Consider the following 144179-nt stretch of genomic DNA (forward strand, 5'->3'; position numbering starts at 1 on the left):
CGTAAAAAAGGTCCCTTGGTAAAAACCGCTTCGAGTAATAGTTCTCGAGATATTTGAAATCGAAATCATCAATACCCTATTATCATTGACATAAATTAAGCATGTCAACCTTTGAATAAGAAGACTAAGGAAGGAGCATATCAAAAATCTTAGGTACACCGCGATGGGCCTCAAATATGGCCGACTTAAATTCCGGTTTATCAGTGTCGTTCTAATTTTATTTAAAAAATGTAAAACTATGATGTAGGGTAGACGTGGGGTAGACTCAATAATTTGTTGTTTTATTTTACGTTGTGAATAAATGTTGGTAGTTATTAAAATTGTTATAAAAATATATAATTCTAATAAAAATAGATAAGTTATAATAAGTATTTATTAACACAAACATCCGATACGCTACTGAAGCAGGTAAGTCAAAATAATCTAAATTCTTTGACATCTAATCTTTGACAAGTAATAAATAAAAGCTAAAATGCAAGAAAAATATATAATTTAGTTAATTTAATAAGTGAATTTCATAAATGATCGGTTTACTACACGTATGTATATTATATAGTCACTTACTAGCGAAAAGTTGTTCCATTATTTCACTCAATTTTTGCCGAAATCTACCGCACGCTACACAACCAACTATTTTAGAGTCTTTTTCGATAAATCGCGATAGTGTCACTGTTAATTTAAGTTCTGCCACAATTTCCATCTAGATTTACTACCTTTATACAACTATCAGTAGTAGAATAAATAATAAATAACATAAAATAAGCTCCGTAAAGACTGACAAATCCACAAAATTTCAAATCAAATTCAAATATGTCAAATGAATCGTCAAACAGAACTGTCAAGGATCCCCACCCTAGAGAGCTTTTATGGTGGCTTTTCCGCCCACCATGCATGAATACATGGATAGCATTATGCTCCTTCCTTAGTCTTCTTATTCAAAGATGTCAACTAAATAGTTATCAGGTTATCAGTTCGCAGAAAAAATTATGATTAATTTAAAAAAATAAAAATTTCCCAAATTTATTATTTCAGTCAAATAACTATCTACTCAACGTCTTTATTTCTTATCAATAATGGCATGTATTGACTATTTCCATTCTAAATATCTTGAGAATGATTGGCTCGTAGCGATTTTTACCAAGAGATATTTTTTACGTAAAAAGTCACAGAAATGTATATTTTTTCACTCAGTAGTTTTATACAGGTACGGACAAAAAGTTATTACTGTTCAAAACAGTTAAAACACATGTAGGTGGCGTCCTCTACAAATAGGAATCATATTGACATCAAAATCAAATTTCTCATGTCAAAAAAACCCCAGAGACCAATTTTCATTTAAATATTGACGTTACTTCAGAAATTATTTGGAAAAAAATCGAAATAGAGATTAAACTTCTACACCCTGTATCTCCGAAACTAAGCATTTTCGGACATACATTTATACGAACTTTTTTTACCTATTTTTATTTACAGAATATGCTGCCGCAGTTTTCGGAATACAGTTCGGATCACCCTGTATATTAGTGAATTAAAAATACACCAAAACACTTTTACTTTTACACTGGACGCGCGTTTCGCTAACCATGTTAGCATCATCAGCAGATGATTATAAACTAAAGTACAATCTACAAGATGAGCGTTTATATACTCGCTCAGTGGGCCCCGAGTGGGCGTGGCAAAATCTAGCCAACCGAGTCAGAGCCAACTGAGCGTAACAGTTAGATTTCCGCCACTAGAGTAGTAGGAACAAAGAACTTGAAGGAATTGGACCGTTGACTCTGTTCATACTATCTTTACATTTATTAATTCTGATGCTTTCATATGCATCTAATTGCCTGTAATTTGAGACTTGTTTAATTAATTTTAAATTATTAAGATCTATACAATGTTCATTATCAACAATATGTTCGGCAACGCAAAGATTTATCCGGTCTACCATATCTTATCTGAGCTAAATGTTCTTTAAATCTAGTTAATATTGATCTTCTAGTTTGCCCAACATATTTCTGTTTACAATCTTTACAAGAAATTTCATAAATACCCGACCTTTCCAGTGGAGGTGTTTATCTTTTGGATTACCTAATAATTGTTGTAATTTATTATTAGCACTATACACAAGTTTATAATTGACATTCTTAAAAATTCCTTTAGACCGCGGGATAACTCTCTATCAAACGGTATCGAAAAATATTTAGACGTATCTTTCTCCACTTGAAAAAGTCGAATTTTCAGAAATCATTAACCTATACCTACGTTTTCTAATTAATTTATCAACTAGTGAAGGAGAATATCCATTACACTCAGCTACATTCCTAATGTAATCTCTTTCTATTTCATATCTTTCGTTGGAAAGTGGGAAACTAAGTAATCTATGAACTAAGAAATTTAAACTAGCCATTTTATGTTCTACACTATGATGTGATTCATTAGGAATATATCTGCGTGTGGTCGTATTTTTCCTATAGATATCAAATTCCAGGCAATTATTAGTATTTCTAATAACTAATATATCTAGAAATGGTAATCTGTCGTTGTTCTCAATTTCATGCGTAAATTTAATGGAAAGAAAACGATTATTTAACTTAGAAATAAAATTATCTATGGTGTCTGAATGTGTATCAAAAACAGCAAAATATCATCCACATACCTAAACCATACTCTTGGAAAATACTCAAACTGATTCTTAGCCTCCACTTCAAACCTGCTCATGAATAAATTAGCCAAAAATGGAGACAATGGATTACCCATTGCTGTACCTTCCCGCTGTTCAAAAAAGTTGTTATTAAATTGAAAACAATTTTGTTTCATACATAACGATGTAAGCTTAATATATTCACTCACAGTTTTGTTGTCGAGACCATTTGCGTTCAGTAATTCCTTTAAGTAGCCTAAAGTATGTGGAATTGGAACACTTGGGAACAACGAAGATACATCAAAGGAGACCAAAATTTCACCTTCATGCAATGTTATATCTTTAATTTTGTTAATGAATTCAATATTATTTTTAACTGAGAAAGAAGGTTCATGATCAGGTAAATTTTCGAACTCCCTTGATAACCATTTTGCCAAATTATAAGTCGGAGAACCTACAGCCGAAACAATTGACTTGTCCGGCTTTCCAATAGACTTGTCCGGCTTATGAATTTTTGGCAAAGCATACAATTTTGGTAATGAGGGATTGGATACTTGCAATTTCCTCTTTAAAGAGAGATCAATAAGGGTGTTAAGTCTTTTAGAGTTTTTTTAACGTCTGCTACCATCTTAGACAAAGGATTCTTTTTCAAATTTATGTAGGGGCCATTATCGATTAAGTTGTTAACCTTATCGTAATAGTCTTTTTTATCTAATATAACAACCTTATTTCCCTTATCAGCTTTTAGGTAGAAACAATCTTTGTTACGCAAACTCTTGACAATATTGTGCTCCTTGTTAGATTTTAATGATTTACTTGAAACGATATTTTTTGATAACTGATTTCTACAAGCCTCTCTTGCAAATACTTTAGAAGCCTCGGGCAAGTGCTGAATAGCAGTTTCAACACCAACGACGATTTCCTCCAAAGCGCTACCAGAGTTGGGCAATGCAAACTTTAAACCTTTGTTTAATAAACTGAGCTCTTGTTTATCAAAAGTCTGCGAAGAAAGATTCTCTACTATGTTTATGTCTCTTTGGAAAACATGTTTGTTTTTAGAGCTTTTTAATTTTTTAAACTTACTATTCAAAATGGACATTTTTTTAACAAATTTTGAATTGATAACCACAAACATATTTCTCTGAAAGAGACACCAACATTCATACTCTACATTAGTTAGCTTATAAGTAAGTTTTTTGTAAAGTCCATAGGCTTCAATTTCAAGCCTACTTCGTTTACTATACAGAAATTTGATTTCTAAATCAAGCCATTTTTGTTTTGCAATTTTCTCTACCTTATCACTAACGTTACTTTTCGGAATATCAACTTTAATAAAACTAGGATAAACTGAATTGGCTTTGCATGATTTAAGAAACCAAATATCTGCTCCTAATAACCTAATCTTAGTACTAAACTTACGATAAAGATTCAGTTCCGTTGACCGTGAAGCCATCGAAGATTACAGTTGAGGGTTGGAACCTTTGGTGTTACACAGTGTAAAAGTAAAAGTGTTTTGGTGTATTGTGGTGATTTAGTGTTTTTATTTTGCTGTGTAACACCAAAGGTTCCAACCCTCAACTGTAATCTTCGATGGCTTCACGGTCAACGGAACTGAATCTTTATCGTAAGTTTAGTACTAAGATTAGGTTATTAGGAGCAGATATTTGGTTTCTTAAATCATGCAAAGCCAATTCAGTTTATCCTAGTTTTATTAAAGTTGATATTCCGAAAAGTAACGTTAGTGATAAGGTAGAGAAAATTGCAAAACAAAAATGGCTTGATTTAGAAATCAAATTTCTGTATAGTAAACGAAGTAGGCTTGAAATTGAAGCCTATGGACTTTACAAAAAACTTACTTATAAGCTAACTAATGTAGAGTATGAATGTTGGTGTCTCTTTCAGAGAAATATGTTTGTGGTTATCAATTCAAAATTTGTTAAAAAAATGTCCATTTTGAATAGTAAGTTTAAAAAATTAAAAAGCTCTAAAAACAAACATGTTTTCCAAAGAGACATAAACATAGTAGAGAATCTTTCTTCGCAGACTTTTGATAAACAAGAGCTCAGTTTATTAAACAAAGGTTTAAAGTTTGCATTGCCCAACTCTGGTAGCGCTTTGGAGGAAATCGTCGTTGGTGTTGAAACTGCTATTCAGCACTTGCCCGAGGCTTCTAAAGTATTTGCAAGAGAGGCTTGTAGAAATCAGTTATCAAAAAATATCGTTTCAAGTAAATCATTAAAATCTAACAAGGAGCACAATATTGTCAAGAGTTTGCGTAACAAAGATTGTTTCTACCTAAAAGCTGATAAGGGAAATAAGGTTGTTATATTAGATAAAAAAGACTATTACGATAAGGTTAACAACTTAATCGATAATGGCCCCTACATAAATTTGAAAAAGAATCCTTTGTCTAAGATGGTAGCAGACGTTAAAAAAACTCTAAAAGAATGTAACACCCTTATTGATCTTTCTTTAAAGAGGAAATTGCAAGTATCCAATCCCTCATTACCAAAATTGTATGCTTTGCCAAAAATTCATAAACCGGACAAGTCTATGCGCCCAATTGTTTCGGCTGTAGGTTCTCCGACTTATAATTTGGCAAAATGGTTATCAAGTGAGTTTGAAAATTTACCTGATCATGAACCTTCTTTCTCAGTTAGAAATAATATTGAATTCATTAACAAAATTAAAGATATAACATTGCATGAAGGTGAAATTTTGGTCTCCTTTGATGTATCTTCGTTGTTCCCAAGTGCTCCAATTCCACATACTTTAGGCTATTTGAAGGAATTACTGAACGCAAATGGTCTCGACAACAAAACTGTGATTGAATATATTGAGCTTACATCGTTATGTATGAAACAAAACTGTTTTCAATTTAATAACAACTTTTTTGAACAGCGGGAAGGTACAGCAATGGGTAATCCATTGTCTCCATTTTTGGCTAATTTATTCATGAGCAGGTTTGAAGTGGAAGCTAAGAATCAGTTTAAGTATTTTCCAAGAGTATGGGTTAGGTATGTGGATGATATTTTTGTTGTTTTTGACACACATTGAGACACCATAGATAATTTTATTTCTAAGTTAATAATCGTTTTCCTTCCATTAAATTTACGCATGAAATTGAGAACAACGACAGATTACCATTTCTAGATGTATGAGTTATTAGAAATATTAATAATTGCCTGGAATTTAATATCTATAGGAAAAATACGACCACACGCAGATATATTCCTAATGAATCACATCATAGTGTTGAACATAAAATGGCTAGTTTAAATTTCCTAGTTCATAGATAACTTAGTTTCCCACTTTCCAAAGAAAGATATGAAATAGAAAGAGATTACATTAGGAATGTAGCTGAGTGTAATGGATATTCTCCTTCACTAGTTGATAAATTAATTAGAAAACGTAGGTATAGGTTAATGATTTCTGAAAATTCGACTTTTCAAGTGGAGAAAGACACGTCTAAATATTTTTCGATGCCGTTTGATAGAGAGTTATCCCGTGGTCTAAAAGGAATTTTGAAGAATGTAAATTATAAACTTGTGTATAGTGCTAATAATAAATTACAACAATTATTAGGTAATCCAAAGGATAAAACACCTCCACTGGAAAGGTCGGGTATTTATGAAATTTCTTGTAAAGATTGTAATCAGAAATATGTTGGGCAAACTAGAAAATCAATATTAACTAGATTTAAAGAACATTTAGCTCAGATAAGATATGGTAAACCGGATAAATCTTGCGTTGCCGAACATATTGTTCATAAAGAACATTGTATAGATCTTAATAATTTAAAATTAATTAAACAAGTCTCAAATTACAGGCAATTAGATGCATATGAAAGCATCAGAATTAATAAATGTAAAGATAGTATGAACAGAGACAACGGTCCAATTCCTTCAAGTTCTTTGTTCCTACTACTCTAGTGGCGGAAATCTAACTGTTACGCTCAGTTGGCTCTGACTCGGTTGGCTAGATTTTGCCACGCCCACTCGGGGCCCACTGAGCGAGTATATAAACGCTCATCTTGTAGATTGTACTTTAGTTTATAATCATCTGCTGATGATGCTAACATGGTTAGCGAAACGCGCGTCCAGTGTAAAAGTAAAAGTGTTTTGGTGTATTGTGGTGATTTAGTGTTTTTATTTTGCTGTGTAACACCAAAGGTTCCAACCCTCAACTGTAATTAAAAATATTGGAATAGTATTAAAGAATTAAAACTGACTCCATAACATTTAAGCAAAAAACATATTTTAGATATAGTCAAAAAATTAATATTTAGCATTTAAAAAATCTTTTAATTTTTTGTATTGTATAGGTATTTTAATAAAAATTAAAAAATCTAAATTTATTATTAACTCTTTGGCAGAAAATGGTAAGAATTTAAATAAAAAAAATAAATTAACTGTTGGAAACTTCTACATTCCAAAGTGTTATTTGAGAGAGTAAAGTGTAAAGTAAGTCGAAGAAGCTAAAATAGTTTGAAAAGTATGCAGATGTACGTAATGCACTATCACTTATATTTACTAGCATCTTTAAACATACCGTTTTGAAAGGGAATATTTTAGAAGGCTTTTGAATTACCCAACTGTATCTAACCAGTCACTTCTAATATCAGAAGTTTTACCTGTACTTCCGTCATAACTTGAAAACGTTATATATTACTGCTTTTCTAGAAAATATCCTTCAGTTTCCTGTAAGACGTATTTTGTTATCTAATTAATTAGTAACTAAATTAACTTATTTCATAACTTTATGTGTGTTAAGATAGAAAACTGTATCTAACTCAATTAAATGCTATATTTTTTACTTTAAGATTAATTACAATGAAATAAATGTGTTTTATCTACGTCAGTGAGTTAAGAAGCTCATAACTCACGCATTTTGAGTGAGTTAAGAGCTTCTTAACTCAGCCATTTTCATTACCGCACTCCTTGTTTAGATGACTACCAAAGAGAAAAAAATATGTTGTAAAAGATTTATTTTGCACTAAATACCTACTAAATACAAATAAACTGTTCTATTGATAATAATTATAAAAACATGATTTTTTTTTATTATAAATGTTAATGATACAGTTTGAACAATCTTTGAAGTAAATGCCTGACGAAGCATATATACTCATTTTAATAGATATCATAGTACGTATCATTGAATAGAAAGCCCAAAGAGACTAAGGCTTATAAGTAGCGGATAAACTGGAAAAATATGTTATGAGTACCTTTTCATTTCCATAGTTGTGTACTTTTTTTTCGGTGCACCATTTTTCATACTTGGAGCATGTATATTCATACTTCTGTTTCGATCTTACTGGAAGCAATCCAGAAATGGCTCTGAATGCCTCTTCTTCAATGTCAGAGGGAATACTTTCCGAATCGCTCATTTTTTAAACTAGTGACATCAATATTGTTTACTGTCATATTGACATTGCCACGCATGGTGTGATTTGAACAAAGGTATTAAGGTAATTGATTTTAGGATATGTATATTTAAGTACAATAATTTTTAAAATCCGTTGTGTGTTTTTATAGTTAGACGTAGATAAGATATTGTACAATACACGCGAGTTAACTCAATTAAGATACTTGTGTGGTTACACAACTCGTGCTACGTACTCGTTGTGCAACTTTCACACGCGTATCTTAATGATGCTGTTAACTCACTTGTATCATAAATATCTATTTTACAAGCCTAGTGTTACTCAAAACATTTAATTATCACTTAATTGAAAAGTCACATACTTTGCATTTTTTTCTCAAACCTAACTTCCGTTTCAGAAGAATAATCCGCTCCAGACAACAAATTCATTTTATATTTGAACATGCCTCGCGCTAGCAAGAAATTCTAGCGGCTTTCCTATGATTTATTTTCGAAAAATAACACAATCAGGAAAATAAATTCCGTGGAAATTGCGGAAACGCGACTATTCCACCGACGAAAGATAATGGAAAATAACAATAATGCAGCTGCGGATTTGGATGCAATTCTTATAAATCCTTTGAGACGGACAAAAAGCATCGAAATAAATGAACTGTTGTCCGATTTAGCTTTGGAAGGATAAAATCTCGAAGAAAGTACATAAATGAGATTGCTTAAAACGCGTTTATAATAGAATTTCTTGTTTCAAATAGTTGTCAAAATTTAAAGGTTTGCTTAGGTTGTAATTTATTGAAAATAATTAAAGTTAACATAGAGTACAAAGGGATTCTTGTTTTTGAAATTCTCAGGCAGAAAACTAAAAGAAAATTAAGTATCTTAGATAGAAACTATCGAAAACAGGAAATAGTCATCTTATCCGATAGTCAAGTAGCACTTAAAATAATCTACTTAGTAACCATCAATTCGAAGTTGGTCAAAGAATGCATAGAGTAACTGAACAAATTAGGCAAAGAAAATAAAATCCTCCTATTCTGGGTACCAGCCCACCAAGGGATAGAAGGCAATCAAAAAGCAAACGATCTAGCTAGAAAAGGAGCGATAATTCCACTAACTGGACCAGAACAGTTCTGCTTTCCAAGAGGAAACCAACTTAAAGCGGAACTGAAGAACCTGGAAAACTCCATCCGTAACCTGGAATGGTAATCCTGGTAACATAACGCTGTCTTCTCAATGAACACATCATTAAATTGAAGGTAACACCAGAACACTTTATCAATTAATGCGCCGAGATGACAACCGTTCGTGCCATAAACGTAGGGCTGATGTTGAAGATGGTGAATTGGCCTCTGTGGAGCCGTGTCAGGTACTACCTTATGTCAAGGCCCTGAGACTGCACGGTGAGTTAATAAGTCGTTATTACCGAAAAGGAAACACACAATAAATTTGTAAAGTCGCAGTGATTAACCCCCCTCAAACACATTCCACATTCTATGAAATTAGAACCTTTTACGAATTTGGTTCTTCACATTGACATTGAAACTGGAGACCTCGAATTCAACTATATGAAGAAGTTAATTCAAAAGAAGAAAAACAGTAACAAAATAAATAAAACAGATTGTAACAGATGTAATTGCATCTTTAATTACTTGATTGATATGCTCCATCAAGTTTTGCCAAATTAAAATTTTGAAGTAAAGTTATTTTAAACCATAAATATTAAAACATTATTAATTTGTTTTTTTAATTCATTAAAATTAAGAAATCTATTAAATATGTTAAAGATATTTGCGATTACTTTTTTCCTTTAACCACACCATCGTCGTCGGCGCCAAAACAGATCCCTGGAAATAATTTTTGGGTTGAGTCCTTTCGAACGAAAATACGTGACCAGAGCATAAAGTATCTCGTTTACTCAAATGTCCAATTACTTCTCTAATTGGGGAATACACCAGCGAGATAATGAATTTTAATTCATTCGTCGAGATCTCTCGATTCAATTTGTTTTCGTTCGTCGCTAGTTTTTCTGCTGCATCTGCATTTTTAGAGTCGGATTTCTAACTGCCGTCAGTACAGTTAATGACTAAATATAAATCATATTTTTTTTAATAATGAACAGAAAATGTATGTTTATTGTAATTCCTATATACTATTTTTTTTTCTTTGAAATACGCTCTGATGTAAAAAGACTAAACGGAAAAAAAATTCGTCAATTTTAAAATGTTATACTTTTCAAGTGAAACTTCTTTACGAGCATTGTAGTAAAAATTACGGCCACGAGAAGGCGGTAACGCGCAAACTAGCGGAACTATAGGTGATAGCGGCAGTGTTGCCACAGCTACCCAATTCGGGGTAGATTTACCTTTTTGTAAAACAATTTAACCCCGCTATCTCGTAGTAACCTACACCGATGAAAAATAAGCTTGTGGCAACACTGGGTAACGATCTGTGCCATATGCTAAGAAAATCACTATAATATATTATAATATAATATACTTGATACTGTACCAACCTTGATGTAGTAAATTTTCATTCATATTTTCATCGATAGGTTTAGTAGCTTCTGAATAACGGTCTAGGTAAAGTGTCTAGCTCATTTACAAGCTCAGATTTATAATTTAGAGTTAGTAACTCGCATTTTCATTGGAGGACACTACTATCATATTTATTTCAAACCAATAATCAACGAGAATATTTGTATAATTTAATGAAATTACTGCAAATCATTATAAATAATGAATTATTTGCAATTGAGCTGTAATTTATGTATTACTAACCTGGTAAATTATGGGGATAAACAATTATGATTGATTAAAATTGTATTTTAAGATAAAACTTTTGTTAACAACATTCTGAGAATTCGAATAATGAATTGAATAATGACAAGTGACATATGTCTAAAAAATACAACGATTTAGAGTGACAATATGGTTACGTAAAATTTAGAATGGTAGTTTCCTTATTTTTTTAGCAAACTGTATATAAATATATCAAGTTTAATTCGTAAACTCAGTTTATTGTAACCTTTAGTATTTGACTTATTATACAGGGTTAATCGAAGAGTTGTTTTTACCTTATATTTAACCTGGTGCAACAATTTAGTGAAGAAATTTTTCTAAAACATCATTTTTCTGCCAGAACTATGTCTCCTGAATATTTTATTTTTTTAACTTATGTCAACACATGCCTTTTATTCCTCTCTATTTATGATAATTCTGATGTTCGGAATATTGTTTCTGTTAACGTCTGTAAATTTAGTTTTAGTTTCATTAAAACTATAACGACTGATAAATATATCCTAACTATTAAATTGCTCGTTGTTTGAAGGTACCATAAATCCGCTACCAAATCATCCGATAGTCAAGCAGCACTGAAAGCGATCAACTCAGTAACTATCAATCCAAAGTTGGTCAAAGAATGCCTAGAGAAAAATTTAACAAATCAGGAAATAAAATAAAGTCCTCCTCCTCTGGATGACTGCTCACCAAGGGTGAGAATGTAATGAAAAAGCAAATGATCTAGCTAGAAACGAGAATATTTGTATAATTTAATGAAATTACTGCAAATCATTATAAATAATGAATTATTTGCAATTGAGCTGTAATTTATGTATTACTAACCTGGTAAATGATGGAGATAAACAATTATGATTGATTAAAATTGTATTTTAAGATAAAACTTTTGTTAACAACATTCTGAGAATTCGAATAATTAATTACAACGATTTAGAGTTACAATATGGTTATGTAAAATTTAGAATGGTAGTTAGAAAAAGAGCGAACACTCCACTAACTGGACCAGAACCGTTCTGTTTTCCAAGCGGGAACCAACTGAAAGCGGAACTGAAGAACCTGGAAGACTCCATCCGTAACCTGGAATGGGTGTCCTGCAACAAGATTTGGACAATTAAAGAACATCAAAGATTTTCTTTGATTTAAGTAAAAACAATCTTCGGATTGTCACGGACACTGTCCTCTCAACGAACACCTCTGTAGGCTGAAGATACAGCAGCAAATGCAGATTTTGTGGGGCCAAATGGGGAAACACTAGAACACCTTATCACTGAGTGCGCCGAGACGTCGACCGTTCGTGCTATGAACTTTGGTACGGCTGATGTCGAGGATGAGTCTGTATGATGAGTTATAGCTCGTTATAACTCAAGAAAGGGGAACAAAATAGATTCTGTAAGGTCGCGGTGATTAACTCTCCTCCTAAACATTCTACAATCTACCCAATCATAGACAATACTTAATTAAATATTTTAAATCGAATAATGTGCTCTCGACCTAAAACAGGGCTAAAAGCTCGGAAACCGCGTTCCAATTTGGCGCCGTCGAAACCGTACGCTAAATTATTCCGAGGCACTTTCACGAAACGGCCCGAATCCTGAAATAGTCACGTACGGCTCCCGATCCAGATTCGACTGGATTCCGTTTTGGTCATGACCTTATCATCCGTGGATGCGGCAGCGTGTACGAATTTACGGATTAGTGTTATTATACACATGCGGTTCTATTGGAAAAGTCTATATTTTGTTAGCATAACAAGTAAAATGGTTAGGCATTAGATAAAATAAACGGCTTCTTTAAATTTACACTTATCCCAATGAGAATCCTTATGGGTTAATCCTGGGCTTACGGCCACTTTCTGTTGAAGCGCTAGGACAACACATGATTTACATTAACTTACTCAATCAGTCATTTAAACTAAAAGAATTTGGGACTTCCAGTTTCTTGATTTATTTTGCTTACACAACGTTTCAATAGACCGTTATCAAGTGTGAACTAATCTGAATACTAAAACTACTGAGCCCAGCCTTCACTCGTGAAAAAGTTGGGTACAGACAAGCATTAGGTTGTCCACTGAGTATACCTGCACTAGAGTGTTTTATGAGTAGTTGCCATATTGTTGATATTTCCATACATGGATTGCTAAATATCTTATTATTGCTATATATGAATACGGCTTCTTTAAATTTGCGCTTTTTCCAAAGGGGTTCTTTGCGGACAACCCGGGCTTCCGATCATTTTCACTGCAGCACTATGGGTTCAGGGGAACATCTCTCGAATGGTTTAAGTCGTATCTGAGCTGAGCAACAGAAGTCAACTTGTGAGGGTGGATACCACGTTGTCTTCTAGCAAGCCAATAGAATGTGGAGTACCACAAGGCTCGGTACTAGGCCCTATTTTGTTTCTTCTTTTTATTAACGACATTGCTAACATAAACATCAGTGGCATTGTAAACGACACTAGCTTCACTTGCAGCAACAAGGACGTCACGGCACTTACGATTATATCAAATGACTTAATCGCCATTCAATCTTGGTGCGATTCGAACCTCCTGAGTATCAACATTTCTAAAACTAAAGCTTTGTCGTATAAAAACTCGCTACAGCCTTTTGTACTTACCATTAACGTCGTAAAATCTGTAAAATTCTTAGTGCTTGTTGTAGATAATTCTCTGAAATAGGACATGCATGTCGAAGCTTTGTCGAAAAAATTGAGCTCTGCCTGTTTTGCAATAAGATCTGTTTCTAAGGAGCTTAACTTGTCAGTGGCTAGAACTGTTTATTATGCACTTTTTGAGTCGCACCTTAGGTATCCTCTTCCATTCTGGGGTACGTGTTGTGCGACTCAACTTGACCGCATTTTCAAGCTCCACAAGACAGCTGTTCGATATTCACTGGGACTAAACAGCAGAACCCATTGCCAGGACTTTTTAAAAAAAATTAAAAATATTAACTCTTCCTTCCTTATTTATATTTGAATCCGTTTGCCTAATACGTAAGCATGTATCAGCTTCTCAAGAAAGGCTATTTCACACTTATCCACTCAGGAACGCGGAGCAAGATCTTTATCTACCTACCCCACGCTCAGAGTTAGTTAAAAGTTCAATATTATACAACTCAAAAAAAATGCACAATCACCTACAATTTGAAATCAAATCCATAACATCATTTTCTTTATTTCGCAAAGCATTGAACTCTTATTTACTAGACAGGACTTTCTAGGCCGTAAATGAATTATATTTTGATAATCGAATTTGATCTTGTAAACACTGGTCTAATGTTTGCTATTGCTATATAGTCACGCACTAACGTGCTTTTCTGGCCAAACTAACGACGTCACCATCTGTTACGTCAAAGACGCGACGTGGAGCGCAACTTTCCGTCTCTTTGCGTTGTGCATAATGGCCGCTTCGAGAGCTAGCTAGCTCGTTTAAAATTTATAGTTTCTCGGAGTCGAGCACATAATTCGCGTTGATATTCGGCGGCGAATCTGCGATCGTTTTACAAATGTTGTTGTTTGCCGCCTCGCGTCGTTCGCCAGCTTCACTTGCCCAAATTGGATTATGAACTTTGTTGGCGACGGACGGTGCAAAGTTGTCTTGACAACGGTTCGTTAGCGAGCCGCGTTCGAGTGTGACATCGAGAGGGTTTAATGAGATTGGCGGAGATATAGGTCGCGAGATTTGAATTACGTCTCTGTTATTGCTTGATATTGTCGTCATCTGTTTACGTTAACACTACCTACCAAAGAGTTTGCAGTAAATTTTATTTTATAGTGTATTCAGAATGTTCTAAACCAAAAAAAAATGTTTAATATGTCATGGTTGAAAATTACAGAAAGCTTTCAAGTACCGTATGATCGAAAAAAAAAACGGCATCAAAAACGGGTGGGGAGTGAAAATGGATGATGATTTTAGCGAGGTCAATGTCCCTTGTACTAAAAATTGACATAAAACTTGTTAAAAATTAACAGTAATTTTAGAAAGATTAAAAACGATAGAACGTTTCCAGGACATATAAATCTATTTCCGAAAAAAATATTTTTTAAAACTACAAATTGAAAATAATTTCAAACATTCCAAATAATATAAAAATATTTAAAAGTAATATCTTGTATGTAATTATATATCTACATACTCTAACCTAACCTAATCGAGACTCTATGATTACGCTCGTTGAATTTGACATTTTATGTCAGTTTAATAATATATTTTTGCTTTTATGCCTAGCCGTTAAAATGACTTTTCTGTATTGTCAATCAAAGAATATACCTAGCTAGAAAAAGAATGGACTCTGCCATACTGAAAAGGGGTCCTACAGAAGTGGCGCCATCTATTGAGTAGGGATTGTTTTAAATAGATCGAAGCGCGGGCTTTTTAAATCAGCATATTTATTGAATTTTACTCTAAAATATAAATAAATTTGATTATTAAATCAGATTTTTTACACAAACTCAACAATACTAATACCAAGTATCGTTGTGATGTGTAAAAATTGAGATTTAACAGTATAATTTATACAATTATTAGATAAAACTAAAGCCAAACATCTATATATAAGTCAAATATTTAAACATTGTTTATTTTAATAAAACAAGACCAACGTAATACGCCCAAAGTTTTATAAATAAAGTAAATGTAAATAGGTACTTAAATGATTTGAGGCAAAAATAAAAGACTTACATTATATTATGTCTAATTAAAACACACATTTTATAATATTATGTTTGGCGCTATGACAACGACAATATTTTTTGAGAATTTGACAATAGTATGACAATGGCCGTTGGAAACTATGGAAACTACAAAAAAATTCTGATTTAACGCCATCTGGCAATAACTAGTAGCAACTTCTTAACCTAAAATTTAATTGCACTACCACCTAGCGCCTGAGGCTGGAACTATTTTATTTGAAATTTCCGTGGAAACGGTGGAACCGCTTTTGCTATTTCACTTTCCCGCCCCTTTTGTCAATCACAGCGCAAAAATTAATAAGTACTTTTGAGACGTTTAAAAAAAAATATATATTTTGCTTAAATTTTGAGAACCTCTAAATCTTTTCTGGGTTTTATTATTTATAAATTTAATCTACTACCTATGTCGCCATATCATGAAAGCTATGTTTTTTTAGTTTAAAAAAACATACCTTGTTTTTTTAAAAAAATTCGAAAATTTTTTCCAAAAAATTCCAAATTTTCCAAAAAAAAATTTCGCAAAAAAAACTCATAGACGTGTTTTTTGGGGTCTAAATATACTACCTCTAAAAATATTTGCACTTATTTAAAACTCACCCTATAGAAAGAAAAGATCATCAGATGGTTTAAAATGAATTAAAAATTTATAAAATACTCAACTCAAGCTTGCTATACCCCTAAAAAGAGTGAACCCTTGAGAAAATGTTGTACTAGAAACAGTAAAAAAATACATCAAACAATATCTAAAAAAGAAAAATAAACTATAAACGAATGAGACACTGAATATTAAATCATTTTGTATTGAAATGTTATGTTGTATTTCACAAACAATTATTTTTAATTCAATAATAAACCAACGTTTATTGTTTCGACAAATTCAGAAAATTATTTACACACTCAATAATAAGATTATTACAGAAGAACAACAATTTGTAAAAAAAAATTGTAAAGTCTTTACACCACTTCATTCAAGTTTGTTAATAAAAACTAATATATGTTCCCTTTGTATAGTTTTTGTTTTTTTATATTACAAAGGGGATAATAATAAAATAAATAAAATAATGGTAGAATGTACCATTTAAAGCTGCAGTACAATTATTATTTTACTAAATATATTATTTATATAAATTGTATAGTTAATTTCTCCTCAATTTTATCCAAATACCAAAATAACCTCGTATTTTCTATCAAAAATGAATAAAAATAGGTTTATCGGTAATCTCACCGGGGGTATAAAATAAATTAGGACAGGTATTAAAACCCGAAACTGAATATCGCATAAAAATAGAAATACTATTGAATTTCTGTTTTTCGATGTGGTAAAATGTGCTCTATCTTCATGTAAATAAATCAATGTTATATGTTTTAAATTGTTTTTTGTTATAAAAATGATTTGAAATATGCATAGTTTGCTTAAATTTTGGTTTTATTTACTTACTAGATATTTATTTACCATAATTTTTGTGGTTACGATACATATTTCATTAAACGAGATTTAATATCGAAAACTGTAGGTCACGTTACCTACAGTTTTTGTTTGATCTATCTAATAAACATATGGTGGGTAATCTGAATCTACTGGAAACTGCTTTAACCTTTACAATAAAATTAAATACCACTTGATATGGTGGTACTTTTTGAAATTATACAGAATGGTCTAAATCGTATTTGGGAAACTTTGGCAGCATATTCTGCAGATAAAAATAAGTAAAAAAGTTCGTATAAATGTATGTCTTGAAATGTTTTGTTTTGGAGATACAAGGTGTAGAAATTCCATTTTTATTTTGTTGTTTTCCAAATAATTTCTGAACTAAAGCGAATATTTGGATGAAAATTGGTGTCGGGGCATTTTCTGACATGATAAATTTGATTTCGATATCAATATAACTACTACGTGTAGAGGGCGTCACCTACAATTTTTTTAACTATTTTGAAGAGTAATAACTTTTCGCCCGTACCTCTATAAAACTACTGAGTAAAAAAGAAAAACTTTTTGCCGCTTTTTACGTACAAAAAGGTCTCTTAGAAAATATTGCCACGAACGATGGTTCTCAAAATATCTGAATATAAATAATCAATGCAGGTTATCATTGACAAAAATTAAACCTGTTGATTAGATCACAGATTAGGTATACTACATGTATGCAGATAAAAATCTTGTCCCTAATTCGTGGTACAAAAATTGCTTTTTATAACAATAAGCAAACGAGTAAAATTTCCTGTGCACAAAAATAATCTCGCGTTTTAACAGCATAATAACTTGGCCGGTCAGGCGCTGTGTACAATTTTAGAGAAAATAAGTGGGTGTGCTATGTGCGCAAACTAGTAATCTAACTAGTGCGCGACTTAATTAGAACCACGAAAAACAATGCTTTTGACGATAAGTTTATAATCTGTATAATCTGTGATTAGATATTCTATTCTATTCTATTCTCTCATATTAAGACTGAAATAATATATAGGAAATGTTTTTGTGCCAAATGTTCAACAGAAACTATTATGATTAATTTAATGATTAAATTAAAAAACTAAAAGGTTCCTAAACCTATAATTTCTGTATCTAGTAAACATATTTATTTTTTGTCAATCATGACATGTATTATAAATTTCCGTTCCAAATATATAGAGAACGGTTAATTGTAGCGATTTTTACCAAGAGACATTTTTTACGTAAAAAACTAGCGATATGTATATTCTTTACATAGTAGTTTAATACAGGTATGGACGAAAAGACATTGCACCTTAAAATAGTTAAAAACCATGTAGATTGCGCCCCCTACAAGTAGTCATATTGATATTATCACATTTCTCATGCCAAAAAACAGCCGGAAACCAATTTTCATTCAAATGTTGACGATCAGATATTATTTGAATAAAATCAAAATAAAGGTGATACTTTTACATCCTGTATCTCCAAAATGAAGCATTTATACAGACATAATTTTTTTTATTTATTTTTATCTACAGAATGAAACACATATATACAAATATCTCGGGCACAAAATACAAATCGGAAAGAACAACCAAACACACGAGATACAGCGCAGAATAGGTTTGGGTTGGGCCGCCTTTGGCAAACTGCTGGAGACCTTTAAAAGTGATATACCTATATGCTTGAAGAGGAAAGTTTATGAACAATGCGTCTTGCCGGTAATTACATATGGAGCGGAAACTCTAACATTAACGAAAAAGTCAGCAGAAAATTTAAGAGTAGCCCAGAGAGCCATGGAGAGAGCCATGCTTGGAATAACTAAAAGAGACAAAATTCCTAATAACACTGTCAGACAAAAAACCAAAATTAAAGACATAGTGGAACACGTAACTCGAATGAAATGGAGATGGGTAAGTCATGTGGCGAGAACATCTAAAGACAGGTGGACTAGAAGATTGTTAGAATGGCGACCTCGAGCAGATAAACGTAGCAGAGGCAGACCACCGACACGCTGGACCGATGATGTAAAGAGGATTGCTAGAAATTGGATGATGACGGCCCAAAATCGAGAGACATGGAGAAATATGGAGGAGGCCTACGTTCAGCAGTGGACAACGATGGCTACATGATGATGATCTACAGAATATGCTGCCAAAGTTACGCAAATACAATTCGAAACACCCTGTATAGTAATATTGCTTAATAGTTTCTTTTACAAAATGAAAATATTGTGATAACAGAGCACGTAACAATTCTAAATCCGTATAAATTAAGACATCGTCTCTGGACTAATAGGACTACGCGGCGAGCACAACAAATATAAACGATTGAAAATCTTGTTGCGCATTCCGGAGTATAGCCTGGAATTAAAGCCATTTATAGCATCGAAGCAGAATTGAATTCGGTCTTTAATAAAGCGGTATCCTTTTCAAATTGTTGTCTCCCCTTTTATAATTACGACAGAAATCATCTATAGAAGGTCGAGAATAAATAAACTCTGAAACAATAATTCGTTTTTATTAGAGTATTTTAAAAAGATTAATATTAGCGAACTTGTGTGTATAATCATATACTGTTTAGTATTTTTTGTTGAAAACAGTTTATATAAGAAAGAAAATTAAATAAAATACATAAGATACTCGGTCGAGATTTCCGTATGTAAGAATAATACAATGCGTTTATAATGTACTGAACAAAGAGAGAACAGTAAACACGTTGCCAAACGTATGGAATAAACCGAGAGACTGTGCACAGTGCTAAGAAGACGTGGAAAGGGATATAGCAGATTTGTCGCAGTCGACCGGTCGACTCAATCAGTACCTCTGTCAGTACTTAAAGTTCTAGAGGGAGGTGTACATCATGCTTTCAGCTTCACGAATTCATTACATCTCGTGACACTTTATTTGTTTATTTATGAACAAGTCGTTGTAATTTTCCCTATAGCATGAAATTGTTTAGGTGCATGTTAGAAACACTAGCATTTTTGGTAAAAATAAGTGGAATTGAGTTTGTGTTCGACAGTGGTCGCGCTATTAGTACTCTGAATTCAAAAATTGATATCTCGATATCTATTAGAAATAATTGAATGTAGTTTTTTCAAAAACTTTCTTAATATTTCTGCTATATTTTCCTCGCAGACAGTATGTAAAAATCTTTATAAATTAAAAAGCTGCACGATTGCTGAAAATTGCTATGCACTATGGATTTAAATTTCTTTAATGGAAAAAAACAACTTTATCTAATTTTTATTATTTAAACATATGGTAAAAGATCCGATCAAAATAAAAAAGTTTCAATATCTAAAGTGGTTCTTAAATTCTTACGTTATGGCGTGTCATGTGTTGAAAAGTTGAGTTTTTAAATTATCGCGATTACTGACGTTTTTTCCTTATAAAAAATTATTTTTTCCATTTCAAATGCATATCAATGATGTTAACTAGTTATCTTTAAAAAAAATCTTTCAAAAATAAGCGGTTTGCGATCGTGATTTCACTTTACTTGATAGGGAAAGGCGTACCGGCAACGTCGCATTTGATTCTGTTGATAACATCTATTTCCAGGGTCTTTTGTCGTATCCACTCTTTTCTTTTATCCCCTTTCTTGGTTATTCCCAGCATATTTCGTTCTATTGAGTATTGTACGACCTACAATTTCCTGATGATGTCCGTTTTAAGTATCCAGGTTTCGCCTGCATAGGTCATGACTGGTAGTACACATTGGTCGAATGTTTTCTTCTTTAGATAAAATGGCATTCTAGATTTAAATATGATTAATTTATCCATAAGTACTCCATGCTAAATTAATTCTTCTGTTGATTTCTGGTAGTAGAGATCCCGAACTGTGTATTAGTTGTCCCAAATATATATATATATATATATATATATAATCTTCTACTATTCCCAGTGTTATGTTATTTATTATAATAATCCCTGTAGTATGTATTCTTATATCATATACCGTGTATACCATGTTACGTTGAAAATAATCAAGCAAGGATATTTTATTTGACAATATAACAGCAAAAGCAAAGACCCCAATAAAACCAAAACCGTTTGCATTTTCATTTTGCTCGGTAACCGGTACGTATGTGTCCGTCCCAGACAGAAATGAATTTCCCGTTTTATTCCCGGCACGAAACTATATTGGATTTCCTGCAAAGACATTTGAAGCAATCCGTGAAAGAGATAAACACCTTTAAGCAGTAGCGCGCAATCTGCACACCTGCTGAAAAATACATCGGTTGAAAAGGGCGTCGCACTGCACCGATATCACTGACGATATGAGGAACGGACGCAGTCGAGCATAAACTCGATCTTTTCCGACTAGCCGATGTAATAAGATCCGACAATTCGAGGAGGTGGCCTGAAAGCGGCACTTTCAAAAGGCGGTTGTATTTCAAAGTAGTATCTCTTATTTGGAATTTCTACGAAATTGAATATTATATAAATATGATATTATTGATAAATATTTATAAAATTTCTTTTTGTTAAATATATTTAACGTGCTAAAAAATTATTATTATTAATGTAATAAACCATGAAAGAAACCGTAAACCTGTGGTAAATACTTCTGGGTTATGAGCAGATGAATTTAACGATCATTTCGTATCAACTGCAAATAATATACTCCAAACACCTTTCCGTTGATGTTGATTTACAACAAAGACTTATTGTCTCTATTCCACTTACATGTAAATCTTTTGTTTTTTGCCTATTGTTGAAATGGATGTTCAACATGCAATACATTCTCTAAAAAAGTCGGCCTGTTACTATGTATACGACATGAACAGTATAATACTGGATCATATTTCCGCCATATAAATTAAACCACTAACATACATTTTTAATCTCTGTGTTAGCCAGGGCATTTTTCCAAACTGTTTAAAATTATCTAGAGTTGTGCCTATTTTTAAGAAGGGCGATGTTAATTGCCCTAGCGACTACCGGCCAATATCAATCGTACCAGTGTTTGGAAAGATTTTTGAAGTTATTATAAAGAACAGTCTTGTTCAATATTTTGAGCGCAACAGTTTGCTTGACGTGGCTCGGTATGGATTCCGCGAAGGAAAATCGACAGTTCAGGCTGTAGTCAAGATTGTGCAGGACATAATCGAGCGCCTTGAGGTTGGTGAGCAGGTCGAAGTAGTCTTGTGCAATTTATCTAAGGCCTTCGACTGTGTCTCGCACGATCTTCTCATTGAAAAATTGCGGCGTTATGGGCTTAGAGGGGACTCTCTAAGGTTGATAGAGTCATATATGTCACTAAGACAACAATCCGTTTCTTTTGACAACGAGAATTACAATTTTAAATTTATGACTAATGGCGTACCACAAAGGTTCTATCCTTGGCCCTATTTTATTTATTATATATATGAACAATCTTTTCAGTTTTTTATCTCCTGAAAAATGTATTTGCTATGCAGATGACACTTCTCTGTTATGCCGCCACAAAAATATTAAAGAACTAGAAGAAAATAGTAAGCACATTGTCATAAAAGCTGAAAAATGGTTCTCTGGTAACTACCTGAGTTTGAATTCAGATAAAACCCAAAAAATTATATTTTCCACTGAACATAATATTTCTGGTAAGAAAAGTGCTAGTGTTTTAGGAATAACACTTGACGGTCAACTTAGTTGGTCCCCTCACATCGAATCCTTACGACCTAAACTGTCATCCGCCTTATTTGTGTTGAGAAAATTAAAGTATACTATTAGTCAAGAATCGGTCTTAAATGTCTATTATGCGCTTTTTCATAGCCATATCTCCTATGGCGTGATACTGTGGGGCAACTCATCTAGCTCCGCACAAATATTTAAATTGCAGAAAAAGGCAGTGCGAATCCTCGCAGGAGTGGGTTACCTTGATCACGGTAAACCACACTTTGTTAATTTGCAGATATTGACTTTCCCATCTTTATACATTTTATGTCAATTGTTAGAAATTCACAAGAACAAAGATAGTCTCTTGTATAACTCTGATATACATAACTATGGCACTGTGACAAAACTTTCAAGATTTTGTCCATTATCATGGTAGTGTGGCCTTTATATAATTTTTATAATTAAAATAATTTATTGAGCGGTAGGCAGAACTTGGATTAATGAGAGCACCGTCTTTTCCGAGCGTAAATATAGTTTATCGTTTATATATAAAAAAAAACAAAATATAGCCAGCTAATAATAGAAATTAAGGCATCGCACTTTTATGGTAAGGGTTCTTTCTGAATTAAGTTACTATAAACTATATTGCCACTTACCTTATTACGTCAACATCCGTCAGCATTTCATCAACAACAAGAACCTGTCGAAGACTTCATTGATCCCCTTTGTAGATCTGCCGCTTCGGTCTTGGACTTATTCTTTAGATTAAACCACTCGACCGGTTATCACAGTGTTCTTTTAGATAGTTTAATATTTTAGAAAAAAAGGTGAGATTCAAAAAATAAAATGCCGATTTTTCACAACACCTAACTATATTTAATATAAAGAAAATAAATAAATAAAAATAAAGAAAAAGATTTAACAAGACATTTATAATTAACGAAATATAAACAAAAGGAAAGAAATTTAATCAAAAATAATTAAAGAATGATATTAAAATTCAGAAGTGATAAAGTTAAAAATACAAAATATTCTTCTTATTAGTCTAATCTAAATTACCTAAAATTAGCATTCAATTCAAATCTCTCTTAGAATTTTCGTTGCTAGAAAATTAATATGTCAAAAAAATATTAACTGAACAATTGGATTTAAATTAGAATTTAATAAAAGAACAATTGTAAAATAATCATTTGTGTGATGATATCTAACTTTTACTAAAGCCTTTAGAACAAACAGAAAGTCTTAAATCGTTAATAAAAAATATATTAAGAAAATCTAAAACAACAAATTAAAAATCTTTATACATGAAATGTTTAAAATTTCCTAACTTGAGAATTGAATATTTAAGAAAATCTTTATATCGAAAACTTACTAAAATTATTAAAAAAAAAACCACTGGATAATATAAGATCTACACGGAGAAAATTCGACCGTCTAATTTAAAAGTCAGTAGGTACCGAACTAATCCAAAAATCTATTTTCCTAAACCTCGAAATATTTAAAATGGGCGGGTAAAAAGAATAGGGAACCACCAAAAGCCGAGCCATTCTCAAATCCTCTTTGGGTTCGCTTTTCAGGAACCGTCTGATTGGTCTGAGACAACCTCAACTACCCTGTCGTTCCCGGTCTAGTTGGCTTTACTTGTCACAGATGTCGTTACTATGACCATTTCTACGTTATTTTCTAAATTATTACTAATATCCGTGTAAATATTATAATTATCGTAAACAGAATTACACATGATTAAATCTAACCCTAACTAAAGTATATTTTAAGGTCTGTCCTTAAAAAACCAAAACAAAAATGATATTTATAATTTGATTTCATTAGATTTCGCTGTTTTATCTTATATGTTTATTTATTTCACATAATTTTGGATATTTTGGATAAAAAAAGGAGGACAGTCCTTAATTTTCAGAATATCATTACGTGAACTTTACTTTAATATTTAAATTAACAATTATACTTGTTTTTATCCAAAATCTGTTTGTATTGGCCCGTGGGAGGTCTATCGTGAGAAGAGTGTCGTCTTAGAGTTTTATTGCTTTCTAGGGGTTTTGCTTATATAATCTCGAAGTTAAAATTTAGGGTTTTACAGCTTTAATGATTGATGCTAGTCGTTTCTAGCTGTTTCAAAGCAAGTATTATATTAATTTATGGACGTGGGATTTTAAACCTAACAGAAAAATATTTAGTTTTTCCCAGAGAAACGGGTCCTTCATTCTAAACAGTTTTTACGATCTTCTGAAAATATACTAATTTAAGGGCGGAAACACATGACAAAGTTTTAACAAGCTTGGTTTGTTGTCTGCTCTAAAATATTCCATTACAGCACAAGATCCGCGCATCTTATAAGAGCAAATAAGTTTAGGCTCACCAAATCTTCAAGAAACTCTTTAAATGTTGAATTGTATAATGTAATTCCTACCTCCGTCAAAAGTTATAATATTTGTAAATTTATGGCAGTTCTGAAGAGTTTTCTGATAGTCCATGCGTTCTACTCGGTGGCGGAATATTTTAATATTATGAACTTAACCACCGACCTAACTTAAATGTTATATTCATTGTTTATACACTGTATTTGTATTTTACTTACTTGTTATTTTAATTTTTATTTTAGTTTGTATATATTTAACTGTTTTTATGACATGCTACAATTGTATCTTGTATGTACAAAATGTGGTCAAATAAAGCAATCTATCTATCTATGAGATAAAAAAGAAAAATACAATAAGATAAAAAAAACGGCGTCATAGATGGCACCTCAAAAAGACTGAGGGACGACAATCGATGATAATTTTAGCGAGGTCAAGCCTTAACGGTCATTACTTGGCGCGTACTCTTCTTTATTTTTTAATGGCGCCTACTGGCCAACAATATACCTTTTAACAAATCCAACATTGTCCATAGCAGTAAAATTTTGAATAATAGAGACACTCTTCCCAAAGGAGCAGCATAAAAAAAATCACGAAGGAAAGAAAAAGTATGCAGGAACAACACAATGGGGGTAGTAGTCGAACTAGAACAAGCAGGTACAAAACATTCGGCAATGAAATCACCGGGTCCTGACGGCATACCAAACGAAGTTCTTAAAATAGCCATGTATGGTCGGAGCTACTGCTTCACACAGTAAATGAATATCTTCTTTCTGGATATTTCCCAAACAAATGGAAGCAACAAAATTTGGTACTTTTTTACAAGGCCAACAAGCCAATAGAGAATACGTCATCTTAGACCAATCTGCCTAATAGATACCAGTGCTAAACTCCTAGAGAGATTAATACTACAAAAATTAATACTACAAAGAATGGAGGTAGATAGTATAGGAGGATTATCACATCGATATATAGGATATCGTAAAGGCATATGGACCATCGACGCAATCAATCGAGCAGTCACCATTGCAAGTGTCCATTATTGTGTCATGATGCCCGCCGCATTATTGTGAATTGATAAGTTTATATATCAAAAATGCTTTCAATACTGCAAGATGGGGAGAAATTATGCAAGCCTTGGATAGAAAAGATTTCCCAGAATATCTGAAAAATATTATGAACAGCTATCTTGCCGAGAGAAAAATATTCGATCTAATGTATGAAGGATCAAAAACGTATGACATGACAATGGGAGTTCCCCCAAGGATCGGTCCTAGAACCGCTCCTATGGAACATGTTTTATGACGAGCTTATGGAACTGGAAATGGCTGAAAACACAGATATAGTAGGATTTGCAGATGACATTGCTGTTGTGGCAACGGCAAATAAAACAGAACAACTGGAGATTGACGTAAGCGATAGTTTAAATAGAATATACCGTTGGCTGAAGAACAAAAATTTGCAACTGGCGATCCATAAAACAGATGCTGTGCTGATAACGGATAAGCGTATCAATAAAGTCAAATGGTCCAAAAGCCTCAGGTATTTGAGAGTGCAAATTGACAAAAAGCTGAACATATACTTGCAGTAAGTAAAGGCTCAGAACAATAGTGGCTAAATTAGCAACAGTAATGCCAAACATCGGAGGTCCACGCCAGTATATTGTACGCCGCGCCGCGCCGCTCTAATATAGTCAAAGGCATTGTAGGTTAAAAAAGAAAAACAGAAAGTTCTATCAGTTCAGCGACGGAGCGCCTTGAGAGTTGTTTTTTCATACAGAACTGTAGCTGAGCTAGCGGTATTCGTAATCGCAGGTATACCACCAATAGACCTGGGTAGTAAAGGAACGGGCCTACATATACGATCAGAAAACTAGAGGAAGAATAGATAAGGCTGATATTAAAAATGAAGCGAAGGGTATATTATATCAACAGTGGCAAAGAAGATGGGCTGAGGCGTACGGTGGAAAATGGACACATATGTTAATTCCGAATGAAGATGAACTGAACGAAGGCACGGACAGGTAGAATATTATCTTTCCCAGATACTTAACGGTCACGGAGCTTTCGAACACTATTTATAACGCTTCACGAAAAGTAGTATCGACGATGTCAGTCACACTATTTTTAAATGCCCGGCCTGGGAACCAGGTAGATTAAAAATCAAAGGGATTTTTAAGGTACCCTTTAAAAAAGAAAACTTAATACACTCTATTGTGGAGGACGAAGATATATGGGAGGCTTTCGTGTGACGTTTATATCACAAACACTACGACAGAAAGAGCTTGATCAACAAAGGGCCGAAGAAACCTTACAGGTCGCAGTTTTTTTGAAATAGGACGATTCTAAATAACGAGAAAAAAACACTGTCCCTGTCCATATTCAATTAATAACAATCCACTACCTACATCAATTAACTCAAATTCATTGATAAAAATAAACTGACTCTAATTATTCCACTGTAAGAGCCACAAATATTCCTAAACGTGAGTTAAACCGTCCTAATACCGCCCTAAATTACAAGCCATCAAACGGAATTTAGCTCCGTCTTCATCCAACCAAAATGCCTGTTAGAATTTCCCGCAGACGCTTCCAAACTTCCCCTCTAATCGGTACGAAACAAAAAAAAATGCAGTCCTTCTTCCCTTTATTTCCGTCGACTACGGCTTAATAATTTATTTCGTCTGCCGCACAAGTATCGCTTCCGCATCCAATAAAACCAGCGAAACGTTTTAACCTCACTCGCTGTTGTCTCGGTTCGACAACTTTCGTTTCTTTGCTCGGGATAACTTTTACGGTGATAAATTGAAGTACACGGGGTATTTTTTATTCAGATGTCTATAGGATGCGTTCAATAAAGGGCTAAAGATTGATTCTCACTATATCTTCCATATCAGCTCCCCTCAAATATTATATTATGCAAATGAATAGAACAACGCACACTATCCGTTCCGTTTCCCTCCCGTTTCATACATTTTTTCGGCGGACGAACTGAAGCGTATCGGAAACAGTGTTGTCAAGTTCTTACATTTGCACCAGCTCTATTAAAATTTTGCTGATATTTATTAATTCTTTCACCTCTTAATTAAATCTATTACCTTTTTCAAAAGATACAAATTTTTAAAATAAAACTTTAGTAATGATATAAATTATGCAATAAAAAGTATGGAACTGATACGGAACGGAAGCTTACGTATAGCGTCAATACAATCAAAAATACGGAACGGATATGGAATGGAAACGGAAGGTATAGTGAGAACCAACCTTAAGGTGGGCGTCTAATACTATTTTTATATTGAAACTAAAAGAATAATATGGAACTTCCATTATCTATATAGCGAGATTTAAGGCGATGACACGTTATACGTTTATAGAAAACCAGTTATAGAATTTTTTTGAAAATTTGGATTTTTACATAAAGGCAAGGTGCCTTTATCCATCCTACCTCCATCTTTCTAAAACATTTTTAGCATTAGATATAAGATATTTATTTTCATAATTTTATACAGGGTTGTTCACCACATACGACACGGAGTATTGTAGCTAAACGATTAGATTTTTACAAATTGTAAGTTTTGGGTTCGTTGAAGAATTATTAGAGCTACAATTTAAAAATATTTTTACAAGATACAGAGTGTCCCAAATAAGTAAAAAATATTATAGTTGTATTTTTTTAAATGGAACACCCTGTATATTATTCTATTTTTGGATTCTACGATTGAAATAAAGGTAAATTTGATTAAGATTTATCACACTTAAACCTTACCGTTTTTGAAATATTTTCAATTTTATGAAATTGCAGTAAAAATTTTAAGGCTTCATTTCTCCAAGGATATCAAAGTTTTTAATACTAAATATTTTCTGAAGATTATTTATTCATCAGATATTGTGTTGCAATAATAAACATTTTACTGCCTTATACAGAGTGTCCAAAAATTTATATTAAATAATTACTAGCTTTAAACGGCAATAACTTGTTTAATTTAAATGGAACACCCTATATTTTTTACGGGAATCAGATGCACCATGTAATTGTCTATCAAATTGTATTATACCATTTTTTAGTCATCTCTTCAAGTTTTCGTATAAAATGCATTTTCTTATAATTTAGACCTCATTTATCACTATATCCATGGAATATTGACATTTTAGCTTATTTTTGAAGATGTAACAAATTTTTAAAGATGTATAAAATTTTTAAAGGGTATAGATACTAATATTGTCGATATAGTGCGCTTATTTAATTAAAAAAACAAAAAAAACTGTTTAAATATTTTTTGTTAAAGAGGACCAATTAATATGATCCCAGTATTCAAACTACATTAATTGACTGTTTACGTTCATTAATAATAATTGCTCCAAATACTAAAAAACTGAATTTTGTGTGTATTAGATGGTGTGGTAAATGTCCCAATTTTATTTCATTTTTTGACGAATACTTATTTATAAAAACAAAGACGTTCATTTTCATAACTTATTATTATATTGATTTCTGAGAAATATGGATTTATGTAGAATACTTTACTAATTAAAACAATTTAAAAGTATGTAATTAACTAATTTTTGGTTGGAAATAATGGTGGTATATTTAATTGAAGATATAAATAGTTTTTTTTGTATGCCAATGGGCTTGCAATATTTACCACCTGTACATTTTGTACATATATAGTGCTATAAAAAAATCTGAAATGTCAATATTCCATGGGTATAGTGAAAAATGAGGTCTAAATTATATGAAAATGCATTTTCTACTAAAACTTGAAGAGATGGGTAAAAAATGATATAATACAATTTGATAGACAATTACATTGTGCATCTGATTCACGTAAAATATATAGGGTGTTCCATTTAAATTAAACAAGTTATTGCCGTTTAAAGCTAGTAAATATTTACTATAAATTTTTGGACACTCTGTATAAGGTAGTAAAATTTTTATTATTGCAACACAATATCCGATCAATAAATAATCTTCAGTAAATATTTAGTATTAAAAACTTTGATACCCTTGGAAAAATGAAGCCTTAAAATTTTTACGGCAATTTCATAAAATTGAAAATATTTCAAAAACAGTAAGGTTTAAGTGTAATAAACCTTAAACAAATTTACCTTTATTTCAATCGTAGAATCCAAAAATAGAATAATATACAGGGTGTTTCATTTAAAAAAATACAACTATAATATTTTTTACTTATTTGGGACAATCTGTATCTTGTAAAAATATTTTTAAATTGTAGCTCTAATAATCCTTCAACCAACCCAAAACTTACAATTTGTAAAAATCTAATCGTTTAGCTACAATACTCCGTATCGTATATGGTGAACAACCCTGTATATTATGTTCCTTTAAGCACAAATTATGATTGATGCCAGAATCGTAGTAATATATTATACGATTCGCTTCAAAAAGGTGCACCATATTTAAGCAATTCAATATCTACAATATGTACATACGATAGCTTCCGTTATATATTATGCAATGAAATGATAGAAGTACGTTGGAATCCAAAATAAATCTTGGCTATAATCCATTAATATCCTATATGGAATTTTTATGTAAATTATTACTTTTCTATGAAAAGAGGCAACCACATTCTAAAAGATGTATACAGAAACCATCACCCCTAGATTGTATTAAAAAAGCTTCTTTTATTTTTCTTTTCGAGGCTATCGCTTCTTTCATTATAATTTTTGCATTGTTAAGGCGGGTTCTCACTTGTCAGTTTCGCTGACGCAGTCTGACTGATTCAGTGATACTGAACAAGCAATGAACGTCAGAACACATTTTCATGTTAAATGATCAGTACATTCGTACTTTCAGTTAAAGTGAAAACCAGTTCTACTTTTTTTCATTTTGACTGATCATTATCGAATAATGAATAGAAACTGAAGCGTGAGAACTACATTTTCGTGATTTGTGCAGTTTACAAGTTAAGTTAATTAATTCTTTTAATATAGTTCCGCTAGCACCCCGTTTATTTCTTGCCATCAGGATATACGTTGTTTTTGCTTTTTCTGATTCACCAGAATATTCTGTAATTCATTTGCTAATTGTAAACAAACTTCGCGAACACCTGGTTTCAATTTTGTTTTAACCATTTTCATGTCTATACGAAATCACCACATTAGAATGTTTGGACCAACTGAATACTGAATGTAGCAAAACATGAAACGTGTGAATACAATCGTTGTTTTTTATTTTTCATTGATAATGAATCAGTCAGACTGCGTCAGCGAAACTGACAAGTGAGAACCCGCCTTTAATGACTGCAGACAAATCTTAAATAATTTGTCAGCATTCATGGGACACAGGGCGCATTCATGAGACATTAAAATAAATGTATTGCTCATGCATCTGCAGATGTTAGTAATGTATGGCAATCGCCCTTTTTTGATTTTAAAGAACGTAACATAAATACACAAAACAAACGTAAATATTAAAAACATATTAAAAATAATCATACAGAAAGTTTAAAGCTTTTTGGATTTACCTTAGTAAGTAATTGTTATTAGGTAGTAATTGTTAATTTTAAAGTTTAACTTGATATATGTCATTTTGACAGAACGTCAACGGTTTTTGTAGACGTATCTGTTTTAAAAAAACTAAAGTGTTCTCGAATAGTTGCATTCAGATATTGCAAGTAGATTTTTGTTTGTTCTTTGGTTTTTTTGCTTCCGACAACGGAAAGAGATATACTTACCGAAACGATAAGCATATTTTGTCCGTTAGGCAAATTTATTTATTAGTAAGCCACTGCTGACAATTAGTCTCCGTTGGATTAACGCAGCAGAGTTTACAAAAAATAGAACTATTTTATTTTGTAGATTTTCTATAAAAAACAACACAAATACCCAAAGGATTTTTTTGGATAGATAAATCCGCCACAGAAGTATAGACAGTTTTTATTCTTTAGTCTTTTATTAATTAAAATATTTATAATAATAAAATTCTTCAATAAGGCTCTGCTTTAACTTTACTCCGCTTTTGCTATCCTATATTTTTTGAAGAATGTAAAGCAACCGTTCGGTATTCTATCATCAGGAATCCGTGCCATTCAAATACCTCAATTAATTGCATTTTAGCGGAGTCATTGTTGAAAACTTTGTCCCGATATTCGATTAAAAATTTGCCGCAAACTTTTCGAGCCAAGGTTAATCCAGCCTCCGAAACGAGACACAAAAAGAGAAAATTAGGCCCATTGTTCCCAGAAAGCTTATTAATCAAATTTATTATTCCGGTTAGGGGCAAAAAATGCGAGAAATTGTGTCTTTTGTGTTCGAATGCACAAACCGTGGAAACCTTTCATTGAAAAACCACCCTTATAACTTTTCTAGAAAAAAAATGTAATTGTTTAATTTTAAGTTAATTTTACCTCATTTTACAACAGTAACTGCAGCTAATTATAATAATAAAGTATTTTTATATACCAAGTAATTCTGCAGCTTGTCCCCGATTATTATTAGAAGAGGGAAATCTTCATTAACATTTTAAGAAAAATGCACCCTCAGGAATATTTTTGCTTTATCTATTTTTATTAGCTATTGTAATTCTCTTGTGTTACATTCTCCAGTTCCAGTGTTTATGTCAAGAAACAGACACAATTATTAGAAACATTACCTAAAATGTGTCCGAAAATGCTTCTTCTTGCGGTGCCGTGCCTGTCTTCAGACGTCGGCGATCTCCATGACTATTTCGTGGAAGAGTTCTCTATCTTCTGCTGCATGAAACAGCCTCTCCACCCCCAGACCGGTCCAGTTCCGTATATTTCTGAACCATGACAGTTTCTTTCGACCTACCCATCTTCTACCTTCGACTTTTCCTTGAATAATCAAACGAGGAATATAATATTTGGTGCCACGCATTATGTGTCCGAAGTAGCTCACCTTTCTGGCGTTGATAGTGGTAATGAAACTTGATGCTGGTAATGAACCGAAAATGCTACTTGGGAATTATTATTAATTTTAGTTACTGTCATAGGTATTTTCTGATGTTTCAATATATGAAAGGCGTACAAAATTACGGAAAAGCTGATACTAGTCTTCAATAAGTGCAAATATTTTCAGGGCTGGTAGATTTCGATAGATGAGACATATTTTCTCTTTGCCGTTTTTCAAATAACTCCAAAATAATAGAGTTATTTTACTTTGAAAATTCCACATCTGTAATTTTTAACCAATCAAAATGCGTTTTTTTGACAAATCACCATGGCAACGGATAAATTTTAGTGAAATGTTTTTCCTTGTGGGCACCCAACAGCGAATTATACTGGAAATTTTTTGACGTTTATAATGATAGAATATCTTTTTGAGAGTCTGGTTTTTATTTGTTTACATGATAATTTTCTTCTTCTTAAGGTGCCGTGCAGATTCCTGCGTAGGCGTTCATCTTTTTCTTCCTCATCAGATGGTTCTGTTAACTGCCGCGACTTGGAGTGCTTGGAAGTCCTGTATGCCTGTCCAATGACGAATATTTCTCAGCCAGGATAGCTTCCTTCGTCCTATTCCCCTTTTGCCCCCCTCTATTTTACCCTGGAGAATCAGACGCTGAAAGTGATAGCGTTCTCCACGTAGTATGTGTCCCAAATAGGCTATTTTCCTCTTCTTGATGATTTCGAAGAGTTCACGTTGTTCCAGACCAGCTCTTCTGAGAATGTCTTCATTCCTAACACGGTCGACCCAGGGCACTCTTAGCATTCGTCGTAGGGTCCACATTTCGAAGGCTTCAATTCGGTTTATTGTTGCTACCTTCAGTGTCCATGCTTCCACACCATATAACAAAACGGACCAGACATAGCACTTCACCATTCTGTATCTAAGGCCGAAGTTCAAATTCCTATCTGTGAGAAATCTTCGCAGTCTCAGAAAAGTAGATCTTGCTTGTTCGATCCTGCATTTGATCTCCTGATCCGGATCCCACGTTTCGTTAACCATGCATCCCAAATATTTAAATTGTGTGACCTGCTTGATGACCTCTCCATTTAAGTAAATTCTGGTGTTCGGAATATTGTTTCTGCTAACAGCCATAAATTTAGTTTTTGTAGTATTTATGTTTAAATCCAGTCTTTGACTTTCACTGTTAACCTTATTTAGAAGGATTTGGAGATCATTTGCATTGTCTGCCAATATCACTGTGTCATCCGCATATCGGATATTATTAATTGGAATACCATTTATTTTCAAACCAATGGGACTATCGGAGATTGACTCAGTGAATGCTCTTTCCACATATAAATTGAACAACATTGGAGACAGAATACACCCTTGCCTTACCCCCTTTTTTATTTCAAAATCTTCTGTTACTCCCAGGCTATGTATACGAATTTCAGCTTTTTGGTTCCAATACAAATTACTGATGAGCCTTATATCTTTTCCATCAAGTCCCAAGTCTCTGAGGTATGATATAAGGAGGTTATGTTTAACGTTATCGAACGCCTTTTCATAGTCTATAAAGCACATGAAGACATCTTTTCTCTGATCTTGCCAAATCTGTACTAAAGTTTGAAGACTGAATATGGCTTCTCTATGATAATTTTGATACATTTCAATTACAACGCTGAGATGAAAGTTTGTAAACTGCTTTCATACTCTTGACTTCGATTTCCTAGTATTCGCGGGTGTCAACTGCTTAATCTCCTGGCGAATATTTTCTTTGCTTTCATGACCGAAGCGAAACATTTTTTTAAGCCGTGCCGCTTGACAGCTTCAATTAACTGAAATAGTTTTTTTAGGTTTGGGCAAAGAATATACCTAGCTAGAAAAAGAATGGACTCTGCCATACTGAAAAATGGTCCTACAGAAGTGGCGCTATCTATTGAGTAGGGCTTGTTTTAAATGGATCGAAGCGCGGGCTTTTTAAATGAGAGTATTTATTGAATTTTACTCTAAAATAATTAAATTTGATCATTAAATCTTATTTTTTACACAAATTCAACAATACTAATAACAAGTATCGTTGTGATGTGTAAAAAATATGATTTAACAGTACAACTTATATAATTATTAAATAAAATTAAAGCCAAACGTGTAAATATTATTTATTATTTAAAGTTTTATTTATAAGTCAAATATTTAAACATCGTTTATTATAATAAGACAAGACCAACGTAATACGCCCAAAGTTTTGTAAATGGAGTAAATATAAATAGGTACTTAAATAATGGGAAAAATAAAAGACTTACATTATACTTTTAGGGCCACAAAACAAAAGGAATTGTTTAATTAAAACACATACCTATAACAAAAATTATAGTTTGAAAAACGTTTTGATTTTGATAATCATTTGATAATATTATGATTGGCGCTATGACAACGACAATATTTTTTGAGAATTTGACAATAATATGACAATGGCAGTTGGAAACTATGGAAACTACAAAATGATTCTGATTTAACGCCATCTGGCAATAACTAGTAGCAACTTCTTAACCTAAAAATTAATTGCACTACCACCTAGCGCCTGAAGCTGGAACTATTTTATTTGAAATTTCCGTGGAAACGGTGGAACCGCTTTTGCTATTTCACTTTCCCGCCCCTGGGTTTGGGTGTCACTTAGTTATCATAGTAACTAAATAATCAATTCGATCAAAAATCGAAAAATACATTTTAATTATTTGATTTTCAAACACAATTTGGTGTGGAATTTTCTTACCGAATACCACACGAGGTCAAATTAAATCCGGACATTTTTTTGTCGCTCATGAATATTTTTAGAAAATTATCCCTCGTCTTCGACTCGGGATAATTTTCAAAATATTCATGAGCTCGAAAAAATTTCAGGAAATAATTTGACCTCTAGTGGTATTACTACCGTATGATCGAGAAAAAACGGCGTCAGCGATGGCTATGGAATGAAGATCGCTGTCATTTTATATGTAAATTTATATGAGAAATGTCATCGATGTTCATTTCCCAGCTAACTGGACGCCGTTTTTTTTCGATCATACGGTATTAGTGAAAATTAAAAAAAAAATTTTGGTTAAATTTTGAAAACCACTGGACTTTTTCTGGGTTTTCTTTTTCGTAAATTTAATCTACTACGTATGTTGCCATATCGTCAAGATATTTTAATTAAAAAAAATCTTTATATTTTTTCAAAACACTCCAAATTTTCCAAAAAAAATTTTCCCGAAAAAAACCTCATATTCGTGTTTCTGGTGTCCAAATATACTACCCCTAAAAATATTTGCATTTATTTAAGACTCACCCTGTATATCGTTACAAGTGTGCCTAAACTAACAGATTTTCAGTCTTCCTTGTTTTCCAATTAATATAATTTAATCATGTTTAAACACTCTAAGTGATTAATCTGCAAATTTGCTGGATGTAATTTAACAGTGAAGTACAAAAAATACCAAATATTTTACGAGGAAAGGATTTAAGCATCCAATTAAAAAAGCTCAGCGATTTTAATGTTACTTAATTAAACTGTTTACAAAATCGACTCTATTAAGTTCGTTAAAAAACTGCCTCCATCGTTTATATAAGGTTTTCTTTCAGCCTCAAGCAGAAAAATAAAGTAATTTTATGAAAATTCGCTGTCGATGGCATTTTTTTTTCGTTTTATTTTCTGTGTATCAACTTTTATGGAGCGATCAAGAATCATTGAAATACACACACCGGAAAAATCTAGGTAAATAATTTTATTAAAGTTAAAAATAAATGTTTTGAATAAACAACCACATATTTGTAGGCCGATTCTTTCTACTTCGATTGAAACGAAGTAGTCACACTAGTTATTTCTAAATTTGGGATATTTGCAGAAGTGTTTGTGCATTTTTTGTCAAATGTATAAAAAGCACCTACCATCAATTGTTCGAATTTAACCTGTACTGGCTATGTTTTTTATGATAACTGGCCAGAATTCATTCAAATAACTCTGTTTAGTATTAAACTACATTATGGAGCGTAGACATCTTAACAGAGACGAAATGCTAAGGGCCATGGGTATGCTCGAAGCTGGAATGCGCCAAATCAACGTAGCTAGAGCATTAAATACAAGGCAAGGTGTAATATCGCGATTAAGTGCACGCTACCGTGAAAGTGGTGATGTTGCAGAAAGGCACACAGGGCGACATCGCATTACTACCCCTCAGGAAGATCATTTTTTACAATTAAATGATCGACGCCGACCGACTCTTACAGCACCAGAGCTTAGTTTAATTCTCCAGGAAACACATAATGTAACCGTTAGTCCTGACACTGTTCACAATAGATTAAGAGAGGTCAACTTAAGAAGTAGACGCCCCTGGAGAGCTCAACCCTTAACGAGAGGAAATCGAGAAGTACGATATTTGTGGGCTCAAGATCATGTTCAGTGGTCGAATGAACAATGGGCCAATGTTCTCTTCACGGATGAGTCACGCTTTGGAATTCATCCGGATTCGAAAAGACTTAGGGTATGGAGAGAACCGGGAAATCTTATTCGGTTAGATCATGTTCAGGAAGTGCACCCTTATCAAGGTGGAACAGTTATGGTCTTGGGAGGAGTCCAGTTAGGCCGAAAAACCGATCTCGTTTTTCTTGAAAGGTTTCTAACAGGAATCACATATCGTGATTTAATTCTTGAGCCTGTCCTGTTACCTATGACCTATGCTAATGATTTTGGGAGAAACTTCATTTTCATGCATGACAATGCACGGCCTCATACAGCCAGAGTGGTAAGTGAGTTTATCAATGCTCATCAATTAAACATCTTACCCTGGCCGGCACAATCTCCTGACCTCAACCTCATCGAGCACGTATGGGACGCGGTCCAAAGAAGAATTTTGGGAATGCGTATGCCTCGTGAAACTCGTAGGGATCTGGTTCGGGCCGTGAATGCAGCGTGGCAGGCTGTACCTCAAGAAGAGATCGACAACCTATCAGGAGCATGGAGAGACAATGTAGGGCTGTAATGAACAGTAGAGGAGGCCATACCCTTTATTAAGTAAAAACGGTTTTATCTTTTTTTTTAATTCACTGTTTAGAATTAAAAAAAATGTGTGTATTTTTTTGAGTTCAATAAAAATCAAGGTAAATTTGAAAAATTCGGTAAATTTCGCATTTTTATTTCCAATACGTCCTGTAAACTATTTGTTTATTTTAATTTTATTATATCAGAAATGCAAATAGCAAAATTACTGACGATGGCTGGATAAAACTGTAATATCCCTAGACTTTTCCGGTGTGTGTAGTTGACTATTATGAATTTGATCGTTTGTTTGGTAATAAATTTATAAATTCGACCAACTGTTTATTCGGCGGATTCATCTCCCCAAAAAAATCCTATATGGATATTTCGCTACTGCAAGAAAATCTACAAAATAAAATAGTTATTTTTTGTAAACACTGCTGGCATTAATCCAAGGGAGGTTAATTGTCAGCAGTTTAAACAAATTTTCCTAACGAACAAAGAAATGCTTAACGTTTCGGAAAGCTTATGTTTTTCCGTCGTCGTGTATATTATATTTTCTGAAATATAATATATATTTCCTTCGGCCACACACCCGCTTTACCCGACCCCTGAGAGCCCCTGAGAGCGACGCGAAAGTACAGCGTAATAGACTCTTAAAGACCAAAAGTTGTAATCATTTCCAGTGAAACAGGAAGCGGCCGAAAACAATTTAATACCGTCAATCAATCCTAATTTATGTCCTAACATACCGAAACATATTTTTTTTATCTAAAAAAAATATAGGAGTAAGCCACTTTTGAGAACGGAGTACTAGGAGTACCAACTATTTCATTCATTGCTGTTCGCTCCGTCGCGCGTCGTCGGTATTTTATCTATAAACCATACCAAAAGAAAAAAGAAGAAAATAAATAAAATTTAATAATTGCAATATTTACGAACTCTACTTTGTTAGCCAACACAAAAATATATATTTTCCACACACACACATCCTCCATGCCAATCTGTGCGAGGCCAGTTGGGTAAACACACCCTTAACGATAATCCCCCGAACGAGGTTGCGTCGCGTATTTTGCAGTTTTGGTTTGCAGGTGATAAGGGTTCTGTTTTTTGTTGATGCATCCCCGAACCCATTGTCCGCCGGCTAAATTGAGTTTGTCGCTTATTAAAGCAATATAAACAGTTAATTAAGGCCCGGATTTCTGTTTTAATGCTAATGAAGATCGCTGCTTATAAAGTGTTTCAGATTTATTTAATGACTATTATATTATATTTTAATTAATATATATTAATTTAACAATGTAATTAAAACAAACTGTTATATACGAACGTATAATAATCGGCAAGGTGAAATAGAGAGTAATTAGTTTTATAATTATTGTGAAATTACTGATGAGAGTTATTTAGTTCATTCAGGTATACTAAACTTAGAGGGTTGGGGTTGGAACCTTTGGTATTAAAACAGATAGTTGATAAAACACTAAATCGCTAGAGTACACCAAAACACTTTTACTTTCACAGTGGACACACACATCACAGTGGTAGCATCATCAGCAGATGATTAAAACTAAACTAATACCTACAAAATGAGCGTTTACATACTTGCTCAGTTAGGCGTGGCAAAAACCAATCAAGCAAGTAAAACTAACCGAACGTAACAATTAATTACCGAAACTAGAGCAGTAGGAACAGAGAACTGGAAGAAATTGGGCCATTGTCTCTCTTCATACTATCTTTACATTTTTTAATTTTGACGCTCTAATATGCATCTAATTGCCTGTAATTTGAGACTTGTTTAATTAATTTTAAATTATTAATATCTATACAATGTTCTTTATCAACAATATGTTCAGCAACGCAAGATTTATCCGGTGTACCATATCTTTTCATTCTCTGAGCCATATGTTTTTTTAATCTAATCAATATTGATCGTATTTTTTTTTTCGTTGCCCAATATCTGATTACAATTCTTAAATTAAATTTTATAAATACCTGACCTTTCCAGTGGAGGTGTTTTACCTTTAGAATTTCCTAATAATTGTTGTAATTTATTAATAGGAGTTTATAATTGACCTTCTTAAAAATATTTTTAAACCACGGAATAACTCTCTATCAAACGGTATTGAAAAATATTTTGACGTATCTTTCTCCACTTGAAAAGTCGAATTTTCAGAAATCGCAAACTTATACCTACATTTTCTTATTATTCTATCCACTAATAAAGAAGCATATCGATTACACTCAGCTACATTCTTAAAGGTAATCTCTTTCTATTTATGGTCTCATTAGGAATATATCTGCATGTAGCGGTATTTTTTCTATTTCCAGGCAATTAATAGTATTTCTAATAACTAATCCATCGTTGTTCCCAATTTTATATGTAAATTTAATGGAAGAAAAAGGATTATTTAATTTAGAAATAAAAATATCTATGGTGTCAGAATGTGTGTCAAAAACAGCAAAAATATCATACTCTTGGAAAATACTCAAACTGGGTTTTCGCACTGTGTATAGTGCTAATAATAAATTATAACAATTATTAGGAAATGCTAAAGATAAAACACCTCCACTGGAAAGGTCGGCTATTTATGAAATGTGTAAAATGTAATCAATACAAAAAAAATGTAAAGATTGTAATCAGAAATATATTGGGCAAACTAGAAGATCAATATTAACTAAATTTAAAGAACATATGGCTCAGATAAAATATGGTGGACCGAATAAATCTTGCGTTGCTGAACGTATTGTTGATAAAGAAGATTGTATGGATATTAATAATAAAATATCGTCAGAAAAACGTGATAACCTGCGAACTCCATTTTTGATTTTAAGTAAATAATACGTTTAGTACATCATTTTTACGTAAAATGTTTAAAGAAATGTTAAGTTTGATTGTTCCCCGACAAATATTTTTGTTGTCTCTTTATCATATCAACGCATGAATATACTTGCTACATGTGTACATATTTTTTGTGCCGTTTCTTTTCACTCCTCTAAAATTAGGAATAGTGGAGTTAACAGTTTATCACATCTCGCCGACGATATATAAAATTAACTAAGCAAGTCTCAAATTACAGGCAATTAGATGCATATGAGAGCGTCAAAATTAGTAAATGTAAAAATAGTATGAACAGAGACAATGTCCCAATTATTTCCAGTTCTATGTTCCTGCTGCTATTTTCGGCAATTAAATGTTACGCTTGGTTGGTTTTGACTCGCTTGGCTAGTTTTTGCCATGCCTACTCGGAGCCAACTGAGCTAATATATAAACGCTCAATTTGTAGATATTAGTTTAGTTTTAATCATCTGCTAATGATGCTAACATGGTTAGCGAAACGCACGTCCAGTGTAAAAGTAAAAGTGTTTTGGTTTTACCACACCAAACCAAATTGACGAAGATATGTCTAAAATATTCGCCATTAAACTCCATATATTTTAAAATTTTAGGAAAAAAATATCTATTAACTATTAGTTTCTCATAAAGATTAACACAATTTACTTACGTTAAATTAAAATTGTTTTACACAATTACTGTTTTGTTTCCACTTTTATATGTCTTCTATTAAGAAGGGATGTTCTTCTTTCCGAGATATTACATTCTGTAGTGTTTCAAACGGTCTTGAGTTTTCGGTCTTACCTAAAACAACAAAGAAAATATTAGACTAAAAACAGAATATATCACTATTAAATTAAATATGATTAACTCAGAATCGCTCAAATTTGGATCTAAATTAGATGCGAAAAAACTTTTGACAAATAAGTCGTTGTAATTGTAGCACAGCAAATGTAAGCCATATGATTGGGGTTGCCAGAATGTTATAATTAAGTTCCGAGAGATATATGAATATTTAATGAAACTTTACAATTATATAGCTTATACATCAGAATAATATAGAGGCTATAATTTATAAAGATATTATAAAAAAATGAAAAGATAAATACCAGGGGAGCAATAACATAACACACGGTACATTTAAACTCATGTGATAGGTACCGTATGCAGTGGCGGACTAAGGGGGGGCACAAGGAGCGGTCCGCCCCGGACCCTTCTTCTAGGGGACCACCAAATCTTAATAAGTAATTTTTTATTCAACTGGCAAACAAGGCCAATATGTGTTCAGTACTTATAAAGCAATTTTGAGTTAGAGTATGCAAACCATAAGTATCGGCAAACTATACACAGTATTAATGGAAGCAGATATTTACTTAATTATCAATTATTAGGCCCCAGTAATTGTCAATTACTAACATCAAAAAATATGACGTTAATCAAAATTAATTATATCGATGTATCAAAAAATGAAATCGAAATTATATTACCATATACCATATCATAGCCTTTTAATTTTTAGGACTTTTAGTTTTTCAGTATTTTTTTGGGGGAAAAATTACATTAAAAACTACATTTTTATGTTTTTTTTTATTTTTTCTAAAACGGTATGGATATTTATAAAATTATAAACGCCATTTTACAACAAGCAAAAATTCTTATGAAGAACGCATTTTTTCAAAAAGTCAATAATAAAAAAGTTTTTCCTCTTGTAAAGACAATCCGGGGACATACTGACTGTAATATACAGGATGTCCCAGAAATAAGTGCAAGTATAAGTGGGTAGTATAGTTCAACCCCAGAAACACACCTATGAGTTTTTTTTCGCGAAAAAAAAATTGAAAACTCGAAATTAGATTAAATTTACAAGAAAGAAAATCCAGAAAAAACCCAGTGGTTAGGTTAGTTCAAAATTTTAGCAAAAATATTTTTTTTACATTTTCGAAGTAAAATAACTCCGTTATTTTGGACTTAATAGAAAAACGATAAAGAAAAAATATGTTTCTTTTATCGAGATCTACCTACTATATATCGATTTTTTTTACAATTAGTACAGTATATAAATACTTGAAATTTGTCAACCATTATACATACATACGTCATTCAATCTTTACAAAATGTGCAGACCAGGGGCCACATTTAGCTCTGCCGCCCCGGGCCCCCAGTCAGGGTAGTCCGCCACTGACCGTATGATCGAAAAAAACCGCGTCGGAAAACAAACGAAGCTAAACAAACAAATTTGATGGAATAATAGTAAGTAAAAAAATACACACTTATGTATTTTTTCCCTTTGTGAACTTATAACATTTGATTTTATAATTTCATAAACGTTTATCAGTATAATGTTTTCCCTGAATACGGGAGAATTTCCTAAATCCGAAATTTTCCCGGAAATTCCGGACGTCTGGCAATTCTAGATATAATAAAACTCTCTGTGAATATGCATTAAAAGTTAATACAAAATTCAGTCAATAAAGATGCCTTTCGCGAACCTTAATATTCTCCTTAACGTCCATATAAAACAAGCCATCAATATTTATATAGACTTCGTCGAAAGTTCCTGTATCTAAGCATTCACATAGTAAACATAAATCAGAAACTCCAGACGCATTTATCTTTGTTCGCGTTCGATAAATAAATATGCAAGTAACGTAAATAGAGATGTAGTTCTTGAAGTTGGAAAGCCACGGCATTATACGTCAGTACCGAAGGAACGCGATTTTTGGCCTCCGACGTAAAGCAAACGAAATTCGTTTCCGATTAGAAATTTTCCTTTTAGCGAATTGTGATTAAATATTAATATAAAAGACTTTTTCTTATCAGAAAGTCGTGTATGATAATATTGATTACACATGAGGTTTGTTCCAACCAGCATTTCGGGATCGTTCCGAAATCGTACTCGAATCGGTTTTCTTGCACTTTGTTAGCATGCGCGGACTTCGAATAGTTTCGTGACGGTGCAAAAAATATCAACGTTGGAACACTTTGTGGATTGTTTTCGGGACTGTCAAAAGTGTCAAGCGTGCGTGTATCGATCGGTTTTTTTTTGTTTTTGTTTAGAATTTCATAACATAAACCTATTGTTTTTGTTTGCAATCTGCAATAATAATAATTATTATTCTTGAAATGGAATTGTTGTAATTGTTGGTAAGTGTTCAGTAATTGTTGGTAAGTGTTGTTTCAACTGTATACTCGCTAACTCACTTACCTATCCTCTCTCACAAGTAAAAGTATAACGCACACGTGTATTCCAATTCCTAAAAAATAACCAAGAGAGAAGCATCAGCCGGACGCCGGACCAGAATCAGCTGTTAAAAATCGATAATCCCTGCCAATATGCTTTAATGCGCAAGTCAACTCAAACAGTTCTCAATTTGGACCATGTATCAAAATTACCGTTCTCAAATCGTAACTAAACGATCCCAAGGTAGGTTGGTACGCAAATAGGATCGTCCGATAACCGTTAAATCTCGGTTGGAACACATTTGAATTATTGCGCACGAGCGTGATCGTTCGGTGACGATTCTGCGGCGGGTTGGAATAAACCTATGGTGTTCAAAAAAATATGTGGCATCTCTCGTGAGGAGATAAAAATTCATCACGTAAAAATAAGTTTTATTTTTCATATCAACTTAGGACCAATTCTGCTTTGTTTTGTATCTACAGGGGGTTAAAGTCTTATTTTTTTCGATTTATTATAAGTTTCTCCCAAGTGCTTTTAGTAATTCGAATAAAATTTTCAGGGTATAAATGCGACATACTTTATAGTCACTCCAACGACAAAATCCTTGACAGTGATAGACGTGTCTGTCATTTTAATTTCAAAGTAGTTTATTTTATTTCACAGAGAAATAAGTTGGTACAACTAGAACGCATAGCAGAAAATTAATATATCTAAAATTTGAGCAACAAGTGATTTTTTAAAATATTGTGAAAAAATACTCTCAAAATTTCTCAAAAAAATACTTTCCAGCTCAAGCAACTTCCTGCATTTATTATTATATTTATCAATATAATTTATGTACAAATATTTTTTTTAATATAGTAGTAATAAATAAAACACAGTAACATGAATGAAACAAAATATTATATTAATAATAACACTTACTGAATTTTATACCTTAAAAGTTGGTTAATTAACTTTAATCTTAATTTTTTTTAAATCAGTATCTATGGATATTACCTGTCTGCAGTACTAAAATGTAATATTTACCTATCGTGTGATGTTATTTTACAGATACTCCAGTTTTTGGTACCATATACGAAATGGTATACGAACTTTTTTGGTGGGTAATACAAGTCTCTGGCTCTGTATCTGGCAAACTGTGTCTCTGGGCACCGAATACTAACTGTAACGGCCAACACTTAATTTTCCCTCGAGTTTTCCTCCACTTAATTTTAAAAAACACGAAACACACGTCATAACACAGTCCAAAATGCAACATGCAAAATATCGATCATGTCTATTTGACATAATTTGACGCAAAATTATAACCTATAATTTGGCAAAACTTTGACAACTCTCAAAAATCTTAAGTCGAGTTCATACGCATCGGCGCACGGTGGGGTATTAGCATGAAAAAGGTGATCGAAATTCGAAAAAGCAAATGTGTTTAAGATTTCCCAAAAAAAGATAAATGATAAGTTAAATCATCTCTGCCATGAATGGCGTTGCTATGGGTGTGTTTAGTTGCATTCATTTGTTTCAACGAAACGTCAAAGTTGTTACTTCTCACAGATAAGAGGTAAATGGCTAATTTTATGTTTAAAATTATAAATTGTTGTTGTTCTTGTGATCTTTTTACGTTTATATTATCGTTTTGATTGAAAATGGTTCAGCAAGCTGCAGGTATGTATTCTACAAAAACGTATTATTTATTTTGATATTCTCTATACTAACGATTTTTTTTGCAACTAAAAGTTAGGCGTTCAGAAAATTTGATTAAATTTCTGACATTTTTATTATACTTAGATTTAGTTGCGCATTTCGAAGAATTCAGCATATTGTCTATATACGTTTTACTTAGTAAACATTGGGCTTTCATACAGTAAAATAAAATACTGCGACTTTTTGCGATTTTGCTGATAAAATGCGAAAAACATTCTTGGTTTCCTCTAATTTGCCAATCAGTGATATACTAATGCGAGGTGTAAACCGCGATGGCATTGTTGTGTACAAAGTAATCGCATTAGTGCCATTAGCAGTATAGCACAATTTGGTATTAGTAGCGACTTTAGTGGTATGGGCATTGCTCGCGGATCAGTCGTAGCATTAGTAGTAGTAGTTGCGATATTACTACTGGCACTGACCGTGGAAACACTGGAACAGTGATTTTTCTTTCTTTTTTTAGAATCGACGAATTATCCTTTATTTTGTTCATAGTATTTCCTCTTTAATTGAAAATAGCAATAATTTATATAAGGTCTACATAAAAAAATTTCGATCAACTATCAGTGTCAAATACCCCACTGTGCGGCGTCCGTTTGTGGTTCATCGTTCCGACAAGCAAATAATATTGAAATATGATCTTTTTCAATCATTTTTTAAATAAACCAATAAAACTGGTTAAAAACTATAAGAGCCGACGCATGACGGATTTGAATTGGTATTAATTGAACTTGTAATGAATTGGTAATGAATTGGTATGAACGTCATCTGCTTTTTTCTGTCATCGTCTGTAGAAATCTTATCTGAGAAAAAAAACAGGGTATAATGCTAAAACAGTGTTTACAGATTCACCAGGGACGTACTTATAATCCAAGTCTAAGAGCAACTAATAGCATTTTTTTTTTAATATCATTAACTGGCCAAAGTATTAAATTTGATATAAATATATAAAAGTACTCATTGAATTCTCAAAAAATGCGAAAAAAAGTTCCTATAAACATGGGTGCGGAAATGCACAGTTTTAAAGTTACAGGATGTTAAAACTATAAAAAAATAGGTTTTTTTAATTACCTTAAATGCCATTATTTTTTTTATTTTAAAATTGCTCTAGGTAGTACTGAGACAGCAGACTTGCAACAAGAACTATTTATAGCAATAGTTCAAGTTATAGAACATGATATAAAACATATTTTTTAATAAAATGATTATATTTTCCTATTAAAATTCTGCAGCGCATTTAAAATTTCCTTTGTAGATGTCTCTCGCATAGCTTTTTTGTTAAAAAATAAGTTAAGGAAATTGAAATTTTACTTGATGACAGTCGATTATCCCAGGCGTAAGATAGCTTCCTTCCGCAATACCTCAGACAGGTATAAGCTTGTTCGATTAATGGTAAAGTATCTGAAAAACATTCCATCGTGAACAGATGATAAAGAACCGACAAATACCGGAAAATAAGTAAAACAGACAATGCAAAAAGTTACATTGCTGAAGAAAGAAAAGGATGTAACAGAAATATATAGATAGAATGTTGCTAATCACTGACGAAACTGTACTGTCAGAATAGCAGAAAACTGAGATTTTTCTTATATATATTTTAAATGTTCTAGAGTGTTATTTATTTAATTGTTCTAAGTGTCTCAAAAGAAAATAAAAAACTAAATTAGGGGTGTTGCTGCTTGTGGTTTCAACTAACACATTTGAATTAATTTCGGGAGACGATAATGTAATTTTATCGTCGTGTATAAAACAATATTTTATTCCATAGAGAGTTACGTTTTAAAAAATATTCAGAAATTATTATTTCAAGGAATTTATTACGAGTACAAAAAATATTGTGCTGGGTTGGCGTTGGTTTCTATGTAATTTGACAAATAAATAAAGCTGTCTCTTTAGTTGTCAGTTTTGAGTCAATATTTTTTAATTCTCTTTCGTGTCGATTACTTATTGAATTGGAGCCAGAAATGGCTCAAAATGGAATAAGTAAATTACCAAAAGATATTCAGGCTGAGGCGACAAACGCCATATTCAAACTACTACCATTTAAATCCTAAATTAACTTACAAAAAAAAAAACTAGATAATACTAGAATAACTTACAAGAAAGAAATACAAAAATTTTCAAAAATGGAAGCAATTAAAAAACGTGCGAGAAGAAATAAAGTTTTTAACCTATCACCGCTGTTAAAGTATCATTTAATCTACACTTGCGGTTAAAGTACTATTTTATCTACTATCTTTGATATATATAAGGCAATTTTAACCATTTTCTATAGAAAAAAATAACTATTTTTATATTCCATGTATTGGAGACTATATTTTAAAAAAGTCATTTTAACGCCTAGACATAAAAGTGAAGCACAAAAGTACAAAAATATATTAATAAACTGACATGAAGTGTCAAGTTCAACGAGCGTAACAATAGTTCTCGATATATAATTACATACAAGGTATTACTTTTAAAACTTTTTATATTATTTGGAACGTTTGAATTGTTTAAAAAATTATTTGTGGCGTTTGAAAAAAAATATATAATATAATAAATAAATAACGCTTTATCGTACAAAAAGCCAAAAGAGTTTCATCAACAAAGCATTTAAAAATCAAACAAAAACACAAAAAATATACATATACAACAAAAAGCATGTTCTATTCGGAGTAAAATTTACTTATTTTGTCTTTCACAATATTTATCAAGGAAATTTGAGCATTACTTCATTATTATATCATTTTTATCAACTTTTCTCATTAAAAATAATTAAAACACGATAATTTAGCTAGTTTCTCAACAAACAGCATGCATTTCCATTTATTACAAGCTAACCGGATGCAAATGCATCTGTTCCCGCTTTGAATAAGCTAATTTGAAGTTTTTTTTCGTCTTGTAGAACGCGCCCTTTTCAAAACTTTGCTCTATTAAAAGCTACAAAGTCGAACTTTTTTAGTTAAAGCGAAACTTTTAATAAATTATGTGGTTAGTTTTTCAGTTTACATTGGTTATTCTGCGAACGCTGTTCGGGTGCCGGCCGGCTAAGGTCGGTGGTATTTTATAAAATGACTACGTCGAATAAAGTTCACGTAATTAATTAAAAAGTAATTTTAATTTTATCCGATATCTTAAATATTAGAACAGCGAAATTAGTTTGTGTTTTAGAAAATAGCAGAGCGAGGCTAGTAATACCGTGCTGGCAACTGTTACTTTTGGGTCGGCATTTACATGTGTGGAAGTAAATCGCATAGGGATCTTATTAAGACGGAGTGAGAGAAATGCGACCGACCGACGCGACGCGCGACGGTGTGCTGTTGCGGCGTTGCCGATACGCCTTTCCCTATCAAGTAAAGTAAAATCACGATCGGAAACCGCTTATTTTTAAAAGACTTTTTTTTCAAGAGATAACTAGATTGTGTAATATCATTAGACATGTTTCTGACCATCTGAAATGGAATTATAAGGATATCGTTAGGGTGTCATTTTTTTATAACGAGAAAACGTCAGTAATCGCGATAATTTAAAAACTGAACATTTTAACACATAACAGGCCATAACTCAAGAACCACTTTAGATATTGAAACTTTTTTTTATTTTCAAGATCGGATATTTTACAATATGTTCGATAAGGTTGTTTTTTCCATTCAAAAATTGTAAACAATCCATCCATTTACTTTTAGAGCATAGAAATTTTCAGCAATCGTGTAATTTTTTTATTGATAAAGATTTTCACATATTGTCTACAAAGAAAATAGAGCAGGAATATTAACAAAGTTCTTGAAAAAACTACAATCTATTATTTCTAATAGATTTCGAGATATCGATTTTTGAATTCAGAGTTCTAATAGCGGGACCACTATCGAACACCCACTCAATTCCATTTATTTTTGCCAAAAATGCAAGTGTTTCTAGCTTGCACTTGAAAAAATTCAAGCTATAGGGAAAATTACAACGACTCGTTAATAAATAAACAAATTAAGTATCACGAAACGTAATTAAATTGTGAAGTTGAACGCATGACGTACACCTTTCCCTAGAACTTTAAGTACTGACAGAGATATTAATTGGATCGACTGGTCAACTGCGACTAATCTGATATATCCCCTTCCACGTCTCTTAACGATGTGCACAGTTTCTCGGTTTATTTCATACGTTTGGCAACGTGTTTACTGTCCTCTCTTTGTTCAGTACATTATAAACGCATTGTACTCTCCTTACATACGGAAATCTCGACCCAAGACTAACCTTTGCCAGCCCTTAGTATAAAAATGACTGGTGCCCTAAAGAATGTCTATTAACCGAATAAATATATTACAACAAATCAAAACCTGTACAAAATTTGAGGCTGGCTTGCATCTGCATCACAGGAACTATGAGAACCTGCCCAAGAAGTGACCCCAGAATCACGATTATGAGGGTTTTTTTGCGAAAAAAATTTGGTAATTTGAGGATTTTTTGAAAAAAAAATTTGGAAATATACTTTGAACACTGTACTGTTCGGGTTGCCCCCAGGGGTCGGGTAAAGCGGGTGTGTGGCCGAAAGAAATATATATTATATTTCAGAAATCTGCCTAAGGCTTAACCCGATCCTGTCATGTTAAACCACACCCAAAATTCCAAACACACGTGTTTTGATTTAAGGCTTGATTAAGGTTTGCAGAGCTTCAGCATTTGCCATAAAATAGCGAGCAATTTGTTACAAAACCATATAAATTGTATATCACTGTAATCACAAAACTTCAATCTATTTCCGTATCGTAACGGAATTTTAAATTATGTCTTTATTTTCGAGAAAAATTAGTTCAAACTTGAGATATATTTTGTGAGGTTTGACCATCAATATCTTAAAATTAAAGAAGTTGTCTAAAAATGTGCTACAATACGGATATAGTATAATCTTTAATTTATACTACCTTTAATTTCCTTCTTCATTTGTGTAAAAATACCTAGCCAGTTTTACAGAAGACGTTAAATGCCGAACACTTATTTTGCTACTTTTTCGGCTTAGTGAAATGAACTCTTAAAAAATATAAATTCTTGATAATATGACAACATATGTACTAAATTAAATTTACAAGAATGAAAACCAAGAAAAGATCCAGTGGTTCTCAAAATTTTAGCAAAAAATAATTTTTTTGGAAATTTTCAAAGTCAAATGACTCGGTTATTTTGGACTTGTAAAACGGTCAAGAGAAAATATGTTTCTTTTATCGATATCTACAAGCCCTAAAAATATTTGTACTTATTTAACCCTCATCTGGCGTGGTCAAGTACTATTTAAACTTTTGTAAATTTTTTACGTTTAACATTTAGGCCTCGCCGCGCCTTTTACCCTTAAGCTAGGGTTCCCATATGCAACTGTTAAAAGGTGACTTTTTATCAAGTATTATTTCTACCAGCAGCATTAAAGTTACATTGGAGTCTGTGTGGCACCACCAGCCAAGAATATTTCATTATTAGGATGGCGGGTAGTCCAAAAAGTGTGCGTCACGGAGACGCTAATTTTGAGTAAGCATTAATTGAGTGGTTTGGTGAACTTAAAGAGACTTAAGTGATATTGATTTAGTTGACATTGATTTCTCTCCGGAGAGTAACCATAACTCCGATTCTGAATCTCTTATAGAAGAAAGAAAATTGAATAATCAATACCACAAACAAGAGAGATTGGCTTACGTCAACGAAGAAATGACAAAAAAAAAAAAATCTGATGAATCAAATGTGCACGATCCATGTACGGCAACTACAGATCCTATGTTAGAATAAACTGTATTTGAAAAAGTTATCTACATATACAAAATTAGTAGTTTATGTTTATTACTTTACGTTATTTCAGTTGTTTGTACATTCATTAATACAGGAAGACCATATAATATATATGTTTTTAATTTCTATGAGTTTCTTAGCCAAGTTATATTTCTGTTGTGTATATAATTTAATTAAAATGAATGAACTTGTTTGTTCACAGGTCTGAACATACTGTAAACAGTGTTAAAATAACAAACTTTTTATAAAATCTCTTCATCATTTATTTTTAACTGAAAAAAAATTGGGGTCCATACTAATTGAGACTCCAGAACGCTATAAGCGGTAAAAAAATCCACCACGCCAGTTGAGGATTAAGACTCATCCTGTATAAATGTTCTCCTTATTTGTCGCTCAGTATATGTCTTCCTTGGGTTTTAGAATACTAACAAAGGCAGTAAACCTGCTGATTAGTTTCGTAAACCTTTGTATACTAAGAACACCCTGGCAGCATGTGTTGATTGTCTGGAATTTCTCTTTCGCTTTACTTTTATGCGGCTCTGGGCCCTTTCTTAATTCTATCGTTCCAAAAGGAAATGTGCTCCCGGACGTGATCGCCATATAAATATCTCGATATTGTATCTATTAAGAGGAAGGCACGAGGCAAAGTTAAGAAAATGAAACAGATCGTGTGACAGAAAAGCTCTGCGATTATGGCTTTGTCAGGGAGTTTGAATATATATAGAAACAGTGTATCTACACGAAAATATTTTTTTTAGATTTTCGTGTAGATACACTGTTTCTATATACACACTCCTTCTCTCCGCGACCTAGTTATATTGTGCCCTTCTTTCTTGAGTTATAACTTATCAAACAGTCTCAGAGCTTTGACAAAAGCCAGCATCTGAGAAAGTTTTACAGAGGTTAGTTCTCCATCTCTAATATCAGTCATACCAAAGTTTATGACACGAATGGTTGTTGTCTCGGCACACTCAGTGATGAGGTGTTCTGGTGTTTCCCCATTTTCCCCACAGAATCCGTTTTTGTACTAAGCAATAAACTATTCACAATAAAATATATAGAAGGATCCGTTATAGTTAAAATTATTTTCAAAATAGATAGCTGAGAGAATGTAATTTAGAAATACTAAGAAGTCTACAATAATTTTGTTATAGTCACAGTAAGACCGACAGCAACCCCCTAAAAATTTGCTCTAACCTAAGCTGGACTGAAATAAACATAAATACTGGTCTCTTTCATACATTATTTAGTAGTCTAACAACAATTAACATATTAAAATTACTGCTATGCAGATATCTTTATTTGTTAAGTAATACTACTACGCTCTTATAAATATAATTTTATCATAAATCACATCAATTAAGATTTATGCAATCAACTAGCAATGAAAAAAAAACAGCAAAAAGAACTCGTTTCCAGATAGCAAATGCATCTGTGCACTCTAGCTACGAATCCCCTCTGATATATCTATTACGCAAATACGAATAGTATTTTTTAATTATCAAAATTAACGAGAAATACGTTTCGTCGAGTTAAAAAGTAGGAAAAAACGGACGGATTTTTTTCCTTTTCCTTTTAAGCTAAAAGTTATACTGGCAACTTTAATTAACAGTAAAATGTCCTGACTTTTAGGAAAGTATATTTATTAGTGTAATATCTGTTTAGATATAACTTTTTTTGTAGTATCTAAAATATACAGATACACATAAAATATATCAGAAAAAATATAAAAAATGTGGTGTATTCAAATTTGAATATAATGTATATAATTTAATATTATATATTTCATTACTAGGCAGGCTTATTAACAATTTAATACAATAACTCATTAAATCTATTGCATTGTTAATTGATTAGAAATTTCAGTTTGAAACAATTGACCTAATAGGTATATTAATTATAAAACGAAATTAATTTACAATTATACATTATATGTATTAGTTCATAACTTTGCAGCATATGATAGTTATTTTGTTATCAAAATTTCAATTCAGTTTCATACTAAATAAACTAAATTATTTTGTTACCTTAATCAAATACTTAATTGTTTTTGTTATTATCTTTATAAAGTAGTTAACTAACTAATTACATTTATTTTGCTACTGAAATAGAAATTAACTCAATGTAGTTAAACTCTACAAATCATAGGCTGAAAGTCTAAGCACATAAAATCATTAAAGACATTATATTAATTTAATTAATAATATTTTTAATGCATACTCCTTGGAATATCTCCCCTCACTTAAAGAAATACACATTTCTTTTTGCATTGTTAGAAACTTCCTAATATCATAACTCGATATTATATTATATTTTTATTTAAGAATAAGAATATACATACTACTCCATTTGAACACTATAGTCTATAAAAGTAAAACCTACCTCTCTATATTGCTAGAATAGCACAAAAGTAGAACTCTACAAGAAATAATAAAGTTTAATTTAAAATGTTGGAGCAGAGTAAACAATAAGTTTTGTTTAGTTAGTCCAGTTTAAAACCAAGCGTAGTGTTATCTTAATCTCTTTTTCGTGTTCTCATTTAAACATTAGCAAAGTTTCTGCATAATTTCGTAGTTTGTGATAGTTTTAGGTGCGATGAAACAAAAAGATATGGCCATTCATTAGCATCTGACCTATTTTGAAAATAATAAAGTATTGCTTAATTAACCTCATATCTCAATATAATATGATTATTATGCTAAAAAGTATTAACATTACAAGTTGAATATTCTCCTATTTAAAGTGTGCGTTCTATAAGATTTTATATTTTTTAATTTTATTAAATATAACAAAAAACATTTGTTATATCCCCTACACTTTTTTGAAGCACCCTTATAATCTACAATAATTTTAAAATGTTTATCTTAACCTTCCTTATAACTCTTCGTAAACCTCGAAACAAATGAGATAATGGACTTTACTCTATTGTTGACTCACTCTGTATAAAAGTAGTGAAGTATCAGTTCTACAAAGTAATATTTTCGGAAAATCTCTATTTATTGATTTGGAGCCAAAAGCTTAAATGGATCGAGTGAATACGTTCTCCTACTTATGTGTGCTGTTATACAATCGCTAGATAGCACTTGATTTCTAGGTTTGGAACATTTCCAAAATTTTTCTTACTTAAAGTGATTTCCATCGGTTTTAGGTCATTCCCCTCCCTAGTAAGCTATAGGAGGGTTATAAAGCTCAGAATATGATGCTGATAGTACAAGCTTTTGTGTAAAAAATCTGAATATCTTATTTCTTTTCCATTTTTTTTATTTCAATAACTATATTGTTACTTGTTGTTAATACCAATTAAACTTTTAGTTATGTAATCGAGGGTGAGATTTTTAAACTCATTGTTGCCAACCATGGTAACATATTCGTCGCCGGGCTGATTAAGTGGAATTTTAATTTCCCTCTGGGGATTCAGGTGGTAGTTCTGCAAAGGTTTTTTTTTTCATAATATGGGGCCGTCCTCTGCCGGAAACACTGCGAGCTGTGAGGCCTATTGTGTTTGTCCCCTTTCTGCACCCATTCTTCTATCCCTGTGCCCGGTACTAGCTTATGCAGGTTTTTGATAGGATGAGAGCATAGTTCCTCCGGCTCTAGTCTAGCTTTCCTAAATAAAAGTGTCGCTTGCGATCCAGAGCCTCGCAATGACATATTATGTGCTCCGCTGTTTCAGGATCTTTATCGCAGAGTCTGCAACAAAGACTTCCTTGATACATGTTGAGCTTGTTCAGCCATGGCACTTGAGAGCCATGTGTCCTGTCAAGAGGCCTGTTGTAATCCGCATTTTATTCCAGCTAAGCATTAGCAGTTCTTTTGCATTTTTAGAGCTAGGTCCTTGGATAAAAGCCTTGCTGTGCCTGTACCCTTGTCTGTTTCTCCAATGGACATTATGCTTTTCCCTGATCCAGAGTTTTATTGCACTACGGGCCATACATTTAGGTATTCCCAGTACTGGCTCTGGACCAAGGTTACTAAAGCTCTGTAAAGCTCTAGGGTTAAAGCACTTCCAGCTCTTTGCAAAGTTCCCAATGTCGCTGGTGTTGGCTTCTGCTGCTTCCTCTAGTCCATCCAAAAAACCTTGACTAAAGTTTTAAAGCATCGGTATTCCAGTGCCAGACAATGGCACAGCAGCTGCTTTATTGTTTCTTCTTCTCCTCTGCATTCTCTGCAGTAATTTTCGTTGGAAATCTTCCATCTCATGAGATACACCCCCGTGGGGCAGTTTCCAGTGATGACACCTACAATTATGTATATTAGATTCTTTTTTTTACTCTAAATAATTTAATTCTACTATCCAGCAACGACAGGAAGTAGTGTCCTTTGTCTCATCTGTCTCCGTACTATTTAGGCTTCGACCGTTAGCCCAAATTGCATTCGCACACAGCCTCGTTGCCATGGCGACGACGCCGAAATGATTACGACGCCGAGCGCGTGACGTCATAGCGGTGCAGTTTTCATTAGAAAAGAGAAAGAGGATGGGAAGGGTGCTAAGGGGAATAGAGCGGGAGTGAGAAGGAGAGGAGAGGGTATGACGACTACGCGGTGAGGAAAAAAATGGGGCAAAATTAAAACTAGGTCGTCGTGTTAAGCGTTCTTAACGGTGGTGTTATTAACGTGAAGGCAGAACAAAATTGAAATTGGAAGGTGTTAAAAATAGAGGATTGTTTGTTTAAGTAATACAATTAGACAAATTATATAACTATCTGCTGATGCTAACATGGATACACAAACGTGCGTCCAGTGTTAAAAAAGTAAGTGTGCTGGTCTAAAAATCGCACATTTGCCAGGCTGTTACACTGACCTAAAGATTGTTCTGTCGTGAATTTTTCAGATTGACAAAATCTGCACATGACTTAGTCCGTCAATCCCATCAGCTTTAAATGCTTATTAAGCTTACAATATGCTGTTAGTAGACACTCTACACCTTTGACAGACTTTTTGTCTCTAGTTATAAGGTCTGCCATAAATTTTGGCAAATATTCTACTAACTGTTTCCGCCCTGGTGACTTTCTCCATCATTTTAGATATTTACAGAGCACCTGCTGTTTTGTGGTCATTCTTGTTCCTGCCTGTACGACGCCGGAGGAAAGTTTTTGGCTTATAAATGACACTGATGAACCTTCTTTGGTCATTGTATCTGCCTTTTCATAACACTTATGAGCTTTATACCCCGATACGCAGACTAACGTAACATTGCTTCGTGGACACACCCACAATAGTCTAGAATTTAGCTTTGTGGAGGTAATAAGTAGTATAAGTTCCACAGATGTCAATTCGGCAATGCTTAGTTCTCTTTGAATACGGCTACTGATCGGTATGTTCTTCTTCTGCTTTACTATTTATTCTACACAATTGTGACATATTTAGAAATGCTTACGGGTTAAGGTATTTCTTGTTTCAGCTCTACTAATCCAGTTGGTAACCCTTCCGACGTTCTTGAGCCATCTATACCGTGCTGGCAACTCTTACTTTTGGGCGGTATTTACATGGGTGGAAGTAAATCGCTTATGGATCTTACTAAGTCGGAGCGAGAGAAATGCCACGGTGTGCTGTTGCGGCGTTGCCACATTTCTCCGGTACGCCTTTCCCTATCAAGTAAAGTAAAATCACGATCGCAAACTGCTTATTTTAAAAATACTTTTTTTTCGAAAAGATAACTAGATAAAATCATTAGATATGTTTCTCAGCATCTGAAATGGAATTATAAGGATATCGTTAGGGTATTCATTTTTTTTATAACGAGAAAACGTCAGTAATCGCGATAATTTACAAACTCAACTTTTTAGCGCATAACATGTGGTAACTCAAGAACCTCTTTAGTTATTAAAACTTTTTTTTCTTTATTTTCAAGTTCGGATCTTTTACAAGATGTGTAAATGAGAATAATTCAATAGGCTTGTTTTTTTTTCTATTCAAAAATTTCAAATTTTATTTTATTCTCAAAAAAAACCTTTTAGTGCATAGCAATTTTCAGCAAACATGTAACTTTTTTATTTGTAAAGATTTTCACATACTGTCTGCGAAGAAAACAGCAGAAATATTAAAAAAGTTTTTGAAAAAACTAAAATTAATTATTTTTGATAGTTTTCGAGATATCGATTTTTGAATTCAGAGTTCTAATAGCGCGATCACTGTCAAACACCAACTCAATTCCACTTATTTTTACCAAAAGTACAAGTGTTTCTAACTTGCATTTTAAAATTTACAAGCTATAGGGAATATTACAACGACTCGTTAATAAGTAAACAAATAAAGTATCACGAGACGTAATTAAATTGTAAATCTGAACGCATGATATACCGAGAAGGGTCTAGAATTTTAAGTACTGATGGTGAGTACTGATTGGGTCCACCGGTCGACCGCGACGATTCTGCTCTATCCCCTCCCACGTCTCTTAACAATGTGCACAGATAACGATGTGCACAGGTTTATTTCATACGTTTGGGAACTGTTCTCTTACAGTTGAGGGTTGGAACCTTTGGTGTTACACAGCAAAATAAAAACACTAAATCACCACAATACACCAAAACACTTTTACTTTTACACTGGACGCGCCTTTCGCTAACCATGTTAGCATCATCAGCAGATGATTATAAAACTGAGTGATTATGAAACAGTTTTATAATCATCTGCTGATGATGCTAACATGGTTAGCGAAACGCGCGTCCAGTGTAAAAGTAAAAGTGTTTTGGTGTATTGTGGTGATTTAGTGTTTTTATTTTGCTGTTCTCTCTTTATTCAGTATATTATAAACGCCATTGCACTCTTCTTACATCAGGAAATCTTGACCCAAATCTTACCTTAGTATATTATATAAGTATACCTACCAGATTTTTTTGGTATTCCACAAATCACTTTTAAATTAAAAATAGTACTTGATATTCTAACATAGGGACTAAAAATTAAAAAAAAAATATTTAAACTGAAGGTATAAATATTTTTTTAAATTCGATTTCGGACTGAGCTATTTTCATATACCAATGAAAAATATCCAACGCATTTTTTTAATCACTTTCGGCTTTTAACGTGCCTTTTATCCTCCGTCTCATTAAATATTAGCAACAAATTACGTGTTCATCTCTCTCCCTCTCGTAATTGACGTTAATGTCAGGATTGACATAATGCCTGTACATTTCGTTCCAAATATCAGGTCCCAAATGCGATTTTCCGCTGACGCAGCGTGATATACGCAATTTATTAATTATACTATCGATTCGTTCAACACGGTAGGGATGCTAACATTTAAAACAAAAGTGTCGATATTTTGTATATCGATATAAAATATTTGACAGATTAAAAAAATAACTGATTTAGAATCAGTAACCGCGAGAATGTAGTTGGAGCGTTTAATATTTTAAAGTGGTGAAACTAAAAGAATTTCCAAACCATTTTCTTTATTTGTTTTGCTTATACAATGTTTCGGTCAGGAGTTTGGTTTGGAGTAAATTAAGAATTGTTTCAGAGTAAAAAAAAAGTAAAAAAAGTTTCAGAGTAAAATTGTCTAGGAGTAAATTAAGAAAAACTTGAAAATATGGTTGAATTTCTTTCAAAAATTTCAATCCTAAAAATCAAAAGGCGTTTCTATGGTCGTAATATCAATTCGATTTCATTCTTTGATAGATGGTTATTATTAATTTTGGTTAACGTCATATTTTTTGCTGTTATTCGGGCAACGGCCTAGCTACTTCGAAACACCGGTTCCCATTAGAACACCGAAGTTAAGCGACGTAAGGCGATACTAGTGGATGGACGGGTGACCGGTTCGAAACTCTGTATCGTGCTGTTGTCCGAAAAAAAGGCAAAAGTGTAAAATCTATTGACACACACTGCTCATTCACGCCGGTTCGAGGCCGGATGAGATCGGATATCTCGTGAGTAAGAGTCGATTTAGACACTTGCCAAATCGGTAGGCCATTGACATGATATGGCCGAGGACCGCGGTTCGGATTCCACGTAAACAAAGTAGGCCCCGTCCAGATTAGCCCTAGCAGCTAAAAGGAGACGTTAACTGAAATCTTTACTTTACTTTATTTTGCTGTTAATAAAGTATCACATTTTCCAATAACTATCATCATCCTTTCCGTAGTATTGAACTAAATAAATGGTGTGCTTCTTTAACATTCTAAAACAACAAAAAATATAACGTTAATTAAATTCTATCAATAACAGTCTATCAAAGAATGAAATCGAATTGATATTACCATAGAAACGCTTATTACTTTTATGACTTCAACCATATTTTGGAAACTAATCTTTTTAGGAAATTCAACCATATTTTCATGTTTTTTTTATTTTCTCTGAAACGGTATCGACATTTAGAAAAGGCATAAACAAAAAAAAGTAGAAAAATAATTAACAATTTTAGAATAAGCAAAAATATTTATGAAGAATGCATCTTTCTCAAAATGTCAATAATAAAAAAGTTTTTTTTAGTCTTCTAAAGACAATCCGGGGACATACTGTATATTTGCATTTATATACACTAAGATACAAGAAAACTCAACGGAGAATTTTTTAGTCAAATTTAAAGTGTTATATTTTTGTTATATTTAACCCTATTTTCATGAATTTTTTAGCAAACTGTATATAATTATATCAACTTTAATTCGTAAACTCAGTTTTTTATAAACTTTAGTATTTGGCATATTATACAGGGTTAATAAAGGGGTTGTTTTTTTTTCTTTAGCTTTAAAACACCCTGTGCAATAAATTCGTATGTAAATTTTCCTAAAATATAATTTTACGTCAGAACTATGTCTCCTGAGTTTTTTGTTTTTTGGATCATGTCAATACATGCCTTGGTTAATTTTTAAGAGCGAAATAAACTTGCCACCAGCAATTTGCAATTTTTTCAATTATCATTTCTTTTTGAACTTATTTTTCAATATAACAAGGTGGCTTTGGTGATTATTGTGAGCTACATACTACCACAGACTACTATGAACTGTCCATGATGTTCGACTTTTGGGAAATACTTGGCAGGAGGGTTAGAGGTCGAAGCGGTACCAGCTTATTAAATGAACTTCGCTTGATCCTTAAAGAAGAATGGGAAAACATAACGCAATATGATATATGCAGCCTCAATGATAGTATGAATGGACTTATAGAGGCAGATATTGCCAAGGGAGGCAATACAAGTATTGGGGTATTTTTTATTACATTTTTTTTCTGTTTGGATACTTCAGTATTACAGATGTTTTCTTTAATATCGTTAGTTCTGTTATCGTTATTAATGTTTATTAAAACCAGGACTGTATCGTTAGTCTTTAACATTGTTTTACTTTAGTTAAGACAATCCTGGGACATACTGTATATTTGCATGTATACAGGGTTGTTCACCACATACGACACGGAGTATTGTGGCTAAACGATTAGATTTTTACAAATTGTAAGTTTTGGGTTCGTTGAAGAACTATTAGAGCTACAATTTAAAAATATTTTTACAAGATACAGAGTGTCCCAAATAAGTAAAAAATATTATAGTTGTATTTTTTTAAATGGAACACCCTGTATATTATTTTATATTTGGATTCTACGATTGAAATAAAGGTAAACTTGATTAAGGTTTATCACACTTAAAACTTACCGTTTTTGAAATATTTTTAATTTTATGAAATTGCAGTAAAAATTTTGAGGCTTCATTTCTCCAAGGGTATCAAAGTTTTTAATACTAAATATTTTCTTAAGATTATTTATTGATCAGATATTATATAGCAATAATAACATTTTTACTACCTTATACAGAGTGTCCAAAAATTTATATTAAATAATTACTAGCTTTAAACGACAATAACTTGTTTAATTTAAATGGAACACCTTATATATTTTAGGAGAATTAGATGTACAATTTAATTGTCTATCAAATTATATTAGACCATTTTTTACCTATCTCTTCAAGTTTTCGTAGAAAATGCATTTTCTTATAATGTAGACCTCATTTACCACTATACCGATGGAATATTGACATTTCAGATTTTTTTAAAACAACATATATGTGTACAAAATATACAGGTGGTAAATATTGCAAGGCTATTGGTATACAAAAAACTATTTAAATCTTTGTAAAAGAGTATACAAATTAAATATACCAACATTATTTCCCACCAAAAATTAGTTAATTACATACTTTTAAATTGTTTTAATTAAGTCCAGATTAGCCCTAGCAGCTAAAAGGAGACGTTAACTGAAATCTTTACTTTACTTTATTTTGCTGTTAATAAAGTATCACATTTTCCAATAACTATCATCATCCTTTCCGTAGTATTGAACTAAATAAATGGTGTGCTTCTTTAACATTCTAAAACAACAAAAAATATAACGTTAATTCAATTCTATGAATAACAGTCTATCAAAGAATGAAATCGAATTGATATTACTATAGAAACGCTTATTATTTTTAGGACTTCAACCATATTTTGGAAACTAACCTTTTTAGGAAATTCAACCATATTTTCATGTTTTTTTTTATTTTCTCTGAAACGGTATCGACATTTAGAAAAGGCATAAACAAAAAAAAGTAGAAAAATATTTAACAATTTTAGAATAAGCAAAAATGTTTATGAAGAATGCATCTTTTTCAAAATGTCAATAATAAAAAAGTTTTTTTTTTAGTCTTGTAAAGATAATCCGGGGACATACTGTATATTTGCATTTATATACACTAAGATGCAAGAAAACTCTGTATTCTTGGGTTTTTATTGTTTGACTGTTACCTTAAAATAACTTTGATAAATCTGCTAAAAAAAACACAAATGTCAAAGCAACATCGTATAATTTTGCAAAACGGTCCAGGGTAATATTTCAAGCTATTAAAAATCATCCGCATAAATCCGAAAGGGAACTGGGCGCCTAGATTAAACTGGAACAAAATTAAAGTGAAAAATTTTCCGGGCCAAATTTAGTGGAAAACGGCGCGGCGCCGCGGCACAAGGATAAATCCTCGATTAGAGGTTTTTTGTCGTTGGTCGTTCGCCTGGCTCTGCTCGAAATTAAAAACGGTCGCTATTTATATTTCGACGTATGTACTACGTACGATTGTTACAATGTACCGTTTCCGTCTGTCGTTATTAATGATACCGTGTGTATAGGTTTTAGCTTTGTCTATAGCACGTATATGTTTCTATCATTCAAGACATTCATTTACGTTTTCTTTTTTGTTTTTTCTCTTTTCTACATTCAAAATATGTTGTACATTCTTAAAAATCTAATATAATCTATTCTAAATTTAAATTTGGAAAAAAAAATGCTAAATTCAATATACAAGGTGAGTCTGGGGTTATATAATATAACGGGTGCGTCTCAAAAGTGGCTCACCGCAATAACTATTTTATTTTTTCAAATAAAATAACGACACTTGTTACGTTAGTATATGACATAAATCAGGATTGATTGACGTATTTAATTGTTTTTGGTCACTTCCTGTTTCACAGGAAATGACTACAACTTTTGATTTTTAAATGACACCCTTGGTATTTTTTTTACTATATTCGATAAAAAGTGACATTCTGAATAGAATGACATATCATATTTCAACTTTTGACATTCTCGGTTAATAAAAAAATGTATTTTAAATTTCAATCTAGAGTGCCATAGCTATGTTCAAAACACTAATTCTCAATCAAGGAGCCTTAGAAAAATAGATTGGAGCGTCTAATGTTTTTAGTGTCTTGTCCTGGCCAGTTTGAAAATGCTCAAATCGTATTTTAATCATATATCAATTTTTTCAAATGGAACGAGGGTGCATGGCTCATTAGCATATTTGCAAAAAGTATTTTTTTACGAATAATTTGATATCACACACTTGGTAATTCGAGTCAAATTTTTGTTACGAACCGCAAGTTATAATTTCAAATAAACCATATGCAAAAATGTCAAAAGTTGACATATGATATGTCATTTTATTCACAGTGATATTTTCTATCGAATAAAGTAAAAAAATACCCAGTGTGGCATTTAAAAATCAGAATTTGTAGACATTTCCGGTTAAACAGGAAGTGACCGAAAACAACTGAATACGCCAATCATTCCTAATATATGTCATTAGGTATATGCTGAACACATTTGCCTGGTTTTACATTGTTACCTGCTCATTTTTTGATTTAAAAATAGTCAATATTATAAGTAGTTATAACCCTAAAGAGTATCATTTTTCGCCGTGATGGCATAACAATTTCTTTTTCTAAGCTTATAAAATGTATATTTATTTTATATATGTATAAAAACCCAAAGTATTAATACACGTATCACCACTGGCCGTTAATCCTGTCTATTCTGAATACCGTGCTGGCAACTGTTACTTTTCGGTCGGCATTTACATGTGTGGAAGTCAATCGTATAGGGATCTTATTAAGTCGGAGTGAGAGAAATGCGACCGACCGACGCGAGGCGCGACGGTGTGCTGTTACGGCGTTGCCGATAAGCCTCTCCCTATCAAGTAAAGTAAAATCACGATCGCAAACCGCTTATTTTTAAAAGACTTTTTTTCAAGAGATACCTAACTAGATAAAATCATTAGACATGTTTCTGAGCATCTGAAATGGAATTATAAGGATATCGTTGGGGTGTCATTTTTTTTATAACGAGAAAACGTCAGTAATCGCTATAATTTAAAAACTCAACTTTTTAACACATAACAGGCCATAACTAAAGAACCACTTTAGATATTAACACGTTTTTTTTATTTTCAAGATCGGATATTTTACAATATGTTTACATAAGAAAAATTCGATAAAGTGGTTTTTTTCATTCAAAAATTGTAAACAATCCATTCATTTACTTTTAGAGCATAGCAATTTTCAGCAATCGTGTAATTTTTTTATTGATAAAGATTTTCACATACTGTCTACAAAGAAAATACAGCAGAAATATTAACAAAGCTCTTGAAAAAACTACAATCTATTATTTCTAATAGATTTCGAGATATCGAATTTTGAATTCAGAGTTCTAATAGCGCGACCACTGTCGAACACCCACTCAATTCCACTTATTTTTACCAAAAATGCAAGTGTTTCTAGCTTGCACTTTAGCAAAAAATTCAAGCTATAGGGAAAATTACAACAACTCGTTAATAAATAAACAAATCAAGTATCACGAGACGTAATTAAATCGTGAAGCTGAACGTATGACGTACACCTTTCTCTACAACTTTAAGTACTGACAGAGGTATTGATTGGGTCGACCGGTCAACTACGACAAATTTGCTATATCCCCTTCCACGTCTCTTAGCGATGTGCACAGTTTCTCGGTTTATTTCATACGTTTGGCAACGTATTTACTGTCCTCTCTTTGTTCAGTACATTATAAACGCATTGTACTCTTCGTACATACGGAAATCTCGACCCAAGACTAACCTTTGCCAGCCCATAGTATAGTGATATTCATAAATTTAAATACCTATTAATTTACTCTATTTTTAGTTTGGTTTGGTTTGGTACCTATTAATTTACTCTATTTTTAAGAGTACCAAAGAGGATTGAAAAAAATCTTGAATTTTCGCAGTCGATAGGAGTATATTTGCCTACTATATTAAAAGAAAATTGGAGAGCACAAGTCATGCGAAGAAGCACGAACGGTTCATTTATAACTCCTTTTTTACTTCAATGAATTTAATATGGGTATATAGACACGGGCCTCGAAAATGTGAACTTTTTCAAGCAGAAATATAAAACTTAATAAGGTTGCCTAGAAATTTGTCAAGTGTCAAACGAAACATGAAACTTCTAAAGTCGATTGTTAAATTATATTTTATCACACTCTGCGAAGCAAGTTCAATTTTTCATACCTAAAAAGAGAAAATTGGATTTTGAGAGTGTACAGTGTACACTCTCTTGTGTGATATATGCGTGATATTGACAAAAATATAAAAAAAAATAAACCTTCTACAACTAATACAGTATGTTATCAATAGTATTATCGTATAATTTGGCAAATTTGAACAATACCGGGTGCGTCTTAAAAGTGGCTCACACCTATAACTTTTTTATTTTTTCAGATGAACAAACGAGATTTGGTATGTTAATATATGACATAAATTAGGATTGATTGACGTATTCAATTGTTTCACCGGAAATTACTACAATTTTTAATTTTTAGATAACACCTTCCGTATATTTTTACTTTATTCGATAGAAAATGACATATCATCTATCAACTTTTGACATTTTCGCTTAAAATTGTATTTTAAATTTCAATCTAGAGTGCCATGGCTGTATTAAAATCACTAATTTTTAATCAAGGAGTCTTGGAAAAATATATTTGATCGTCTAATATTTTTCGTGTTTTGTCCTGGCCGGTTAAAAGATGCCCAAATCGTATTTTTAATCATATCTCATTTTTTTCAAATGGAACGAGGGTGGTGCAGCATATTTAGAAAAGGCATTTTTTACGAATAATTTGGTACCACACACTTGGTATTTCGAGTCAAATTGTCGTTATGAACCGCATGTTACAATATCAAATAAGCCACATGCGAAAAGGCCAAAAGTTGACATATGATATGTTATTCAATTTAGAGTGTTATTTTCTATCGAATAAAGTAAAAGAACGAAAGTGCCATTGCTATTACCGAGAGTGCCATTTAAAAATCAGAAGTTGTAGTCATTTCCGATGAAACAGGAAGTGCCCGAAAAGAGTTGAATACCTCAATCAATCCTACTTTATGTCATATACTAACATACCAAATTGCGTTTTTTTATAAAAAAAATAAAAAAGTTATGAAGCCGCTTTTGAAACGCACCCGGTACACCCAATTTGACCTATATTTAATGCTTAACTAGAAATCCTATAATTTAATTTTTACTGAATGTTCCAAAGCTCAAAAAATAAAAAAAAGTTGAAACCTGTTAAAATTTATATAAATAAGAGTCAAACACAGGACAAACACACAACATACAGGACATAAAAATTTACAGCAGGAATGCAATCAGCCATAAATGCAGCCGTTATCAATTGAGAGTGATATTTTTCGATATATAAATATATAACTCGATGTTGGAAAGCTTGGCACCCGCCGCGCAGCATAATTTAAATGTGCTTCGCACGCGTTTATCGAATAATCGTAATGAGTTCATTTTTCTATTTGCATTTTACAATAAAGATCAGTAATACAGGGTGGCGCCTGTCACTCTAGATTGAAATTTAGAATATGTTTTTTTGTAAACAAAAATGTCAAAAGTTGACATATGATATGTCATTTTCTATCGAATAAAGTAAAAAAATAGCAAAGGTGCCATTTAAAAATCAAAAGTTGTAGTCATTTCCGGTAAAATCGGAAGTGACAGAAACAATTCAATGCATCAATCAATCCTAATTTATGTCATATACTGGCATACAAAATCTGTTTTTTTTATCTGAAAAATAAAAAAGTTATAGGGATGAGCAGCTTTTTGAACGCATCCGGTATACCCAATTTGACCTATAATGCTTAACTAGAAATCCTATAATTTGGTTTTTACAGAATGTTCCAATGCTCAAAAAATAAAAAAAAATTGAAACCTGTTAAAATTTATATAAATAAAACTCAAACACGGCAGTACAGACATAAAAATTTACAGCAGGAATGCAATCAGCCATAAATGCAACCGTTATCAATTGATAGTGACTTTTTTGCATACACCCCACCCAAAAAATGTGGAGATTGACGCCAGCGAAGTGTAATTGATTTAGCGCGCTCATTTCGATCGGCCGGTTGATTACTTGTTTGCGATTCGCAGATTGATCTAGCGGGCTGCGGCCGGCGCGCCGTCCACCGGCACCGAGCTGTCAGCAGCTTGGCCGGTGACCGCATCGCCCGCGCCCTAATTTTATTACCGACATTACGATCGCTAATGACATTTTCGAAGGTCGCCCGTCAAATGGAGTGTTATATAACTTGCAAATTGAATTGGCGAACGGCAAAAGTGGTTTCCGGTTATACGCTTCAAAGAACTATATCCGCTCTCGCAATATTAATAACTCGATGTTGGAAAGCTTGTCACCCGCCGCGCCGCATAATTTAAATGTGCTTCGCACGCGTTTGTCAAATAATCGTAATAAATTCATTTTTCTATTTGCATTTTACAATAAAGATCAGTAATACAGGGTGGCGCCTGTCACTCTAGATTGAAATTTAGAATATGTTTTTTTGTAAACAAAAATGTCAAAAGTTGACATATGATATGTCATTTTCTATCGAATAAAGTAAAAAAAATAGCAAGGGTGCCATTTAAAAATCAAAAGTTGTAGTCATTTCCGGTAAAATCGGAAGTGACAGAAACAATTCAGTGCGTCAATCAATCCTAATTTATGTCATATACTGGCATACAAAATCTGTTTTTTTTTATCTGAAAAAATAAAAAAGTTATAGGGATGAGCCGCTTTTTGAACGCATCCGGTATGCCCAATTAGATCTATAATGCTTAACTAGAAATCCTATAATTTGGTTTTTACTGAATGTTCCAATGCTCGAAAAATAAAAAAAAGTTAGAACCTGTTAAAATTTATATAAATAAAACTCAAACACGGCAGTACAGACATAAAAATTTACAGCAGGAATGCAATCAGCCATAAATGCAACCATTATCAATTGACAGTGACTTTTTTCCATACACCCCACCTAAAAATTGTGGAAGATTGACGCCGGCGAAGTGTAATTGATTTAGCGCGCTCATTTCGATCGGCCGGTTGATTACTTGTTTGCGATTCGCAGATTGATCTAGCGGGCTGCGGCCGGCGCGCCGTCCACCGGCACCGAGCTGTCAGCAGCTTGGCCGGCTACCGCACCGCCCGCGCCCTATCTTTATTACCGACATTACGATCGCTAATGACATTTTCGAAGGTCGCCCGTCAAGTGGAGTGTTATATAACTTGCAAATTGAGTTGGCGAACGGCAAAAGTGGTTTCCGGTTATACGCTTCAAAGAACTATTTCCGCTCTCGCAATATTAATAACTCGATGTTGGAAAGCTTGGCACCCGCTGCGCCGCATAATTTAACTCTTCTTCGCACGCGTTTATCGAATAATCGTAATAGGTTCATTTTTCTAATTACATTTTACAATAAAGATCAGTAATACAGGGTGATACACCGAAATAAATAAAACTATTAAACAACAATGCCAACAAGCTAAAGAGAACAATTATTATTTGAAGACCAAAGAGAAGACAGACAACCTCTCAATTGTGAAAACTGGTCGGGCCCGGAAATTCTTGAATCTGAAGTTCAGCATGCTATGAAAGCTATGAAAAATCGAAAAAGCCCCGGTCATGACAACATGCATGCAGAAGTTCTTAAAATATTTGACTCAAAGCATCTCACATATCTATTCAATCGAATATACGATACGGGTAAAATTCCAAACGACTGGCTAAAATCAACTTTTATAACAATTCCCAAAAAGGCATCTCCAAAGGACTGTAGTGACTACAGACTTATAAGTCTAATGCGTCAAGCTCTGAAATGTTTTCTTCGAGTCATGCATGCTCGTATATACTCGAAATGTGAAGAAAAAAGCGGAGAGACACAGTTCGGCTTCATCAAGGGGCTGGGTACCAGAGAGGCTTTGTTTTCAATCAAGCAACTAATCCAGAAATGTTATGATCAACGCCAAGATGTCTTTGTGTGCTTCATAGATTATCAGAAGGCTTTCGACAACGTTAAATACGATATTCTCCTAGACAGACTTCTCGAGATAGGAAATGACATCAAAGACATTAGAATCATACAGGAACTATATTGGAACCAAACCGCGGAGATAAGAGTTAACAAAAATTTATCCACAGATACCTTCAATGTGTGTCAAAGAGTCCGCCAGGGCTGTATACTGTCACCAATACTTTTTAATATATACGTCGAAAAAATATTTCAAATGGCCCTGGAAGGAGAAAGTGGAGGAATTAAGATTAACGGAGTTCCAATTAACAATATTAGATATGCAGATGATACGGCAATACTAGCACCAACTTTAGAGGATCTCCAGCAAATAATAAATAAGATAGGGGACATGGGAAATCGTTTCGGTATTAAAATCAACGCTGCGAAGACCAAACTTATGGTAATAGGACGCCAGCCTACAATCAACACCGCATTGACCGTGGATGGAAATATTATAGAGCGAGTTCCAGGATTTAAATATCTGGGTGCCATGATCAATGAACGATGGGACTGCGATGAGGAAGTTAAACTTAGAACGAATTATGCAAAGTCAACATTTTTTAAACTTAAAAACTTCCTATTAGCACGGGTATTAAAATGCTACATATGGCGCAAAAACCTGGTCTCTCAAGGCTAGAACCCTGAACCGCATCGAAGCTTTCGAAATGTGGACTCTCCGGAGACTCTTACGTGCGCCATGGACCGCACATGCCACCAACGAAGAAGTTTTAAGAACTGCAGGCTATGAACGAGAAATGCTTAACATAGTTAAAGAAAGGTAAGTCTCATACTTCGGCCGTATCCTTAGAGGAGACAAATATTACATTCCTAAGCTGATTCTACAAGGAAAATTAGAGGGACGGCGAGGACCAGGAAGAAAACAACATTCCTGGCTAAGAAACATACGGTATTGGTGTAACATCAGCGACGCAGCCACCATATTTCGAAGAGCCGAAAACGGCAGTTTACATATTGTATGAAGAGTACAGACAATCGCCAACGTGCGGCTAAGCACAAGGCACAGGAAGAAGAAGAATACAGGGTGGCGCCTGTCACTCTAGATTCAAATTTAGAATATTTTTTTTTCTAAACAAAAATGTCAAAAGTTGACATATGATATTCATTCTATTCAGAGTATCATTTTCAATCGAATAAAGTAAAAAAATAGTGAGGATGCTATTTAAAAATCAAAAGTTGTAGTCATTTCCGGTAAAATCGGAAGTGACAGAAACAATTGAATGCGCCAATCAATCCTAATTTACGTCATATACTGGCATAAATAATCTTTTTTTTTTATCTGAAAAAATAAAAAAGTTATAGGGGTGAGCCACTTTTGAGAGGTACCCGGTATATCAATTGGGGAAAAATAATATTTCATATTATAATTTTGTACATAAACGTCGCCTATATATGTCCTTACAATAAACATTAGTAATTATATCAATTAAAATCAGGTCGATGTATCGATGTAACGTAAGATTCAAGGGGAAGTTCGTCGCAAGCATCACCGATGAAAAATTGCCAATCTTCCACGTACTCTACAGACCACAATGACTGGCCAATATGGAAGAAAGAGAGAGAATAAGGAAGTCGGTGAAAGACTGCTGTACTATGCACTGATGCCAAATCTAAAAAAATCTCTCCAATTTATATAAAAAATATTCTTTTGGTTAATTCATTTTTGTTTACACTGCTTTGATTTACACTGCACGCCACTGATAATAATGTTAACTTTATTGACTTGATTATAGGATTACTTTGTATGCTAACTGGTAAATAATAAATGTTTTAACTTGAAGGAAAGATATAAAAAACAAGCTCTTTAAAAATCGATATCGAGGGCAATGAAATTAAATAGATAAAGAAAATTCCTCCGATCAGCGAAGTAAGAACGCGCCCTAGTCTATAATTGGAATTTCTAGACAAATAAAGCAGACAAGGCACAGAGCAAAATCCTTATTGGACGCAGTGGCGGCCCCTTAATATGTGCACTTAGAACCTAATGCCCCGCTTTGAAAAAAAAATTAAAATTTTATCATAGTTTCGTTAATTGTACTTTTTTTAGAAATAATTCATTATTGATTTGAAATTAATACACAAAATCTTTAAATTTTGTATTTGGCGTTAAGGCATAAACTTAGCTATTATTTTTCAGTAGCGGCTCGTGACTTCCGAAGGAACAGAGCCTCAACAAGAAAAGTCTATATACTATTTTTAGTAGACACATAAAATCAATCCTCTAGTTCTCTTGTTAGAAATGACATCTATTATTATTATACGTAAATATATCCCCCCTATTATTTCTCTTTCTTTCTCAGCCTGGTTCCATCCAGTGTTGGATATAGGCCTCTTCTAGGTTTTTCCATGCTTCGCGATCTCTAGCCAATCTTATCCATTGTCTTCCCGCCACTGCCCTGACGTCATCGACCCATCTCTTTTTTGGTCGGCCCATACTCCTGGTTGTTTCCCTAGGTCTCCATAGGATTACTTTTTGGGGCCATCGGTCTGAATCCTGTCTTGCCACATGTCCTATCCATTGCCACTTCAGACTTGCCACTCTTTTAACGACATCTATTAATTTTGTTTTTTGACGTATGTGGGTATTCCGTATTTTTTTCTCTAATATTGACTCCCAACATGATTCTTTCCATGGCTCTTTGTGCTACTCGTATTTGTTCTGCTGTTTTTCGAGTAATTGACATAGTCTCTAAGCCATACGTAAGCACAGGTAGAATGCAGCTGTCGTAAGCTTTTTTCTTTAGGTTCATGGGCACCTTTTTATCCTTGAAAATATTGCTCATATTTCCAAATGCTACCCATGCCAAATGGATCCTGCGTTTGATCTCCGTATTTTGGTTTTCCTTGCCCAGCTTGATTTTATGACCTAAATATATATATAATGGTCTACGTTTTCAATAATAACGTTGTCAACGGTAATGTTATGGATATTGTTGCTCATTATCTTGGTCTTTTTCAAATTCATTTTAAAGCCAATTTTCTGGGATTGGTCATTTAGCTCATTTGCATGGTGTTTAGTTCTTGAATGTCGGTGCTCAGCAAGACAATATCGTCTGCGAACCTCAGATGGCTAAGGTGTACCCCATCGATGTTTAGACCTCTATTTTCCCATTCTAATTTCTTGAAGACATTTTCCAGTGCCAGTGTAAATAACTTGGGAGAGATGGTATCTCCTTGTCTCACGCCCTTGCCGAGTAGTATTTTTTCTGTTTTGAGGTCATCATCTAATTTAACTTGGAAGGTTGCACTATCATAGATATTTTTAATAATGGAATAATATCTGGAATCAATTCTCGCGTCCTCCATTGCAGCTAGAAATGACCAGGTTTCGATGCTGTCAAAGGCTTTTTGGTAGTCTACAAAGGCCAAATGTAGAGGTATATTGTATTCTGTTGTTTTTTCAATGACTGTTTTAATTGTTTGTAGATGATCGATGGTACTAAAACCTTTTCGAAAGCCTGCCTGTTCTATGGGCTGATAGGAATCTAGTTTCGTAGACAGTCGGTTGTTGATAATCCTAGTGAAGAGCTTGTATAGATGCGAGAGAAGGCGTATTGGTCTATAATTCTCTATATTTGTAAAATCTCCTTATTTTGTATAATAGCACAACTTCTGCGTTTTTCCATGCATCCGGGATTCTACCCTCCATCAGACATTTATTTAACAATACTTCCACGGCATCCACTAATGGTTTTCCGCTCATCTTCAGCATTTCAGGTGTAATACGATCTTCTCCTGGGCTTTTGCCATTTTTTATTTGTTGAAGTGCGTATTTAATTTCTGTGGTTGATATTTCTGGCATATCTTCTGATCCTACGTTTGTGATGTGTTTTTGTACTCTATCTTTTTTTGGTATAACAGACTGATAAAGTTGTTCGTAAAATTTGTGTATTTCATTTCTAATTTCATGTTTGTCTGTTGTTATAATGTTATGTGTGTTTCTTATCTTTATTATTTTTTGTTTTCCGCGCATTTGCTTGCGTCTTAACACTTTCATGCTTTTAATGTTTTCAATTGTTTCCAAAATTTGGTTTCTCTTATATTCCTTTAGATCTTTTCTTATTTCTATTTTAGTTGTTTTATTTAAGGTGTCATATTCTGGGGCATCTCTGTCAGTCCTTCTTCTTTCCCTTATTAGTTTTGTCGTTTCTGATTTTAATTTAGTTTCCGAAGGGTGTTTCATTTTACTACATATTTTCTTTGTTGTTGAAATTTCATAAATAACCGACCTTTCCACTGGAGATGTTTTATCTTTAGGATTACCTAATAATTGTTGTGATTTATTATTAGCGCTATACACAAGTTTATATTTAACATTCTTAAAAATGACTTTTAAACTACGGGATAACTCTTTATCAAACAGTTTTAAAAACGATTTTGACATGAGTCTTTCTCAACTTTAAAAGGCAAATTTTCATAAATAGGTATAAGTTTGCGATTTCTGCAATGGTCTAAGACACCAGACGACCAAAAAAGATTTTTCTTCATTTAAGTAAGAACAATTTTTGGATTGTAACGCGGTTTTTAACATGACACTGTCTAAAACCTTTCTAAAACCGTCTCAGATACTGGCTTCTGTCAAAGCGCTAAGACTGAATGATTAGTTATAATTAAAAAAGGGGGACCACAATAGATCTATAAGGTCGCGTTGATTAGCTTCTTCCCTCCCATACATCTAGATTGACGATTTGATAGCCAAAAAGAATCATTAACAATTTTTTTCTAAGGTATTGCACTCCTATATTATTAAACCATGTGCCGCCACTGATTCGAGGTCGTAAGAAAATAATTAAATTTTAAAAGTGATGCTATAAGCATGCCGAGAGTTAACTAGAGCGAGTTTGTTTTTTTTCTGAAAAAAAGGATCAACCGATAATCATTTAAATTTCTGGATTGACGAAGTCGTCTTTAGATTATCGATTGTAGTTTTTCTCTCTCTACAAGCAATTAATTCTTGTTTCGTATCTGTTTAATTAACATTAAAATAAACACCGCTCGGCAAAAGCTTTTGTCAAAAGAAACAAAGCTTTAAATATTTCTTTGATAATTATTTTGGATTTTTAATTAGAAAGTCTGAAATATTAATCTCTTGATAACCGTTTTTTATCCAGTTACACATTTTAAAAAAGTGCAAATATTTTCTCTTTTTTCTAGTTTTTCAAATAAATCCAAAATAATCGATTTAAATGCCGTAACAATGGTAATATCACAGATTAAGAAATTATACCATGGGACACTAGTACTCCGGTAAAAAAAACTCCTTCTAAAATATACAGGAAAATTTAAACAAAAATGCACGATTTTCAAAATTTTTTTGAGAAAACAACTCATAGACGTGTTTCTGGGGTCGAAATATACCACCCCTGAAAATATTTGCACTCATTTATGATTCACCTTCTATTATAATCTGATAACACATAAATTTAGAATTAATTTAAAAAAAGTAAATTTTATACTTAGGTAAATGATGGATCGTATAAAAATTAGCCAAACCGATCCAGCCAGCCTCGAGTCTTACTGAGTCTAACAAACGTCAATTAATTTTTATAATTTGTTTTTTATTAGGTATATTATAGTCATATATGGTATTACCGCTAATTGAAGAAATAAGAAGATGCGCAGCTTTATGGGCGATTTCGTGGCAAAAAACATGTCCGAGATGTAGCTGGCGTTACCGTCAGCCTGTGCGAGATTCAGTTTAGCTCTGCGCAGCCGCCGCTCTGCGTTCATAGTCGTTTACAGCGCAGCGGATAAAGAATTCTGCAGTAGTTCTGCTTTGAGCCGACAGAATGAGTGATTGCCGAAAACAGTATTACCAGAATTACGGATTAATACGTAGATTTACGGATTTTTGTGGGTACAGTACGTTAGTAATGCAGATTTTCTATCATTAAACAATTTAATATAATATTATAAGATTAAACAAAGAACGGCGTCAGAGTTCGCTTGGAAATAAAGATCGCTGTTATTTTATATGTAAAATATTATGGTAAATGTCAGTAATCGTAATTTCCAAGTCAACTAAACTACTTTATTCATCATATGAAATATTCAGTACACCTATAAAAAAATATTTTTTTTTTGATTATTGTTCTATGTTTAACACGAATACATTTTAAATACATAAACGCGGATTTTTCATCCAAAGATATTTTTGTGAAACGTATTACAGATATTACACACTTTAATATGGCAACACTGTCGCTTCCAGTTCCACACCGTCTTCGATATTCTTTCGCTGGCCGAATTAGAGAAAATAAGTGTTTTATGCGTTGGCCGCAGAACGAGTGGTGGCTCCACCGTACAGCACTTAAGACGTAAGGGAAAATCAAATCAGCCTTGTCACGAATTCGCCCATTAGGTTGCATATCTTCCCAATTATACATAACATATCTCTGTTTATATTTAACTTGTAAGTATACCATGGGCACCTTCGTTTTATAGAGTTAAGTTTGTCTTTATTATTTGTTCGAGACAGACATAGTATTATATTTTATGGCCTATAAAAATCCATAAACAAAGTATAATTTAATTTGTAAGCAAATAAGATCATAAATTTAGTTTAGCATTGTAATTAAACGCTAAAAATGAACGGTGAGTAGATTTAAAATCACTGATTACGACCCACTTCAGCCAGGCAATTAAAATATCCGGCATTATAAATTATATTTAGCTCATGAGGCCGATCCGGATTGTAAAGAGAAAATTTAGCGTAGCCTATCTCGCCGTTTAATTACCAGCTTCTTTTTACTACCTAGTTGTTTTATTGGCCAATAAATATTCGGAATTAAGATGTAAAGCCTTTTGTTACCCTCTCCCGTTTAGATTTATCGAAATTTAATTTACGATTGAAAGCCCAAGCATTTTTTATGAGTTCTGATTAATTAAAAATTAATTTTTAATCACCGAGAATCTCCTATTAATCGATGTAGCACATGTATAGATTTTTACTAGATGGCTTTAAATACACTCACCCTTATATTTTTGGACATATTGACTTACTACACGAATTTTATTTCATAATGAGTGAAAATCAACAAAAACAAATTTCATTTTGAACAGAAAATATTAAAAATAATTTTAATTATTTCTCATAAATAATAGTCTGAATTGCCTCCTCGAGCCTCAATGCAGACTGTGAGACGATGTGGCATGCTCTCAATTAAGTCCAGAAGATGTTGAGGAATGGCTTCCCATGTTTCGCGCGCAGCAATTTTCAATTCATTTAAAGTACGGGGGAGATCATTCCTTTTGGCAATATGGCGTTTTGAGCATGTCCCAAGCATGCTCGATCACATTCATATCTCATCGGTGGCCACCACAGTTTTCCACCTCCCTTATACCCTCTTCCTCACAAAATTCGCGAACCGCTAAAGTGCGATAGGGAGGAGCATTATCGCTCATGTAAACAAATTCATCCCCCACTGTTCCTAGAAATGGATGCACAATAGGCTCTAAAACGTCTCTAAGATATGAGGCACCTGTCATTGTGCCATCAATAAAAACAAGAGGAGTTCGAGCTCCGTGTATTATACCTGCCAATACCATAATGCTTCCCTCTTGAAACGGGACACGGGGTTGACCTGCATTCAATTCTTTCAGATGTTCTCCAGACCAAAGTTTGTCGCGAGTCTAGGCCCTATTCTTGTTTCATCACTAAAAATGACGAAATTCCAATTAGGTCCATTTGCTCTCATCTACTCAGCCCATTGTAGTCGCATAATTTTGTGCTGTAAATTAAGCTTTGGAACACGTAGAGGCCTCCTTAAATGTAATCCTTTGTCATGGAGTATTCTTGATATGGTATTTCTTGAAACAATTACTACTTCAAGGCGAGCTACCTCATTTTTGATAGCAGTACTAGAAAGCAGGGGATAGCGTCGTGCAATTAGGGATATTTGACGGTCTTGCACAGCAGTAGTAACTCTCTTTCTACCTCTTCCAGGCCGGTCTGTAACCTCGTTTGATTCCAAAATGCTCCAACGCCTTTCATAGTAATGGTACATCGAAGTGAAACTATAATGGACACATTTACTCACTCATTTTATTTCATTTCACTGTTAAGGCGGATTCTGACAACTCGTGTATTTGGCAAGTAGACTATCATTGTAAACAACATTTTTTTGCAACAAGCTTGCACTAGTAAACCGCTCACAACATATGGCAAGTATATGCCAATAAGAAATGTTTGTACAAGTACACGAGTCCGCCTTTAGATTTTACTTGCTGTAGCGGGTTCAGCAACTTCGTACCACCTAAAATATTGTTTACAAAGATAGTATACTTGCCAAATACACAAATATTGGCGTACTTGCCAACTACACGAGTCGTGAAAATCCGCCTTAAAATTTAAATTTGATTTTTTACAATAGTAATTTTACTTTAAAAGTTTTGTTGTTTTTTTCTAAAATTCTATTTTTTGTAAATCAATAAAACTCATTGTCAAAAATTTACTCTGAATAAAGAACTCATAAAAATCGACTTTAATTAAAAATGAGTTTTCCTATAAGGTTTCCTCGGATGGAAATCTGTTTCGAAAAGAGTTATTTATGGCATAATTTAACTAGGAATGTAATTACTTGGAAATAGTTTGAAGAAAAGTGTGAAATACATTAAATAAACTACTAATTAAAGTGGGTTAAAACCCACTTTAATTAGTAGTTTATATTATGTAAGTCGTAAAACGTACTACATTAAAGTTATCGTTTGACGTTTCCATAAATTGACGATTTTGGTTAATTTCCACTGAACCTTTGCAAAGTTTATACTGATCATAGAAAACTTTTTTAGTTATCTAATTGAGTTAAACTTTAAAAATAAAAAGCCAAATACTTAAAAATACAGTGAACGAACGTATATTACTTAATTTTGAAAATAAAAACAAGAAAGAACTTGGTATATAACCGTATTTATTTTTATAGTAAAACTACACGAGTGCAGTCGAATGACCCTTAAAAAACTGCAAAAAATTTATGTGTAATTTTGTTAGCACGGCAAACAGTTCTTTTCGGCTATTAGGTATTTAACGCGAGCAAATACTGTTTTAATTAAATGCTGCAAATTTATGCTATTTGCTTTGCTGAATTAGGTATTTAAAAAAACCGTTTAGTTCCATTACTGTTGAAAGAGAAAATTAGATATTTACAGAGGGAATTTCGATGTTTCATCAAATATTTTTTTAAATATTTTTTATACTATACAGTTTGCAACAACTAGCTGGAACACGTCGACTGATATTCTAATTGCGAATTTTTTTCATTAATTTTTTTTATACAGGGTGTCCCAGAAATAAGTGCAAGTATTTTAAGGGGTGGTAGATCTTGACAAAAGAAACATATTTTCTCTTTATGGTTTTTTAAATAAGTCCAAAATAACGGATAATGGAATAACGGAAAATTTAAAAAAAAATGATTTTTTTGCTCAAATTTTGAGAACCACTGGATCTTTTCTGGATTTTCTGTTTTGTAAATTTAAGTTACTACCTATGTTGCCATATTATGAAGAAATTATGTTTTTAACTAAAAACTAAAAAAAAATTCAAAAAATTTTTCAAAAAATTCCTTAGAATTTTCGAAAAAATATTTTAGCAAAAAAAAAACTCATAGGCGTGTTTCTGCTATTGAACTATATTACCAGTTAAAATACTTGCACTTATTTCTGGGACACCTGGTATAGTGTGTGTCATGTAACAGTAATACCAACTTTTTATATTAGATGCAATACCCTATATGGTATTCAATTTTTGTTTTAATCAGATGTTTTATCAATTTCAATTTAAAAAACAGTTAAGAAACAGGTGAGTTAATACATTTTGCTCAATGGACTCAAATATGGGACACCCTGTACAGTACAGGGAGAATCAACTATTGAGTAAAGTCCATTATCTCATTTGTTTCGAGATTCACAAAAATGTTAAATTTAAAACTTATAGGGAAGGTTAAGATACACATCTTAAATATATAGTAATATTTGAATTTATTTAAACAAATATTAGATTTCAGTGTTATAAAAAATTGTCAGTGAGGCTATTGTTTTTGAAGTACTAAAATTGGCTACTAAAATGTTGACTACTAAAATTTGGTAGGAGAGTTTTATAAAGATGAAAAAAAAACGTATGTAAAGATATTTTGGTTAGATGCTACAGGGTGTTCAAAATATATTTATGAATCCCAACTATTTAAAATTACAATATCTTAATTTTTTTAAATGGCACACCATTTTATGATATACCTTAAAAAAGTTGAGTTTTGTAAAATCTATAAAAAAATGATAATATATAGGGTGTGGCATTTAAAAATTTTGAGATTTTACGATTTTAAATAGTTGGAATTCATAAATATATTTTGAACACCCTGTAGCATATATCTAAAATATCTTTACATATATTTTTTTCTTCATTTTTCTTAAACTCTTCTACGAAATTTTAGTAATCTAACTTCATAAACAATGACATCACTGACAATTTTTTACAACACTGAAATTTACATCTAAACAAATTCAAATATTACAAAAACTATTCATTTTAGATATATAAAAAAAAGTTATACAATTTTACGCAAAATCTAAAAATAAAATCAAAAATAGGGTGTTGCGTTTAAAAAAAACATACGGTAATCGCAAAATATTTTCCGATGCACGTTATCAATCACATCGAAATGGACAATTAAGCCTATAAACCTCACTAAATGAAATTTTGTCAAAAATGTTTAAATTTGTTGTATAAATTAAAATATCGAGCATCATTTTACTTTATAGAGCTAATGATTGTAACAGATATTTTATTTAGATTAAAGCTGCAAGAATTAGTTTAAAGCAAATTTTTAGCGTTTGGTCACATTGCGCGGCGATCAGCAACGTTGTCGTTTTTTATTATTTGATAATTATCATAATGTCAGCCATTATTATGTATAATATCGTGTTGTTATTGAATCTTTGGGAGTAATTCTCGTTTTTTTGTCGATTTTCATAGTCTTTTTTTTAAATATTGTACTTTTAAGCACAAACATTTTTTTAAGAACTAAATTTTCGAATTTTTGTGTTGCATTTCGTGAAATTGTATCTCGAAAATATGCCGAAGCACTTAAACAGTCGCAACAAAGAACTTGTAGCTTTCCTGATAAACTATTTTGAACGAAAACGTGACAATAAAGGTCCTTTAATACCCTCGACTGCAGTCAGAGAAGTCAGTTTGATTGGTAAGCACATTATACCACCTTCAAAGTGATTTCTTAACCCCACGGTAGAGATACCGATAGTCGTCGGTACAAATTTGCTATATGCCCTATTAATGATAGCTAAAACTATAACAACAATAATTAATATGACGTTCATTGGCCGAACGTACCGATACCTGTCGGTAACTTGCTGATACCGACGACTGTCGATGCCGTATACAGAATAGCGCCCCTGCACAATATACGAGCCCTAACAACTATATGTTGGGACAAGGTCATATTTTGGAATTATTGCCCTGGTTTTTCAAAATGACTGAAAAATATATGTTTAATTCTTTAAATATAAACATAGCCATATATCCTAAACAACTTGACAATATTTTTATGAATTTGTAAATCAATCCATATTTACAGTAGCATTTGTTCATAAAAGGACAAATTTGCTGACAACTAAACGTTGGGACAAGTATTTTTAAATAATTAATATCAGCATAGGCGGCTTTGCTATAAACGTCACAAATGTCGCAAACTGTTTACTTCAGCATTGACAGCTTGTAAGTGACTCGATACTTTGAATAGTAAGATTTACTGTAAGTAATTTTAATTTTTTTAATTTTCAATTTTGTTAATTTAATTCAAAGTAATGGTCCGCGGAAAAGCTACAAATCAAAAACTACGTGAAATTATCATTCGTCAATACAGTACGGGAAAAACAATTCGAAAAATTTCTGATAAATTAAGTATTCCAAAAACCACGGTTTTTAATATAATAAAAAAAAATACGGCGAATCTGCTAATGTAGACGTTAGAGGTAAAAGTTCGGGAAGGCCAAAAGTTGTATCTCAGAGAGATTTACGAAATTTAGTAAAAATTTGCGCAAGTCTGCGAGAAGAAGTACTCTTCGCGAAGTAACAGTTAAATGGAATACTGTAACTGGTTTAAATATATCAAGAGAATGTTGCCGAAAATATATCCATAAATTCGGTCTGGGGTTTTACAAGATAAACTTTATTTTGTGTGGATAATCAATTACCTGAAGATTATTGATACAAATTCTTATTTAGGCCAAAGAAAAACCGCTACTGACAGAAATTGAAAAGAAAAATTGCTACAATTGGGCAAAATCTAAATTATCGTGGACACAAAATGATTGGAATAAAGTCATATTTAGCGATGAGTCTAAATTTGGTGTTTGCGTTGGAGATCATCGAAAACGTATAATACGAAATAAAGCAGAAGCCTCATAAAGATTGCTTAAAGAGGGTTGTTAAATTTCCTAAGGGGATTACGGTTTGGGGTTGCATGTCAGTAAGAGGTTTGGGCAAATTAAATTTTATAGATGGCACTGTTAACGCCCAAAAATATCAACATATACTTGAGACCTCACTTTTGCCTAGTGTTCAAGAATTGTTTCCAAACGAAGACTACATTTTCCAACAAGATGGAGCATCGTGCCATTCAGCAAAATCAACTAAAAATTGGTTCGGTAATAATAATATAAAAGTTCTATCCCATCCTGCAAGTAGTCCGGACCTCAATGTTATAGAAACTGTGTGGCATAAAATAAAGCAATATTTAAGAAACCACCCTCAACAACAATTTTTGATTTGCGGACAAAACTGCAGGAAATTCGGGATAATTTTTCTCCTCAAATGTGCCAATCAAATCTTTGGTAAATACAATGCCATTAAGAGTTCAGGCAGTTGTTAAGGCGAAAGGTGATGTAACTCCGTATTAAACAAATTTTTTGTTGTCCTGTCCCAATATGTAGTTGGCAGCAAATTTGGCTTGATTTTGGCAAAATAAGCTATTATCTCAAGTGATTTGTTTGCAAACTTATAAAAATATAGTGAAATTGTCTAGATCATATTGTAATGTTTGAATTTAGAATAAATAACAAAATAAATTGAGTCGTTTTAACAAATTACTGTTTTTATTGCAAAAAAAACCTTGTCCCAACTAAGGTCCCAACATATAGTTGTTAGGGCTCGTACAGGGTGGTCCGAACTGTATTCCGGAAACTTCGGCACCATATTCTGCAGATAAAAATAAGTAAAAAAGTTCGTATAAATGTATGACCTAAAATGCTTAGTTTCGGAGATACAGGGTGTAGAAATTTCATTTTAATTTTCATTTTTTCTAAATAATTTCTGAAGTAAAGTCAACATTTGGATGAAAATTGGTGTCTGGGAGTTTTTGACATGAGAAATTTGATTTTGATGTCAATATGACTCCTACTTGTAGAGGGCGCCACCTACATATTATTCAACTGGTTTGAAGAATAATAACTTTTCGTCCGTACCTGTATAAAACTACTGGGTGAAAAATATACATTTACGACGTTTTTCACGTAAAAAAGATCCCTTGGTAAAAATCGCTACGAGTAATGATGGTTCTCGAGATACTTGGAATCGAAATTATCAATACCTGTCGTCATTGACATAAATTAAACACGTTGACTAAATAGTTATTAAACAAAAATCATAAATTTGAAATGTTTTTATGTCAAAAGTTCAACAGAAACTTTTTTATCTTCATTTTTTCAAAGAAAAATATATGATTAATTTAAAAAAATAAAAAGTTCCCAAATTTACTATTTCAGTCAAATAACTATCTACTTGTTACATGGTTATTTTTTGTCAATAATGACATGTATTGACTATTTCCATTCCAAATATCACGAGAACGGTTGCTCATAGCCATTTTTACCAAGAAATATTTTTGACGTAAAAAATCACGGAAATGTATATTTTTTCACCCAGTAGTTTTATACAAGTACGGACGAAAAGTTATTACTCTTAAAAACAGTTAAAACACATGTAGGTGGCGCCCCCTAAAAATAGGAGTTATATTGACATCAAAATCAAATTTCTCATGTCAACAAACTCCCAGATACCAATTTTCATCTAAATATTGACGTTACTTCAAAAATTATTTGGAAAAAATCGAAATAAAAATAAAACTTCTACACCCTGTATCTCCGAAACTAAGCATTTTATGACATACATTAATACGAACTTTTTTACTTACTTTCATCTACAGAATATGCTGCCGAAGTTTCCGGAATACAGTTCGGACCACCCTGTATAATATGGCAATAAAATTTAAATTAACTCATTAGTAAGATAACTACACTTCTAATTCAAAGGAGAAAATCTGCTCGTGAAATAAACCATTTCCTTTAGGAAGGATCCATATTGAAATACATTTCAGTCCATACAACCTCAAGTAAATTTTAATCTAGATCAGTCCTTGCCCGGTTCAAAGATCCCTAAATCACGTGCCGTCCCCAAATATTTCGCATATAATAGGCCGACTTCCGGCCGATAATCGGCATTCGCGCCCCACTTCCGGCCGGCGGCCTCTGGCCGGTGCGTCTTCCTACCGATAGGCGGCGCCACGAGTGTCGCTTCCGCCGAGGCTGTGTACAGGCCGTTGCCTAGGCAACGCTCTCTCGGCTGTGTGTGCCCTGACTTCCGCGGTGTATCGACGAAATGCTTAGAGCCAGCGACGCGGCGTGAAGGTAGCGAGTGGAGCGCTGGGCTGTAAGCGAAAGCCACGCGACTTTCGAGGAGGAATTGCAGTGGAAAATGTATGACGTTTGGATAGAATATTAAGTGATAGAGTATAAAATAGACTTCCATTAACTATTCAATAATTTTTTGTCAAATATATACTGACAAGTAGACCTTGCTTTAGATATACAGGCCCGACAATAGTGCTTCGGGCGTCTGTGGCTCCTAGAATAAAAAAAAAACTTGAGAATTTTGTTTTAAGAGTTTATTACGCTGTACTGTTCGGGTCGCTCTCAGGGATCGGGTGTGTAGCCGAAGGAAATATATATTATATTTCAGAAATCAGCCTAAGGCCCCGTGTCTTCAGTTATAAATAAATAACTTCTATCTAACAAATAACCATCTAAAAGATAAACAATCTAGAGCCTGTTATCTATAGGATATAACATTGGGGTATTTTCATACAAAATAATCCAAAAGATAACAATTTGGAGGACGGGCCGCCTACGGACCGTTAGACACTCCCTTTGAATAAGAAGACTAAGGAAGGAGCATATCAAAAATCTTAGGTACACCGCGATGGGCCTCAAATATGGCCGACTTAAATTCCGGTTTATCAGTGTCGTTCTAATTTTATTTAAAAAATGTAAAACTATGATGTAGGGTAGACGTGGAGTAGACTCAATAATTTGTTGTTTTATTTTACGTTGTGAATAATTGTTGGTAGTTATTAAAATTGTTATAAAAATATATAATTCTAATAAAAATAGATAAGTTATAATAAGTATTAATTAACACAAACATCCGATACGCTACTGAAGCAGGTAAGTCAAATTAACGTATCTAAATTCTTTGACATCTAATCTTTGACAAGTAATAAATAAAAGCTAAAATGCAAGAAAAATATATAATTTAGTTAATTTAAGTGAATTTCATAAATGATCGGTTTACTACACGTGTGTATATTATATAGTCACTTACTAGCGAAAAGGTGTTCCATTATTTCACTCAATTTTTGCCGAGATCTACCGCACGCTACACAACCAACTATTTTAGAGTCTTTTTCGATAAATCGCGATAGTGTCACTGTTAATTTAAGTTCTGCCACAATTTCCATCTAGATTTACTACTTTTATACAACTATCAGTAGTAGAATAAATAATAAATAACATAAAATAAGCTCCGTAAAGACTGACAAATCCACAAAATTTCAAATCAAATTCAAATGTGTCAAATGAATCGTCAAACAGAACTGTCAAAGATCCCCATCCTAGAGAGCTTTTATGGTGGCTTTTCCGCCCACCATGCATGAATACATGGATAGCATTATGCTCCTTCCTTAGTCTTCTTATTCAAAGGACACTCCGTAGAGAAAGTGTTGCCAATATAAGATATCTGAAATTGAGATGGTTATATATGAAAAGTCTATGCAATAGACAGAAACAAAAACTCGGAATTTCACATCGTTAGATTAAAAAGTTAGGTTATTGTTCAGTTGACAAAAGATCGTCAAAATGAAAATAAAAACAATAAAATTCAACTAAAATATATTTTGTGTTCATTTAAATTTACCTTTATGGAAAAAGGGAAAGATAATTAAATTTCAGCAGTGGTGAAATAGATCTATTGATGGAATGCGATTTATAAGAAATTAAAACAAAGAAAAAAGTATCTGTAAGTAATTTATAATTTAATTACATGATATTACTGTTATATTTATTATATTAACATTTTAGTACAATTGGTAATATAACTTATGGAAGAAGCTGGTGAAGTGCAAGCAGAGATTTATAAGCAAATCCTAAAACCACCATATGGTAAGTTATTAATATTGCAAATTAAAAATACCATAAAGATCTATCAATCAACGGTAAGACTGTTAGTAATAACAAATATGTTATTGTTGTAGGTCTTCTCATAGTAAAGAAATAGGTAGGATAGCATCGATGATAGTAATTAAGGTGAGTTTTTATTTTATAAAAGAGATAAATGCACTTATACTTTTGTCTTAATAATAATAAATGTATAGTACCTATTAAAATTGTTAAATTTACACATTATATTATGTACAAATTATTTAATAAAAAAAAATAAAAACAATTTTGTCATATTACTTTTATTTTTAAGAACTCAAAGTGATTCAAAAAAAAGAAAAAATAAAGGAAAAATTTTGTCTAAACAAAGTTGAATTAACTGGAATTCAAAGAACCACAACACAGGTGTTTTAGCAAGGTTTAGCTAGAGAGTTACTTAAAAAACAGCATGGAGGAGAGATGTACCGTATGATCGAAAAAAAAACGGCTTCAGCAATGGCTATGAAATGAACATTGCTGTCATTTCATATGTAAATTTATATGGGAAATGTCATCGATCGTCATTTCCCAGCCAACCGGACGTCGTTTTTTTTCAATCATACGGTATAAGGTACATTGTGCAAAAAATTAAACTAAAATTGTAACACAAAAGAAATAAATGCAAATGTGAGTTGAATGACAGGTTTTATAAGGTGCTTGTTATAATATTAATGAATTAAGATATGCGAATTAAAAATGAAATAAATAGTTTGATTTAAAAAGTTTTATTTATTTTTTACCTACTTTAGAGCTTTATTAAATAGGTAATGGTTTATAATTCAAAGGATTTAAATAAAATAATTTATAAATTGCTGTTTTATCACTATTATCCTGACTTAATGCATTCTCTTCGTTCTGATGCTCTAGTTATTCTGTAACACTCCTTATAAAGTCCGGCACGAGCAACAATAGTTTTTTGCACCATTTCAATGTTTGTTGGTGTTTATACCCCATACGTTCTAAAATGGTTATAGTCTACTATTACTCAGAATAGGTAAGTCTTTTCCAAATAATCTAAAATCGAATTTATTGGAATAAATGAAATCTTCAATAGTAACGTTAAGCAATTTTGTCAAATAAAATCAATATCTCCTCATGCCTTTGCTTATGCGTCAAATTTTTATCCGACAAATAAAGCGCTATTTGGCAGTTCAGGTCCCAAATAAGATATCTGAGGAATAAGGTTATTTTATCTAATAGATATTGCTATATATAGGTGAAGATATACGTTTTTCTGCTATCCATCAAATAAAATATATCTGGCGGATTATAACTCGCTATCTGTACCTGAAAACACCGGGGGTAAGGCTTATAATAATATTAATTAATATAATAATATTAAGGCTATGTATTTCAGAAAAATATTTTAACTTCTACAGTGTGGCTCAAGAGTGTGATTGGATCGGGATGATTTTTTTAAATGAAATCCTGTATATTATTGCATTTTTGGCTTCCTTTCGGATCGCTTTACATAATCCTGAGATATTTGTAAATATATTTAGTTAATTTCAGAGACCTTAATAAATAAATAAACAATACATATTTTTCAATTTCCCTTAAAAAATTATTATAAATAAAAAAACTGTCCTAAAATCAAAACTATATTAGGTATTTACTTCATATGGTATATGCCTACTTTGCTACAAATATCGTAGTCTTAAATCATAGAGGGTATTCAAAATTCTACGCCAAACTTTGTAAAATAGAAATAATTTTTCTCTCATTTTTTTAAATGGCACATGGAACTTCTTCGGCACAATGAAGCACTATGTATGTTTGCTGTATGAATTTTTTATTCCCTACGTTCGTTATTCATTTTTACGCAGAAATTTTTATTTTTTTCTCTCATTTTGGATGTTTCGCATTTCAAAAAATAAAATCTGGCAAATATATGGCTTTTTGATCTTGTCCGTATCTGAAACAATGGACGTAACGCAAATCTATACTATTGCTATGTTTGAAAATGAGCAAAATTGGAAAATCCAGTTCCAGAGAAAAAAAAATACAGATTCCCAGTTTTCATGCGTCTTTTTTGATTTTCCTGAAAGAATTGAAATTTCATTTTGAAAAGATTTTTGCACGAAAAAATTACGACCTAAAATCCATGCACGAAGCGAAATGTTAATTAAAAATTAGCTATAGATAATAAAATATTGTAAAAAATATCTATACCTATATGGTGGATTCATCTCTTCAAAAAAATCCTATGTGGGTATTTCGCCACTGCAAGAAAATCTACAAAATAAAATAGTTATTTTTTGTAAACACTGTTGCGATAATCCAACGGAGACTAACTGTCAGCAGTGGCTTACAAATGAAGAAATTTGCCTAACGGACAAAAAAATGCTTAATCTTTCGAAAAGTTTATCTCTTTCCGTCGTCGAAAGCAATAAAATACATAATAATGAAAAACAAGAAAATACAAAATAATAAAAGAATAAAGTAAAAAAAAACTATTTAAAATATTTAAATGCAACTATTCGAGAACATTTTTTTTAAACTGATACGTCTACAAAAACCATTGACGTTAAAATGACTGAATGAATTTATATTAAGTAAAACTTCAAAATTATCAATTACTACCTGATAACAATTACTTAATAAGAAAAAAACCAAAAAGCTTCAGACTTTCTGTATGATTATTTTTAATTTGCTTTTAATTTTTACGTATGTTATGTTTATTTATGTATGTTCTTTAAAATCAAAGAAGCGATTGCCATACATTACTAACATCTACAAATGCATGAGCAATACATTTATTTTTATTAGATTGTTTTAAAAAATCCTCTTTTATTTCTCTTTTAGAGGCTATCGCTCTTTCATTATAATTTTGGCGTTGCTAATATCTATTCTGTGCCCTGTGTCCCATGAATGCAAATTGACTATTTGTAGATTATACCCATATAGGATTTTGTTGGAAAAAAAAAATATTGTATTAGAAAATGTGTTTTCCCTTTTGCACAAAATTTGTATTCAAGAACAGCAGATTAAACATTTTCAATTATCCCACAGAATATTTGCCATTAGCAGACAACCCTTATAATCCCTACTAACAAACAAAACAAGGACTTTATCATCGAAAGCAAAAAAAGAAAAATATATCAAAACCTGTGACCCGACTCTCGCAAAAAATACCTGATCCAATTACGTTTTTTATCGCAGCAGCCACGTAATTTACAAAAGAAAGCTGCCCAAACTTTATATCTTCACATTTATGTTTTATTACTTAGATACATGTGTCGCGTTAAACAACAACCAGGAGTTATTTTGTTTCATTTCGTTATTAAAAAACTCCGTTGTCATGGTTATAAAATTCGGTTAATGTATGTTTTGCTTTAACTGGGAACGAAAAGAACATAAAGAATAAAAAACATTAGTCTTATATATTATGTGGAAACATTATTATAATTAGGTTAAGAAAAGACACTTAAATTTGTATCTATTCATGGCAGTAGATGTGCACAACTTTATAATATAATTGTCATGCGACCACTTTTAAACAAATTCCTTTTTTGAAAGTGGTTTAGAAATTTTCTAAAAATTGTTTTTTAGAAAATGTACAGGGTGAGTCAACGATAGAGTAAAGTCCATTATCTCATTTGTTTCGAGATTTTTAAAAAAAATGTTAAATATAAAAGTTATAGGGAAGGTTAAGATACACATTTTAAAATGATTATAGAGTATACAAAGTGTTGCAAAAAAGTGTGGCGGATATAACATAAGTTTTTTTTTTAATTTCCTATTTTTATATTGCAACTATGATGTTATACCATAATTGTGTTAAAAATATGGATAAAAATAGAAAAAAATGGAATAAATCGTTAACTATTAAAAATAGGTATATGACATCCTTAATAAAATTTGAAGAGTTTTGTAAAATCTATTAGAAAAAATAATAATAAATAGGGTGTACCAAAAAATTTGAAATTTCTTAATTTTAATTAGTTGAAATCCATAAATATATTTTAAACACCCTGTAGCAACAAACTAAAATATATTTACATATATCTTTTTCTTCATATTCATGGCATTTACCTCAACAATAGCATCACTGACAATTTTTTACCACACTGTATTTTAGCATTTGTTTAAAAAAATTTAAATATTACAAAAACTATTAATTTTTAGTATATAACATTATACAGGGTTGTTCACCACATACGACACGGAGTATTGTAGCTAAACGATGAGATTTTTACAAATTGTAAGTTTTGGGTTCGATGAAGGACTATTAGAGGTACAATTTAAAAATAATTTTACAAGATACAGAGTGTCCCAAATAAGTAAAAAATATTAAAGTTGTATTTTTTTAAATGGAACACCCTGTATATTATTTCATTTTTAGTTTCTACGATTAAAATAAAGGCAAATTTGATTAAGGTTTATTATACTTAAACCTTACCGTTTTTGAAATATTTTCAATTTTGTGAAATTGCAGCAAAAATTTTAAGGCTTCATTTCTCCAAGGGTATCAAAGTTTTTAATACTAAATATTTACTGAAGTTTATTTATTGATCAGTTATTTTGTTGCAATAATAAAAATAATACTACCTTATACAGAGTTCCTAATAATTTATTTTAAATAATTATTAGCTTCAAACGGCAATAACTTGTTTAATTTAAACGGAACACCTTGTATATTTTACGAGAATCAGATGCACAATTTAATTGTCTATCAAATTACATTATACCATTTTTACCTATCTCTTTAAGTTTCCGTAGAAAATGCATTTTCTTGTAATTTAGAACTTATTTATCAATATACCCATGGAATATTGACATTTTAGATTATTTTTAAAGATGTACCAAATTTTTAAAGAGTACAGATACTAATATTGTCGATATAATTTGTTTATTTTATTAAAAAATAAAAAAAACTGTTTAAATATTTGTTAAAGGGGACCAATTAATATGATTCCAGTATTCAAACTACATTAACTGACTGTTTGCGTTGATTAATAATAATTGCTCCAAATACTAAAAAACTGAATTTTGTATGGGTATTAGACAGTGTGATAAAAAGAAACACCTTAAAAATGATATTTCATTTTTTAATAAATACTTATTTATAACAACAGAGACTTTAATTTGATAACTTATTATTATATTGATTTCTGACTCAAATCCACATTTATTTAGAATAATTTATTAACGAACACAATTAAGTATGTAATTAATTAGTATATGGGCGGAAATAATGGTGTTATATTTAATTAATGGTATACTCTTTTATAAAGATTTAAATAGTTTTCTTTTTGCATACAAATGGGCTAGTAATATTATCGTTTTGCTAAAAAATTGGAATGTACAAAAGCTTGTACATTTTGTACATTTGTTGGTTTAAAAACAATCTAAAATGTCAATATTCCATGGGTATATTGATAAATAGAGTCTAAATTATAAGAAAATGCATTTTCTACGAAAACTTGAAGGGATAGGTAAAAAATGGTATAATACAATTTGATAGACAATTAAATTGTGCATCTGATTCTCCTAAAATATACAGGGCGTTCCATTTAAATTAAAGAAGTTATTGGCGTTTAAAGCTAGAAATTATTTAAAATAAATTTTTAGACACTCTCTATAAGGTAGTATTATTTTTATTATTGCAACACAATAACTGATCAATAAATAAACTTCAGTAAATATTTAGTATTAAAAACTTTGATACCCTTGGAGAAATGAAGCCTTGAAATTTTTACTGCAATTTCCCAAAATTGAAAATATTTCAAAAACGGTAAGGTTTAAGTATAATAAACCTTAATCAAATTTACCTTTATTTTAATCGTAGAAACTGAAAATGTAATAATATACAGGATGTTCCATTTAAAAAATACAACTTTGATATTTTTTACTTATTTGGGACACTCTGTATTTTGTCAAATTATTTTTAAATTGTACCTCTAATAGTCCTTCATCGAACCCAAAACTTGAAATTTGTAAAAATATAATCGTTTAGCTACAATACTCCGTGTCGTATGTGGTGAACAACCCTGTATATAAAAAAGTTATGGAATTTTACGCTGAATCTAAAAATAAAATAAAAATAAGTTATTGCATTTAAAAAACAAATCTTAAATCCGCCACACTTTTTTGAAGCACCGTGTATACTCTATAATAATTTTAAAATGTGTAACGTTTAAAATCTAAAACTTTTATATTTAATTGTTATAGATTGTAGATAATGGACTTTACTCTATAGTTACCTCACCCTATATATGTAATTCCAGAAGTGAGACGCCCTTCTCATTCAGTATTACTATTTATTCATAAAATTAATAATGAAAAGTAGTAATCAATTTATATTTTAGAACAACTACAAAGAGCTAGCAAAATGCTCATTTCTACAGCAAGAAATTTAATAGACCCGAATTTTCAGACCACAGAACAAAACAAACCTCCAATTTACAACCTGCTATATTTTAAAGAACTTCCTCGAATGCACCGTTACCTCCAAGCACAATCCTCATAAATACGCCCAAAAAAGGAAGAACTGGAACGCTCCAGACACATCAGGCTCCGCGTACACATTTCCTTCTTAAACAAGCGTTTTCCGGGCCGACATGTTCCTTCTTGCGCAGACTTTTTCCGCCGCAAGGTAATGGATTCTGCCAGGGCAGCCCATCTCTGGGCCCTCCATTTAGCAACACCTAGACGAGAGGGCTTTTATTTCCATTCGCTGAAAAATGGACTGACAGTGAACACTTACTCTTATTTAGCCCTCGTAACCTCGACTGACTTTTTCCGAGCATTAATCTTGCACCCTTAAGCGAGAACCTCCATGTAAATTTGACCTGCAATCCACTCTTCCGACGTCTCCTTGTTTTCTGCGGTAGGCTTCGGTTTAGACTATTTGATTATGAACTAAATTAGTATTGTTAATATCATCACTTATGGGTGGATTACTAAATTAACTAATGGAAAATACAGTATGATCGAAAAAAACGGAGGTAAAGATAACCGAAGAAAGAAAAGTAATGATAATTTTTGCCAGGTTAGTCTCTAGATGCCATATACTAAAAATTGACATAAAACTTGTCACAAATGAACACTAATTATAGAAGAATTAAAAAAGAACAGTTAAAATTCACTTTTACTCAAATAAAAATAAATTTCAACCTTTTTAAAGCCAAGAAAAAAATGATAAGCATCTTTTGTCCTTTAGGCAAATTTGTTTTACAAGTAAAACGCGACTCCAAATGTTTACAAAATATAACTTTTTATTTTTTAGATTTTTTACTTTGCCACAAAGGCAAAGTCATCTATACTAATATATAAAATCCTTAAGTGACTGACATATTGATTAACATACAGGTTGATTCTAGAGTGTAGAGGTTCGATAAAAGTGGATTTTCGAAATTCCAGTTCCAAGAGGGTGAAACCACCCCTCAAATATTACAATATTTTTTATTTAAAAAACGGTCAAGTTTCCGAAAAAACGCTTAAACACGTATATTTTATTTTGTTTTTTTACATATTTTAAGATTTTTTAAAAATGTATACAGGGTGTTTTGAAAAATCTGGTCATTGATTAATCACGATCCTGCTTCAAGCGCTTGACGTAAAAAGCTGATTTTTGGAAAACAGATTGACTTTAGGGTGTAGAGGTTAGATAAGAAGGGATTTTTCGAAACTCGAATTCTAAGGGGGTGCAACTATCCCTCAAATATAAAAATATTTATTTATTTAAAAACCGGTCAGTTTTTCGGAAAAACTCTTAAACACGTATATTATTTTATTGTTTTACATATTTTATGATTTTTTATAAATTTATACAGGGTGCTTCATAAAATATGACCGCTGAGTAATCACGATTCTACTTAAACTGCTTGACGTGTAAAGCTGATTTTTTGCAAACGGATTGACTCTGTGGGGTGTAGAGGTTCGATAAGGAGGTGTTTCACGAATCTCAATTTCCAAGAGGGTGAAAACGCCCCTCAAATATTACAATATTTGTTATTTAAAAAACGGTTAGTCTTTCGGGAAAACGCTTGTACACGCATAATTTATTTTGTTTTTTTACATATTTCGAATTTTTTTAAAAAGTCATACAGGGTGTTCCAAAAAGTTAGGTAATTTCTTAACAACGATTCTGCTTAAACTGCTTTACGTAAAAAGCTTATTTTTGGCAAACGGATTTTTCAAAAGTCAAATTCCAACGAGATGAAACTACCCCTCAAATATTACCAAGTTATATAATAATATCGCCATATTGCTTTTTCTCATGCTGACAAAAATGTGAGAAAATTTTATCCAGTTTGTATGTTAATGGAAATTGCTTTGCTTTATCATCACCATTACAAATGATTAATTCGAAGCGAACGAAGTCGCTGGTACACGCTAGTTATTTATAAAATAGATGATTATAGACATTCGGGTTAGCATTATTTTGTGATATAAAACATAATTCGAGAAACTATGAGTCGCATTTTGTTGTAAAATATTTCACTTTGACACAAAATTATAATAGTTCTCCAATATTAGTTTTTTAAAGTTTTGATCCCAGTGTTTGAATAAAAAAATTAAGAGCACATCAAAAACCTTAGATTACCCGCGACGGGACTCTAAAATATGGCCGACTTAAATTCCGGTTTATCAGTGCCGTTCTAATTTTATACAAAACGTGTAAAAATTGTTATAAAAATATATAACTCTAATAAAAATAAATAAGTTATATTAATTATTTATTAACACAAACATACTATGCTACTGAATCAGGTAAGTCAAATTGGCGTATCTAGATTCTTTGACATCTCATCTTTGATAAGTAGTAAATAAAAGCAAAAATGCAAGAAAAAATATATAATTAGTTACTTTTAAGTAACTAATTATCTAAACTATTTCTGTATGATGAGTTATAACTCGTTATAACTCAAGAAAGGGGAACACACAATAGATCTATAAGGTCGCGGTGACTAACTCCCCTCCTAAACATTCTACATCTACATCTACTTTTAAGTGAATTTCATAAATGATCGGTTTACTACATGTATGTATATTATACAGGGTGAGTTTCCTACGATGTTCTCTATGGGTATCTCGGAAACTACTGGAGATAGAGAGTCGGTTAAATGGGGAAAGAATTGCAGTTTTGTGGGGTCATAAACATGCGCCTTTCAGATTTTTGAAAAAGTTCATGGCTTACTAGATATTTTGAAAAAAACAAATTTCGGCTATTTTAAAAATTGTCCCTAATTCCATTATAAGCTATTTTAGACAAAGTTCTCAGATAACAGATAATCACATCCCTAATGAGATTGTGTCCTCCGTTTTTCTCTAAAGCCTGTCATTTTTGACATATGACACAAATATATGTTTTTTAATGGAAACCATAGTTGGCCATGACTTCATAAAAGCGCCATTTTTAAAAGTTTTTTCTTTAATACCAAAAAAAAAAAAAATGTTTTCTTCAAAAAATTACTGAGTTATAGCCAATTCTTATAATTTTAAAAAATTTCACTTAGTTAGCCATGGAAACATGTTCAATCGTCGTTGCTCTCAGAAATGTGGAACTGTCACATCCAAATTTTGTAAATTAAAATAAACAAAAATTGTAAATATGAATTTTTCAACTGAAGAAAAACGTGTAGGGTTATTGGTTCAACTTTTGCTTGACCATACATTTTCGAGGATACGTTGACCGGTGAATGTTACGTTTTTCAGAGAACGGTTTTCAAGGCATATTAGAAACGTTAAATCAGTTATTACCACTTAGATTACATGGTATTCTTATTCTGTTTGTGGTTTATAACTTATAAAATGTCAGAATATTTTATTAAACGGTTCTTTACAATTTACATTACACAAACTAAAACCCTTCTTAAAAAAATAAAATTCACAGTCCTTTACAAAGATGCAACCGGGGGGGCATTGAAAATGATGAATAAAAGCGTAAAAATATGATTAGTGTTAATATGAGTGTATTACATACATATGTTTAAATAACGAACTTAACAAAAAACAACAGATTTAAAGATTCACTGAAAAAGTAGTAATGTTAAAATTAAATTTAACGATCAAATGAACTTACCTGAAGTTCGATCGTAATTATATGAGGCATCCAGTCCAAAGATGTTAATTATTTCACCATGTAGTCCGCCTTTTCGTACTACCTATCCACAAGATTTTAAAGACGAACGCGTCCCCACCACCAGCTCTGCGTCTGGCAGCTGAGACCCGTCCGTGTGTGTCGTACGCCATCATTTGTTTAAATAATGCTTAATTTGCTTTAATTCATAACCATTTTACCTGATGCCTTCATATAATTACGATCGAACTTCAGGTAAGTTCATTTGATCGTTAAATTATATTTCGGCATCCAGTCCAAAGATGTTAATTATTTCACCATGTAGATGTTTAAAGATATTATGCTGGTTATGAATTTGGGGAAAAGAAATTAACAATAAACCATTTGCAAAAATATGCACAAATAATCACTATATTTAAAACACACCCGTTAACATAATACAGCCTTTGAAATAGGAACAAGTTTTTAACTTTTAACACAGTAAGTACCTATAAGTATAAAGTAACTAGATAATATTTGGTAAAATCTAGATATACCAGTATCAAAAATATATTAACAAAGATAATATTATTCACATCAAAATATTTTAAACAAAACATTACTTCAGATATTAAAATATTTGTTGCGAATTTTTCGCGTTCCATTAGGGGTCGGTTATAGAATTTTGCAAAAGTCTCCGAGTTCTTGCTCCAACCTGCCGAATCTCTGATTATATCCAGTGAGACGCCAGCCCTTTGAGCTGCTGATGTCGAAGCGTGTCTACATGAATGTGCCTTAAAAATACTGACATCGATGCCTGCCATATGTAATGCAGACTTAACCCGTCGACTTAATGTTTGGAGGCAACTTTGTGAGGCTTTTGGAAAGTTATGAACAACCTATCGCAACTAGGTTCCCTAATCTTTTGCGATACTTCGATGTATTTTTGTAAGCAGGAAACAACACATAAACTTGGTTTGTCACTAAACTTAGGTATTAACAAACAGGGTTGTTTTCTACCAACACCTGATGTTTTTATTTGATCGTCAATAAAAATCTGAATATTTGACCCGCACTCTTTTATGTTAGATAATTTAATAAGGGATAAAGTTTGAATTCTTTGACCGGTGGCTAATGTTAAAAGTGTTATGAGCTTAACTGATAAAGTTTTAAAAGAGTTTGGGGGTGATTTCCAAAATAATCAAATATTTTCTTAGGATCCCACGTAAAATTATAACGTGGTTTCTGAGGTCTAATTTTAGACACACCCTTCATAAACCTTTTTATTATCCTATTACCCCCGATATCTCCTGGGAGTATTAACGCCAAAGCCGATCTATGTGAATTGAAAGAACCATAAACATTATCTGATTTTCCTAACATGGACTGTAAATGATAAAATATCTTGGGTGTTACCTACAAACGGGTTTAGGTTGGATTTTTCACAAAAATTCCACCAAAGTTTATATGTTGTCCCATACTGCTTAATGGTAGACGCTGATAAGGACTGTATAGTCGTTTCTACTGCACATTCAGGAACTCCTTGAAGAATTAAAGATCTCCTGATAGCCTCGCTGCTACCAGGGAAAGACTCGCAGATAGAGGATGCTGGTCCAGGCTAAAAGGAGAAGTCAGTAGTTTTACATTTGGTTTAAATATAAGTGGTTCTTTACAACAAAGTTTTTTGAAGAGTGGATACCATACTTGACTTGGCCAATAAGGAACCACCAAAACACCTTCAGCTTTATCTGATATTATTTTTTGCAAAAACTCTTTAAAATGAGAGCGAAGGGAGGGAAAAGCATAAAATTTTTAAATTTGTCCACGTGAGTGTAAAGGCATCACATGCATATGCGTCTGGATCTTTTAACCATGATACATACTTAGGACACTTGCAATTGTTATTAGAAGCAAAAAGGTCTACCTCAATAGGTCCTAGCTCAGCTTGTATGAAAGAAAAAGCGTAGTCTGCTAGGGACCATTCTGTTTCCGGCTGTAATACCCTAGACTCCAAATCAGCCCTCCAGTTGTCTTTTGTATTGATGTAAGACGCAAATAACCACAAATTGCGTTCTTCACACCATTGCCAAATCTTTTTTGACAACTCGTGAAAGTGAGTGTATTGGACACTACCCATACGATTTATACAGGCAATGGCTGTGGTGTTATCACATCTTACAAGAACACGGTAATTCTTAAATGTTTTAAAACATTCATAATAAACCGTGCCTTGCAATTCTAAAAAGTTTGTTTTTTTCTTTTCAAACCACTCTATTGATGCGCGAGTATCTACACGCTTTTCTTCATTTGAAAAATTCATATTTACAATTTTTGTTTATTTTAATTTACAAAGTTTGGATGTGACAGCTTCACATTTCTGAGAGCAACGGCGATTGAACTTGTTTCCATGGCTAACTAAGTGAAATTGTTTAAAAATGATAAGAATTTGCTATAACTCAGTAATTTTTCGAAAAAAACATATTATATCTTATGTCGCTGAAAAGCTTAAAAAATGGCGCTTTTTATGTAGCCATGGCCAACTATGGTTTCCATTTAAAAAAACATATGTTTGTGTCATATGTCAAAAATGACAGGCTTTAGAGAAAAACGGAGGACACAATCTCTCCAGTAGTTTCCGAGATACCCATAGAGAACATCGTAGGAAACTCACCCTGTATAGTCACCAGTTACTAGTAAAAGTTATACTAACTATATTACAGTCTTTTTCGATAAATCTCTCTAAAAAACTACCAGTTGTCGAATAAATAATAAATAATATAAAATAGTCTCAGTAAATACTGACAAGTTCACAAACTTTCAAATCAAATTCAAATGTGTCAAATGAATCGTCAAACAGAACAGTCAAGGATCCCCACCCTATAGTCCTCTTTCCGTCAGCCATGCATGAATACCTGGATAACATTATACTCTTTTCTTAATCTTTTTATTCAAATATCTTAGTTTAAAGTATCTTTATTTTCATGTAATTTTTATAGATAATTAGTGTCATTAATTAATTAACTGACCCTTAAATTAATCAATTTCATTTGGATTCTAGATCAATTAGTGATGCTTGATGTTTGGCATTTTATATTAGTTTCCATGTACCTGGAAGTTTATATAGTCTGTCCAATGACAGAGTACATGAGTATGACAGTTGTGTTTGTCATTTTAAAGCACGTATATTGTATTTTCTAACATTTTTTTTTGGATCTGGCATCTGTAAAAATATTTCAAAATAATTTCGTTACATTTTTCGAAACATTTTACAAAAATATGGTTTGGCTACATAAGCTATAACAATAAATATCTTAGTGTCACAATTTTTTCGAAACTTTTAAGGAACGGATGTGGCTCACATTTACAGGTTTCGTACCCGTTTTGTGCCTGAAAAGTTTCATAATTTATTTGATCTTCTGTCAGATATGAGAACACAACCTTACTTTATTGTTTAGATTTTGTTCTGCAGTTTTTCATTTAAACACTCTTCAAGTTTACAGTTGAGGGTTGGAACCTTTGGTGTCACACAGCAAAATAAAACACTAACTCAAACCAAATAACCAGTTTATAATCTCTGCTAACATGGTTAGCGAAACGCGCGTCCAGTGTAAAAGTAAAAGTGTTTTGGTGTATTGTGGTGATTTAGTGTTTTATTTTACTCTTCAAGTTTTTATAGTATTATAATTAAAAAAGCAGAAGGAAGGACATATGGTGAGTACAAATACAGATATTTTTCTTATGCGATTTTATAATAATTTATTATACGTACCTATTACAGAGACGATTTTTTTTAGGAATAAATGCAATAACAGCGACTATACCCATATCCAACAGGAGACCGAAGCAAAATATTACCAGCGAACTTTTTTTTTTCTTTTTTCTACAATGAAATACTGGTTTTTATAGTTTAATTGTGTTATAATAACTCGTTAAACAGTCATTATAATAGATAATAGAAATATTATAAAATATTAAAAATAAAACAGATTTTAAAACACTAATTCACCAAAATACACCAAAACAATTTACTTTTAAACACTGAATGCGCGTTTCTCTAACCATGTTAAAATCATAAGCAGATGGATTAAAACCATTTTAATCACATGCTGATAATGATAACATGCTTAGCAAAATGCGGGTTCTGTTTAAAAGTATTTTTTTTTGGTATATTGTTGTGAATTATTGATTTATTTTGCTGTTGGAACACCAAAGATTCCAACCCCCAACTGTAATAAAACAGCTTTTATTTATGTACCTTAGAAGCAAACTATTAAGTCCAAAATTGGCATATTTGAGTCACTCGAAAAAATGTTGGTATAATTTATTTAAAAACTGTTATACATTTCATTTAAATTAAAAATAAGTTAGTCATATACCAAGTATTACAATTATTATAGGTTTAAAAGTATTTTCTTCTGGGACACAAGTTTCTTATTCTTCTTCTTCTTCTTCCTTCTTCATACTAGGCGAATCGCCTGTTTGGTTTCGTCGTCTCTACCGGTTAGACTGACAAGTTGTCGCTCCATCGTTTTCGTGGACGTCCTAAGCTTCTGCGACCTAGCGGTGATTTGTCGCGTGCAACTCTCACTATCCTTCTGTTGTCCATTCTGCTGATATGCTCGTTCCATTCTTTCTTTCTGCTGAGTACCCACTCATTTACATTTTCCACCTTGCACGCTCTTCTTATGCTTTCATTTCTCTCCCTGTCCAGAAGCGTCTTTCCAGCTATTCTGCGTAGTACTCTCATTTCGGTAGTTTCTAGTAGTTGTTTAATTTTCGCTGTATCAGGTCGAGTTTCTGCAGTATATGTCATTATTGGTCGTACCGTTGCCTTGTAAATTCTCGCTTTAGTCTCCACCTCAATGTTTTTATTTCGCCATATTGTATCATTCAGGCATCCTGCTATTCTGGTTGCCATCGTAGTCCGTTCTCGCACCTCCGCTTCTACATCACCATATCCTGAGATTTCTATGCCTAGATACTTAAACTTCATCTCTTGCTGAATAGCATTGCCCTCGACTTCCAGTTTGCATCTTAGTGGTACTTTTGATGTCGTCATGCATTTAGTTTTCTGGGTCGATATTATCATATTAAGTAATTTGGCAGTGCAATTAAATCGATGTAATAAGCGCTGTAGATCGTTCTCATTTTCAGCTACCAATACGGCGTCATCGGCATAGCATAGAATAGTAATTTCCTGGTCGCCCATACTGTATCCCTTCAGTAAACGTACCTTTCCTATTATTTCGTCCATAATGATGTTGAAAAGAAGAGGGCTCAGGGAGTCACCTTGTCGGATACCACAGCCTACATTTATTGGTTCGGTCAGGACCCTGTTAATTTTAGACACAGATTTATAATTTAATAATTTTGAGAAAGCAAGGGTAGCATTTCTTATGGATTCTAATAGGCTTCTTACTTTAAAATAGGTAAAAAAATATTAAATACGTTTATATAAATATGTATATCAAAAGCCTGAAAAATTTTCTTTGACATTTAATAAACAGGGCATTATCGCAATGAAAAATACACTCCGACCGGAGAGGAAATAAACTTCCAGAAAGAAAATGCAAAAATTATACGTCAAATCGGAGAAGCCGTAAACTAGATCCGTTCGTTTGCATATATAAATTTAATTTTAAAGTTTAGAAATTTTAAATTGCGAATGCTGTTTACTTTTCCGCGAGCCGGCTGAAACTTTTTCCGGAGCTGTAAATAAATTCCGTTCCGTTTTTTTTTCTTTTTTCTTCTTCTTTTTTTATGTCGGCCGTTTTCGAATTGATAAGACCTGGAAGAAGATTTGCGGAAAAGATAGTAAGCCGGGATGGTGTTTATTTTAAATTTACAAGCCAGGAAAACGGTTTTTCTCAATGTACAATTTACACGGCTACGTGTTTTCTAACAATATTATCTTTGGGGGATTTATACCCAAAAGGTTTTTTATGTACTACGTTTTTCGAAATAATGTGTAATTCAGAGGGTAGATTTTACAAAATCAAAAATTAAAGAACTAATTTATAATGCATTTTTAAACATACGTTTTTATACATATACAGGGTGAGTCTTAAATAAGTGCAAATATTTCCAGGGCTGGATGATCTCAATAGAAGAAACATATTTTTTTCTTTGCCGTTTTTCAATTAAGTCCAAAATAACCGAGTTATTTTAGTTTGAAAATTAAATAAAATAGTATCTTGTTTTATTAGCAATAAAAATTATACTTTTTGCCGCGAGGTTGTACGTTTGACATTACAGATGAAGCACAAAAAGTAATTTTTACTCCGAATAGAACATGCTATTTTTTTCAAACGTCACAAATAATTTTTACACAATTTTAAACATTCCAAATAATATAAAGAGATTTAAAATTCATACCTTGTATGAAATTATCTATCGAGAAACTATGGTTACGCTCGTTGAATTTGATACTATATGTCAGTTTAATAATATATTTTCGTACTTTTATGCTTAGGCGTAAAAGTGCTTTACTTTTATGCCTAGACGTTAATATGACATTTTTATATAGTCAATCACGTCGCAAAAATTAATACTTTTGTGAAAATCAAATAATTAAAATGTATTTTTCGATTTTTGGTCGAATTGATTATATAGTTACTATGAAAACTAAGTGACACACAAACCTAAAAACTATTTCAGTTTTGAAGCTGTCAAGCGGCACGGCTTAAAAAAATGTTTCGCTTCGGTCATGAAAGCAAAGAAAATATTCACCAGGAGATTAAGCAGTTGATACTCGCGAATACTAGGAAATCGAAGTCAAGCGTATGGAAGAAGTTTAAAAACTTTTATCTCAGCTTTGTAATTGAAATGTTTCAAAATTATCATGTAAACAAATAAAAACCAAACTCTCAAAAAGATATTCTGTCATTATAAACGTCAAAAAATTTCCAGTATAATTCGCTGTTGGGTGCCCACAAGGAAAAAATTTTCACTAAAATTTATCCGTTGCCATGGTGATTTGTGAAAAAATCACGTTTTGATTGGTTAAAAATTACATGTGTGGAATTTTCTCTAAAATGAGTTTCTATTTTTTAATTTAACTATAGATGGGTTTATATCAGAGATATGGAAGTGGGAGAATGAGCTTCGACGAGTGCGCATCCAAATTTTTGTCAACGGCAAGATGGCAGACATCTTCCAGGTCTCGCTGTCACTTCCCCTCTTTAATTGACATCTGTATGTATTGTTTTTTTTTTTGTTTGTGTTGTTATTTAGTTAAAATTTATTATTATCTCAATTATTCTAAACACTAATTCAAAAAGGCTTGTTGTATATTGTCATAGTCATTCTAAGAAAGCTAATATGCCGGGAAAAATGATTAGTTTTCATGTGTAAGTTTATACAGATAATCGTGTTTACAGATGATCCAAAATTGTTTATTTTTAGTTTTCCTAAAGGCGATTTGTAAAAATTGGGAATTGGTTGTAATTGGGAATGGTCAAAAACCAAGTGTGATGTGGCCATTTGAAGAGGATGTTTTTATTACATGTGGAGGAAGAAGATACTTGGAATCAATGTTCGTGCTTCTGTAAAACAGTGCACTCTTATAGTGTACCAGAAATATGTCAAATATTGTATCACTCAGGCAAACAGATTGGTCCTTACTTGTCAAGAAGATTATTTGGAGGAAAAGAAAAGATAAGATAGGGTATTTTAATCGAACAGCGAAAATTTAACATTTTTATTGTGAAGTTTGTTGTAGGTAGTTGTAGTTTTGTGCTAAATATTTATTATTAACATTAGCAGCAGCAGTGTTCAGAGTGTCAAGAGGAGAAGAATTCAGTTAATTAGATTTATGCACAGTTACAGGTATGAAGGCTTTTTCAAACATAGTATCGAGTTCTATAGTCAACATTTTTAGTATTCCTACAACTGTAAAAACAAGGAACATTGGACTGAAAAAATGGCAAGATTTATATAGGAAGAAAGGGTATTATGCCAATAAGAAAATTAAATCTGTAGGCAGAAGTTTTTTATTTAAAAACTGTTATGGGGCATATATTAATTCGTATCTGTGCCACAAATCACTGAGAAAAATCATATGATATTCATAATTGTTAACGAGATGATATTTAAAGAGTGTTAAAAATGAAAGTATTAGTCATGAAGCTTACCCTTTTACTTTAAGAGTGTTTGTTTCAATATTACACTTTTATTCTTGTAAAATCTATGATGAAGTTCAAAAGCATTTTGCAATGGTCTTAAATTGTGAGCCAGGATTTATAGCAAAGGTATTTGATGCAATGAAACTTAATCAGTACCTTCCAGTATGTATTTTAGTAAGGGGATTGTCAATCCTATGTTTTTAAATAGATAAAATACAGGCCAAAGTATTGCAGTTGAGAAGAAACTATTTTATCTTAAAAAAATTTTCTTAAAATTCTGAGATCATATAATCTAATTTTGTTAATAATAAATTAGGTATATTGTATATACAATAAGACAAATAAGCAAGCATTCAAATTAGAGGAACAAACTTCTACTCTAATTGAAACCACTAATAGCGAAGTTCTGAATGAAGTTTAAATATGCTATATATGGTTCGGTCCTAGGTGTTTTAGTTTCTTAAATACAGGACAATTTTGAAATTAATTTTCTTTAAAATTGCAAACCTTATATTCGTCTACTTATAACTTCGAAGTAACTGATTTCGTAGATCCTACACTAATCGTTCCTAGTTAATTATCTACGTGTCAATTAAGGTCGAGTCTATCCATGTCAGCTTCGAGCGGATATTCTTCTGTCCCAAATTAAGACGTTCTCTCAACCCTTTGCCGCAAGTAATTTATCACAAAACCGAGACCATCGCTCGCCGAAACACCTCGGAAAAAGTGGGGCGACAAACAAACGGAATTGCCCCGGCAATAAACCTGTTTGACTTCCGTTCGGTCGGTACAAATCACGCCCGCTCCACAAAAACCCGCCCTTCAAAATGGAACAGTTTATGAGGGAGGGGAAACTTTGTCACTTAGTTGGCAGGATTGTCGGTTTGGACGCCAAAAGCAGAACTAGCTGGAAATAAGATTTAGTCCTTTTTGTAAGAAAAAATCCTTATGTCTAAAGCTTTATCCAGAACCTCGCAATTAGTGGAATAAATTAGTAGTTTGAATTAGAGTAGAAGTTTGTTCCTTTAATTTCAATGTAAGCATTCAGAACGTCAAAATTAGTGATAGTCTTTTTCAATTAGTAGAAAAAGTTAACAAACTTTTAACTTTTCCACTAATTATACTTCAAAATTTGTGAGGAATGTCATTTTGGCCTTTGATTATCATCCGTCAAGAGAAATTGTGGTTAAAAATCAGAAGTTGATTGTTTTATAAGCTAAATATTAGGCTCTCTCTATGGATACAACTGACTACCGCGAGCTATTGCTAGGATATTCTATTAATTTGAATTGTATGTTTAGACATTGTGAATGAGATCGTAAACTAAAAAGTATAAAGTGTAATTGAAACCACTAATTTATTCCATTAAGTGCGAGGTTCTAAATGAAGCTTAATAGACATACAAGGTGACAAATTAAAGACATTAACGTATAGAATGATTCAATTTTTGGCGCCTTTGGCTAATACATACCAATAGTGTTATTGATAATTTTTTGGCATACAGCCACATAAATCTTCTATAAACAGCATATTCAACAATACGCTATCAAAAAAGTATATATTATTTGAAAACTAATACCTGCTATGATTGTTAAAGATTGTTGGGGAGATTGGGTCTACTAATTAAAACATAAAAAGATAAGAAAAATCATTGTTAAGAAAATAGGTAAGCTCAATTACATTTTAGTGGTTTTTCTGTTTTAATAATTTTAACACATGATTTGTGAGGGCAGTATAATGGTTTAAACCACTAAAAAGAGAGAATTTTATGAAATGGTAGAGATACAAAAAAACAAAAACGCGGTTAATGATAAAAAGGGCGTAAAAATCTAAGTAAAACATATATGTCGATTCTCTAACGTACTATAAGCTATAGTGCACCATCTGTGAAAAAATACGTACTTTACACTAAAATGTGATTTGTATAAACAAATAAAATATAATATGTGGATGATATAACGTTTTAATACGTGTATTGTCCATTTATTTACATTTTTATTTATGGAAATATACGTTAAGACCTTTCATTTAACATTATATCTTTTTGATTTTATTAACTGACTGTTATTAACTTTTATGTACTTAAATATATTTAAATAGACTTGAAAAGGCATATGACTGTTGAAACGTTGTCAATGAAAATAAAATTATAAACAAAATCTAGTAACATTTTTAAAACTCCAACGACCTAAAGCCAAGAATAAAAAGAAAAAAAATATAGTAAACAAAAAAATTAAATAATAGTAATGTTTTAACTTTTTGAGAAAAAAAATAATTTTTCAAATGCATTTCAAACCGTGTAATAAAAATATGCTAATCATAACCATGAAAATTATGAAATTTGCGAAAGTCAAATTGAATTATCTTAAAAAATATTACTATCCTAGAAAAATCAAATTGGCAACACAGCGCATTTTGTCCACAGCTTAGCTTTATCCGAATTATTTAGACTCATCCATTCTTAGCCAGCGCTCTACCCATAAATCCAGCCTAACAAGACGGGTCAATTGGCGAATCCATAATTTTATTAACCCCTCGCTTTTTTGTCGGGCATTTGAACAGACCTGACCACTAAAAACAACCAAACGAATAGGGCAGTAAAAACGAGGAATGAGACTGTCCGCATAAGAAAGTTATTGTAAGAGAGTTGTATGGTTTTTTTGTTTCACTGGAAAATTCTGGAGATATATAAGGTAACGGGCGACAAAGAGGCAGAGTTTAGGTACCTTTAATAGGAATTAATTATATTTGGAGTGGCGGGACTACAGTTTATGCCGGTGACGTTAGAGTATTCTCTTGTCTCTTTGTTCTTACCCATTATGTGAGGAATATTTGGGTACAAAGAGAGTTATTCAGGAAAATTAAAATATGGATAAACTGTAACAGCATTTGACTAAAAAAATATAAATTTATAATTATTTTAAAAACAATTGTACATCGGTACAATCAACTTAATACAAAGTTATACTTTATATGAAAAAGAACAATGGATGTTTCCATTTAAAAAAAAACTGTCTTATGTAATTTTCTTAACGTAACATTTGTCACATTTTTATGACCGCTCTATATAGTATTTGATAAATTATTGTAGAAAAGTAAAATAAAACGGTTACGCTTTGCAAATGTAATTTTTAAGAGAAATTATTGTTATTATTTTTTTACAGCTGTGGTAATCAAAATACACAAAAAATTTGTTCAGAATTTCATGTAAAATTCAAAATACAAAGAAATATCAAGGGTGGTCTATTTAAAATAAGGCAGATTAATAGCTAGGTCCTGTTCCACTGCTGAAAGTGCTAGAAAATTGTGAATATTTAAAACTATTAATAATCCTAACTTATTCAACATAATAGAGGGCAGATGATTAAAACTGTTCAATCAACTGCTGATTATGCTGACTTGGTTAGTCAAACGCGAGTCCAGTGTAAAAGTAAAATGTTTTGGTGTATCGTGGTGAATAGTGCTTTATTTTATTGTTATAACACTAAAGGTTCCAACCCTCAACTGTAATGGTATTTTGAGTAATATCGTGGTTATGAACCGCATGTTACAATTTTAAAGAAACCATAAGCGAAAATGTCAAAAGTTGACATAAGATACGTATATTCTATTCAGAGTCCATTTAAAAATCAAAAGTTGTAGTAATTTCCGATGAAACAGAAAGTGACCGAAAAGAATTGAATACGTCAATCAATCCTAATTTATGTCATACACTACCATACCAAATCTCTTTTTGTTATCTGAAAAAAATTAAAATTATAGGGGTAAGCCACTTTTGAGACGCACCCGGTATTCTCAGAGATTATTAAATAACAAAAATATAGTGTATAATAGTCAACTGATAAAAAAAATGTTCTACAGACGACATTCAAAAATGGCAGAAAATTCAATTTACTTCTGGATTAAAATGACAGACAAAACTGTCGCTGTCAAACATTCTCCCCCCTCCCTTATTGGATAGTTTTTACACATTTGTTTTTCTATATAAAGTAGTTAGCAATATAAAACACTAATTTACCACAATACACCAAAACACTTTTACTTTTGCACGGGACACGCGTTTCGCTAACCATGTTAGCATCATCAGCAGATGATAAAAATTAATCATCAGATTTTAAACATATTGCAAAAGTAGTGTTTTGGTGTAAGTGCAAAAGTGTTTTGGTTTATTGTGATGAATTAGTGTTTTATTTTGCTGTTGTAACAGCAAAGGTTCCAGCCCCCAACTGTAATAAAATAGTTAACAAGAAAAATAGTGAAATTAGCAATTATTGTAGTATGCGTCTCTATAATAGTCTCAATTGCAATTGAGTTAGCAATAGTCATACATTATGTATTAAAAAATCTTGAATCACATCTTGAATATTTAGCTATTATTTAATAAGACTCTATAGATATATAGATATATTATATATATAATAGAATGGAACGCTTAAAATTAACTAATAGCTAGTACCATCTTGGTAATAGTTTTCATCACAGATTTTCGGCTAAATAAATTTTATAGATTTAACATACTCACCCACTTCAAGAATGCTATATTTGTATTATCGCTCCTTACCTGAAAAAGAAAATAATCTTTAATATAAAATATCTATAAAATATTTATGAAGCATATTAAAAGCCTAATAAAATCGAATATCTAAAGTAACTTCTCAACCATAAAAGTTCTCTTAATATATTGTTATGATACTAAAAGTCCCAATAAAATATAAATATCCGGCCGTTTAGAAACTCCCAAATTTGAGTTCGAAAGCTAAACTTTCCTTCCATAAACTTGCCCGAATCTCCGGTTTTCGAATCCTTTAGGCATAAAAACGGCCCTAATTTTTTTTATCGGTAGCCATTTTGGTGGAAGACCTGACGGCCCAACAATAAAACCAAAGGCTTTTTTTGAAAAACTTTTACAGTAAAGCGTTCGCGTCTCTCACGTTTAGCCTAAGATAAGGTCCAGTGAGGGTGGGCCTGATTTTTTTGTTTTCTTTTTGTTGTTTTCGAATCACTGATATGTGACATTTGATCAATAGGTAAAATATTTGACATAATACAAATAAGTAAATAAATAAGTAAAAAATTCGAAAGTCAATAAATCTCATTTTATTTAATACTATAAGACTAGATCTTCGTACGGATGACCGACTGATCTTGCATGATTGAAACCAATCGATTTGACGTTGTCATATTTGTATTCTATATTTTTGTTTACATTTCAATTGAAGTATTTTCTCTGTATTTTAATATCTTTCTAGATTTAAATATGCTATTTCCCACTATTTTCCGTTGAATTCTTATTATACAGAACAGGAAGTGACCAAAAACAATTGAATACGTCAATCAATCCTATTTATGTCATATACTAACATACCAAATCTCATTTTTTTAACTAAAAAAATAAAAAAGTTATAGGGGTGAGCCACTTTTGAGACGCACCCGGTATATGTCGCAGGCATATCGAATAACTCGGCATTTTGCAAAAAGACTATGCTTATTATAAAACGCGGGAGTTTTTAACAAAAGAAGGACATTTTACAAAGAGCGTATCTGTTTTCAGGAGCTTTGCAAAATACCTAATGAAGACTAGTCAGATTGCACGAAACATTTTACGCAGGCTTGGTATAACTAACCTAAATTTATCCAACGACATTTCTTGAACTTCTCTTTCAAAATTAGGAAATAATGGCACAAAAAGTTATAATTCTGTTAAATAAAATATGGTTAAGGACGATTATTATAAAAGATATAAATTTAACTTAATTCTTACTTTTCAATTTTAAAGAAAGCGAATTTCAAAATTGCTTTTTATTTCGGAAACTAAAATCTAGCCTAGGACCGAAGTGTGTATAGCATCTTTAAGCTTAATTCAGAATCTTGCAATCGTGTAACTAACTGAACTTTTTTTAATTTATGTAGATTTTTTGTCTCAGTTATAATAGAGATTATTTCCTCCTGTTTTAATGGGTTCCTATTAATATTTACCACAAAGTAATGAACTAATACGGCTTGGGACAAATCGCTTTTATAAATCCCTTAGCGGTAACTTAACACCGGAAAACTCACCACTTAATGCTGTTTTAGGGCCTTCGAAGGTGTTCTTCGCAGCTTTTAAGGGCACACTAAAATTTTATGTCGAATCGAAAATGGTCTGACGGAGATTTCTTTGTACCACGAAGAACCCATCGTGCTGCTTTTAAAGAAATATAGCATTAATATGCTGTATATTGGAACGATATAATGTTTATAATTTCTTTAGCGACAGCTGACATAAAAGGGTTTTGTTTGAATTACGTGCTTATTACCAAGAGATTTTTAAAGACTTGAACTAGAGTTTAAAGTGCCATATTATAGTTAATAACGCAAAATCAGTGACATAGTAGACATTACAGAATAGAAATTCATCATCATCATAATCATCATTTTCAGCTTCTTCAACTATTTCCAATTATAATGTAGCTAGTCCCATTGTTATCTATTGTTGGCTATGCGAGCCCAAGTTATCCGTGCTAATTTCCAAATACCATTTCCAAATACCCATCTCAGGTTCAATCTTCGTCTAGGTCTCTTAATTCCTCGTGGATACCATGCTGTAATCTTTGTGGTCTATCTGTTGTCCGTTCTTCTTGCGAAGTGTCCTGCCAATTGCCACTTGAGGAATTTGACCCTGTGGATGGCATCTATTACCTGGGTTTTTTATCGTATCCCACTCCATTCTTTTACGGTTCCTATTGGTTATTCACAGCATATTTCGTTCCATTGAACGTTGTACGACCCGCAGTTTCCTTATGATGTCCGTTTTAAGTGTCCAGGTTTCGCATGCAGGAGTGTAAAATAGATTTAGCAGAAATTCACACAGTTACATTTAATTTTTCCTTTTAATTTTATAAATTTCCAAATAAAGTTGATATTATGCAAAATATGACTTTGTGGTTAGGTTTTGCGTCAAATTTCTCATTTAAAGTAAGAAGTAGCAAAAATAAGTTTATTATCAGAATTTTAAGTAAGTTATAATTAATTTATTTAAATAGGGTGGCCATATTTTGCAGGTAAGAATAGGTAAAAAAGTTCGTATATATTCATGTCCGAAACTGCTTCGTTTCGGAGATACAGGGTGTAGAATTTTCATTTTTATTTCGATTTTTTCCAAATAATTTCTGAATTAACTTCTATAAGCTGGCTCAAAAAAGTGTGACTGGATCGGGATGATTTTTTTAAGTAGAACATCCTGTATATTATTGCATTTTTGGTTTCCTTCCAGATCACTTTATATAATCTTAAGATATGACTAAATACAATTCGATAATTTTAAAGATATTAATAAATAGAGAAAAAATATACAGGGTGGTCCGAACTATATTCCGGAAACTTCAGCAGCATATTCTGCAGATAGAAATAAATAAAAAAGTTCGTATAAATATATGTCCTAAACGCTTTGATTCGGAGATACAGGGTGTAGAAGTTTCATTTTTAGTTCGATTTTTTCCAAATAATTTATGAAGTAAAGTAAATATTTGAATGAAAATTGGTGTCTGGGAGTTTTTTGATATGACAAATTTGATTTCGATGTCAATATGACTCCTGCTAGAGGGGGCGCTACCTATATATTTTTAACTGGTTTGAAGACTAATAAGTTTCCTGTATAAAACTACTGAGTGGGAAATATACATTTCCAAAATTTTTTTCCGTAAATAAGATCTCCTGGTATAAATCGCTACAAGTAATGGTTCTCGATATATTTGAAATCAAGATAATCAATAGATGTTATCTTTGAAAAAATTGGACATGTTGCCTAGATAGCTATTAAACTGAAATCCTAAATTTGAAATATTTTTGTGCCAGTAAAATAACCATATAGCCAACATGTTTATTTTATTGTCAATATGACATGTATTGATAATTTAATTTACATTCCAGATATCTTGAGAACAGGTATTCGTAGCAATTTTTTCCAAGAGGTCTTTTTAACGGAATAAACGACGGAAATATACATTTTTTGCTTAAATTTGGCCTGCCAAAATACACACAAGTGCTAATTTTCATCCAAATATTATATACGTAGCACCCCCTCTAAGTAGGTGTCATATTGACATCGAAATCAAATTTGTCATGCCAAAATACTCCCAGATGCCAATTTCATCCAAATATTGACATTAGTTTAGGGAAAAATATGGTGCCGAAGTTTCTCAATTGCAATTTGGACCATCCTATATATAAGTATAGCAATTTTCAGCCATCTAATATAGTAAGTTTCTGCGTTACGTCTCAAGAGATACGTATAAATCCCGAACCGTGCTTTAACTATCCAATATCTCATATAAACCATTTAGTAGATCGAGATATAAAGCGAACACGCGGAATCAGGTTTTACCTCACGACCGCTTAAAATAGATTCGAATATCCGCCGAACGACAGTTCTAAACTCGGCGAAACTTATTTTTATGACATTCGATACAGAAACTCTCACGTTTACGCCACCGCCCGTTGAAAAGATAAAGCTCGAAAACTGTTTACGGTTCGTTTCTTCGCACGTAGTTGAGGTCATTTAGAGAGAACCGCTCCGACCCCAAGGTCCCATTCAATATTTCGCAAATCCGCACACGAGATGGCAGCTGGGACGCCTCTCACGAGGATTCATTACAAGTTTTTAATTAAACTAAATTGCAAACGGCGGCTCTGGCCCTCGTTTGCGTGATTAGGTGATGGCGCAAGCAACGTTTTAAATACCCAGAGCAGCTATTTTTAGTCTGGATAGTTTAGTTTAAGGTGAGTTGTTAAGTAAACACCCAACGGTTTAAAATAAAGTGAAGGAAATATGTAGATAGGTCACTTACAATCACTTCATCTTTGCAAATACACATTTTTGTCATCAATATTAAGATGCCGTCCTATACCGAAAATACTAAGACCTGTAAGACCTATTATCGTCTTTGTCCCGAGAGAGCTGAAATCATGATTACTAAATCCCGCTTAAGATGGGCTGATCACGTATGCAGGATGCAAGAAAACCGCCTACCGAAATATCTTCTTTACGGTGAGCTTGTAGACTGTAAGAGGAAACTGGGTGGACAACTCAAGAGATACAGGGATTTCATGAAAACTTTAGAGTTTAAGCATGCAGAATCAGTGGAAGGAATCAGCGCACAAGAGATTCTACAATGGAGAAGAATGGTAAACTCAGTTAACAGCTACAACCAAAAAGTAAAGACGCAACAAAGTAATAAGATTTTCGGGATTTAGGACATTTTTGTTGCCGTTCATGACCCTGTGGCCCGGTATTTCCAAGTTTGTCCAGGCATTTCCAAATGAATTTCGATAATAATATCAGTGCCAATTTGTGAAAAATAACTGTCTATAATTGTTTAATATTAATAACTGTCTATAATTGGTTTATACACGCCGATTAGATTATATTAAATTAGATTAGATTTTTTGAGGCGCCGCTCTAGTGCAACATCTACAGATATAGTGTGTTCTTCTTCAAAAATCTAGGTTACCTTCTGCAGTTCCATCCTTTTCAAAAAGTTTAATAATCTGATTTTTTGATGATGATGATGATGATTCATCATCATCATCAGCTTATTCAACCATTACCAGTCATGGTGTAGCCTCCCTCACGTATTTAGATACTCTCTTTGTAGTTGGGCTCATTGTTGTCTATTGTTGGCTATGCGGGCCCAAGTTATCCCTGCTAATTTCCTAATATCACGGTCGCATCTTAAGTTCGGTCTTCTTATAGGTCTCTTAATTCCTCGTGGGTACCATGCTGTAATTTTGTAGTTCATTGTCACTGTAAGGATTTGACTCTGTGGATGACCTCTATTACCTGGGTCTTTTGTTGTATTCACTCTATTCTTTTCGGTCTCCCTTGGTTATTCCCAGCTTATTTTTTTCATTGAGCGCTCCGCGACCTACAGTTTCCTTATAATGTTCGTTTTAAGTGCCCATGTTTTGCATGCATAGGTCATGACTGGTAGTACACATTGGTCAAATGTTCTGGCCTTTATATAAAGTGTGTAACGTTTTTAGTTCGTTACATGTCTTTTTTATATATAATATATGATGTCTGGCCTATCATCACCGGATTCCCTCTCGTTCAGGCCGGATAGTTTATTTGACGCGTAATTTTTACGTTCTCTAGTCGGCAACCCTGCTATCGTTTCACTGTTCTGTGGAGGCGCTGCCAACATAAGGTATTTTGATCTATACTTAATTCTTTGTTGGTCCAGTCGAGTCGATCGTTTTATTAATATAATTAATTTCGACCAAGGTGCCCGTTGGCGTAGAAGTACAGGCTCTCGTCCACCAATCTCAAGGTAGTGGGTTCGAATCCCACACCCGGCATTTCATCAGCTGACTATTTTTATTAAAATAAAAATAGTTTGGGTACCTAGGTCGACTCAGCCTTAAATGAGTACTTGGGATTCACAATTCTGAGGTAATAACAGGCGGTTGAAGCGTAGTGCTAGCCGCATTACCTTACTTGTATTTCGAACGGCTCTAGCATGGCAAGCTGTACCTTGCTACTCCCAAGGCGTTAAACGCTATATACGGGAGCTATTATTATTATATTAATTTCGAGCATATATTTACATTTTCTCAAATTTTCTAACAAATTCTACGAAAACAACGCGGCAATGGGAGTGTAACTTACTATTAATAAACCAGCGTCTAATGCCACATTAACTGCCGAGTTAACCCCAACAAAATCACCACTTTATGTGTTCTGCCGGCCACAATAACTTTGTGTCTAGATTACGTTGTTTACGGCTTTCGGATAGTGCTCACCTGTGACCCTGGCGCTAATTTAAATTTTAATCTTGCCCGCAAGGGCGCCACATTGTATCAAACAACTAACTTTATCTTTTGCTTTTGTCTCTGGTCCCGTAAACTGAGCTTTTTAATCTAGTGCGCATTCGTGCCGCTAGCAGAGGGTGTATATAAAAACTAAATATGAATTTAAACAGAACACGCTACGGGACATTATTTTGCGACACTTAAATCTTTGGCCGTTTATTTATTTTAAATGAGATAGAAAATAAACAGCACGTTAGTATATCAAATTAAAACTTAAATTGCAAAAGATTTCTGCAAACAATAAAATGTGTATCATACATTTTTATGTTATGTTATGAAGATAGTATCATAATAGGTAATATTTGTTTGACACTTAATTTGAATATTTAAAAATTTTAAAAATTATTTATTTATAAATTTACAAAAAAAAATCTACGACATACTCATACTCAGTTCTGTAAAAATTTGTTGTATTTTTTTGCTATAGATTTGTATATTTCGAAACAATCTATCTTTTTTTAACTTCTTTATTAATTAGTGTTAATTTTTGTGTGACAAAGTTTATATCAATTTATAATCAAATTGCTTTCAAAATTTGTATTTTCTTATTTTAAAAATTTATTAAAAAAGAAGTATCAATGTACATCTAAAAATGAATGTCAACTCACTAAAAAGTGTTACTTTGCAATTTCCAATAATAATATTTCATTTCCTGGTTTTCGGGATTTGGCTGTTTACAGACAGCTGCGTCAATTCCGCATATAAAATTAATTATAATTTGTTTTCAGCAAATGAAACAAACCGAAATGTGTTTGGTTAAATTAATTAATTAGAGCGGCACATTTCATTTTAGATTATTACATATTAAATTTTGCTGCCGTTATACTTAGTTTCCAATGCATCTATCCGGATTCCGTATATTTACGTTCAATTCTCAACTTTTTATCAACAGAATAAAAATTAATTCTATATTTTTATATTATATTATTTTTTTTGGTAGATTGAAAATTTAATGTTTTATACGTTATGAAATAGTACTAAAAAAATTAGGGCATTAAAAAACTTTTTCCAATAAAAAAATTTAAATGTATTGTCTAGAATATAGAAAATTATCAATGCATATAATAAATGAATAGAGGTTAAAAATCTATACATGGAACAAATATCAAAAAATTAATGCGTAGTCGACTATTGATGATCTAAATATAAAACGTCAATAATTTAAATAAAAAATTATTTGTATGTCAGAGCATTATATAAAAGCTTTTAAACGGATTTTGCAGCGGTTTTAATGCTTTGAAAGCTCTATATGACAATAATTTATTTTGCCAAATTCATACAGTAAAAAAGGAGTGGCAAAATTTAACTTTAAACAAGCGATTAAAATCGAGTTTATCTGTTTAAAAGAAAGGTATTTTGGTGTACTTTGGTGAATTAGGTTTTATTTTTCTGTTATAGTGTTATAACGTTTGGTGTCAAACGTTTCAATCTCTAATTCCCATGCTTTTAGGACACTTTATTTCTTTAGTGCAGACACGTCTATTAAAACCGGTAGCGTTCTGATAAATTTTTGTTTCAGTTGCAAAATAACAATGATGTTTTCCAGAAATAAATTCACCACAATAAACAGGCTTAATTTCTTGCTAGTCCAGGGGCTAAAATAGAACAAGGAACGGAGAATCATAGTTCTAATAGTTATGAAATGTTCATGATTTGTTGACTTGTTTTGGACTATAATTACATTTTTATGTCCTATCTTATGGGATATGTTTTCATAAATAGATATACCAAGCTATATTTTTGATTATTTGTTGACCATAAAAACATAGATATTTTGTTCATCTTGTTTGAAATTTAAGTGGGATATAAGTGGGATTTTATGGGATATTAATGTCCACTGCAAAACCGTAATAGAATAGACATTATAGAATAGAAAATCGATAGAAAAAAATTGGAAAATAACCTATTCCAATCCAGAAAATTGAAATAAACATAAAATTTTAATTTAACCAAAAATTAAGAGAACAATTTAAATGATATCAACTGTCAAATCAATTGATCTCTATGATTCTAGTCATCCCTATCACAAAAAAAGCATTATAATAAACTTGATACTGTACCTGGGTACCAATATCCTCTGGTTATGTACTAGAAAGTAAATTTTCATGCATATTTTCATGGATAAGCTTGTAGTTTCCGAATAATGCTCTAGGTCAAGCATTTGCTCATTTGCTAGCTCAGAATTATTAGAGCTAAGCATTGGAGAACATCGTCATATTTATTTTAAACTAATAATCAACGAGAATATTCATATAATTTAACAGAATTGTTGGGTTAGTAGTAGAATATTCGTTTAATAGCCACAGCTGCCAGGGTGATCTGGCCGACATTAGAAGTTAGAAGGTTCAATTTTTTGTCTTCTTAAGGCCCCATGTCTTCAGTTATAAATAAATAACTTTTTTCTAACAAATAACCATCTAAAAGATAAACAATCTAGAGCCTGCTATCTATAGGATATAACATTTGGGTATTTTCATACAAACTAATTCAAAAGATAACAATTTGGAGGACGGGCCGCCTACGGACCGTTAGACACTCCGTAGAGAAAGTGTTGCCAATATAAGATATCTGAAGTTGAGATGGTTATATATGAAAAGTCTATGCAACAGACAGAGACAAAAACTCGGAATTTCAAATCGTTAGATTAAAAAGTGAGGTTATTGTTCAGTTGTCAAAAGATCGTCAAAATGAAAATAAAAACAATAACATTCAACTAAAATATATTTTGTGTTCAACTACAACTAGTTCTATTATGGTATATAGTTATATAGTTAAATTTACCTTTATGGAAAAAGGGAAAGATAATTCAATTTCCGCAGTGGTGAAATAGATCAATAGATCTATTTAATAGAAATAGATCAATAGATATATCAATAGATGGTAAGCGATTTATAAGAAATTAAAACAAGGAAAAAAGTATGTGTAAGTAATTTATATTTTAATTATATGATATTAGTGTTAATATTATATTAACATTTTAGTACAATTGATAATACAAAATATGGAAGAAGCTGGTGAAGTGCAAGCAGATATTTATAAACAAATACTAAAACCACCACATGGTAAGTTATTAATATTGAAAATTAAAAATAGCATAAGACTGTTAGTAATAACAAATATGTTATTGTTCTAGGGCTTCTCATAGTTAAGAAATAAGTAGGATAGCATCGATGATGAGTTTTTATTTTATAAAATAAATAAATGCACTTATACTTTTGTCTTAATAATAATAAATGAACAGTACCTATAACAATTCTTAAATTTACACATCATATCCTCCTATTGCTGCCAAAAGTCACTAACCAACATTTTTCCGAACAACCAAATTCAATCACTATGTTATGAAGCGGAGAATCGATTGCAAAAGTCATTAACTACGATTTCTGGCTATTTATGTTTTATTTTAATACTGAATAGTTACTAACTATAACATCTTTATGCAATGCAATTCATCTTTAGACGCATTTTTCTCGGAAGTAATAAAAAGTAAGTTAGTGACTTTTGACAGCAATGGGACGATATGTACAAATTATTTAATAATTTTTTTTAATAAAAACAATTTTGTCATATTACTTTTATTTTTAAGAACTCAAAGTAATGGAACTTCAAAATAAAAGAAAAAATATAGGAAAAATCTTGTCTAAACAAAGTTGAACTAACTGGAATTCAAAGGACCACAACACAGATGTTTTAGCAAGGTTTAGCTAAAGAGTTACTTAAAAAACAGCTTGGAGAAGAGATGTACCGTATGATCGAAAAAAAAACGGCGTCAGCGACGACTATGAAATGAAGATTGCTTTCATTTCATATGTAAATTTATATGGGAAATGTCATCGATGGTCATTTCCCAGCCAACCGAACGCCGTTTTTTTTTAAACATATGGTATAAGGTACATTGTGCAAGAAATTAAACTAAAATTGTAACACAAAAGAAATAAAAACAAATGTGCAAAAGAAATAAAAGCAAATGTGAGTTGAATAACAGGTTTTATAAGGTTCCTGTTATAATATTAATTAATTAATACATTATGCGAATTAAAAATGAAATAAATAGTTTGATTTAAAAAGTTTTATTTATTTTTTACCTACTTTAGAGCTTTATTAATTAGGTAGTGGTTTTAGTTGAAAGGATTTAAATAAAATAATTTATAAATTGCTGTTTTATCACTATTATCCTGACTTAATGCATTCTCTTCATTCTGATGCTCTTACAGAGGCTCTCTTTATTTTGTAACACTCCTTGTAAAGTCTTGCACTAGCAACAATAGTTTTTTGCACCATTTCAATGTGTTTATTCCAAATAATCTAAAATCGAATTTATTGGAATAAACGAAATCTTCAATAGCAACAATGTCTTAGATTATGTTAAGCAATTTTGTCAAATCAAATCATCTCCTCATGCCTTTACTCATGCGTCAAATTTTTATCCAACAAATAAAGCGCTATTTGGCAGCATTTTGGCAGTTCAGGTCCCAAATAAGATATCTGAGGGATAAGGTTATTTTATCTAATAGATATTGCTATCTATAGGTGAAGATACAGGTTTTTCTGCTATCCATCAAATAAAATATATCTGGCGGATTATAACGCGCTATCTGTATCTGAAAACACCGGGGGTAAATAAATTTAAGAGTTAACATTATTGGGCACTTGCCTGAAAGTGTGTTTTTGGGTGGTATTCCACAAAATTTGCAGGCTATTGAGGAAACAGAAAATGTACAAATTACAGAAATAAATTGAAAATAACATTATCCTCCAATTTAAAGTTGCTAATAAGAAGTTTCACTTCAAATATACGCACACAATTTTTTAAATTATTTTGGTATAAAATTGTATACGGTGTCTCCATTACATTAATCTCCTCATAGGAAAATCCGAAAATAAAATTATTAAAGCCACTACGAAATTTGACTTTGAGCAACGTAACGACCGATATTACACAAAAAGCAACCTTTAAAATAACCGTCATCAAAGCACAAAGAATATTAATTTCATCGAGACGCAGCGCAGCAGCTACAATGGCCCTTTGTCATTAGGGAGTTCGCACCGGAATGATATATGTTTCCCTTTTGAAATAGAAAGAGATTATCTGGCTGGCAATAAAGTGTTCTTGTCTGAGCCCGGGGACTTATAGAGAAAACTGTGTACAAAAAATTTTCTACTTCTTTTCTTTTTTCCGAATCCTTAGTATATCGTCCTGTTTTCCTACTACTGGCCTCTTTGGCAACATGTTTTTAAATTTATGTCCTCGTAAATCTCGTTCTTATGTTGGAAAAATAAAACTACAGATCTAAAGTAAATATAAGGTAGAACTTACGAGAAATACTTAGTTTATAATATAGGTTCATATTTCATCATATTTCTATACTTCATAATTTACATACTATTACACTGAGACAAAACATTCGTTTGATATTTTAATTAAAACACAACTGTGTTTTTTTATTATTTACTAGCTGACCTGTAAACTTCTTATAACCTAATAGTAACGTAAGAATTATTTTCAGAAATTTTGTCAATCTTGTGGTATGGATGACTGACTGATATTCACTCGGCATCAAAAATTACCTAACATGTAACATTTTAACAGCCTGTAACGACATTTAAAATTACCTATTAACTAACTATATTCCTCAATGTTCCTTTTATGTTGCTAGGGATATCATCACCATCATCATTTTCAGCTTATTCAACCATTTCTAATTATGGTGTAGCCTCTCTCACATATTTAGATACTCTTTTTGTAGTAGGGTTTGTAGTGGTTGTCTATTGTTGGCTATTCGGGCCCAGATTATCTCTGCTAATTTCCTAATATCATGGTCGCATCCCATGTTCTGTCTTCTTCTAGGTCTCTTAATTCCTCGTGGGTCCATGCTGTAGATTTGTAGTTCATTGTCACTGGAAGGATTTAACTCTGTGGATGATATACAGGGTGTCCCAGAAATAAGTGCAAATATTTTAACTGGTAGTATAGTTGGACCCCAGAATCACGCCTATGAGGTTTTTTGCGAAAAAAAATGTTGAAAATTTAAAAATTTTCTTGACATTTTCCGAGAAATTTGAAAAACTTTTAGTACCACTTGTTTTATTCACCAGAGATTTCTACAGTGTATCTAAACCTTCAAGTGTTGCAACCTCTATGTTATCCACATTCTACATAGTTCGGCGGAACATAGTTCTACATTTATAAATTCATAGACAAATTTCTACTCAAAAAATTAGGAATGTTAAATTTAATCTTTTATCAGTGCTCATTATTAATAATTATAGAAAAAAAACACATTAATTATTTTTAGTACTTACCCTTTCAATGAAAACTTAACAAAAAACCATCGAAAATTAACTAAAACATTACGTTTATGACGTTTACGAAAATCTTTGTTATGCTGCAAAATAACTTTATTTTGGAATAAATTTAATAAAATGATTCATCATATTATTCACAATCAGGTCACAAAAAAGAAATTCCTAAAATGTTTATCGTAATTTAGAAAACAGCCCAACGAATAATCGATTCATTTTTGTTTGTTTTCTTTCATGTTTCTCTGTTTTATTTGAATCATTGTTTTTTAAACACCTTGAAAAGCGCACATTTGAATACCTTTTCTGAATGAATAAATGTTGAGAATTATTGTCTCTTATCGCCACTTTACGAACTACTTTCAATCTAAGAAAATACATGTTTCACTGAACAATGTTAAATACATATTTTATTTTTTCGATATATTTCGACAATTCCATCGACAGCCTAACCGTCAGCCAAGAGTGCCGCGTGTGAACTGGTCCTTTGAGTTCTTTGAGCCGGTCGCCGCGCCGTCGTGGCGGGCTTGCGTCAGACGACGATGTTAAGCAACGTTGCCGTAGTTACAACAATTTCAAATTCAAGACATTCGAAGCAATCAAATTCGTATTAAATTTTAAAAATAAAACAGAGGAACATGAAAGGGAACAAACAAAATAAACATGAATTGATTATTCGTCAGGCTGTTTTCGATATATTGAATTCTGAATTACGATAAATATTTTAGAAATTTCATTTTTTTGACCTTATCAATAACCAATTCATTTGTGTTTTGTTTATTTCCTTTCTTGTTTTTCTGTTTTATTTTTAAAATTTAATAAGAATTTGATTGCTTCGAGTGTCTTGAATTAGAAATTGTTGAAACTACGGCAACCTCGCATGACGCAAGCTCGACACGGTGCGGGCGGCGCGACACAGGAGCAGTTACTAGTGATGCGCCGCTCTCTTGGCCGACGCAACGGTTGGGCTGTCGATGGAATTGTCGAAATACATAGAAAAAAATAGCAAAAAAACAAAATACGTATTTAAAATTGTTAGGTAAAACATGTATTTTCTTAGATTTAAAGTAGTTCAGAAAGTGGCCAGTAAGAGACAATAATTCTCAACATTTATTCATTCAGAAAGGTATTCAAAGTAATGTGTGCTTTTCAAGGTGTTTTGTAAATCAGTGGTTCAAATTGTGATGAGGCCTATATGAAAATAATGTGTTAAAAATGGGAACTGTTATTTTAGCAGTTATTATAATAGCATGTACAAGCACAGTGAAGTGTATTTTAGTTAAGTGTATATCGAAAAAGAGAATTGTCACAGTTACATCGATCTGTCATAAGTATCTTTTTTAATGTTGGGTAAGTTTTTTAATTAAACTTTTTTAACTTTTAAACATTTAACTTTTATTTTATTTTATGTAATAATATCACAATCTTAAAAATGTAATGCATCTCTGCAAACTCCTCAGGTGTGGTGATTTTATGACTTACTTTTAACATATACTTTCTTGTCCATATGCTTGATCCGGGTAATTGGATGTAGTGGGCGATATCTGCCGGCGGTTCTCAAAATGTTGCAATAATTTTTTTAAATTTTCAAAGTTAAATAACTCGGTTATTTTCAATTTATTTTAAAAATGGCAAAAAGAAAATATATTTATTTTGACCACATCTACAACCCCTTAAAATATCTGCACTCATTTCTGGGACACCCTGAATATTACCTGGGTCTTTCGTCGTATCCACTCTATTCTTTTACGATTTCTCTTGGTTATTCCCAGCATATTTCGTTCCATTGAGCGTTGTGCGACGTGCAGTTTCCTTATGATGTCCGTTTTAAATGTCCAGGTTTTGCATGCTTGGTATTGCATATGTCATGACTCGTAGTATACATTGGTCAAATGTTTTCTTCTTTAGATAAAGTGGGATTCTAGATTTGAATATGATTGAATTTCTTCCATAAGTACTCCACGCTAACTTAATTCTTCTATTGATTTTTGGTGGTAGTTAAATTTTGTGTCTAAAATTAATATATTAAATAAAAAATGCATGTTATATATAAACACTATATAAATAAAATTCAAGAAATTAAAATGAATATGTCAGAAATATTTCTCTCTCAAAAATGATACTTTGAAATAATAAAAAATGTTCTTTCCTTTTTGTTAGAGAAAAAGTTTAATCTGCATTGTAATAAAACGTTTTTACGCGAACCGATGAACTCATAGAAATCTCTATGCAGAAATTCACAGCTGTGCTTTCAAAAAGACACTTCATTATTTTAGATGTATTTTTCTAGCTGTTCGCCTGTCATGCTGTTCCTTTAAATATATCGATTTTGAGACATTTTTATTTAAAGTTTATATACAGTGTGACCCACTCAAGACCGGGCACCCTCCATAAAATCTGTGTTTATAGTCCGATTTTGATGATTTTTTTTTTTCAAATATAAAGTTTCAAAAAATGTACTTTAGGGCTCAATGTCATGTTATTTCACAAAAAACAAGGCCTACTTAATAAAGTTTTTGTGGTGAAAAATTTGCAAAATCATATTAGCGATTTTTTTTCAAAAAATTTGAGTACACCCCTACATTCGGCATCCCTCAAAACAGTTCTGTACCAAATTTCGTTTAAAAATATTAATTATTAATAATTCTGCAGTTAAATTAAATAATTCCCTATTTTTGCCAATTTAACGATGAGTTATAACGTAACCCTTGAAAAAAACAATCCACAACAATGGGTTTTATTAGCTGTCAATTCTTGCAGCGTAGAATTGAATATTAATTTAATAGCACGCAGAAAAGTGTTGTATCAAGAAATATTATTTGCATTATGGAACAATTAAATATTAGGGATAAAATTGAAATGATTCGTTTAGTGGGTGATAACTATCTTCAAGCAGGAGAAGCTGCCAGAGAATTTAACAACAGACATCCCGACAGACCTGCAGTAAGTAGAAGCACGGTTCAACGAATAAATAGAGTTTTTAATGAAACTGGTTGTGTGTCAAAATACTTACTAAAAAACAGAAGGCCGGAACATTGAATAAATAGGCGGAATGAGGAAATATTAGAATATTTTCGTAACAATCCTCGTGCAAGCATTAGAGGCGCCAGTGTTGATTTGGATATACCAAGGGAAAATATTAGGAGATGTTTGCGAACTAATAAAGTTAAACCCTTTAAACCAAAGATTTTACACACTTGGAAAACGGAGATGATGTTAGACGATTAGAATTCTGCTTATGGGCTCAAGCAGAGTATTTAAATAATAGAAATTTCTTAAAAGAAATTTTATTTAGTGATGAGGCAACATTTAGTACAAACGGAGTAGTATCCTCTCAAAATTCGCGATTCTGGGCAGTCGAAAACCCTGAATGGGTGATCAATACAAGAAGACAGTATTCTCAGAAATTAAATGTGTGGTGTGGCATACTTGATGATAGAATCATTGGTCCATATTTTTTTGAGAGAAATTTGAATAGTCCAACGTTTTTGAATTTTCTGATTAATGACTTTTGGGATGCAATACATAATTTACCATGCCAAACCCGTTTGAATTTAAAATTTCAATTGGACGGATCACCTGTGCATAACGCGGCAGTTGTCAGGGAATGGTTAAATGAAAATTTTGAAAATAAGTGGATAGGTCGAAATAGCCCGCTAATTGGTGGCCACCGAGATCCCCAAGGACCTAGCACCCCTTGATTTCTTTCTTTGGGGTTTCTTAAAGCAACAAGTTTACAAGTCTAGACCTCAATCTGTAGATGAATTACGTATTAGAATTACAGAGGCTTCTGCAAATATTACACCACAGCAGGTTAGGAATGTAACTGTTAATCTAAGAAAAAGATGCGACAAATGTATTGAACTGAATGGAGGGCTGGTAGAAGCAACTAGAATTATTTGAATATGTTTAACTTATTATTCGGTTATTGTGTTGCTTGTAGTATTTTATCATTGTTTTGTAATAAAACTCGTTGTCGTGGATTGTTTTTCAAGGATTACTTGATAACTCATCGTTAAATTGGCAAAAATAGGGAATTATTTAATTTAACTGCAGAATTATTAATAATTAATATTTTTAAACGAAATTTGGTACAAGAACTGTTTTGGGGATGCCGAATGTAGGGTGTACTCAAATTTTTTGAAAAAAAAAATCGCTAATATGATTTTGCAAATTTTTCACCACAAAAACTTTATTAAGTAGGCCTTGTTTTTTGTGAAATAACATGACATTGAGCCCTAAAGTACATTTTTTGAAACTTTATATTTGAAAAAAAAATCATCAAAATCGGACTATAAACACAGATTTTATGGAGGGTGCCCGGTCTTAAGTGGGTCACACTGTATATAAAATTTTATTTTAACTAATTCTACATCAGAATTAATAAATAATTTAATTGTCCAAGAAAATAGGCCTTCAAATAAATACGAAGTTTTGATAAAAACTTGAATTTTTGATATTACTTTGAAAAATCTAAAAACGAAAATTTAAATATTTTTTAAATTCGCCCCCGAGAAAGAGTGAAAGAGTGTGTGGGGTTCAGTTCAAATATGCGCACATAGTGCGCACACTGTTTTTTTTATTCAAATTTATTATTACTTTCCTTTATTTTCACAAGTAAAATATAAAAAATGTGTATAATATTAAAATATGTATAAAATGCCTAAATATATTTAAAAAAAAATTGTAAAAACGGCAATCTAAATCGCGAAGAAAAAAGCACGACTATTATACCTTAAATATTTATTATAATGTTAGATCATAGTTATATGCAATACTCATCCCCGAGGTTATACAGTACTAATTCAATGTTGGAAAATATATGGATCACTTTTTGGAAAGAGGGGATTTATCCCACGTTAGTTTTTGCAGTTGACACAGTAGTTTTTATGATTTTTAGTGCCACTTTTCCACAATTATAAAGAGTTTTGCATAAATACATTTAAAATTAAACTCTCAAGATCACAATAACTTTGAAAAAGAGCGCTTTTCGGTATTTTTCAACAAGCGGCATAAATTTTTGTGATCTTTCTTCAATTTTTTAATTTTTGAAGATATTGACTTTGACCAGAGAAAACGCATCCTCTACTTGTTTGCCGTTGTTCTTAGCAACCGCTATACGAACGTCCTACAACGTACGCTATCCAAAACAAGTGTTGGCGAGAACCCGAACAGTCCAATCTAAATTTATATCTTTTATCTATGATCTTTACTAAAAGAACTTTTGAATTATTTAGGATAGCATAGCTAGGATCAAAATACGAATACCAAATGTCAAGTACATCCCAAAAGCTCAAGTGTATTAAACCCAAAATAAAGCTAAAGAGGGATCTGTAACTCTCACTAACACTCAATGTTTTGCCAAATTGATGAGATCCGTCCTTGACATTTCCTCAAAAAGCTATCCTTCGGCAATTCTGGATTTAGAGATTTATTTCGATTTTACCGATTTTTTCCAGGGTCGTCCCTCCGTCAACGGCACTATTATTTTGAGAGGACTTGGGTTTCGTATCGGGTCCGACCTTTAACATTGCTTGCGGTGATTCACCGAAACAGTTTTTCTTTTAAACGCCCGTTCCTCCGGCAGATAACTCCAAGTTGTGTCGTTAAGGCTAAAGGCGTGTGAATAATTTTCGGTATTATCTAGGTTTTGTTCTGGAGTTATACGCGGTTTTATTGGTGTTTCCAGAGTATTAGTCTTTTTCTTGTCGATTATCGGTTGCGATATGAATATAAAGAAAATTATATACAAATTTATTTCTTGGCAAAGTTATTTATTTTATTATGACACGCACTGTTTCGAGCTGCACAAAACATACAAGTTGCGCCGAGATTTTTGACAGCCTTTATTTGCAAATGATGCCATAAAAAGAAGAAAAACAAATACAATATTAGTAAATGTGGAAATACAGGGTGTCCCAGAAATAAGTGCAAGTATTTTAAGGGGTGGTAGATCTCGGTAAAAAAAACATATTTTCTCGTTATCGTTTTTCAAATAAGTCCAAAATAACGGAGTTTGAAAATTTCCAAAAAAAATTATTTTTTGCTAAAATTTTGAGAACCACTGGATCTTTTCTGGTTTTTTTTGTAAATTTAATCTAATACCAATGTTGCCATATTATCAAGAAATTATTTTTTTAACTAAAAACTAAAAAAATTGCCAAAAAATTTTTCAAAAAATTTCGAATTTTCAAAATTTTTTTTTCGCAAAAAAAACCTCATAGGCGTGTTTCTGGGATTGAACTATACTACCAGTTAAAATACTTGCACTTATTCTTGGGACACTCTGTATAGAGTATATTACTAAAATTTGTGTTGTTCTTGACAAAACAAAATAATCAGACTATATGAATCTAAAACTATATCTTCACTGCTACATAAATGATAAAAGTAAAGACTTTAAATTAATGTCATCTTTTTGCACAGAAAATTTTGAAGTTATAATATTTGGATTTTTGGGGATTATAAGCACATTTATTAATAATAATTATTGAAGGTATTATTGTTATTAAAAGGTATGTACATCGTTTCTTATAATATAATTAATATAATATGATTTCCCTTTGTAGCAACCAAACAGCTAACAAAATGCAATGAATATTTCCACCTGAACAGAAGTAAACAAATACCAAAAGTAAGTATATGAAGTGGTTATTATTAGTATTATATTAAAGTAATACTAATAACGTTATTTTAGATAAATAATAAGTCTTTACACGATGCATTTACCCTTCCTTAACCTGAAGAATAATACCTCAAGATCGAATCAAAGATATTATTTACAAAATATTACATTTGGCTAAAAATACAAATAAATATGAAGTTAAATTATGATTTAAAGTTAACGCACATTTACTTTACTTGTAAATAGAAAATAAATAAATAATTAATATGTATTAAGAAATGTATTGTTATATTTTATTAACGTATCATATCTTCAAGGTTATAAATAAAAATAATAAATCACCACATTCACCATTTTGTCAAGATGTATGATTAAACTAAATATAAGAAAATTAACTCCCCTTTAAAATATATAACCGTAACAAATATTTACTAAATAATTTATTATTTTTTATTCTTCTATTACAAAAAATTCTAATAAATAACAAACACTGTGGAAATTGAAAAATAAATATATTTAGGACAACTAATACACAGCTCGGGATCTCTACTATCAGAAATCAACAGAAGAATTAAGTTAGCATGAATTACTTATGGAAGAGATTCAATCATATTCAAATCTAGAATGCCACTCTATCTAAAGAAGAAAACATTCGACCAATGTGTACTATAGTCTGTGAAACGAATAACTTTGAATTTGACAGTTCCCGCGGGCTTTTCTAGTGTTAATTTTATTAGGTTAGCAACTTGCGGCCATGCTGACGGAATGCCGTCTCTAATAGAACAGCCTCGGAGCGAAATTTATGACGTCACGCTAGTTAAATACTAGGGATTAATAAATATGTTGTAAATATATACATGGAAAACATAATTCCTCGTATTTTTGGTTTGTATTTTAAAAATCATATAGTTTACATGAACTATACAAAATATACAGTTAATAAATACAATATATTAACATATTTATAGTAATAAATACTTTCGCAAATAAACTATGAACCATACAAATGCAGCAAATGTTTTACAATATACAAATAATGAATAGGTACATAAGATAATGGGTAAAATATAAAATATATTTTAAATTTTGAAGTTTGAAAATCGATCTAATGTAACAAACAACATTCAATGTCTACTACTTACTATGACTGAAATCGTACTCCATAGTCAATGTAGATAGTTTTAGTGTTAAGAATAATAATTTAAAAAAATACGTGGTCATCTTTTGACAAGTTTATATTAGTTTATTAATTGCAGTAAATATTATGTGGTGCGTGGGGATTTTATATGTAATTTTTTTGGATTATATTCGACATTATTTTATTCATATGACAACACTGATAAAGGCTATGATGTTTTTTTTAAACCACTTTCTTTTAAACCAAAAAAAAATAATGAAAAACAAATGAAAACAATCAGCGTTTTCCCGAACCTAAATCCCAAGAAAATCAAAAATTTTAGAATAATTTTACATATAAAATGACAGCGATCTTTATTTCATAGCCATCGCTGACGCCTTTTTTTCTATGATATTGTATTATTTGCAAACATAATATGTCGAACATTGATACTTGCAAAATATACATATACATTTTGTGAATGCAAATAATAATACATCATTATTAGTAGATATTGAATGTTTTTTTTGTTAAATTAGATCGATTTTCAAACCCCAAAATTTAAAATATATTTTACATTTTACCCATTATCTTATGTATCTATTTATTATTTGTATATTGTAAAACATTTGCTGCATTTGTATGGTTCATAGTTAATTTGCCAAAGTATTTATTACTATAAATAGGTATCTATATTGTATTAATTAACTGTATATTATGTATATTTCATGTAAACTGTATCATTTTTAAAATACAAACCAAAAATACGAGGAATTATTATTTTTTCCATGTATTCTACAACATATTTATTAATCCTTAGGATATTAGAATCCGAGGCTGTTCTATTAGAGACGGCATTGGTCTGATATTTAGAAATGTCAAAAGCTGATGACATTTTACTTTTGACAATTGTGTTGATTTTTGCAAGAAGAGGAAGAACTGTCGCTTGTTTTATTCTTTTCCTTTTCTATTTCACGAAAGTAAAAGGAGTTACCTATCTGATTCGTTCAGACACTCAATTTAAAGAATATCAGTAACTTTTTTGATAGAGGGATTTTACATTTGCTCTGTTGGTAAAAAATAACGGTCAAAATTCAAAGTTATTCATTTTATAGACTATACCAGTCATGAGCTATGCATGCGAAACCTGGACACTTAAATCGGACATCATAAGAAAACTGCAGGTCGCACAACGCTCAATGGAACGAAATATGCTGGGAAGAAACAAGAGAGACCGTAAAAGAATAGAGTGGATACGACAAAAGACCCAGGTGATAGATGTCATCAGGGGCGGCTTGTCCTATGAGGCAGATGAGGCAGTGCCTCACCAATACATTTGAAGAATTACACGTATTAATCGATACATCTTTAAACACAATTTTATATTTTTTCCCCTATTTGCATCAATAATAACTGTATTTTTCATCCGTCATTCTACAATAAATTACGTCGATGGTATTCCTTTAAACGCGCTTCCTTTCCCATATGCGACAAACTCGACGATGTATATCCATCTCATTTGTTCTTTAAGAACAAATGAGATGTAACCTATGTGCAGAGGTTTGCCTCTCGCCTTTCCTTGTCTAACGTATTGTGGTATATCGCATTGACGGAGCGACAGCGTTCACTGGAATCTTAAATCTATAGAATGAAAAGAAGAAGCATAGGCAAAACCTTTAGTTGAAGAGAGATAAAATGTATGGAGTAGTAGCGCGTAAAAAGACCGTATTGAGGCGCGCCTCAAATGTAAATTTAAACCTTAAAAGCCGTTCGTTAAAAATATGTGTCACTTCCCGATCAGTTCCCGATCAGCCCGAGAAATTTTAGGCGACAGGCTGAAAATGCAGAATTGCATTATTTGGGAATTTGTATTAGTTTGAATCAGAGTTTGAATTAACTGTGCCGATTAATGCACTGTTTTGTCTCTAATTGATTAATATATACATTTTTTAATGCGAATTGCATGTTTAATTACTCGTCTTACTGATTACAACGTATTAAGTAAATACCTAAAAAGTGGGCAGTGACTTGTTGATTGATATGATGATTTAGAGGGACCATGCATCATCAGAGGACTTCCCCAGGTAAAGTTTTTCGAATTCGAATCATTTCTAGATAAATTGCGTACTCGTATAGTCAAAAAGTAAAGCAACCTGTTACAGATTTCATTTTGTTTTATTTTTATAGGATGGGTAGAAAAACAAAATTTTACCATACAGAGTAAAATAAAAGACAAAATATCCTGAGGTCCCTTTGATAAAAATTTACTGTTGCAATAGCCCTATGTAATAGGTACCGTATGATAGAAAAAAAACGGCGTCCAGTTGGCTTGAAAATGACGATCGATGACATTTCCCATATAATTTTACATATAAAATGACAGAGATCTTCATTTCATAGCCATCGCTGACGCCGTTCTTATTCGATGATACGATATAATACTGCGAATTATATTACATAAGGCAATTTCCGCAACTGCTAAAAATTTAGAAATATTTTAAATACAAAAATGTGGCGCTTTTTAAGTCTGTAGCTATGGTCTGTAGGTATCTAAAGTACTAAAAATAATATACAGTGTGTATTGCATTTAAAAAAATTGAGATATACCATTATAATATTGCAATGATGGCCGTGCCATAAAAAAAATCCCTGTATAAAATAATGTTAATTTTTCTCGGATTTCTTCTTTTGTCCTACGTACCTCGCTAGGCTTTTGTCCTACATGCCTCACTCCAGGTTTTTACCACTTTTTAAAAAATGAAATTTTTCAAATATGAATTATCATGGAAATCCCGCATATATAGTGCTTCAAATAAATCAATAGTGTGATATATGCTCAATTTTATGCTGCATCCAATTCTGTACAGAAAAATGGTAATGCGATTGCAATTTTAAAGAAAATATTTTTTTTAGGATATCCACTTTTTTTATATAGAACTTTTTTTTCATATATTTGTCAACTACGAAGATATTGGACTTCCTCGTACTAATGGTCACCCTATATACATACTAATAAAAATTCTCTTCTAATGTGCCTCACCATCTTCCTGTGCTACGAGCCGCCCCTGGATGTCATCCACAGAGTCAAATCCCTCAAACGGCAATCGGACGGACACCTGGCGAGAAAAACGGACAATAGATGGACCACAAGAATTGCAGCATGGTACCCATGAAGAATTAAGAGAGCTAGAGGAAAATCGAATCTGAGATGGGACCATGTTAGGAAATTAGCAGGGATAAATTGGGCCAGTATAGCCAACAATAGACAACAATGGGTCCAACTACAAAGAGTATATAAATATGTGAGGTACACCATAATTGGAAATGGTTGAATAAGGGGGAAATTGATGATGATGATGAAAAAATTCTAAAGTAGTTTAATAGCAATATATTAAATTTAAATCTATTTCTATTAGTCTTCGATATATTTCATTTTTAGAGCCACATCCTTTATGAGATTGCATATTTTATTGTTCAGATCGGAACTATCCATTTGACATTTCACAAAATGTTCATACAGTTTATCGTCAGATAGATTTCAATTTATTCTTTCCAAAACTTAAATTTTGCGAGTAACATTTTCATCCAATATAGATTTCAGGGGTTGTTTTTTTCCTTTACCCATATCTATTCGGATTTACGGCAGTCTATATCACTTTGGAGTATAATCCTTGACGTCTAAAAAAGGTTTGTAGAGAAAAAAAGCAAACAGTTTCTTAGGGGTTTGATAAAATCGAGTATATTTAATAAATATATTGTTTATTTCCATATTTGCAATCAGATAAATCTCCTTAGATTTAGGCATGTTATGATAATGACAATAATACAATTATGTCCCATACAAATATCGTAAAATATAAAGTATTGGAAAATATTTTTACTTATTTTACATTATACAGGGTGCCCAAGGCTAAGCGTGCGTTAGAAGTTTCTAGGGAACTACAATATAACTTATAAATGATTTATTAAACGGTTTTATTTAGCTCGACCCGTACGGTATTTATTTATTTGTTTGTTTATTTGGGTCAAAATTAGAAATTGAAATTTAAGTACCTTCCTGTTGTCAGATTGATCTGAAATTTGGTACACACCTTTAGTTCCGATGACAATACAATATAGTAATATCAATAACATTGTAAATCTAAGATGGCCGCCGGTACAAAATGGCGGATTTCATATTTTTCCACAACCCCCTCAATATGGGTATCAAATGAAAGGGCTACACAAGTAGAATACTGTGATTATGACAAAATTTAAAATCCAAGATGGACGTCGTTACAAAATGGCGTATTAGGTGAGGGCATGAGCAGTCGTGTCCAGAACAGTTGTGTCCAAGATTGTGTGACGTTAGAAGGACAGATAAAAAAAATAGGTGATTAGATGTATCTACGTAGTTAGCGGTAGCTTTACCACCCAAGTTAAGGTAATAGGTTAAAATGTGCTGAGGACTGTATGGCATTAGGGTGGCTAAAAATGTAATGTCGCAAGCGTTTCCCCTCAAGATTGGGCGCCTCTTGTTGTATATTATAGCTTTGCCCCTCTACTGGACCTCTGGGGTCGACCGTTAAAAGTCCATTACTCGTGGGAACTTCAAAACCCAAGTGATGAGTTTGCAAAAGACAAAGCGTTAAGGGTATACCCCACTAATCAGCAAGTAAACAATCACAACGCTGCTGTTATAGTTACATATTAGACTAAAATAAAAACGTGGGGCCCATTAACTATTGCTGCAATACTTTCTTCTATACTAAGTGTGGATTGCATCGACTTACTATAATCGTAACTGGAGATTTTGACAATCAATAACCAGCCGTGGCGGCTTCACCAGCGAACGCCGAGCTCATGATCTACCAAAGTATAAAGATATGCTTTGCCATAGGTAGGATTTCAGAGGGGCCCCACGTTTTTATTTTAGTCTAATATGCCTAAAAGCTATTCTGCCTAGTACTAAAATATTTCTGAACTAGAAGTTCAAAATACCTAAGTGTTATTATTATTTTCTAGTTTTCAGTGCACATAAGATAAAACCGTTTAACTTAAAAGTTTTTTTACCGATTTTTTTATGTATAGGAACATGTATAATCAAAAAAGTAACGAATTAAAAAACCTTTTCACTAGTGTAAAATAATTATGAAAAAATAAAATAATTTATGATAATGTTCTATGTTCTAATCTCTCACTAGTTTAGGCTATAATTTTTTTGACAGGCAGTTTTTTCCCCAAAAAATTTTAGATAATTTTTTTCTCAAAAACGTTAGGTATAGAGTGTTTGATATCGAAATTCATAAAATTTTATAGAGAATTTAAATATGTAATAAAAAATGTGGATGCCCATTTAAAATAAGAAAGTTGCTGTCAACTTCCGGTATTTCCGGAAGTGCCGCCATAGTGAAAATATTTTCAATCGATAGATCTCATTGTGACACAATAATGCTCAAAATATCTCCGATCTAGCTATTGCAGTTATCTAGAAACTTCTAATGCACGCTCAGCCTGGGACACCCGGTATATCACAATAAAGAAAACATCTGGTTTTATTGTTTCTACATTTTTACAAAGCAGATTAATCCAAAAACAATGTAGCTATTTTTTTAAACCCGTGAAATGTGTTAAAAAAGTAATAAAAATTTAAATATCACATATTAATAAGCTGAAATTTACATCACAGCATTTTCTATTTTTTATCAAAATCTTAGGGAGAAGAAAATAAACTTAAAAATAAAGGATTTTTTTGTCATCAATATGAGGAAACCGAAGCTCTGTCATAAATCTCGTTTTTATCTACTTTTTCCCCATCGTGCAGTTACTGGGAATATTAAAATAACAACCTTAATAATTCCTCCCTCGATGGCCATATTCGAAGTTCGGATCTGTCAACTTTGCTGCCGTTGGCATAAAGCACTTTTCCAATTCTTCATTTTCCAATAAAGAAAATTGTTTTTTTTTTCTAATTTTGAATCAGTAACGTATATGAAGTAAAAATATAGATTATTTCAATATCCTTAACTTTAGTATTCAGATACCATAAAAAAAATAACAAAAAATACAATTTACCTGTGGATTAAAGTAACAGACACAACTGTCCTGTAATGGATCCTCTTGTTGGACAGGCTATAGTATTATATTCGTCTTATATAATATTATGTATTATTACATACTAATTATTTCACTGTTTTTCACAATGTTGTTGGCGATTTAAGTTCTCCATATGTTATATTGTTAAATTTTAAGAATGTCAAATATAAACCTGTGTATACGGCTAATAATATATTGCAACAATTATTAGGTAATCCTAGAGATAAAACATCTCTACTAGATAGGTCGGATGTTATTTATAAAGTACATGTAAACATTGTTATCAAAAATATGTTGGGCAAACTAGAAAATCAGTATTAACTAGATTTAAAGAACATGTCGTTCAGGTAAGGTATGGTAGAACGGATAAATATTGCGTTTCTGAACATATTTTTGATAAAGATAATTGTTTAGATGTTAATAATTTAAAATATATCAAACAATTCTCAAATTTCAGACAATTAGAGGCATATGAAAGCATCAAAATATATAAATATAAAGACAATATGAACAGATATAATGGTTTCATTCCTTCCAATTCTTTGTTCCTATTGCGCTAGTCTTGGTAATTAATTGTTACACACTATTTTTGACTCGCCTGGCTAATTTTGTCACGTTTTTGAGCGTCAATACAAACGCTCAATTTGTAGATATTAGTTTAGTTTTAATCATCTGTTGTTGATGCTAACATGGTTATCGAAACGCGCATTCAGTGTTTACCGTTGAGTAAAGTGTTTTGGTATATTGTGGTAAATTAGTGTTTTCATATTTCATGGAGACTTTTGATATTACATTGGTAATGACGTATTAACGACCTGTACAGGGTGTCCCATTTTAGTTGAAATCATACGGTATCTCCGTTATTAATGAAGATAGGAGGATGCGGTTGCACGAACCTGCCCCACTTTTTTATCAAACGGAAGATGCGTAACCAAAAATTTCATAGCTCTTTTAGTTTCTGAGCTACAGGGTCTTTTTGAAAATTTGAAATTTGGGATACCCCCCGTATTTCTGTTATTGTAAAAGGTATCGAAAAGGTGTTTTTTATAGAACTTTTTACGTAGAATACAGTGGTGTAGTCTGATTTTTACGAAAAAAATATTTTTTAAGATATGAGATAAAGTTGGTTTGGTCATAGTGAAAATAAATATAGAGTGTTATATATTTTCGAGAAGCTCATAGCAAGCCAGATCATATGATTTATAAAAAATATACAGGGTGTTCCATTTAAGAAAACATAAGTTTAGTTTATATCTTCAAAAATATTATTTTCGTAGAATAACAGACTACGCCACTGTATTCTATGTAAAAAGTTCTTCAAGAAACAGTTGTCACCTTCTCGATATTTTTCGCAATAACAGAGATACGGGGGGTGACCGAAATTGCAAAATTTTCAAAAATATTCTGTAGCCTGTAGCTCAGAAACAAAGAAAGCTATGAAAATGTTGTTTACATCATCATTCGTTTGACAAAAAAGTTTTGTGCAAACCGCACCCTTCTATCTTCACTAATAACAGAGATATCGTATGATCAATCAAAATGGGACACCCTGTACAAAAATAAATCTTGTAGGGAATTAATGCGAACGTAGACGTCTATTTCCTCTGGAGTAATAATTGAAACCAAAATCAAGCAAAATATTAGAATAGCAAGTTTAAATAAAAATTTGTCTCCAAACGACAATATCCTTCTATTTTCCCCAGCGATCTGAAATTCGTAACCTTGGGCAAAAACACCCTTGTTTGCAATAAAAGGGATCGTACGCGGCTGCCTCAAGTCTAGACACTGATTACGGATAAATTATTTGAAGAGGGTCCTGCCTCCGATATAATAACAATATGGAAAATTTGGAATCGAAGAAATGACGCAAGTAGCAAGCATATACTGGGTGTTGCGTTTTTTATTTTACACAGTATATTTGAGAATTAATGTTTAAAATGTCGTATTTTATTATATCAACAGGAGGGGTCTCACTGTTGGAATTACAAGCATATTTTCTTTGCAGTTGACTATAATTATCAAATCAAATCTTGTTTATTAGGCAAAATATACAGAATTATATGGCAGAATAGGCAGTCCTCTTTGTAATCATTGGCAATAAAGTTCATCAAATTGAATTGTAAATGTGCTTAAAATTAAAATGAAATTGTATCTCTTCCTTTTAATTTAATATGGGAAGTATCTTTATTCCAATTTATTTATGATATAAACAAACATAATAAACTTGCAAAATAAGGACAATTGTGTATTGAAAATTAATATTTTAAATTTAAACAATTCACAGTTAGATTTTTACGTGGGTAGTTATGAATGCAAAGCATAATTTTTACATTCCCGTATTTCATTTCCTTTTTCAGTGAAATGAATGTTTCCGCGTCGACAACTTTAGCAAATTAAATAATATCCAGCACAATACCCTTTTTACTCCATTTCTTTATCACTTTTGAACCAATTGAAACTATTAACAACACGGATTATATTTTAAACGTCTAGTTTTTTGCATTGTTTGGAATTATTATGAAAAACTTGGCAATTGAATTATTAAAATTTGTTTTATATTTTGTTAAAAATATTTTATACTAAAAATAATATATTTTATGCAATATTTTTTACATGCCAAATATATTTAATTAATTTTAATTTTTTAAACATTTATCATCATTTTTATGGTGAGATTTGTATGAGACCCCCTGTATAATGTATTTTTTATTCCAAACTAAAACATTAAATCTCCACAATACACCAAAACACTTTTATTTTTTACACTGGACGCGCGTTTCAGCAGATGATTAAAACTTGATTGATTAAAGCTCAAGTTTTAATCTTCATCTAAACAATTTTTATTTTTTCCTGTCCTTACTTTTTAGAACATCAAAAAACTAATTACACATTCTCCTAGCCCCTTTATTAGGTCTATCTGATAGTATTTTCAGATTTTCAAATTAGCTGATAATTTGTGAGATACAGAGGCCAACTTATTTTTTTAAATACGGACCTGCATTTGCAAGTTTTGAAAGAACTCGGTTTCCTAAGTAATGCCCCCCCCCCCTTGGCGACAGGTCCAGGAACCTCGGTGGCCATTATACTGCTCTACCATTTCCAATCCATCTCCCGGGGAAATGATTTGATTGTTTACATTATATTATATTTATATTATTTTTTAATATTTTATTGCTTTTGATTTTCCATATTCAATGTTTATCCCACATCATTCTTAAGTTTGAAAGCTTATCAATATTGTAATGATGAATATATTACATTTAAGAAAAACAGAGCCGGACTTGAAATTGATTTAAACAAATTTTGTTCAAATGTCCGAAACAAAAAAAAAATATTAAGTGTGGCATATCATTGTACTTCGGAGACCGAGTTCTTTCAAAACCTGAAATAAAAAATGCAGGTTCGTATTTAAAAAAATCAGGTTTGCCTCTGTATCTCACAAATTATCAGCTAATTTGAAAATATAAAAATACTCTCAGATAGCCCTAATAAAGTGGCTAGGAGTTTAGTAGTTTACTAGTTTTTTGATTTTCTAAAAAGTAACGACAGAAAAAAATTAAATTGATTTTCAAAAAAATCGTTTTTTTCCAAAAAACTCAGCAATCCTTGAAATTTTTAAAACTTTTTGGATGGCATTTTGGTGAACATCCAAAAGCGCCAACTTTGTCCCAATTTAATCATCTGCGTATCTATTACGGTTTCCGAGATACCAATGCTCGTACCTCGAATTTGTAGCACCCTGTATACAAATTTTTCAAAGTTTCTAAGACACTTCGACCATGAATTTCCGTTTCCGCATTCGAAAGCTAACCGAAAAACTCAAACATTCCAAAAATAACCTTGAAAAATACGATATATTTTCACATTTCGCTCTGCTGAATATATTTAATAACATCGAAAGCGCCCCAACTTTTTCCAGTGCCCAAATTAGTACCATTTTCCAATTATACTTGAAGAGTTTTCGAAAACTTTTGGGACGATATATTTACCATTTAATTAATTTTAATGCTTATTACCTTTCTGGATAGGTAAATAACAGCAGGCGCCATTTTTGACAGATACAATAAATTGAACGACCAACTGGAGGGACCCAAAAACGAAGTTAATTTTAAATTACCCAAAACTTTTTAATTGGCGACGTGATAAATCCCAAAAGTTCCGCATTGGTTTTGTTTTAATTGGAGTTTGTTTATTTGCCGTGCCCGATGTACTTTCTAAACAAAGAATATCTTGATCATAATTTATAGGGCTGTGATTCCCATTAATTTCCTATGAATAATTGGTGTCAAATTTTCTTAGTTATTATATTCTGTTTTGTTCTATAATGCGAAGAAGATCCTGAAATTATACTCTAAAAGGGCACAAACATAGTGAGGCATCTCGATGCAATGCTCGCCAAGATGCATCCTACGCGCACTGTTTTTAAACGGCGAATAAGTACGCGTAGGATGCATCGCGACTATCGTACAAACATAGTGCGGGGCATTTCATCTCGACGCGATGCGCGCTATTCACCTCGCCATCCGGCGATGTCACCTCGCCACGCTCCTATATGTTCAGCGTGATGCTTCCTAGGAAACAAAATTTTTGCGGCTACCATCCTGGCGAGCCGCGCGGCCAGCATCTTGGCGAGCATCGCATCGAGATGCCTCACTATGTTTGTGCCCTAAGATCCGGCTGCATGATTACTACGCTCATCATGTGGGTAATAAAAATCTAAGTTTACGAATAGGTGAATACACATTTAACAGGATGCCAATCAAAAAGTTGCCGAAAATAGGGGTTGCCACAGTTCATTGTTTTTCCAACTATCTTATACAGATTTGTAGCTTTTATAATAAAAAAAATTAGGAATTTTGTTTGTGTTTGGTCGTTAACTATTAACTACCTGATAAGAATTACTTAATAAGATAAAACCAAACTTTCTTCAAAAAAAGCTTCAAACTTTCTCTATGATTATTTTTATTTTTTACGTATGTTATGCTCTTTAAAATCAAAGAAGCGATTGTCATACATTACTAACATCTACAGATACATGAGCATATGAAAATACATTTATTTTTATTAGATTGTCTTCTTTCATTATATTCTGCGTTGTTAAAATCTAGTCTGTGACCTGTGTTCCATGAATGCTGACAAATCTTAGATTTGTGAAAGTCGTCCTTAAATAATCTTTATGCTCTTTAATTCGAACATTTAAGGGTCTAGATGCTTCACTAATATAAAATTTATCACATTCACATGGTATTTTGTATATTACATTTTTTGTTTATTGTCCAGTGGTTTATTGACTGTTAAAATAGATCTAAGTATATTTTGTGTTTTGAAAGATGTTCGTATGTTATATTGTTTTTCTATCCTTCTTATTTTTTTTTCTGAAACGCCACGTATGTATGGAATTGTAAGTTGTATATGTTGTGTATTGTTATCATTGTGTGTATTCTGTCTATGATTTGGGGTTTGTATTTCGTTTAATGTTTTGTCAATAAAAGATGGTGGATTTTTTTTTGAGAGATGAATCGGCCACAGAAGTATAAAAATATTTGTTGAAACACCCTCTATCATTTAGTCTATATTTTATACATGTCTATAATGACGCTTCATAAAAGGCATAAGTATCACTGTGTCATGGACCTTTCCGAATAAAGCCTTTTCTAATGATATAATGCTCTCACAAATAATTAACGTTATTTAATGCTACCGAATCATGCAATAAACCTAATGGGCAAGGTGTTTGAACTGTACGCAGTTCAATTAGTAAAATGGATATATTGAATACTAAATCGTAAAGAACATTAATTTCTAAAAACACGTTACATATGGTATTCATTTTAAAGCTATTTTATAACGTCGTTCCTCCTTATATCTCGACCATTTACGTAATGCTAGTAAATGTAATTTAATAGTATACAACATTCCTATTACGGCTTTTCCAGCTTTATAAATATACTGAAAATAGACTCGCGTATATGCTTTTAAATAGATTAAAAACATTAAATCGACTGGAATATTTTCGAATAGATTTTTATATTAATTTTGAAGTTTTCTGATTATTATCAATACTTTAAAAATGATCCAGATAATATTAAAACTTAGGAATTTAGAAAACTTAAAATCTATTATTAGTAACAAAATTTGAAAAGGTCAAAGAGTTCCTTTAATCCATTTGCGCTTTTCTTCACTTGAAAAATTCATATTTACAATTTTTGTTTATTTTAATTTACAGAGTTTGGATGTGACAGTTTCACATTTCTGAGAGCAACGACGATTGAACTTGTTTCCATAGCTAACTAAGTGAAATTATTTAAGAGAAATAAGAATTGGCTATAACTCAGTTATTTTGAAAAAAAACATATTATAGCTTATATCGCTGAAAAGCTTAAAAAATGGCGCTCTTTATGAAGTCATGGCCAACTATGGTTTTCATTTAAGAGGCTTTAGAAAAAATCCGAGAACATAAACTCATTATGGATGTAATTATCTACAAATTTTATCTGATAAATTTTTGTCTAAAATAGATTATAATGGAATTAAGGACAATTTTTAAAATAGCCCAAATTTGATGTTTTCGAAATATCTAGTAAGCCATGAACTTTTTCAAAAATCTAAAGGGCGCATATTTATGACCTCACAAAAGTGCAATTCTTTCCCCATTTAACCGACTCTCTATCTCCAGTAGTTTTCGAGATACCAATAAAGAACATCGTAGGAAGCTCACCCTGTATGTTTTAAAAATGTATAAAAAAACTTCGCATTTCTGGAGCAAATCATGAAAGAAAAAAAATAACAAAATAAAATTGACTAAGACCTAACTTTTACCCCAGATCAAAGAAACGTATGAAAAAAAACGTATTATACGGCACCGACCCTAATGCCTTAAATTGTGAATAAATGTTATTCAAGGATTACGAGTGCGTAACATGGCTGAGCCCAAAAGGCTTATTATGTCAGGCTTAGAAGGAAGTTGAGAAAGAATGGAAAATCCTCGAAGCTGAAATTTTCGTTCGGCGACAATATACCTGTTTAATAGTCGAAGGAGGCCGAACCATTTATCTTGCTTCCGCCATTGTTGTTTGATTACTTCCGCTCTGAATACCGGGTAGAAATAATTTTGCCCCTCGTTTTTATTTCAATTTTTCCTTTTCGTTTAATTCGATTAAAAAAAATCCAGCGCCGTTTGCTTGACGTTCAATTTGTTTTCTTTAAGAAAACATCAACAAGTAAATTGAACGAGAAATAAAAATAATTAGTCAGTTTATTACAAGAACAGTTAACCTAATAGGACTGCTCATTCAGCCAAAAGTGTCCGCCAGGTGCATGCGAAAACTACTCGCTTTGTGACGTCATTGTAGCCCTTGTTATGATTATTAGTCCTTATCCGGCAATGCAAAACGTTCATTATTTAGTTTATTTATTTAAACACCTTATATGTATGCAGTAAAGAAAATTAACTGTATAAATCGTATTAAATACTCGGATAATGCATTTTTAAGAACAACAGGTCCCAGCATCACCTTTTGCAAGCATTCTTTTTAGAGTACTTCCATATTTTGCTTTAAAATAATTAATAAACAAAATCGTGGACACTTAGTAAGCACTTTGTCACAATCCACAACACAAAATGAACGTATTTACACACTCTATAACTCTAAAAACTTTAAAGACACCTTTTTCACATTTAAAATTGACAAAATAATTAACTCAAAATTTCTCAGCTGCTATTTTTATAAGTTTACCATAGGCAACTAAAAATACACACTATCATGACAAGGCCACGAAGGCTTTGACAAGGGCTACATTGACGTCACAACTGTCAGCTGAAGCGCGGGAAGAGGCGAACGTACGTCTTATGAGGATGAGCAATCCTATTAGTTGACCGTTCTTGAGTTTATTATATATAGTCAGAATATACAAAACCTGCATACGACCAGTGATGACATATGGTACGGAAACCAGAGCTGAAACATCAGTAACAAAGAGAATCCTACGAACTACTGAAATGAAGACCTTAAGAATGATAACTGGATGCACATTGAGGGGCAGACAGAGAAATGTAGACATAAAAGAAAAGTGCCAAACAAACGACGTTGTCAGATGGCTAAGGCAGAGAAGAAGAGAATGGAACCAGCATGTCAGTAGAACGGGCCCCGACAGAATGGCCGTAATAATTCGCAACAACGTACCCCATGGCAGAAGATCTACTGGACGACCACCTAAACGTTGGCAAGACAGTTGGCAGTCAACCTCGCAAGAGTTGCTTAGACGAGGAGGAAACCGGAACTAAACAGGCGATACGCCTTCTAAAAGAAGAAGAAGAAGAAGTCAGTTTGTTATTGTTGGAGAATGACTTATAATACTATTGATCGATTGTTTTAGGAACAGCTCACTAGAATTTGTGCGAAATTTTTTTATGGCATCATAAAAAGGTAAGTAAGTTAGTGTTTTTAAAAGGTGGCTTATTTTTTATGATTCTAAATAATTTTTAAGGTGTTAACGTTGAAATTAAGCATGGAAGCCCCTTTAAAAAATTTTGGCGTTTGGTAGCTCCATTAATTTTTAATCATTATTTTTTTTACTATTTAGATTAATTTTTAAAAAATATGGAGCTTTGGAAAATATATTTGATTGTCTAATGTTTTTGTGTCTTGTTCTGGCCGGTTAAAAGATGCCCAAATCGTATTTTTAATCCGATCTCAATTTCTTCAAATAGAACAGGGGTGGCTCGTTAGCATATTTGAAAAAGGCTTTTTTTAACTATTAATTTGGTACCACACACTTGGTATTTCGAGTCAAATTGTCGTTAAGAACAGCATGTTACAATTTCAAATAAGTCATATGCAAAAATGTCAAAAGTTGTTGACATATGAATGTCATTTTATTCAGAGTGTCATTTTCTATCCAATAAAGTAGAAATATGCCGAGGCGAGGGTGCTATTAAAAAATCAAAAGATGTTGTAATTTCCGGGAAAACAGGAAGCGACCAAAAACAATTGAATACGTCAATTAATCCTAATTTATGTCATATTCTAATAGACTAAATATCGTTTTTTCATCTAAAAATCTTAAAAAATTATAGGAGTGAGCCACTTTTGACACGCACCCGGTATAATGAAATATATTTGACTTACCTTTCTCCATATGAAAAATCGAATTTGCAGTATTCGCAAACTTATACCAACGTTTTCTAATTATTTTACCAACTAATAAATAATCTAACATCAAAAAAAAAGTAACCTTTACCATCGTAAATACTATGTAACTCTTTAGAACTACCTAAAAAAGGTGTTATGATAATCACTAAGAGAGAAGATGTCCAAGCCAATGTCCTAATAGATGATATATACAGGGTTGTTCACCACATACGACACGGAGTATTGTAGATAAACGATTAGATTTTTACAAATTGTAAGTTTTGGGTTCGTTGAAGGACTATTAGAGCTACAATTTAAAAATATTTTTGCAAGATACAGAGTGTAGAACACCCTGTATATTATTACATTTTTGGTTTCTACGATTAAGATAAAGATAAATTTGATTAGGGTTTATTACACTTAAACCTCACCGTTTTTGAGATATTTTCAATTTTGCGAAATTGCAGTATAAATTTTAAGGCTTCATTTCTCCGAGGATATAAAAGTTTTT

This window comes from Sitophilus oryzae, unplaced genomic scaffold (genome assembly GCF_002938485.1).
Source record: "Sitophilus oryzae breed Bouriz unplaced genomic scaffold, Soryzae_2.0 scaffold_1941_pilon_pilon, whole genome shotgun sequence".
Taxonomy (NCBI): domain Eukaryota; kingdom Metazoa; phylum Arthropoda; class Insecta; order Coleoptera; family Curculionidae; genus Sitophilus; species Sitophilus oryzae.